The sequence below is a fragment of the Entelurus aequoreus genome, linkage group LG17 (genome assembly GCF_033978785.1).
Source record: "Entelurus aequoreus isolate RoL-2023_Sb linkage group LG17, RoL_Eaeq_v1.1, whole genome shotgun sequence".
Taxonomy (NCBI): Eukaryota; Metazoa; Chordata; class Actinopteri; order Syngnathiformes; family Syngnathidae; genus Entelurus; species Entelurus aequoreus.
The window spans coordinates 7552585-7696763 of NC_084747.1; the positions used below are offsets into that span (position 1 = coordinate 7552585).

A 144179-nucleotide genomic window follows, 5' to 3' on the forward strand; every position below is an offset into this window, starting at 1 on the left:
GCATTCACTTTGCGTAGGTCATTACAAACTCGTATCGTGTTGTCTTTTTTAGGAACGAGGACAATGGGGTTACACCACTCACTGTTTGAGGGTTCAATCACTCCTAGATCCAGCATGGTTTGGATTTCATGGTTGAGGGGCTCCACCATCCGCTCAGGCACTCTGTATGGGCGCTGACGGATAGGTGTTGGGTTTTTTAAGTGAATGACATGTTCAATTAGTGGAGTCCTTCCGGGCTTTCCACTGAACAATACTGGGAATTCTTCACACACTTGCAATAGTTTAAGGGCAGATTGTGCAGACAAGTGGCTTACATCAGGTTTCTGTGGTGTAGTGAGCATGGACAGATCTGTCTCCTCCACATCATCCTCCATTTCCACTTCCCGTGCCAGCATCACCTTTTTCTCTTGCAACTTCTTGCTTTGAGTAGGTACTTGACTGGCCTGGACATCCTTTCCTTCCACAGAGGATTTCCTCTCCTTCCATTCCTTCAGAAGGTTGATGTGGTACACTTGGGATGCCTTTCCTTTATCCGGATGTGAGATCTCATAGGTGACTGGACCAGCTTGTCTGACCACGGAGTAAGGACCTTGCCATTGGGCCAGCAGTTTATGGCTTGAGGTTGGAAGCAAGAGCATGACCTTTTGACCTGGGTATAGCACCCTGTGACGTGCTTTTTGGTCATACCAGGTCTTCTGTTTCATCTGGGCCTTTCCAAGATTTTCTCTTGCCTTGGCTCTGTATTGCTCCAGCCGGTCTCGCATCTGCAGCACATAAGAAAGTACCCCTTGTGGTGCAGGTGGTTTGGATTCCCAGGATTTCTTCAAGAGGTCCAAGGGGCCTTGAACAGGGAACCCATAAAGAAGCTCAAAAGGCGAAAACCCGGTAGAGGCTTGGGGTACCTCTCGATAGGCAAAGAGCAAGAAGGGAAGCCATTTCTCCCAGTCTCGACCGGTGTCGTCTACAAACTTCCTCAGCATGGACTTCAGGGTTTGGTTGAAGCGTTCCACCAACCCGTCAGTTTGTGGATGATAGGGGGTGGTGCGAATGCCAGTAATTCCAAGTTGTTTGTGAAGCTGCTTCATGAGCTTTGAGGTGAAGTTGGTTCCTTGATCCGTGATTATTTCATCTGGAATTCCTACTCGTGAGAAGAATTGTACAAGTGCAGAGATGACTTTCGGAGTCTTGATACTCCTTAGTGGGAAGGCCTCGGGAAATCTGGTGGCATAGTCACAGAGGACAAGGATGTATTCATGGCCTCCACTGCTTTTCTCCAGGGGTCCAACGATATCCATTGCAATCCTCCGGAAAGGAACATCAATGAGAGGAAGAGGGAGTAGTGGGGCTTTCTCAGGTCGTCTCGGAGAGGTCTTCTGGCACTGTAGACAGGTTTGACAGTACTCAATAACATCTTTGACCATTAAAGGCCAAAAGAAGCGAGCTTTGACTCGAGCAAGAGTCTTGTCTTGCCCAAGATGACCAGCCCAAGGTATGGAATGAGCAAGATGCAGTACAAGGGGCCTACAGCAGGTAGGGACCACCAAGCGATTCTCTGACTGATCTGCTACATACAGAACTCCATCCTCCAAGACATACTTTTCACCCTGGTTTGGCTGCAAGGGGATGTTTGCATCTTTCATCTTAGCCAGCAGGGGAGCCAGTGAGACGTCAGCTCTCTGTAGCTCTCGGATGTCTTCAGGTACTTGCCACTCTTCATCAGGTTTCAAGCTTGACACATTACCCAACAGTGGAGTACCTTGGATTTTCTCCAGGCGGCGCTGGCTCTTACTTTTGGGCGGGCCCTTCTGACCACCCTGGCATAGAGAAGGGTCCAAGTCAGGAAGAGGCTCCAGCCCTATCTTGGCTGTCTGGGCACGGGTGAGTACTGGATAAGCCTCTTGAATGGCTGGAATAAAACTGGACTTCACTTTCTGCGTGTGTGTCTGATGAACAAGATCATGCAGAATAGGCAAGTCTCTGCCCAAGATCATGTCATGGGGCATGTGATCAAGAACCCCCACACGGAGCAAGAAAGCCTGGTCATCGATGACGATGGTCACATCAGCCACGGGATATATTCTTTGATCACCATGGACACATTGAATGGCTGTGGCATGCTGATAGTCAAGATTACCAAGTGACACAAAAGAATGGTTCAACAGTGTCATGGAGCTACCTGTGTCCAACAATGCTTGCACTGGACGGCCATTAACACAAGCTGGCACCATGATAGGTTTGGCCTCAGGTTCAGAATTGGGTGCAAGAGCAGGTGCCATGACTGAAGCTGGGACAGATGGATGGGGAACATGACAGAAGCTGGACAGCTTGGGACCTTTCAAGGGGCAGACTGGGGCTCGATGCCCTGGCTGTTGGCAGTGGTAGCAGATGAGATCCTTCACTGGACTCTGTCTCGGGAGCAGTCTGTTGTCCCCTGAGGTGCTATAACCACCTGCTTTCTGCACACCTCTTTGGTGTGACAGGTCGGCTGCACCTTGGGCTGCTACACGGTTGTTCTGCTGCCTTGGCATTCGGAGTCCTTTACGAGCATTCAAGTACTGGCCTGCAAGTTTAGCAACAGTAAGTCCGTCTTCTGGCTCATGTTCCTTCACCCAAGTCTTCATTTCGTTGGGCAGCATGCGAAGCATTTGCTCCAGAATGAAGAGCTCTGCAATGTCTTCTTTGGAATGCTGCTCTGGCTTGATCCATCTTCTGTAGAGACCTTTGAGTCTGTTGTAAGTCTCCTTGGGAGATTCACCAGGGGGAATGTAGGTTGACCGGAACTGGAGTCTATAAGTCTCAGGAGAGATATCAAACTTAGCAAGGAGGGCTTCTTTAAGGTCAGTATAGACGTTGGAAGCATCTTCCTCCATCGCAGAATAGGCATCCAGAGCTTTGCCGGTCAAGAGTGGAACAAGTCGGCAGGCCCAGTCAGACTGAGGCCAGCCCCAGGTGCGAGCGATGCGCTCGAAGCGGACAAGAAAGTTTTCGATGTCCTCACCCTTCTGGAACGGGAGCATCTTTGGGCCTTGTCGGAGATGATGGTCAGGTGGCAAGGAATCTCTGGACGGCGACGCTTGAGGACTAGGAGTTGGCTGTGGGCGAGTTCTGGGTTTGGGTTTGGGCGACTGCTCATAACGACTATCATCAGTAGTACGGTTAGCATTTTGGTTAGTGAGTGAGTGATCTAGGCTAGGCCTTGTACAGACATTTTTTAACTCCTGGAGTTCATGGACTAGGATAGCTTCCCTACGTTGCTGTCCAATCAAAAAGTCTTGAAACATGTTAACCAGGGTAGGTTCACTTAGCACTCTTTCAGTCTTTGGTGGCTCAGCAGACCACCTAGCCTTCCCAGAACCCTTCCTATGCTGCTTACGCCTAGCCCCAGAGTTCTCAAAACCTTTGACGTCTTCTTCAGACTCCTCTGTGTTCCATCCAACTTCACGCTCCTCAGCCATAGTCGTCCCGTCCAGCCTCATCGCCGTGGCCCCTCGACCAGCCATCTCATCAGTCTCCTCTGTCATTGCCACCTTCGACACTTGGGATCTCAAACCAGTTCTGGCCTGCCCTCTGCCAGATTTGTTGTAAACTCTGCGGCTTGCCATCCCACCACTGCCACCATATTTCACACCCCGCCTCGGGTGAAGGTAATGTAACCGTTGCAAACCAGACTTTCAAATCAAGGATGGCAAGGCAACGGTTACATTACCTTCACCCGAGGCGGGGTGTGACAGGGCTCTTCATCTTTTTTTCTTCTCTTTTTTTTACAATAACATGTTTATGATCGTGTCATGTCTTGAATGAAGTTGAGATTAAAATGGGATTAATTGTCCAGCCCTACTAGGGCTAGGTTAAGATACAAGTTAAAATGTTCTGTAGTTGGACTAAACGACTGCCCTTACCGCCTTCCAGCAGATGCGTGGACTGATAATCCTACACAATGGCCGGACATGGAATTTGGAAATCTATATGTGTACCTCACAAGCGCACCAGGTATATTATTTCATATCTATAGAAGGCCGATTCAAATTTAAACGAAACCGGTTTTCGAAAATAGCCTATACAGGTTATAGACTATATAGTATATACCGCATGTTATTTTTGTACAACAACTTCAGCTGTCGAACGTTATAAGGTACAAATTCAACAAGTACAACATTAGCATGGACGGTATAGCCAAGTTGTGGTTAAGAAGGTGGATTTTTGTTCCTTATATTCAGCGTTACTGTAACGCTGTTACTTTCGGCGGTAACTAGTAATCCAACGCGTTATTTTTTATATGCAGTAACTCAGTTACCGTTACTGCGTGATGCGTTACTACATAAAAATAACGTAAAATAACGCAGTATCGGCTAGAAACAGAAGATCTGAGTGTGTTTTATTGGAGCGCTCCGGTGGAAAATAAGAGGTGTGCTTTCTGTGGGTGGGGGAAAGCACGCCTCCCCGCAGGGGAGACCTTCCTCCAGAGCCGTACTTCGGGGCTAACAACCTTCACTTTACCCGGAAGAGGGTCTTTACAGCTGAGGGTGAATGACGAGCCCGGCGGTTTGTTGCAACTTTGTGACTTTATTGGACGCAGCCATCCACCAAGCTAGAACACCTGCACTCACTCACTGTCGCCGCTCCCTCACCTCTCTCGCCCACTCACTCACTGACGTCACTCACCTCACATGTTGTCATATCTTAAAGGGCCACACACACACACACACACACACGCTACTCTCATAACAACTAACAAGACATCATGGTGAAGCCAGAAGTCGAGTTTTTTAACATGGAGACATTCTCAATACTTTTCTTTTGTCGAGCACAAAGAAAATAACATTTTAGTTAAACGTAAGTTGTGTCTTGGATCAAAGATCCTATCTACTTAGAGTTAAAGTTAAAGTGCCATTATGTTGCAGCTATTTAAAATAGTTTTGTCAATTTTTTCTGGCCTGAAATAAATTGGCCCTTTGGAACATATCTTTGTCTTTGTGTGTTGTATGTAGACCACATTGTTTGTGTGTTGTATGTAGACCACATTGTTTGTGTGTTGTATGTAGACCACATTGTTTGTGTGTTGTATGTAGACCACATTGTTTGTGTGTTGTATGTAGACCACATTGTTTGTGTGTTGTATGTAGACCACATTGCTTGTGTGTTGTATGTAGACCACATTGTTTGTGTGTTGTATGTAGACCACATTGTTTGTGTGTTGTATGTAGACCACATTGTTTGTGTGTTGTATGTAGACCACATTGCTTGTGTGTTGTATGTAGACCACATTGTTTGTGTGTTGTATGTAGACCACATTGTTTGTGTGTTGTATGTAGACCACATTGCTTTCTGAGTTGAGTGATGCAAATGCATGTCAAGTTGATCAACAGATGGTATTATTCTCCAGTGCAATAACAGTACTGAAATGAAGGCTAAAAGGACATTAATGGGAGCCTTAAAAAAAAGGTGGAAAAAAGAAGTAACTAAATAGTTACTTTTCACAGTAACGCATTACTTTTTGGTGTAAGTAACTGAGTTAGTAACTGAGTTACTTTTGAAATAAAGTAACTAGTAATTGTAACTAGTTACTGGTTTTCAGTAACTAACCCAACACTGCTTATATTTACCAGAAACAAAGTGATCCGAACACACGACCCGGGACTTTGGGGGACTCCAGTGAGAACCGTCCTCGTTTTCCCGGTGTAAAGCTGCGAGCCATTTGTCCCGTCTCTGTGGGCTTTTATCACGCTTTGGCAGAAGAATATACGACCTTTGTTTTCCCTGTTTCCAGTTGTGGTTAGCACAACCAAAAACAACACAGCTTTTTGGCATTTTGGAGGCAGAATGACGGGTTTAACCAGCGTAGGTCGACACGTTAAAGAGTAATGACAACGGTTTGTTTTCAACGCCAGTCTGGTTGCTATGGCTCGAAGAACCCGTATGTAGCTCAGTTGCCCGGATGTCGGCCCTCACCCATAACTTGATGGACTCCATGAATAACTTAGCTTAGTAATGCGAGCTAAATATTTTAAATGTGGCGTTTGCCAAACATGGGAAGCGCTTGTTTTGCTCTTCCACTTTCTTCATTTGACTTTTGCATTCTTTCATCTCCTCTGATGTGAACTCCACTGCCTTCTTCAAGCTAACAATCATGGCGGCTCTTTCTTTACATTCTTCAACAAAGCCGGCTAATTTCGACTTTAAGGTCCTTGAAATTCAAATAGCTTTCAAATGACAAAACTTCCAAGTCACTCACCTTCATCTTTCGTCTTTATCTCCGTTGGTGATTTGCTGGAAGTTGGTGGCGCTGATTCTCTTTCATGTTCTCTTTTAGCGGACGTCGCCATCTTAGCATAGCAGTAGTCGTCCATCTTCTATCACGTCTTCAATCTTCACTTCAGATATCGCTCCAAACTCAATGCACGTTTCGTGGCTTTGGAAAATACCAATTGAGATATTTGTTGCTATATTTGCTGTGAATCATATGACTTTAAGATCGTGAATTCGAAGAATCTCCGAACAACCATAGCATGCGGTCTTCGTCTTTTTGCTTGGCTTCAAGTACATTTGCGCATGCGCTAGAAGTCCGCAACTTCCGTTTACTACTCCACATCATTTTTTTTCAAAATAAAGTCAATTTAATCTTAGTTTAAAACAATGGTTAGTAAAAGTATCTAACATCAAATAATCGACAACTACTGTTTGAAAATAAAAAATACATATATACAAGCACAGGCACGTGCACACATAGGACCCTATGGGTCCCTGAGCCCCTGCCCTTTTTTGCCTCGTCTTAAAAAGTGCCCTCTGCCTGTGTGTTGTGTGTTTTTTCTTTTTCTTTAAACAACATTAATAAATTCCTGTCAGGGATGTAAAAAACAAATAATAATAATAATAATAACAATAATAATAAGAAGAACAATGATAATAATAATAATTATTATTATTATTAATAATAATAATAATAATTTCAGCATTCTGGGGATATAAGATGTAGGTTATCTGTTAGGAATATTGCCATCTGTATTTAAACTTGATTCATGTTGATTATGCCTGCAGCCCAATGCCAAAAAAAGAAAGGATACAGCCCTACTGGCCCCTGGTCCATATTTTTGGCCCTGTATTGGGTTTCAGTTGTTTAGTCTGAGCATTAAGTGAGATAGACCATAAGTTACAACTTGATGGTGTTTTCATCAAGTTAAGGGAAGAAGGACAGATTTTCACATTGAAGTTTTTTCCATTTGGGTATTTATTTTTGTATTTTTTTTCAAAGTTCATGTTGCACTGTTCAATGTTCAATATTAAAGTGCTTATCTTTAACAATAAATAGCCTGATAATAAAACAGTGTTTTGTTGCTTTTCATGTCTTCCAAGCCTATGATAATGTGAATTAACTCATTATGACCATAATTTGTTGACACAAAAGAAATGGCAATCACTTTTACCTACAAAGGACACACAGCTAAGTAGTTAGCTTCCTATTAGCAAATTTAATTTTACATTACTTTCCATATTGTGTAAAGGACAAAAAAAAAAATTCCTGCCCTTTTCTGACTTTGAGCCCCTGCCCCTCTATTATCATGTGCACGTCCCTGTACACGCACGTGCACATACTTTTTCCATGGCTGTTGTTCAAACCAGAAAAAGGGCAAACATCGAGGGAAAAAAATCCTACATTTTAAATACTACAAGAAACACAGAAATATTTTTCAAGCTACTTAGTTGTTTTAGTTAAAAACCTTTAGAAAGTCAAATGATTACTCTGAATAAAGAAGAAAAGCACTAAGAGTGTAGATCTCCACCAGGACCAATCCTATTGTTCACGTGCTACTAAATTGTGTGCCATCTCATGTGTATCGTGTGCTGCTATGACAATAAACCATACTTGCCAACCCTCCCTGATTTTCCAGGAGACTCCCGGAATTCAGCGCCTCTCCCGAAAACCTCCCGGAAGAAATGTTCTCCCGGAATTCAGCCGGAGCTGGAGGCCACGCCCCCTCCAGCTCCATGCGGACCTGAGTGGGGACAGCGGCAACAGTCTGTTTTCACGTCCGCTTCCCCACGATATAAACAGCGTGCCTGCCCAATCACGTTATAACTGTAGAATGATTGAGGGCGAGTTTTTGGTTTCTTATGTGGGTTTATTGTTAGGCAGTTTCATTAACGTCCTCCCAGCGCGGTAACAACACACAACAACAGCAGTAACGTTTTCGTCTACCGTAAAGCAGTTCGTCTGCCGTAAACAGCAATGTTGTGACACTCTTAAACAGGACAATACTGCCATCTACTGGATAGCCTCCGGGACACTGAAATTCAAGTATTTATTTTTTTTATATGTATAATAAGATATATATATATATATATATATATATATATATATATATATATATATATATATATATGAAATATAAATGAAATACTTGAGTTGGTGAATTCTAGCTGTAAATATACTCCTCCCCTCTTAACCACGCCCCCCGCCCCCAACCACAACCAACAACTTTTCTGGACAGTACCACTACACAGCGGACTCTGATGCTCTTTTTGGTTCCAGTGGACTACACATCATCCACCTTAATGTGAACAGCCTCTCTGGAACCAAACTCGACCAAATCAGAGAAATGTTCCTCAACACGAAGGTAAAAATCCTGTGTTTCTCTGAAACCAAATTTGATCAAAGTATTTCTGACTCAGAGATAGAAATAGAAAACTTTTCGGTTATCAGAAAGGACAGGAATAAACACGGTGGGGGCGTTTGTATGTATATTCACCAATATATGAAATACATAACTCGCACTGATCTTAACCACAATGACCTGGAATCTGTGTGGGCGGAAATCAAATTTAAAAACGCTAAGCCGGTACCAATAGGGACTGTTTACAGACCCCCTAATCAGAGTGATTTCTATGGGGCTCTGGAGGAGTGCTTGGCTGCGGCAGACAACGTGGAGAAAATTATAACTGGGGATCTGAACACAGATATTCAACGCAGAGATGCGCCTGTCTTCAGATCCTACAGCAAGTTTTGTAATCTACACGGTCTTTCCCAGCTAATAGCACTACCTACAAGGGTGTGTGATTCCACCCAATCAACCATAGATCTCATTCTCACTTCAAACCGACCTAAAATAAAAAATAGTGGGGTCATGATCTGTGGTCTTAGCGACCACTATCTAACCTTCTGCACCCGCAAAATAGCTAAACCCAAAGCCAATGGCCACATAACAGCCCAATCCAGATCCCTTAAAAAATACTCCAGTGATAATGTCAATTTAAAATTAGATGAGTGGGACTGGTCCCCTATGCTCGTGAGCAACCTGGTCGATGTTGCTTGGGATCGCTTCAAAACAGCGTTCCTAAAGATACTAAATGACATGGCTCCTGTGAAAACAGTCAGGATCAAAGCCCGCTCGGAACCATGGATGAATCCGGACCTATTACCTGCCATAAAAAACAGAGACAGAAAATACTCCGAATACCAAAAGTGTAAAACAGAAGTAGATGAACAACCCAATAATATCAACCTCAAATTACTCCTTTCAACTCTCAAAAAGCAATGCAATAAATTAAGAAATAAGTCAACCAACCTGACTAAATCCTTTAAAAAAATTACATTAACGACAAAATAGAGGAAAACACAAATAAGCCACGTGAGCTCTGGAAAATTCTCAAAAACCAGCTTCCCGGTTGCAGCCAGAAACTTAAAACCAGACTCACCAACATCAGCATCAAGGAGGGAGACTCCCTCATTACAGACAAAATGGAGGTAGCAAGCAGCCTTAACATCTTTTTCACCAGCATAGCCGCAACTTTTGTCAACAAGCTGTCCCACCACTCTGGTCGTTTTGGTGTAGAACACATTCAAGCCTTCTACAGAAAGCTAGGAGTATCCAACAATGATTTCAAATTACAAATGGTCTCAGCTGATGAGGCGTTTAAAAAATTGAGCGCGCTCCACCCAAACAAGGCCACCGGCCTTGATAATATCCCATCCAGATTCCTCAGGGACTCTGCCTCCATCATTGCCCCGGTCATCACGCACATAATAAACCTCTCAATTACACAAGGCCAAGTACCAAAAGATTTTAAGATAGCAAGAGTAACTCCTATCTTTAAAAAAAGGAAGCAAATAGGAACCTGGCAACTACCGACCTGTTTCTATTCTCAGTTCCATTTCGAAAGTAATGGAGAAAATAGTTCATGAACAGGTCGACAGTTACCTTGCCACTAATAAACTCATGTACAAATTCCAATCCGGCTTCAGAACTAACCACTCCACTGACACATGCCTTCTCTATCTGAGCGACCACACCAAACATGAGGTGGACGCGGGCAAATACTGCGGGATGGTCATGCTGGACCTTCAGAAGGCCTTTGACACCGTTAACCACGCTATACTGTTGGATAAGCTCAGAGCAATCGGATTTAACAAAACCTCATGGAGCTGGATGCAATCTTACATGGAGGGGAGGGAGCAGGTGGTAGAGGTGAACGGCACCGTGTCCCCCCCTCTGTGAGCTGTGAAGTCCCCCAAGTGAAGTCCCCGGTGAATAATTGCAGCAGGCGGCTGCTGCAGGACAGCGGATCCCTGGATGTGCGCGGCCGTGGGCGTGTCCCGAAGCTTGACAAGCAGAGCGCAAGGATGAGGGCGCATCTGGCTGTGACAAGCTGAACCGCATCAAAGTGATCAAAGAGCCGCAGGTTGCCGACCCCTGGCCTAGTCAATAATATCCGCTACACCTCCCTGATACCGAAGTAAATTATGATAAATGATAAATGGGTTATACTTGTATAGCGCTTTTCTACCTTCAAGGTACTCAAAGCGCTTTGACAGTATTTCCACATTTACCCATTCACACACACATTCACACACTGATGGCGGGAGCTGCCATGCAAGGCGCTAACCAGCAGCCATCAGAGGCAAAGGGTGAAGTGTCTTGCCCAAGGACACAACGGACGTGACTAGGAAGGTAGAAGGTGGGAATTGAACCCCAGTAACCAGCAACACTCCGATTGCTGGCACAGCCACTCTACCAACTTTGCCACGCCGTCCCTCTGGTACGTGTACCAGAGTACATGTCAAACTACTTCCTTAACGTAAATGACCGCCATAACCACAACACCAGGGGGAGCTCCACTAACCACGTTAAACCCAGATTCCGAACTAACAAAGGTCTTAACTCATTCTCTTTCTATGCCACATCAATGTGGAATGCACTCCCAACAGGTGTAAAAGAAAGGGCATCTCTATCCTCCTTCAAAACCGCACTAAAAGAACACCTCCAGGCAACTACAACCCTAAACTAACACCCTCCCCGGATTGTTAATAATCAAATGTAAACAATCAAATGCAGATACTTTTTCTTATGCCTTCTGATCTCTCTTTCTCTTTCTCTCTCTATGCCCACTATATGCTGTACATATCCTACCAAGTCAGACCTACACTGTTCCAATATCCATTTCTCTGTTCTCAAATGTTGATGACTGATGATAACAACCAAACCTACCCCCCCCCCCCCACACCCCGGATTGTAAATAATGTAAAAAATTAAATGTGATTATCTTGTGTGATGACTGTATTATGATGATAGTATATATGATAGTATATATCTGTATCATGAATCAATTTAAGTGGACCCCCGACTTAAACAAGTTGAAAAACTTATTCAGGTGTTACCATTTAGTGTTTAATTGTACGGAATATGTACTCCACTAACCCTAACCCTACTAATAAAAATCTCAATCAATCAATCAATCAATCAATCAATCCCCATTACAAACATCATATCACAATATAAACTTATATAAACACATTACTGTCTGAGCATATAAGATATTCAATTGTGTTACATCGCAATTTATTATATTGAAATGAGCCATGTGATTAAGATGGGCACGGTCTGACCAATCACAAGTCAGTAGGAGCTGCTTTGTTCTCGTGTTTGGAGAAAGCGGAAGAGCGATTGTCAGCCTGACATTGATGTGTCTCTGAGAACTGAACACATTTTTATAACTTATAACAAAATGTGTTTATACAGTAACCTGCTCACATGAGTCACATTACAGCAGGGGTGTCAAACTCATTTTAGCTCAGGGGCCGCATGGAGGAAAATCTATTTCCACGTGGGCGGGACGGGTAAAATCATGGCATGATAACTTCAAAATACGACAGATTGTTTTCTTTATTTTACTTCAACCTAAAATAGAACGATCACATTCGGACAATGTACACATCACAAATAATCCTCTTGACAAAACACTTCAAGTTAGTTAAAAATTCTGAGGGAAAAAAATGGTGCATTTTCAAAAACACCTTAAAGAACGCAATGAACTTAAACTTAATCTCAGTGTTTCTATTAAACTTTAAGTCACAACCCATCTAGGATTGAACAAAAAACTAAATAAAGCATGAATAAAAACTATTCTTTCTATCAACTACCTCATTTGTCATTTCCACATATTAATCCTGTGCTAACTCAACAAACCATACACACTGAGGTAGAAACTATTCAAGTGTTGAGTTACTTCCTGTCTTCTAGACATAATGTGTATTGATAGAAAAATAAAAGCTGTGCAATGTGTGAACAATTTCAACAAAGCACAAATAAAAAGTGAAAAGACTGACAGTATTGCAGTAAATCACACACTGTTCACTTTCTTTACATTTGCACAGAAGACAATCATTTTCACAGAACTATATCAGTGTGCAGTGTCTCATGCTGCATTTTAAGTGGGGTTACTGATTGCTTATTTTACTCCTGTTTTACGTTGGGTGGAGGGGGAGGAGTCACAGCCCCGCTTTACCGTCTACCTCTTGCTTGGTATACTTGCTATGCTATTTGCTTGCCTAACAGAATTGCTAATGTGACATCCAGTGGACACATTTAGAACAGCAGTTTCTTTCATTAAAAATACAGCTGAATTTTACACTTCGCAAACTCATCTCGCGGGCCGGATTGAACCTGTTATGCCCGAATGTCGAGGGAGGTGGGGGTTGGGTTGTGGGTGTTGGGGGTTAATTGTTCATAAGTCTCTGATTTGCACATCAACCAGTCTGAGGAGTAAAAGTTGGCAGTTTGTTATGCAAACAGTTATCACTTATGCGTCAACGTCAGTTTTGATACATCTCAACTTTGCAGTGAAAAAGGGTGTAGTGCAGGTTTTTGAGCTTGCACAAACTTGACACATGAGGCCCCAGGACTGAAGAAGGAGTAACCAAGCACTTGAAGCATCATCTATCTTACTGTTCAGCAAGGTTTCAGATACAGAGAAGACATGGGGTCATGAGTAGATAAGATTATGCTCCAAATAATCCAAGTTTGTATGAATACCTCAGATATTTGTGAAAGAAGCAGTGAGGAGGTCCTGGGTAGGGTGGATGTCACCACATATGAGCAACATACCACAAACTAAACAGCTAATAGGTTATTTTCCCTTGTGTGTTCTTATGTGTTTTACTGCATCTGCTTTATGTGGGAACCTTCTACAGCACACAGAACAACTAAATGGTTTTTCTCCAGCGTGTGTTCTCATGTGTCGCCACAAAGAGCTGTTATGACAAAAGCTGTTGCCACAAACTGAACAATTAAAGGGTTTTTCACAAGTGTGTGTTCTCATGTGTTTAGTCAAAGTGCTCTTAAAAGAAACGCTTTTGCCACAAACTGAACACTTAAAGGGTTTTTCACCTGTGTGTGTTCTCATGTGTTGAGTCAAAATGCTCTTAATAGAAAAGCTTTTGCCACAAACTGAACACTTAAAGGGTTTTTCACCAGTGTGTGTTGTCATGTGTTTAGTCAAACTGCTCTTAAAAGAAACGCTTTTGCCACAAACTGAACATTTAAATGGTTTTTCACCTGTGTGTGTTGTCATGTGTCCAGTCAAATTGCCATTTTGAGAAAAGCTTTTGCCACAAACTGAACAATTAAAGGTTTTTTCACCTGCGTGTGTTCTCATGTGTTGAGTCAAAGAGCCATTTTGAGAAAAGCTTTTGCCACAAACTGAACAATTAAAGGGTTTTTCACCTGTGTGTGTTCTCATGTGTCGAGTCAAACGGCTCTTTTTAGTAAAGCTTTTAGCACAAACTGAGCAGCTCAAACATGTTTTACCTCTCTTCTTTGTAGAGCATTCAGAGTGTTTGTTGTCAGTGTGAGTCCTCATATCACCTTCACAGTCTTTATCGCTGCTCAAAGGTTCTTCAACCTCGTCTTCAGCCTCACTATCTGATAGTGGAGCTAAGAGGTTGTCTACTTGTGGTTTCTCTTCATCATCTTCAGTCTTCACAGAGAGAATACTCAGTGGAAACTTGGTGTAATCAGCTTCCTCTCGTCCTAGAAGACACTCTCCCTCCTGAGTGATGCAGAGTTCCTCCTCTTCCTTTTTAATGCAGGGTGGTTGTGGAGTCTCCTGCTTCAAAGTGGAGCTCCCCCCTAACTGAGGGGAAACTTCTTCTGGATTACCGATCAGCTGCTGGACGTCTGCAAGACACAAACAACAAAAACACACTTTCTTCTATGTACTGTATGTGTGTGTAGTAGGGTTGTACAGTATACTGCTACTAATAAAGTATTGTGGTACTAATCAATTGAAATCGGTACTATACCACCTTTGAAAAGTACCGGTACCGTTCTTTCACCTGAATGCTGCTGTGCGGCGGTGACTACAGAGCCGAGGCGCATGATGTTGAGTGTGTCAAAACGCACACACAAAGTGCATACAAGCAATAACATGGTGGAGAGGAAGAAAGGCAACAAAGGACAATTCTACTGGTTAATAAAGAGGGTGCATGGAGTGCAATATGGAGGTATTTGGGCTTCTAAACTAACAATAAAGGTGACACTTTAAACAGGGAGCCGCCGCTCTGCAAGGGTTGCTTTACACCTTTCATGTTTGTGGGCTCCCAGACCGTGGTCGAGGAGCGCAGGGGAGACGTTCCCTCCAGGGCCCATGTTGTGTCGGGGGTAACACTGGGTCCATAAAGCTCCGCTCTTTGGTCGGAAGGACGAGGCCGTCGATTAGTTACAGCTTGCTCACTTTATTTATTATTTCCACGGGGCACAAGCGGGCATCCACCATGCTATTAACACTCCTGCACATGCTACCACTACCTCTCCTTACTCGCCCACTCACTTACTCACGTCACTCACCCCACATACTGCCACTCTTAAAGGCCTACTGAAATGATTTTTTTTAATTTAAACAGGGATAGCAGATCTATTCTATGTGTCATACTTGATCATTTCGCGATATTGTCATATTTTTGCTGAAAGGATTTAGTATAGAACAACGACGATAAAGATCGCAACTTTTGGTATCTGATAAAAAAAGGCTTGCCCCTACCGGAAGTAGCGTGACGTAGTCAATTGAACATATACGCAAAGTTCCCTATTGTTTACAATGATGGCCGCATGAAGTGAGAGAGATTCGGACCGAGAAAGCGACGATTTCCCCATTAATTTGAGCGAGGATGAAATATTTTTAAATGAGGAAAGTGCTAGTGAAGGACTAGTGGGGAGTGGAAGATGCTGTGAGAGCCGGGGGTGACCTGATATATAGCTGGAAATGACTACAACAGTAAATAAACACAAGACATATATATACTCTATTAGCCACAACACAACCAGGCTTATATTTAATATGCCACAAATTAATCCTAATGCTAGCTCCTAGCTCCTAGCTACTACCTCGAGCTAGTTATAGCAAGCGATCAAATGTTTGGAAGCGCAGCTGTGTACTCACGTTATCGCAACTGTGTATCCAAATCAAAGTCCTCCTGGTAAGAGTCTCTGTTGTCCGAGTTCTTCCATCTTGACTGCATCTTTCGGGAATGTAAACAAAGAAGCGCCAGCTGTGTACGTGTTGTTGCTGACTTCCCTTGCAAAATAGACACTTCGCACCGACAACTTTCTTCTTTGCTTGCTCAGCTTCTTTCTCCATAATGCAATGAACAAATTGCAACAGATTCACCAACACAGATGTCCAGAATACTGTGGAATAATGAGATGAAAACAGAGCTTTTTCGTATTGACTTCAATGGTGTCCGAATACTTCCGTTTCAATGATTGACGTCACGCGCATACGTCAACCCTCAGAGGCGTTTCGAACCGGAAGTTTAGCGGGAAATTTAAAATTGCACTTTATAAGTTAACCCGGCCGTATTGGCATGTGTTGCAATGTTAAGATTTCATCATTGATATATAAACTATCAGACTGCGTGGTCGCTAGTAGTGGCTTTCAGTAGGCCTTTAAAGGCCTACTGAAATGCGATTTTCTTATCCAAACGGGGATAGCAGGTCCATTCTATGTGTCATACTTGATCATTTCGTGATACTGCCATATTTTTGCTGAAAGGATTTAGTAGAGAACATCGACGATAAAGTTCGCAACTTTTGGTCGCTGATAAAAAAGCCTTGCCTGTACCGGAAGTAGCGTGACGTCACAGGTTGTGGAGCTCCTCTCATCTGCACATTGTTTACAATCATGGCCACCAGCAGCGAGAGTGATTCGGACCGAGAAAGCGACTATTACCCCATTAATTTGAGAGAGCATGAAAGATTTGTGGATGAGGAAAGTGAGAGTGAAGGATTAGAGGGCAGTGGAAGCGATTCAGATAGGGAAGATGCTGTGAGAGGCGGGTGGGACCTGATATTCAGCTGGGAATGACTACAACAGTAAATAAACACAAGACATATATTTACTCTATTAGCCACAACACAACCAGGCTTATATTTAATATGCCACAAATTAATCCGCATAACAAACACCTCCCCCCTCCCGTCCATATAACCCACCAATACAAATCAAACACCCGCACAACACACTCAATCCCACAGCCCAAAGTACCGTTCACCTCCGTAAAGTTCATACAGCACATATATTTCCCCAAAGTCACGTACGTGACATGCACATAGCGGCACGCACGTATGGGCAAGCGATCAAATGTTTGGAAGCCAAAGCTGCGTACTCACGGTAGCGCGTCTGCTATCCAACTCAAAGTCCTCCTGGTTGTGTTGCTGCAGCCAGCCGCTAATACACAGCTTCCCACCTACAGCTTTCGTCTTTGCTGTTTTCATTGTTCATTAAACAAATTGCAAAAGAGTCACCAACACAGATGTCCAGAATACTGTGGAATTTTGCGATGAAAACAGACGACTTAATAGCTGGCCACAAATTGTTTTTGGAAACTGTGGACGTCGTGTCCTCCGGACCAAAGAGGAAAAGAACCATCCGGATTGTTATAGACGCAAAGTTGAAAAGCCAGCGTGTGTGATGGTGTGGGGGTGTATTAGTGCCCAAGACATGGGTAACTTACACATCTGTGAAAGCACCATTAATGCTGAAAGGTACATACAGGTTTTGGAGCAACATATGTTGCCATCCAAGCAACGTTACCATGGACGCCCCTGCTTATTTCAGCAAGACAATGCCAAGCCACGTGTTACATCAACGTGGCTTCATAGTAAAAGAGTGCGGGTACTAGACTGGCCTGCCTGTAGTCCAGACCTGTCTCCCATTGAAAATGTGTAGTGCATTATGAAGCCTAAAATACCACAACGGAGACGCCCGGACTGTTGAACAACTTAAGCTGTACATCAAGCAAGAATGGGAAAGAATTACACCTGAGAAGCTTAAAAAATGTGCTATAGTTACATTAATCATTAGTAATGGAGCAGCCTAGTTTTGAATGGCAGGGTCCCTGCTATCACATGTTGATAAAAATATAACATTTACATAATAAAAATCAACTACAGGCTTCCCAAATGCTGTAATAAATTAAGCATGATGAGTTGACTTGAAACCGTTTAATGTTGCACTTTTTATATGTAGAAGAAAAGTTGTGTCATTTTATTTAATCTGAGCAACAACTTGAGGCAGTTTAATGTTGATTAACGTGGGAAGAATTATTATAGTGTTCCCAATGTTAAAAGGATAAAGCCATTGTTTACAAATTTGGTAAATAAATAACCCAAAAATTTATATTTTGTTGTTTTCTTACTGTACCGAAAATGAACCGAACCGTGACCTCTAAACCGAGGTACGTACCGAACCAAAATTGTTGTGTACCGTTACACCCCTTCTGATTAGACATACTAGCACTGTGTCAAATAAAAAGTAGCACATTCTAGTAGACATGGTCTTTTTTCAATCATACACTCACTCATCCCTTTAACCGTTACAGGCTCAAGAATTTGCATGCACGTTCCGCGGGCTGTTCATCTTTTTTTCTTTTCTTTTTTTTACAATAACATGTTTATGATCGTGTCATGTCTTAAATGAAGTTGAGATTAAAATGGGATTAATTGTCCAGCCCTACTAAGAACTAGGAAATACAATTAAAAAATGCTCAAAATCAAATCCTGGCGCAACAACATCATTTTAATCTTTCACTAGCTGCTACAGTGTTTACAAGATGGAGGATGACTTCGAGATAGTGGCTGTTATGTCCACTCTAACATCCATCCAATAACTTGATGGACTCCATGAATAACTTAGCTTAGTAATGCGAGCTAAATATTTTAAATGTGGCGTTTGCCAAACATGGGAAGCGCTTGTTTTGCTCTTCCACTTTCTTCATTTGACTTTTGCATTCTTTCATCTCCTCTGATGTGAACTCCACTGCCTTCTTCAAGCTAACAATCATGGCGGCTCTTTCTTTACATTCTTCAACAAAGCCGGCTAATTTAGACTTTAAGGGCTTGAAATTCAAATACTTTTCAAATGACAAAACTTCAAGTCACTCACCTTCATCTTTCGTCTTTATCTCCGTTGGTGATTTGCTGGAAGTTGGTGGCGCTGATTCTCTTTCATGTTCTCTTTTAGCGGACGTCGCCATCTTAGCATAGCAGTAGTCGTCCATCTTCTATCACGTCTTCAATCTTCACTTCAGATATCGCTCCAAACTCAATGCACGTTTCGTGGCTTTGGAAAATGCGAATTGAGATATTTGTTGCTATATTTGCTGTGAATCATATGACTTTAAGAACGTGAATTCGAAAATTATCCGAACAACCATAGCATGCGGTCTTCGTCTTTTTGCTTGGCTTCAAGTACATTTGCGCATGCGCTAAAAGTCTGCAACTTCCGTTTCCTACTCCACATCAGGTTTTTTTTCAAAATAAAGTCAATTTAATCTTAGTTTAAAACAATGGTTAGTAAAAGTATCTAACATCAAATAATCTACAACTACTGTTTGAAAATAAAATATATATATATATACAAGCACGTGCACAGACTTTTTCCATGGCTGTTGTTCAAACCAGAAAAAGGGCAAACATCGAGGGAAAAAAATCCTACATTTTAAATACTACAAGAAACACAGAAATATTTTTCAAGCTACTTAGTTGTTTTAGTTAAAAACCTTTATAAAGTCAAATGATTACTCTGAATAAAGAAGAAAAGCACTAAGAGTGTAGATCTCCACCAGGACCAATCCTATTGTTCACATGCTACTAAACTGTGTGCCATCTCATGTGTATCGTGTGCTGGTATGACAATAAACCATACTTGCCAACCCTCCCTGATTTTCCAGGAGACTCCCGGAATTCAGCGCCTCTCCCGAAAACCTCCCGGAAGAAATTTTCTCCCAAAAATCTCCCGGAATTCAGCCGGAGTTGGAGGCCACGCCCCCTCCAGCTCCATGCGGACCTGAGTGGGGACAGCGGCGACAGTCTGTTTTCACGTCCGCTTTCCCACGATATAAACAGCGTGCCTGCCCAATCACGTTATAACTGTAGAATGATTGAGGGCGCGTTCTTGGTTTCTTATGTGGGTTTATTGTTAGGCAGTTTCATTAACGTCCTCCCAGCGCGGTAACAACACACAACAGCAGTAACGTTTTCGTCTACCGTAAAGCAGTTCGTCTGCCGTAAACAGCAATGTTGTGACACTCTTAAACAGGACAATACTGCCATCTACTGGATAGCCTCCGGGACACTGAAATTCAAGTATTTATTTTATTTATATGTATAATAGGATATATATATATATATATATATATATATATATATATATATATATATATATATATATATATATATATATATATATATATATATATATTGAATTGAAGTATTTATTTCAAACCTGCTCAGTACAACAAAACATTTTTTTTTACATTTTGGCAGAGACATTTATGCAAGGCTTGAAAAGGGGTTGGATGAAGCAGATGCTTATAATATCCCAACCTCTCTCACTCACTCCACATTCAACATAAACAATATAATACAAGAACAATACTATACAAACAAAAACAAGAAAAGCTCCTGTACACTAACAATACAATAGTACCACTGTTACTTTGAGACTGTCAGGCTTGAACTAATGAAGGGACTCAGATGCAGAGATGGGAGGTTCTAAATAAGGCTTTTATTTTGAAAATAACTCTTAACCTCCAGAGCAGAAATTTTACAATCACTATGAGGTACTACTATGATAACAAAAAACGTTTCCAAAAAAGGGAAAGAACCAAAAATCACTCCAACGGAGGAATTGACAAAAATAAGACAAATATAACTAGTAACGGATCTGCTATACAAAACTTTAACAAAAAGCGCTCCAACAGGAGGAAGAAAATAAAGACTATCAAAACTTACTACACTCAATATGTTCTAACAATTATATAAACAAAATTCACTCAAACTTTGAGGAAGGAAATGTTAAGGAAAAATCATAACTCACCACTGCGGTAGAAAAAGGTTAAATAACAAAGGTCGCTCTGAGGGAGGAAAAAGTTAAACTCAAAATTACAGCTAGACAAATGCTGGATAAACAAACGTGGTCGTGGGACGGGGCAAGACAAGAACATGAGCTTGGAGGCAAGACAGGCACGAAGGATCGAGACAATCTGGCACAGAACAAGGGGAGGGATGGGCTTATATGGAACATGAGGGTAATGGGAAACAGGTGGAAACAATCAAGGGTCAGGGATGACGTCAGACTGGTGACACAAGAGGAAGGGCCCGTGATCTCAAACAAGAGGAGATGCTTTTTCAAAATAATACATGCAAATCACAAGACAGAAAAACCAAGACAAGACTCTCCTCACCGCGGTGTGACAGAGACAAGACGAGACAAAAAACACACACACACACACACACACACACACACACACACACACACACACACACACACACACACACACACACACACACACACACAGGCCCAAACAATCTCTGACCATACACCTCTCTCCCATCGCTCTGTGCTGAGGGCATCACTCTCTTTCCTCCTCGTACTTCTTCAGTACTTCTTTTTTAAACAGTCTTTTAAATTGAATCATGTTAGAACACGTTTTTAACTCGTCCCCTAAGTTGTTCCACAGACTGACTCCACGCACTGAAATGCACATTGACTTTAAAGTTGTTCTAAATTTAGGCAAATATAATTTGTTGTTTCCTCTTAGACTGTACCTATGGTGAGTATCTCTATCCTGGAATAGGTTGTGTATATTGGATGGTAGAGTTTTGGGATGCCCTAAACATAATTTGAGCAGTTTTAAAACTGATCACATGGTGCAGTTTAAGTTGCTTTAACTCCATGAATAGTGGATTTGAATGATGTCTGTAGTGAACTATGGACACAATCCTAATGGCCTTTTTCTGCAGAGTGAGTAAAGGCTGTAGATGAGATTTAGAACAATTTCCCCAGACTTCAACACAATAATTTAAATATGACACAATAAATGAATGGTACAATAACAGCAGAGCATTGGTGTTCAATAAATGCCATGATCTCCTCATCATTCCAACACATTTAGCAACCTTTGTCCTCAAGTAACTTATATGAGGCTTCCATGATATATTTTCATCTATTACCACTCCTAAGAATGAATTTTGTTGAACATAATCTATTGGTGTATCATCAATAACAATCCTGATGGGTATATTACTTTTTCGATTGCTAAAGAGCATGATTTTGGTCTTCTTTACATTCAGAGACAATTTGTTGGTATTAAACCAAGTTTTTAACTTGATCATCTCCTCAGTCACAGAGGCCAGAAGTTGCTTCATGTGGTCACCTGCACATGTAATGGTTGTATCGTCAGCAAAGAGGATGAACTCCAGCAGTGTTGATACTTTACATATTTCATTGATATACATTATAAATAGTGTGGGTCCTAGTATGGACCCCTGGGGGACTCCACAGGTTATGTTCATGAGTGTAGATCGGTATTGGTCGTTCTGAACAATCTGCTGTCTCTCATTCAAGTAGCTCTTCAGCCATTTCCCTGCCACTCCCCTTATGCCATAGTTTTCCAGTTTATTTACCAAAATCTGGTGGTCAATGGTATCGAAAGCCTTTTGCAGGTCAATAAAAATTCCTATAACAAATGTATTCTTCTCGATACCATTAGTAATGTTTTCTATTAAATCACTTAAAGCTAATGAAGTTGACCTATTTTGACGGAACCCATATTGACAATCAGATAATAATTTGTGCTTTTCAATGAAGCCACGAAGTCTATTATCAAATAATTTTTCCAATATTTTTGACAACTGTGGCAGAAGGGAGACGGGCCGGTAATTTGTGAAGTGGTGTTTGTCTCCAGATTTGAAGATGGGGATGGGATATTATATATATATATAAAGCTAGAATTCACTGAAAGTCAAGTATTTCATATATATATATATATATATATATATATATATATATATATATATATATATATATATATATATATATATATATATATGAAATATAAATGAAATACTCGAGTTGGTGAATTCTAGCTGTAAATATACTCCTCCCCTCTTAACAGGAAGCTGAACGAATCTGGCGGAATACAAAACTTCATATTCACCATGACATCTATAAAGAGAGCCTCCAGGCCTACAATTTAGTCTTAAAAAGTGCTAGAGAAACATTCTTCTCCAATATCATAAACAGCAACACAAATAAGGCCAAAACCCTATTCACAACCGTTGACAGACTGACTAAACCCCCAACACAAATACCAGCCGAACTCCATTCCACGCAGAAATGCAATGAGTTTGCATTCTTTTATACTGATAAAATTGAAGGCATCAGACGCACCATCAATATCTCAAGTAAAAAAGTTGGATCACCACCCCATTTAGGCAAAAGTAACACAGCAATGATGGCAAGCTTTAATGCCATAGACTCTAAAACTCTAGTGGAAACGGTGACAGCTCTAAAGTCATCCACCTGCTGCCTTGATGTTTTACCTACCAACTTCTTTAAGAATGTTTTTGACTGCCTATCAACAGACGTCTTGCAAATAGTTAATAATTCTATTAAATCGGGCAATTTCCCGAAGGCTTTCAAAACTGCAGTCATTAAACCTCTTCTAAAAAAGCAGAGCCTAGATGCCTCTGTTATCAACAACTACAGACCAATTTCAAATCTACCATTCATAAGTAAAATAATTGAGAAAGTTGTCCTCCAACAACTAAATCACTTCTTGGCTTCTACTGGCTGCCACAACAACTTCCAGTCAGGATTTCGACCTCTTCATAGCACAGAGACGGCCCTTCTTAAAGTTATAAATGGCATCCGTCTAAACACAGACTCTGGCAAAACTTCAGTATTAATGCTTTTGGACCTCAGTGCTGCATTTGACACTGTCGACCACTCAATACTTTTGGACAGGTTGGAAAACTGGGTGGGGATCTCAGGCACAGTTTTAAGCTGGTTCAAGTCATATCTACAAGATAGGAACTATTTTGTTTCCATTGGTGACTTTGTATCAGAACCAACCAACGCAACGTGTGGAGTCCCCCAAGGTTCAATCTTGGGGCCGACTTTATTTAACATCTATATGCTCCCACTAGGACAAATCATGCAAAATAATAACATTGACCATCATTGCTATGCCAATGACACCCAAATCTATGTAGCGCTATCACCAAATGACTATCGCCCCATAGATCTTCTGTGCCAGTGCATTGAGCAAGTCAAACACTGGATGTGCCAAAATTTCCTACAACTAAATGAAGATAAAACTGAGATAATTGTTTTTGGTGCTAAAAAAGAAAGGTTTAAAGTCGTCCAACACCTTCAATCACTGTCTCTGAAAACCTCAAATAAAGCCAGAAATCTTGGGGTTATTTTAGATTCTGATTTACATTTCGACAGTCACATCAAATCAGTAACAAAATCGGCCTACTATCACCTCAAAAATGTAAAAAGACTTAGAGGGCTCATGTCAGCTCAAGACTTAGAAAAACTTGTACATGCCTTTATTACCAGTAGGCTAGACTATTGTAATGGTCTCCTTGCAGGTCTTCCCAAAAAAACTGTCAGGCAGCTACAGCTTGTTCAGAACGCTGCTGCTAGAGTTCTAACAAAGACCAAAAAATGTGAGCACATTACACCAATTCTTAAATCCTTACATTGGCTCCCTGTACATCAGAGAATAGATTTCAAAATCCTCCTGCTCACATATAAATCACTACATGGTCTAGGGCCCAAGTATATCACTGATATACTCCCACTATATAAGCCCTCTAGATCACTAAGATCTTCTGAGACCAATCTGTTAGCGGTTCCAAGAGTAAACTCAAATCAAGGGAGAGCATCATTCAGTCACTATGCAACAAATAGCTGGAATAAACTTCCTGAAGATGTCAGACTCTCCCCAACTCTGACTACTTTTAAAACTAGACTGAAGACTTTTATGTTCACCTTAGCTTTCAGCTAAATCTTTTAACTTTTAACGTCTGCACTATTTTTATTGTCTGCATTTTAATTTTGCTTTTATTTTCTTTCATTTCACTTTGTTGTCTGTGAAGCACTTTGAGTCTGCCTTGTGTATGAAAAGCGCTATACAAATAAAGTTGCCTTGCCTTGCCTTGCCTTAACCACGCCCCCCACCCCCCACCACAACCAACAACTTGTATGGACAGTACCACTACACAGCGGAGTCTGATGCTCTTTTTGGTTCCAGGGGACTACACATCATCCACCTTAATGTGAACAGCCTCTCTGGAACCGAACTCGACCAAATCAGAGAAATGTTCCTCAACACGAAGGTAAAAATCCTGTGTTTCTCTGAAACCAAATTTGATCAAAGTATTTCTCACTCAGAGATAGAAATAGAAAACTTTTCGGTTATCAGAAAGGACAGGAATAAACACGGTGGGGGCGTTTGTATGTATATTCACCAATATATGTAATACATAACTCGCACTGATCTTAACCACAATGCCCTGAATCTGTGTGGGCGGAAATCAAATTTAAAAACGCTAAGCCGGTACCAATAGGGACTGTTTACAGACCCCCTAATCAGAGTGATTTCTATGGGGCTCTGGAGGAGTGCTTGGCTGCGGCAGACAAGGTGGAGAAAATTATAACTGGGGATCTGAACACAGATATTCAACGCAGAGATGCGCCTGTTCTCAGATCCTACAGCAAGTTTTGTAATCTACACGGTCTTTCCCAGCTAATAGCACTACCTACAAGGGTGTGTGATTCCACCCAATCAACCATAGATCTCATTCTCACTTCAGACCGACCTAAAATAAAAAATAGTGGGGTCATGATCTGTGGTCTTAGCGACCACTATCTAACCTTCTGCACCCGCAAAATAGCTAAACCCAAAGCCAATGGCCACATAACAGCCCAATCCAGATCCCTTAAAAAATACTCCAGTGATAATTTCAATTTAAAATTAGATGAGTGGGACTGGTCCCCTGTGCTCGTGAGCAACCTGGTCGATGATGTTTGGGATCGCTTCAAAACAGCGTTCCTAAAGATACTAAATGACATGGCTCCTGTGAAAACAGTCAGGATCAAAGCCCGCTCGGAACCATGGATGAATCCGGACCTATTAGCTGCCATAAAAGACAGAGACAGAAAATACTCCGAATACCAAAAGTGTAAAACAGAAGTAGATAAACAACCCAATAATATCAACCTCAAATCACTCCTTTCAACTCTATAAAAACAATGCAATAAATTAAGAAATAAGTCAACAAACCTGACTAAATCCTTAAAATAAAAATCACATTAACGACAAAATAGAGGAAAACACAAATAAGCCATGTAAGCTCTGGAACATTCTCAACAACCAGCTTCCCGGTTGCAGCCAGAAACTTAAAACCAGACTCACCAACATCAGCATCAAGGAGGGAGACTCCCTCATTACAGACAAAATGGAGGTAGCAAGCAGCCTTAACATCTTTTTCACCAGCATAGCCGCAACTTTTGTCAACAAGCTGTCCCACCACTCTGGTCGCTTTGGTGTAGAACACATTAAAGCCTTCTACAGAAAGCTAGGAGTATCCAACAATGATTTCAAATTAGAAATGGTCACAGCTGATGAGGTGTTTAAAAAATTGAGCGCGCTCCACCCAAACAAGGCCGCCGGCCTTGATAATATCCCCTCCAGATTCTTCAGGGACTCTGCCTCCATCATTGCCCCGATCATCACGCACATAATAAACCTCTCAATTACACAAGGCCAAGTACCAAAAGATTTTAAGATAGCAAGAGTAACTCCCATCTTTAAAAAAGTAAGCAAATAGGAACCTGGCAACTACCGACCTGTTTCTATTCTCAGTTCCATTTCGAAAGTAATGGAGAAAATAGTTTATGAACAGGTCGATAGTTACCTTGCCACTAATAAACTCATGTACAAATTCCAATCCGGCTTCAGAACTAACCACTCCACTGACACGTGCCTTCTCTATCTGAGCGACCACATCAAACATGGGGTGGACGCGGGCAAATACTGCGGCATGGTCACGCTGGACCTTCAGAAGGCCTTTGACACCGTTAACCACGCTATACTGTTGGATAAGCTCAGAGCATTCGGATTTAACAAAACCTCATGGAGCTGGATGCAATCTTACTTGGAGGGGAGGGAGCAGGTGGTAGAGGTGAACGGCACCGTGTTCCCCCCCCTCTCAGTGAGCTGTGGAGTCCCCCAAGGCAGTATATTGGGACCTTTACTGTTCCTAATATACATAAACAACTTGTCATCGGCATGCGACTGTGAATTGTTCTTGTTTGCGGATGACTCTGCCTTGCTGGTATCAGACAAGGACAAGTCACAGGTGGAGAAAATCCTCAGTGCTGAGCTCTGTAGAACTTGCACCTGGCTCGCTGACAACAAGCTATCCATACACTTGGGTCAAACAGAATCCATCCTATTTGGGTCCCACATCAACCTTAAAGGCCTACTGAAACCCACTACTACCGACCACGCAGTCTGATAGTTTATATATCAATGATGAAATCTTAACATTATAACACATGCCAATACGGCCGGGTTAACTTATAAAGTGACATTTTAAATTTGCCGCTAAACTTCCGGTTCAAAACGCCTCTGAGGATGACGTATGCGCGTGACGTAGACCGGGGAACACGGGTATGCCTTCCACATTGAAGCCAATACGAAAAAGCTCTGTTTTCATTTCATAATTCCACAGTATTCTGGACATCTGTGTTCGTGAATCTGTTGCAATCATGTTCATTGCATTATGGAGAAGGAAGCTGAGCAAGCAAAGAAGAAAGTTGTCGGTGCGAAATGGACGTATTTTTCGAACGTAGTCAGCAACAACAGTACACAGCCGGCGCTTCTTTGTTTACATTCCCGAAAGATGCAGTCAAGATGGAAGAACTCGGATAACAGAGACTCTAACCAGGAGGACTTTTGACTTCGATACACAGACGCCTGTAGAGAACTGGGACAACACAGACTCTTACCAGGATTACTTTGATTTGGATGACAAAGACGCAGACGTGCTACTGTGAGTATGCAGCTTTGGCTTCTAAACATTTGATCGCTTGACCGTATGTGCGCAACTTTTTTTTGCGTATGTACGTAACTTTTTAAAAATATATAAGCTTTATGAACCTTGGGTTAGGTGAACGGTCTTTTGGGCTGAGTGATTGTGTGTGTTGATCAGGTGTTTGAATTGTATTGGCGTGTTCTATGGAGCTAGGAGCTAGCAGAGGAGCTAGGAGCTAGCGTAACAAACACACAGGTGTTTCTATGCAGGATTAATTTGTGGCATATTAAATATAAGCCTGGTTGTGTTGTGGCTAATAGAGTATATATATGTCTTGTGTTTATTTACTGTTGTAATCATTCCCAGCTGAATATCAGGTCACCCCCGGCTCTCACAGCATCTTCCCTATCTGAATAGCTTCAACTCCCCACTAGTCCTTCACTTGCACTTTACTCATCCACAAATCTTTCATCCTCGCTCAAATTAATGGGGAAATTGTCGCTTTCTCGGTCCGAATCTCTCTCACTTCATGCGGCCATCATTGTAAACAATAGGGAACTTTGCGTATATGTTCAACTGACTACGTCACGCTACTTCCGGTAGGGGCAAGCCTTTTTTTTATCAGATACCAAAAGTTGCAATCTTTATCGTCGTTGTTCTATACTAAATCCTTTCAGCAAAAATATGGCAATATCGCGAAATGATCAAGTATGACACATAGAATAGATCTGCTATCCCCGTTTAAATAAAAAAAATTCATTTCAGTAGGCCTTTAAGAAAGTCAACCCTCAAATCTAGACTCCAAACATCCCAGAACAAGCTAGTCAGATTACTTCTAGACCTCCACCCCAGATCCCACCTCACTCCTACCCACTTCTCCAAAGTGGGCTGGCTCAGGGTGGAGGACAGAGTAAAACAACTTGCACTGAGCCTAGTCCACATGAGGCCCCAGGTCCCTGGACTGAAGAAGGAGTAACCAAGCACTTGAAGCATCATCTATCTTACTGTTCAGGAAGGTTTCAGATACAGAGAAGACATGGGGTCATGAGTGGATAATATTATGCTCCAAATAATCCAAGTTTGTATGAATACCTCAGATATTTGTGAAAGAAGCAGTGAGGAGGTCCTGGGTAGGGTGGATGTCACCACATATGAGCAACATACCACAAACTAAACAGCTAATTGGTTATTTTCCCTTGTGTGTTGTTATGTGTTTTACTGCGTCTGCATTATGTGGGAACCTTTTACATCACACTGAACAAGTAAATGGTTTTTCTCCAGCGTGTGTTCTCATGTGTCGCCACAAAGAGCTGTTATGACGAAAGCTTTTGCCACAAACTGAACAGTTAAATGTTTTTTCTCCTGTGTGTGTTCTCATGTGTCGACACAAAGACCTGTTATGATTAAAGCTTTTGCCACAAACTGAACAATTAAATGTTTTTTCTCCAGCGTGTGTTCTCATGTGTCGACACAAAGAGCTCTTATGATTAAAGCTTTTGCCACAAACTGAACAGTTAAATGTGTTTTCTCCAGCGTGTGTTCTCATGTGTCGCCACAAAGAGCTAATATGATGAAAGCTGTTGCCACAAACTGAACAGTTAAATGTTTTTTCTCCAATGTGTGTTCTCATGTGTCGACACAAAGAGCTGTTATGATTAAAGCTGTTGCCACAAACTGAACAATTAAATGTATTTTCACCTGTGTGTGTTCTCATGTGTTCAGTCAAATTGCCATTTTGAGAAAAGCTTTTGCCACAAACTGAACAATTAAAGGGTTTTTCACCTGTGTGTGTTCTCATGTGTTGAGTCAAACTGCTCTTTTTAGTAAAACTTTTAGCACAAACCGAGCAGCTCAAACATGTTTTACCTCTCTTCTTTGTAGAGCTTTTTTTTTTACCTCTCTTCTTTGTAGAGCATTTTTTTTTACCTCTCTTCTTTGTAGAGCATTCAGAGTGTTTGTTGTCAGTGTGAGTCCTCATATCACCTTCACAGTCTTTATCGCTGCTCAAAGTTACTTCAACCTCGTCTTCAGCCTCACTATCTGATAGTGGAGCTAAGAGGTTGTCTACTTGTGGTTTCTCTTCATCATCTTCAGTCTTCACAGAGAGAATACTCAGTGGAAACTTGGTGTAATCAGCTTCCTCTCGTCCTAGAAGACACTCTCCCTCCTGAGTGATGCAGAGTTCCTCCTCTTCCTTTTTAATGCAGGGTGGTTGTGGAGTCTCCTGCTTCAAAGTGGAGCTCCCCCCTAACTGAGGGGAAACTTCTTCTGGATTACTGATCAGCTGCTGGACGTCTGCAAGACACAAACAACAAAAACACACTTTCTTCTATGTACTGTATGTGTGTGTAGTAGGGTTGTACAGTATACTGCTACTAATAAAGTATAGTAGTACTAATCAATTGAAATCGGTATTATACCACCTTTGAAAAGTACCGGTACCGTTCTTTCATCTGAATACTGCTGTGCGGCGGTGACTACAGAGCGGAGGCGCATGATGTTGAGTGTGTCAAAACGCACACACAAAGTGCATACAAGCAATAACATGGTGGAGAGGAAGAAAGGCAACAAAGGACAATTCTACTGGTTAATAAAGAGGGTGCGTGGAGTGCAATATGGAGGTATTTGGGCTTCTAAACTAACAATAAAGGTGACACTTTAAACAGGGAGCCGCCGCTCTGCAAGGGTTGCTTTACACCTTTCCTGTTTGTGGGCTCCCAGACCGTGGTCGAGGAGCGCAGGGGAGACGTTCCCTCCAGGGCCCATGTTGTGTCGGGGGTAACACTGGGTCCATAAAGCTCCGCTCTTTGGTCGGAAGGACGAGGCCGTCGATTAGTTACAACTTGCTCACTTTATTTATCATTTCCACGGGGCACAAGCGGACATCTACCATGCTAAAACAGTAAATAAACACAAGACATATATATACTCTATTAGCCACAACACAACCAGGCTTATATCTAATATGCCACACATTAATCCACATAACAAACACCTCCCCCCTCCCGTCCATATAACCCACCAATACAAATCAAACACCCGCACAACACACTCAATCCCACAGCCCAAAGTACCGTTCACCTCCGTAAAGTTCATACAGCACATATATTTCCCCAAAGTCACGTACGTGACATGCACATAGCGGCACGCACGTACGGGCAAGCGATCAAATGTTTGGAAGCCAAAGCTGCGTACTCACGGTAGCGCGTCTGCTATCCAACTCAAAGTCCTCCTGGTTGTGTTGCTGCAGCCAGCCGCTAATACACAGCTTCCCACCTATATACTGTGGAATTACTATTTAATTAATACTGTGGAATTTTGCGATGAAAACAGACGACTTAATAGCTGGCCACAAATTGTTTTTGGAAACTGTGGACGTCGTGTCCTCCGGACCAAAGAGGAAAAGAACCATCCGGATTGTTATAGACGCAAAGTTGAAAAGCCAGCGTGTGTGATGGTATGGGGGTGTATTAGTGCCCAAGGCATGGGTAACTTACACATATGTGAAGGCACCATTAATGCTGAAAGGTACATACAGGTTTTGGAGCAACATATGTTGCCATCCAAGCAACGTTATCATGGACGCCCCTGCTTATTTCAGCAAGACAATGCCAAGCCACGTGTTACATCAACGTGGCTTCATAGTAAAAGAGTGCGGGTACTAGACTGGCCTGCCTGTAGTCCAGACCTGTCTCCCATTGAAAATGTGTAGTGCATTATGAAGCTTAAAATACCACAACGGAGACGCCCGGACTGTTGAACAACTTAAGCTGTACATCAAGCAAGAATGGGAAAGAATTACACCTGAGAAGCTTAAAAAATGTGCTATAGTTACATTAATCATTAGTAATGGAGCAGCCTAGTTTTGAATGGCAGGGTCCCTGCTATCACATGTTGATAAAAATATAACATTTACATAATAAAAATCAACTACAGGCTTCCCAAATGCTGTAATAAATTAAGCATGATGAGTTGACTTGAAACGGTTTAATGTTGCACTTTTTATATGTAGAAGAAAAATTGTGTCATTTTATTTAATCTGAGCAACAACTTGAGGCAGTTTAATGTTGATTAACGTGGGAAGAATTATTATAGTGTTCCCAATGTTAAAAGGATAAAGCCATTGTTTACAAATTTGGTAAATAAATAACCCAAAAATTTATATTTTGTTGTTTTCTTACTGTACCGAAAATGAACCGAACCGTGACCTCTAAACCGAGGTACGTACCGAACCAAAATTGTTGTGTACCGTTACACCCCTTCTGATTAGACATACTAGCACTGTGTCAAATAAAAAGTAGCACATTCTAGTAGACATGGTCTTTTTTTTCAATCATACACTCACTCATCCCTTTAACCGTTACAGGCTCAAGAATTTGCATGCACGTTCCGCGGGCTGTTCATCTTTTTTTCTTTTCTTTTTTTTACAATAACATGTTTATGATCGTGTCATGTCTTAAATGAAGTTGAGATTAAAATGGGATTAATTGTCCAGCCCTACTAAGAACTAGGAAATACAATTAAAAAATGCTCAAAATCAAATCCTGGCGCAACAACATCATTTTAATCTTTCACTAGCTGCTACAGTGTTTACAAGATGGAGGATGACTTAGAGATAGTGGCTGTTATGTCCACTCTAACATCCATCCAATGGGCGAGGGCGGACCTACGTCACTTCCGCCTACCAATCCCCTAGCAGTCGGTCGCCATATTGAATTCGTTGAAAACAAACCAGCTCACAGCGAACACAGCATTGACAGAAAAAGCATTTAACGAGGTTTCACGGCATTTTAAACTGTTCTAAATGGCGTATGATTATGTAAATAGTCTTTCCAGTGAGGCTAGGTTAAGATACGAGTTAAAATGTTCTGTAGTTGGATTAAACGACTGCCCTTACCGCCTTCCAGCAGATGCGTGGACTGATAATCCGACACAATGGCTGGACATGGAATTTGGAAATCTATATGTCTACCTCACAAGCGCACCAGGTATATTATTTCATATCTATAGAAAGCCGATTCAAATTTAAACGAAACCGGTTTTCGAAAATAGCCTATACAGGTTATAGACTATATAGTATATACCGCATGTTATTTTTGTACAACAACAACTTCAGCTGTCGAACGTTATAAGGTACAAATTCAACAAGTACAACATTAGCACGGACGGTATAGCCAAGTTGTGGTTAAGAAGGTGGATTTTTGTTCCTTATATTTACCAGAAACAAAGTGATCCGAACACACGACCCGGGACTTTGGGGGACTCCAGTGAGAACCGTCCTCGTTTTCCCGGTGTAAAGCTGCGAGTCATTTGTCTCGTCTCTGTGGGCTTTTATCACGCTTTGGCAGAACAAAATACAACCTTTGTTTTCCCTGTTTCCGGTTGTGGTTAGCACAACCAAAAACAACACAGTTTTTCGGCATTTTGGAGGCAGAATGACGGGTTTAACCAGCGTAGGTCGACAGGTTAAAGAGTAATGGCAACGGTTTGTTTTCAACGCCAGTCTGGTTGCTATGGCTCGAAGAACCCGTATGTAGCTCAGTTGCCCGGATGTCGGCCCTCACCCATAACTTGATGGACTCCATGAATAACTTAGCTTAGTAATGCGAGCTAAATATTTGAAATGTGGCGTTTGCCAAACATGAGAAGCGCTTGTTTTGCTCTTCCACTTTCTTCATTTGACTTTTGCATTCTTTCATCTCCTCTGATGTGAACTCCACTGCCTTCTTCAAGCTAACAATCATGGCGGCTCTTTCTTTACATTCTTCAACAAAGCCGGCTAATTTCGATTTTAAGGGCTTGAAATAGTTTTCAAATGACAAAACTTCAAGTCACTCACCTTCATCTTTCGTCTTTATCTCCGTTGGTGATTTGCTGGAAGTTGGTGGCGCTGATTCTCTTTCATGTTCTCTTTTAGCGGACGTCGCCATCTTAGCATAGCAGTAGTCGTCCATCTTCTATCACGTCTTCAATCTTCACTTCAGATATCGCTCCAAACTCAATGCACGTTTCGTGGCTTTGGAAAATGCGAATTGAGATATTTGTTGCTATATTTGCTGTGAATCATATAACTTTAAGAACGTGAATTCGAAGAATCTCCGAACAACCATAGCATGCGGTCTTCGTCTTTTTGCTTGGCTTCAAGTACATTTGCGCATGCGCAATAAGTCCGCAACTTCCGTTTCCTACTCCACATCATTTTTTTCCCCAAAATAAAGGCAATTTAATCTTATTTTAAAACAATGGTTAGTAAAAGTATCTAACATCAAATAATGGACAACTACTGTTTGAAAATAAAAAATATATATATACAAGCACGTGCACAGACTTTTTCCATGGCTGTTGTTCAAACCAGAAAAAGGGCAAACATCGAGGAAAAACACAGAAACATTTTTTCAAGCTACTTAGTTGTTTTAGTTCAAAACCTTTAGAAAGTCAAATGATTACTCTGTGTAGATCAGGGGTGTCAAACTCATTTTAGATCCGGGGCCACATGGAGAAAAATCAACTCCCAAGTGGGCCGGACTGGTAAAATTATGGCACGATAACTTAAAAAATAAAGACAACTTCAGATTGTTTTCTTTGTTTAAAAGTAGAACAAGCACATTCTGAAAATGTACGAATCATAATGTTGTTGTTTTGTTTTTTTACACTTACATGTTGTGGTTAATAGTATTCTATCTTTATTTGTTGCTATTTATACTTTCTGAATAAATTGTGTGATAAACGTTCAACTCTTTGGTGTTAATTTTCAATCTATCAAGATAAAAAAATAATATCAAAATCAATTAGGATGTTATTTATGTAGTTTGCTCATTTTCCTCGACTGGTGCACTAACATCGAGTGGTTTATTTTTGTTTTACATATGTAGCATAATCTACAAAGATACAAAGAATTGCTATTGCGACATCCAGTGGACACATTTAGAACAGCAGTTTCTTTCATTCAAAAATTTTGGCTCATTATTTCACTTAGCAAACTCATCCCGCGGGCCGGATAAAGCCTGATCCGGCCCTCGGGCCGTATGTTTGACACCCCTGGTGTAGATCATTTGGTAAAATGACTGTTTTGTTGTTGTAATTTTCGAACACACCACCAGGGTGTGCACATCAGGAAATCAGTTATTACCACTCTCTCATGCAGTGCGTATGTAAAATTGCTGTCCTCCTGAAGTCTTTATTAAAGCCAAGTTATTCCTGCAACTCGGCATGGTTCTTCCTACTGGTAACCACAAACAACAACATGGTGTCAGAGTAGCGGACAAACTTCTCGCCTGTGAGTACTTTTTGTACTAAAATTTGCCGCCGGAGATTTTTTTCCTGCCGTGCGGTGGACACGCCGATCCCTAATGGCGGACGGGTTTCGTCGTCCAGACCCAGTCGTCTTCAACGACAATCATACTTGCCAACCCTCCCATTTTTAGCGAGAGAATCCCGGTATTCAGCGCCTCTCCCGACAACCTCCCGGCAGAGATTTTCTCCCGACAAACTCCCGGTATTCAGCCGGAGCTGGAGGCCACGCCCCCTCCAGCTCAATGCGGACCTGAGTGGGGACAGCCGTTCTCACGTCCGCTTTCCCAGCAGCTTGCCTGCCCAATGACGTCATAACATCTACAGCTTTTAGAGAGTAGAGTGCACAACAAGGAGAGAGAGTTCTTGGTTTCTTATGTGGGTTTATTGTTAGGCAGTTTCATTAACGTCCTCCCAGCGCGGTAACAACACACAACACCAGCAGTCACGTTTAGTCTACCGTAAAGCAGTTCGTCTGCCGTAAACAGCAATGTTGTGACACTCTTAAACAGGACAATACTGCCACCTACTGGATAGCCTGCAGAACACTGAAATTCAAGTATGTCTTTTATTTATATGTATAATAAAATAAAAAATAAAATATATATATACATATATATATATATATGTAGCTAGAATTCACTGAAAGTCAAGAATTTCATACATACATATATATATATATATATATATATATATATATATATATATATATATATATATATATATATATATATATATATATATATATATATGAAATACTTGATTTGGTGAATTCTAGCTGTAAATATACTCTCCTCTTAACCACGCCCTTAGCCACGCCCCCCGCCCCAACCACGCCCCCTCCCGATATTGGAGGTCTCAAGGTTGGCAAGTATGATGACAATGTCGCGGAGAACTGGCGCATTTTCGAGCAAGAATGACATTTTCATTGCTGCTGCTCACTCGGACAAGCCCGCGAAGACCCGTGCATATGTAATAGTGTGATGTTGTTGCGCTATATTATGAACTAGACAGGGTGTTATATTTCATTTTGAAGTATCGCTTTTATTTTGAAGAACCGGATGTCCGGTGCAGGAAGTGTCTTTGCTGTTTTTTCGATTGCTTTACTTCCTCTTCCCTCTGACTTTTGAGTACAAGGTAATAGTTCTTCACTGCTCCGTGTTTCTTCATATTGTAAATATTCTTCCTAAATGTTTGTAGATACTTTAAAAGTTAACCCAATAATGTTGTGTGTACAAGTGATGTGTTGTTTTGAGTCATTTTTATGCACAATTTCGTTTATTTAGAAGTAGAGCGTCGACTGTGTGAATTGTTTGGTAGTATTTACACGTGGTATTTACATCACACAGGAGCAGATATCACTCCGCCAGAAAGTTGAAAGCTGTGTGTGTGTGTTTCATGTTTCCAACACAGGTATGTGGATTTGTGCATTATTATTATTTTGTGATAAAACGTTTTTGTTAATGTAATTTAATTTATTATTATTTTTATATGAATTAATGTTTGTTACTTCCTCTTCCTTCGGACTTTTGAATGAGAAGGAGCAGATATCACTCCGCCAGAAAGTTGAAACCTGTGTGTGTGTGTTTCATGTTTCCAACACAGGTTATCAATAAATACTGAACTAGGGCTGCAACTAACGATTAATTTGATAATCGATTAATCTGTTGATTATTACTTCGATTAATCGATTAATAATCGGATAAAAGAGACAAACTACATTTCTATCCTTTCCAGTATTTTATTGAAAAAAACCAGCATACTGCCACCATGTTGTGGACATTGGGGGTGCAGCATACACCAACAATAACACAGAAATGTAATTCATCAGAACTGAATCAGATATTGTACACGTTTCTGTTGTGAATAATAAAGGATTCATTTCAGGCTGCCTCTGAATAATAGCATGAAATATTCCAGCACCTTCATAACGTTTAGTTGTACTAAAGCGTCACTCAAATCTAAATATATTTATATAGCTTTATGGGCCCGGCTACATTGATCCATTATGAAACCAACCTGAGATATTTCTGTCCGTTATGTTTATTTCCAAATTGGTACCCGTGCGTTTTCTCTCTCAAAACGGAGTCAAATGTGCCGGAGACACATTATCTGCCGCGCGTTGCAACAAAGGCATAACTTTAACGTTACTCACAAAAAAGCTATGGACTTAAAAAGTTACGTACTGTGAGTTCCTCCCTTCATCCATGGCTACAACATGTTTCCTCTTCAGGTGCTCCTGAAGCAATGTTGTACTTCCGTGCCATTTTGCAGGAAACGGTCTTCTATGAAGTCTTTAAAGTGAAGTGTTCCCACACCTTTGACGACTTAGGTCATACACTTTTCTCCATTGAAGCAATAACCTCAAGATGTTTCTCCGCTAAACTATCGGTAGTGTTTTCCTGCGCCATTTTTCAAATTTTTCCAGCAAAGGAGACGCCGTCGTCACGTGAGCTGCACATGACCACATCATTGGCTAGCTTACGCCACCTCATGAGACGTAGCCTCACCGCCGCCCTGGCGCTGTTTTGTACTGTTTTTGTACTTATTTTGATAATTGTTCCTCAGCTGTTTGTAAATGTTGCAGTTTATAAATTAAGGTTTATAAAACAAAAAACAACAACAAAAAAATAACAAAAAAAACCCCAAAAAAAGCCTCCGCGCATGCGCATAGCATAGTTCCAACGAATCGATGATTAAATTAATCGCCAACTATTTTGGTAATCGATTTTAATCGATTAGTTGTTGCCGCCCTATACTGAACCGACGGCATGGTGAAGTGTCTTTTATTTTAAAAAAGTACACAACGCAGAATGAGACTCACTACACATACATCCTATTAAACCTCGCTGGTCCACAAGCGATTGAGAGGGAGCGCTCGTTTGCGTACGCGCCAGAGGTCCGTGCCGCCTGAGAGGGCGGTGCTATTCTTGCTCCTGCGGAGTCGCGGGAAGATCCCGAGTGCCTGAAGAGGAAGTTCAGAGAAATGTGCAATTCGCGAACGAACAAAACATTGGAAAGGGACAAGTTCCATTCGAGAATTCAAAAGCATGGGGAGAGCATGGAATCATTCATCAGTGATTTAAAGATTAAAGCTAAAACATGTCAATTTGGAGATCTAACGGACAAACTCATATGTGACAAATTTGTGTGTGGCATCACAAACGACTCTCTGAGAAAGACATTACTGAGGGACAGTGAATTGACTCTTGCCAAGGCAATGTCAATCTGCCGCATTCACGAAATGACAGAGGAAAATATCAAAACATTGGCTACACAAGCTACCAATGTTGATGAGATTAAACCCACACAATACAAGCAATTTAAAGGCACATTCCAGAAAATTGCCCAGACTATCACAAAGTGTAACAATTGTGGAGGGAGTCACACAGCAAAAAGGGGAATGTGTCCGGCGTTTGGACAACAATGTCACAACTGCATGAAACAAAATCACTACAAAAAATGCTGCAAGTCAAAGCCACAGAGCCAGTCCAAGTTTACCACAAACAAGCGCTATGGACAGTCTGTGCATGATGTGACAATGGATCAACACAGCCAAAGTGAAAATGACATTCTATGTGGATGGCTTGGAAATTGAAAATTGTGTTGACACTGTAAATCCACAACAAAGAGACCAAGATGAAGGATTTGTCACAGTGTGCATAAATGACGTGCCAACCGAAATGAAAGTGGATACAGGTGCTAAATGCAATGTAATGTCACTGAAGACTTTCAATAGAGTAAACAGCGGCGTGAAACTCGCCAAACAACACAAAAGCACAAATTTGGTTGCTTTCGGAGGAGCCAAAATCGAGACAAGGTGAAGCTACACTGACATGCTTTTTAAAGGGACAGCGCCACTTACTGACATTTTTCATAGTGGATAAAAATGTGACATCGCTGTTGGGCTTCCGTGCATGCCTGCGTGTGGGGCTAGTCGAGTTGAGTCCCGATGTGCACCATGTCCCCACAGAGAACACTGGAGAGTTCAGCGCACGGATCCTCACACAATACCAAGATATTTTCAGTGAAGAGCTCGGAGAACTACCAGTTGTCTACACGATGACAGAGGACCCCAATGTGCCGCCTGTTGTTAGGACGGCCCACCGCATCCCCGTAGTGATGCAAGATTGTGTGAAAGCTGAACTTGAATGCATAGGCGTTATTACTTCAGTCACCGAACCAACAGATTGGGTGTCATCCATGGTCGCTGCGCACAAGAAAGGCAAATCAGAAATCAGATTACGCATCAACCCCAAAGATTTAAATGAAGCACTAAAACAACCCCACCACCCCATGAGAAGCGTGGAGGAGGTAGCAGCACAAATGTCAGGTGCGACAGTGTTTTCAGTGCTAGACGCAAAAAACTCATTCTGGCAGATCCGCCTGGACAAGAAGTCCTCAATGAAGACAACATTCAGTACTCCTTTTGGACGTTACAGATTCCTTCGCATGCCTTTCGGTATTAACTCTGCAAGCGAGGTATTCCAGCGCACAATGGATCAACTCTTTACTGGATATCCATGCTCAGTCATTGTCGATGACATCATCATCGGAGGCCGTGATGTGGCGGAGCACGACGCCAACCTAAAAAAAAGTGCTTGAACGTGTGAAGGAAATAAACCTCAAACTCAACCCGCAGAAATGCAAGTTTAGACTTGACCAAGTATGCTACGTTGGTCATATCTTCACAAGTAAAGGATTGAAAGCTGACCCCTCCAAAACCGCTGCTATCACAGAGATGCCAGTCCCCACAGATGTCACTTCACTTCAACGTTTCCTGGGAATGGTCAACTATCTTGGCAAGTACATTCCAAACCTCAGTGACATCGCAACGCCACTGAGGAAACTGACTCACAAAGAGACCGCATGGTGCTGGTTCCAGCAACACCAAGATGCTTTCGACCACCTGAAAGCATGTCTCTCCTTTCCACCAGTATTGGCCTACTACCATGTCAAAGGGCCAGTCACGCTGACCTGTGACGCGTCATGTTTTGGACTAGGAGCTGCTTGCATGCAAAATGGAAGGCCAGTAGCCTTTGCATCCCGCACCATTACAGAAACAGCAACTCAATAAGCTCAAATTGAGAAGGAGCTCCTAGCTGTTGTGTTTGCGTGCACCAAGTTCAGAGACTATGTATATGGCAAGCCCACCATAGTAGAAACTGACCACCAACCGTTGGTGACTATCTTGAAGAAACCAATTCACAATGCCCCTGCCCGTCTTCAGCGGATGCTGCCACGCCTGCAAAGCTATGACATAATCTTAGTCTACAAAAAAAGGAAAGCACATGTACTTAGCTGACACTCTTTCAAGAGCCCCTAATGCAACAGACAGTGAGAGCCCATCTGATAGTGGTTCTTTCGACGTCATGTCGGTGAGCTACATTTCTACAGCCCGCCTGGAAGAGCTCAAGAAACACACGGAGGAGGATGAAGTATTGCAGGCTCTCAATGCAGTTATCCAGCGTGGATGGCCTGCCAGACAGACTCAGCTGCAGCCTGCCATTGAAGTTTTCTTCCCCTACAGAGACGAACTCACTGTGGAAGATGGAATCGTCATGAAAGGGCAGAAAGCAGTTATTCCCCGGTCACTACAAAAAGAGTTCATTAAGATTGTACATAAAGGTCAGCCAGGTATTGAAGCGACCAAACGCAGAGCAAGAGGTATCATCTTTTGGCCATTAATGTCACGAGACATCACTGAAGAACTACTTTCTTGCACTGTGCAACAGCACAAAACCACATCAGCAGAAAGAACCGCTCCATCTCCATCCAGTTCCAGACCTTCCGTGGTCCACAGTTGCTACAGACATTTTTGAATGGCGTGGACAACACTACCAGGTGCTAGTGGATTCCTATTATGGATGGTTTGAAATGGACCTTCTACAAAACATCACAGCAACAGCTTTCATTTCCAAATTGAAAAGACATTTTTCAGTGCATGGTGCACCACACCCACTGCTATCTGACAATGCAAGACAGTACAAGTGTGAGCAATTCAGGAAGTTTGCTGAGGAGTGGGACTTCATCCACACCACCAGCAGCCCAGAGTTTCCCCAGTCGAATGGACTCGCGGAAAGAGCTGTCAGGAGTGCCAAGCAACTGATGGAGAAATCCCACTGGGACAAAACTGATGTCTTCCTAAACCTCCTTAACCTCAGAAACATTCCCCGAGATGCAGACCTTGGTTCCCTGCCGAACGGTTAATGTCAAGACAAACGCGTGCAGCTACCCCAGTGTGTACCAGACTACTACAGCCAACAGCAAAAGACTCAAGACAAGTACAAGCTCGACTAGTCGACAAGAGAACTACGGTGAAACGTCACTACGACAAGTCAAGTCGCCCACTGAGTCCCTTGGCAGAAGGGCAAGTGATCCGTATGCAAACTCCTGCTGGACATGACCGACTTGGAATAGTGGAAAAGTCGTGCGAAGAGCCACGTTCCTACATCATCCAATCCAATGGGAGAACATACAGGAGGAATCGTCGCCACATCCTCCCGGTTCAAGAACGACCACCAACACCGCTCCAGAACGACGAAGCAGACTCAGGATGGTAGACATACCATGGTGGACTTAGTCCCTCCCACACCACTGAGAGAAGAGACATCGATTAGGCAAACGGAAAGTGCATCACCAATTCGACCCAGATTCACGACGCAGACTGACACAACACGCGCAGGTCGAGTGTGTAGACCCAATCCAAAGTACGTGCAGTAAGAAAAGAAAAATGTACGAGTGATTTATTTTGAGAGAGTATTTTTTCTACCTGTTCTGTGATGTGTTGATATTTTATACAGATAGTTAATTGTTTGTACTCACCCTACACAGTTAAGAGATTTAATCTCAGTTACATATATATTCATTTCACTTATCTGCTTTTGTTTTTTATGAAGGACTCCTAACTAAAAGGGAAGGATGTAGATCATTTGGTAAAATGACTGTTTTGTTGTTGTAATTTTTGAACACACCACCAGGGTGTGCACATCAGGAAATCAGTTATTACCACTCTCTCATGCAGTGCGTATGTAAAATTGCTGTCCTCCTGAAGTCTTTATTAAAGCCAAGTTATTCCTGCAACTCGGCATGGTTCCTCCTACTGGTAACCACAAACAACAACAGTTAGTAATATGGTTTCACATAAAAATGTTGGTGAAACGGCTCATTTCTACCTAGCGATAGGTGGCTCTAACTGTAGTGCTAATCACACACAAGCAGAAAGCCCTCATCGCACTGCTAATCAATAACTACCATCTTAGGCACTTAACATCACTAATCGCCAGTTAACAGCTACCATGCTAAATGTCAACTATCTTAAATGCAAACAAGAAAACAAGACAATTTAACGTCTTTCCCCATTACAAACATCATAACCCAATCTAAACTTATATAAACACATTACTGTCTGAGCATATAAGATATTCAATTGTGTTACATCACAATTTATTATATTGAAATGAGCCATGTGATTAAGATGGGCACGGTCTGACCAATCACAAGTCAGTAGGAGCTGCTTTGTTCTCGTGTTTGGAGAAAGCGGAAGAGCAATTGTCAGCCTGACATTGATGTGTCTCTGAGAACTGAACACATTTTTATAACTTATAACAAAATGTGTTTATACAGTAACCTGCTCACATGAGTCAGACACCTCAAAGATGGACGCTTCTGACCTTCCTTTTGTTCAACAACACCTGATGTCGAACCTTGAGATCGGCCCCAGTCCACAAAAACATTTCATCATCTCACCCAAGTTAATTGGGCATACATGCACGCACACGCCCCTTCCCCAATCAACGCCTTCACCACCGCCTTCACCACCGCTTGATTCCTCTTCAGTGTTATGGACGGTTAGAGTAGCGCTTTATAGCAGCAGGCCGGCCTCCAGGGCCCCAAATCCCCCCCCCCCCCCCCCGTGTTGTTGTGATTATATGTAACATGTTTACGTGTGCTATGCTATGTGAGGTTTTTTCCTTGGACTAAGGCTGGACCCCCCTCCCGAGGGTCCAGCCTTAATCTGTTTGTTTTTTCACCCCCCCACCCCCCACCCCCCCACCCCCCTTTCCCAATATCACCTTTTCTAACGAACACTGTAAGTGGCGATCCGTTGGCGGTCCAGTCTTGTTCCCCTGTAACGTATGTCAGCTCTTAGTGGGACTGTGCCGAAAATGACATTTCAGTTCTCATATGTCTTGTACATGTTAAAGAATGAACAATAATAAAGCATCTTGAATCTTGATTACAGCAGGGGTTTCAAACTCATTCTAGCTCAGGGGCCGCATGGAGGAAAATCTATTTCCACGTGGGCGGGACGGGTAAAGTCATGGCATGATAACTTCAAAATACGTCAGATTGTTTTCTTTATTTTACTTCAACCCAAAATAGAACGATCACATTCAGAAAATGTACACATCACAAATAATCCTCTTGACAAAACACTTCAAGTTAGTTAAAAATTCTGAGGGAAAAAAATGGTGCATTTTCAAAAACACCTTAAAGAACGCAATGAACTTAAACTTAATCTCAGTGTTTCTATTAAACTTTACGTCACAACCCATCTAAGATTGAACAAAAAAAACAAAATAAAGCATGAATAAAAACTATTCTATCTATCAACTACCTCATTTGTCATTTCCACATATTAATCCTGTGCTAACTCAACAAACCATACAAACTGAGGTAGAAACTTTTCAAGAGCGTTGAGTTACTTCCTGTCTTCTAGACATAATGTGTATTGATAGAAAAATAAAAGCTGTGCAATGTGTGAACAATTTCAACAAAGCACAAATAAAAAGTGAAAAGACTGACAGTATTGCAGTAAATCACACACTGTTCACTTTCTTTACATTTGCACAGAAGACAATCATTTTCACAGAACTATATCAGTGTGCAGTGTCTCATGCTGCATTTTAAGTGGGGTTACTGATTGCTTATTTTACTCCTGTTTTACGTTGGGTGGAGGGGGAGGAGTCACAGCCCCGCTTTACCGTCTACCTCTTGCTTGGTATACTTGATATGCTATTTGCTTGCCCAACAGAATTGCTAATGTGACATCCAGTGGACACATTTAGAACAGCAGTTTCTTTCATTAAAAATACAGCTGAATTTTACACTTTGCAAACTCATCTCGCGGGCCGGATTGAACCTGTTATGCCCGAATGTCGAGGGAGGTGGGGGTTGGGTTGTGGGTGTTGGGGGTTAATTGTTCATATGTCTCTGATTTGCACATCAACCAGTCTGAGGAGTAAAAGTTGGCAGTTTGTTATGCAAACAGTTACCCAGCATCACTTATGCGTCAACGTCAGTTTTGATACAGCTCAACTTTGCAGTGAAAAAGGGTGTAGTGCAGGTTTTTGAGCGTGCACAAACTTGACACATGAGGCCCCAGGTCCCTGGACTGAAGAAGGAGTAACCAAGCACTTGAAGCATCATCTATCTTACTGTTCAGCAAGGTTTCAGATACAGAGAAGACATGGGGTCATGAGTGGATAAGATTATGCTCCAAATAATCCAAGTTTGTATGAATACCTCAGATATTTGTGAAAGAAGCAGTGAGGAGGTCCTGGGTAGGGTGGATGTCACCACATATGAGCAACATACCACAAACTAAACAGCTAATTGGTTATTTTCCCTTGTGTGTTCTTATGTGTTTTACTGCATCTGCTTTATGTGGGAACCTTTTACAGCACACTGAACAACTAAATGGTTTTTCTCCAGCGTGTGTTCTCATGTGTCGCCACAAAGAGCTGTTATGAGGAAAGCTTTTGCCACAAACCGAACAGGTAAATGTTTTTTCTCCTGTGTGTGTTCTCATGTGTCGAGTCAAATGGCTATTTTGAGAAAAGCTGTTGCCACAAACTGAACAATTAAAGGGTTTTTCACCTGTGTGTGTTCTCATGTGTTTAGTCAAACTGCTCTTAAAAGAAAAGCTTTTGCTACAAACTGAACACTTAAATGTTTTTTCACCTGTGTGTGTTCTCATGTGTGGAGTCAAATTGCTCTTAATAGAAAAGCTTTTGCCACAAACTGAACAACTAAATGGTTTTTCACCTGTGTGTGTTCTCATGTGTTGAGTTAAAATGCTCTTAATAGTAAAGCTTTTGCCACAAACTGAACACTTAAATGTTTTTTCACCTGTGTGTGTTCTCATGTGTTGAGTCAACTTGCTAGTTTGAGAAAAGCTGTTGCCACAAACTGAACAATTAAAGGGTTTTTCACCTGTGTGTGTTCTCATGTGTTTAGTCAAAATGCTCTTAAAATAAAAGCTTTTGCCACAAACTGAACACTTTAATGTTTTTTCACCTGTGTGTGTTCTCATGTGTCCAGTCAAAATGCTCTTAATAGAAAAGCTGTTGCCACAAACTGAACAATTAAAGGGTTTTTCACCTGTGTGTGTTCTCATGTGTTGAGTCAAAATGCTCTTATTAAAAAAGCGTTTGCCACAAACTGAACAATTAAAGGGTTTTTCACCTGTGTGTGTTCTAATGTGTTGAGTCAAAATGCTCTTATTAAAAAAGCTTTTGTCACAAACTGAACAATTAAAGGGTTTTTCACCTGTGTGTGTTCTCATGTGTCGAGTCAACTTTTTATTTTGAGAAAAGCTGTTGCCACAAACTGAACAATTAAATGTTTTTTCACCTGCGTGTGTTCTCATGTGTTGAGTCAATGAGCCATTTCCAGAAAAGCTGTTGCCACAAACTGAACAATTAAAGGGTTTTTTACCTGTGTGTGTTCTCATGTGTAGAGTCAAACTGCTCTTTTTAGTAAAACTTTTAGCACAAACCGAGCAGCTCAAACATGTTTTACCTCTCTTCTTTGTAGAGCATTCAGAGTGTTTGTTGTCAGTGTGAGTCCTCATATCACCTTCACAGTCTGTATCGCTGCTCAAAGTTACTTCAATCTCGTCTTCAGCCTCACTATCTGATAGTGGAGCTAAGAGGTTGTCTACTTGTGGTTTCTCTTCATCATCTTCAGTCTTCACAGAGAGAATACTCAGTGGAAACTTGGTGTAATCAGCTTCCTCTCGTCCTAGAAGACACTCTCCCTCCTGAGTGATGCAGAGTTCCTCCTCTTCCTTTTTAATGCAGGGTGGTTGTGGAGTCTCCTGCTTCAAAGTGGAGCTCCCCCCTAACTGAGGGGAAACTTCTTCTGGATTACCGATCAGCTGCTGGACGTCTGCAAGACACAAAAACACACTTTCTTCTATGTACTGTATGTGTGTGTAGTAGGGTTGTACAGTATACTGCGACTAATAAAGTATCACGGTACTAATCAATTGAAATCGGTACTATAGCACCTTTGAAAAGTACCGGTACCGTTCTTTCATCTGAATGCCGCTGTGCGGCGGTGACTACAGAGCCGAGGCGCATGATGTTGAGTGTGTCAAAACGCACACACAAAGTGCATACAAGCAATAACATGGTGGAGAGGAAGAAAGGCAACAAAGGACAATTCTACTGGTTAATAAAGAGGGTGCGTGGAGTGCAATATGGAGGTATTTGGGCTTCTAAACTAACAATAAAGGTGACACTTTAAACAGGGAGCCGCCGCTCTGCAAGGGTTGCTTTACACCTTTCCTGTTTGTGGGCTCCCAGACCGTGGTCGAGGAGCGCAGGGGAGACGTTCCCTCCAGGGCCCATGTTGTGTCGGGGGTAACACTGGGTCCATAAAGCTCCGCTCTTTGGTCGGAAGGACGAGGCCGTCGATTAGTTACAGCTTGCTCACTTTATTTATTATTTCCACGGGGCACAAGCGGACATCCACCATGCTAAAACAGTAAATAAACACAAGACATATATATACTCTATTAGCCACAACACAACCAGGCTTATATTTAATATGCCACAAATTAATCCACATAACAAACACCTCCCCCCTCCCGTCCATATAACCCACCAATACAAATCAAACACCCGCACAACACACTCAATCCCACAGCCCAAAGTACCGTTCACCTCCGTAAAGTTCATACAGCACATATATTTCCCCAAAGTCACGTACGTGACATGCACATAGCGGCACGCACGTACGGGCAAGCGATCAAATGTTTGGAAGCCAAAGCTGCGTACTCACGGTAGCGCGCCTGCTATCCAACTCAAAGTCCTCCTGGTTGTGTTGCTGCAGCCAGCCGCTAATACACAGCTTCCCACCTATATACTGTGGAATTACTATTTAATTAATACTGTGGAATTTTGCGATGAAAACAGACGACTTAATAGCTGGCCACAAATTGTTTTTGGAAACTGTGGACGTCGTGTCCTCCGGACCAAAGAGGAAAAGAACCATCCGGATTGTTATAGACGCAAAGTTGAAAAGCCAGCATGTGTGATGGTATGGGGGTGTATTAGTGCCCAAGGCATGGGTAACTTACACATCTGTGAAGGCACCATTAATGCTGAAAGGCAAGGCAAGGCAAGGCAACTTTATTTGTATAGCGCTTTTCATACACAAGGCAGACTCAAAGTGCTTCACAGACAACAAAGTGAAATGAAAGAAAATAAAAGCAAAATTAAAATGCAGACAATAAAAATAAAAACAGTGCAGACGTTAAAAGTTAAAAGATTAAAAGATTTAGCTGAAAGCTAAGGTGAACATAAAAGTCTTCAGTCTAGTTTTAAAAGTAGTGAGAGTTGGGGAGAGTCTGACATCTTCAGGAAGTTTATTCCAGCTATGTGTTGCATAGTGACTGAATGATGATCTCCCTTGATTTGAGTTTACTCTTGGAACCGCTAACAGATTGGTCTCAGAAGATCTTAGTGATCTAGAGGGCGTATATAGTGGGAGCATATCAGTGATATACTTGGGCCCTAGACCATGTAGTGATGTATATGTGAGCAGGAGGATTTTGAAATCTATTCTCTGATGTACAGGGAGCCAATGTAAGGATTTAAGAATTGGTGTAATGTGCTCACATTTTTTGGTCTTTGTTAGAACTCTAGCAGCAGCGTTCTGAACAAGCTGTAGCTGCCTGACAGTTTTTTTGGAAGACCTGCAAGGAGACCATTACAATAGTCTAGCCTACTGGTAATAAAGGCATGTACAAGTTTTTCTAAGTCTTGAGCTGACATGAGCCCTCTAAGTCTTTTTACATTTTTGAGGTGATAGTAGGCCGATTTTGTTACTGATTTGATGTGACTGTCGAAATGTAAATCAGAATCTAAAATAACCCCAAGATTTCTGGCTTTATTTGAGGTTTTCAGGGACAGTGATTGAAGGTGTTGGATGACTTTAAACCTTTCTTTTTTAGCACCAAAAACAATTATCTCAGTTTTATCTTCATTTAGTTGTAGGAAATTTTGGCACATCCAGTGTTTGACTTGCTCAATGCACTGGCACAGAAGATCTATGGGGCGATAGTCATTTGGTGATAGCGCTACATAGATTTGGGTGTCATCGGCATAGCAATGATGGTCAATGTTATTATTTTGCATGATTTGTCCTAGTGGGAGCATATAGATGTTAAATAAAGTCGGCCCCAAGATTGAACCTTGGGGGACTCCACACGTTACGTTGGTTGGTTCTGATACAAAGTCACCAATGGAAACAAAATAGTTCCTATCTTGTAGATATGACTTGAACCAGCTTAAAACTGTGCCTGAGATCCCCACCCAGTTTTCCAACCTGTCCAAAAGTATTGAGTGGTCGACAGTGTCAAATGCAGCACTGAGGTCCAAAAGCATTAATACTGAAGTTTTGCCAGAGTCTGTGTTTAGACGGATGTCATTTATAACTTTAAGAAGGGCCGTCTCTGTGCTATGAAGAGGTCGAAATCCTGACTGGAAGTTGTTGTGGCAGCCAGTAGAAGCCAAGAAGTGATTTAGTTGTTGGAGGACAACTTTCTCAATTATTTTACTTATGAATGGTAGATTTGAAATTGGTCTGTAGTTGTTGATAACAGAGGCATCTAGGCTCTGCTTTTTTAGAAGAGGTTTAATGACTGCAGTTTTGAAAGCCTTCGGGAAATTGCCCGATTTAATAGAATTATTAACTATTTGCAAGATGTCTGTTGATAGGCAGTCAAAAACATTCTTAAAGAAGTTGGTAGGTAAAACATCAAGGCAGCAGGTGGATGACTTTAGAGCTGTCACCGTTTCCACTAGAGTTTTAGAGTCTATGGCATTAAAGCTTGCCATCATTGCTGTGTTACTTTTGCCTAAATGGGGTGGTGATCCAACTTTTTTACTTGAGATATTGATGGTGCGTCTGATGCCTTCAATTTTATCAGTATAAAAGAATGCAAAGTCATTGCATTTCTGCGTGGAATGGAGTTCGGCTGGTATTTGTGTTGGGGGTTTAGTCAGTCTGTCAACGATTGTGAATAGGGTTTTGGCCTTATTTGTGTTGCTGTTTATGATATTGGAGAAGAATGTTTCTCTAGCACTTTTTAAGACTAAATTGTAGGCCTGGAGGCTCTCTTTATAGATGTCATGGTGAATATGAAGTTTTGTATTCCGCCAGATTCGTTCAGCCTTCCTGCACTCTCTTCTCTGGGCTGTTACAGCAGCAGATTTTCTCCAGGGTGCCTTTTGCTTGCCAGAAATCGTTTTAACTGTAACAGGTGCAATGATATCTATGATATTCACAATTTTGGAATTAAAGTTGCTTACAAGATCATCAGCATGACATGGGTTTAGAGGTGGTAGTGAGGAGATGGCGTTTTTAAAGAGGACATTAGCATGTTCATTTATGTACCGCTTTTTGACATTCTTTGATTCTGTTTGTGTGTCCGGAATTACAGAAATATTAAAGAAAACACAGAAATGATCAGACAATGAAGGATCAATCACAAGAACATCAGAAACATTGAGACCTTTTGTGATAATCAGGTCCAGGGTGTGTCCCTTATAATGTGTAGCCTCTTTCACATGTTGAGACAGTTCAAATGTGTCTAAAATAGTAAAAAGTTATTTTGCGCCCTTGTCATTTAAATCGTCAATATGAAAATTAAAATCACCAGTTATAACCAGGCAGTCAAAGTCAGTGGAGATGCTAGACAATAGTTCAGTAAAATCATCAAAAAAATTTGCAGAATATTTAGGTGGCCTGTAGATAATTAACAAGAGAATTTTGGGAGAGCATTTCAACACAGCACACAGGTATTCAAATGATGTAAACTCACCGAGTGACATCTGTTTCCCCTGAAACATGTTTTTAAATATAGCAGCAACCCCTCCACCTCTTTTCCCCGATCTACATATATCAATGAAGTTATAGTTGGGGGGTGCTGTCTCGATCAGAATGCTTGCACTGTTATTTTGTTCCAGCCATGTTTCAGTTAAAAACATAAAGTCAAGTTTAGAAGTGCTAATAAAATCATTGACTAAAAATGATTTGCTATTCAGAGACCTGACATTGAGCAGACCCATCCTGATGGTGTTATTGACAGGCTTCCATGTTGGCTTTGATTTGGAGATAATAGGAATGAGATTGTTTAGGTTAGCAGGGTGGCTAAGTTTCCCAATGTTTACTCTCTTGGTAGTCACAACAGGGATGTAGAAGGTGCCATGATTTGATGTAGGCAACCTTGGGCCCAGCTGATAATGTGGTCTACTGCTGAACCCTTTTCTGTATCAGAAATATTCAGGACTGCTGTCAGGGCGAGGCGGGGTTTGCCGTAAGGGGGAGGGGGAGTGAGCAGCGTCAGAGCTGGGACGAACTACTGAAGGTGGACGTTGAGGGCGTGTAAGGGGTTGGCGTGAGAAAGGTGAAGTATGGCTGGGGGGTTGTGGAGCACGCCTTCGTGGAGGGGGTGGTGGAGGTGAGCGATGATCTAGGGGGGTAAAAATCTGAGTAGGGTGGGGCGTGAGTGGGGGTAGCTCCCGGAACTCCAAGGGGGAGAAGGGGGGAGAAAGGTCTACTTGAGGGAGGGAGAAAGATGGAGACGTGGATGGCTTGGGGGATGTGGGGGAGGGATCTTCACATGCATTCAGAATGGAGGGAGGGGCGGTAGAGGAGGATAGACACCTCTCCTCTTTGCTCTGGTGTATCTCATGGTCGACGTTCTCCTTTTGCAGTGGCGGTCCTCCTTCGACGTTCCTGATAGGCTGTGTTGTGTCTTCCTTCCTCGGTGGCTCCTCTTGTCTCTTGTCCTTGGCAGTGATGATAGATGCAAGATGCAGGAAGTGAAACATGTTGTTCATGAATAGCTTTACTCCCATCTTATTCAGGCAAAGTCCGTCTGCCTTAAAAAGATGCCTGCGGTCCCAGAAAAAGCTAAAATTGTCAATAAAATGCATTGAACGAGCAGGAAGTGCACTTGATAGCCACTCATTCAGCGAGTAAAGTCTACTGAATCTCTCAGCTCCTCTCCTGATTGGGGGTAGAGGACCACTGATAAAAACGTCAGCATTCACAGCGCTGACTGTTTCAAAGAGTTTATTGAAGTGCTCTTTCAGCTCTCTTGATTGTTGTTTTACAATGTCATTAAAACCAATGTGCAGGATGATATTTTTCACATTTGGGTGTGCAGCGACAATTTCCAGGATTCTTTTTTCCATGTCAGATACCATATCCTTCGGAAAGCAGAGTACTTTGGTGTTATTATTGCTTTTCATATCTTTTACAGAAAAGTCCCCCACAATCAGATTTTCAGGAGCTCTTGTTAGCTTTCTCTGTGGTGTAAAGTTAGCAGGTCTTACCCTTCTGCGTGGTGATGGTGGGTTATTCAGGCAATCAGAGGGGGATCCATTGTCCATCAACAGTGGGGCAAACCTGTTCTTTAGTTGGACACTTGCTTGCTGGGGAGGTTTATTGGTAGTTCTCCTCTTCTCAGCTGTCCGCTGCTGTGTCCTACGTGGCAGTGGAGTTGATGACGCAGTATGCCTGGCTGAAGATGGTAGCGCAGGCCAGCCGGTCAGATCAGAGATATCGGGGCGCTGGGTCCTGCCAGATATCCATTCTCCCTTGTCGCAGGGAGGTGGTCTTCTCTTTGGCTTTGCACCAAGTGTGTTCCAGGGAGGAGCAACATATGTTGCCATCCAAGCAACGTTATCATGGACGCCCCTGCTTATTTCAGCAAGACAATGCCAAGCCACGTGTTACATCAACGTGGCTTCATAGTAAAAGAGTGCGGGTACTAGACTGGCCTGCCTGTAGTCCAGACCTGTCTCCCATTGAAAATGTGTGGTGCATTATGAAGCCTAAAATAGCACAAGGGAGACCCCCGGACTGTTGAACAACTTAAGCTGTACATCAAGCAAGAATGGGAAAGAATTACACCTGAGAAGCTTAAAAAATGTGCTATAGTTACATTAATCATTAGTAATGGAGCAGCCTAGTTTTGAATGGCAGGGTCCCTGCTATCACATGTTGATAAAAATATAACATTTACATAATAAAAATCAACTACAGGCTTCCCAAATGCTGTAATAAATTAAGCATGATGAGTTGACTTGAAACCGTTTAATGTCGCACTTTTTATATGTAGAAGAAAAGTTGTGTCATTTTATTTAATCTGAGCAACAACTTGAGGCAGTTTAATGTTGATTAACGTGGGAAGAATTATTATAGTGTTCCCAATGTTAAAAGGATAAAGCCATTGTTTACAAATTTGGTAAATAAATAACACAAACATGTATATTTTGTTGTTTTCTTACTGTACCGAAAATGAACCGAACCGTGACCTCTAAACCGAGGTACGTACCGAACCAAAATTGTTGTGTACCGTTACACCCCTACTGATTAGACATACTAGCACTGTGTCAAATAAAAAGTAGCACATTCTAGTAGACATGGTCTTTTTTTCAATCATACACTCACTCATCCCTTTAACCGTTACAGGCTCAAGAATTTGCATGCACGTTCCGCGGGCTGTTCATCTTTTTTTATTTTCTTTTTTTTACAATAACATGTTTATGATCGTGTCATGTCTTAAATGAAGTTGAGATTAAAATGGGATTAATTGTCAAGCCGTACTAAGAACTAGGAAATACAATTTAAAAAATGCTCAAAATCAAATCCTGGCGCAACAACATCATTTTAATCTTTCACTAGCTGCTACAGTGTTTACAAGATGGAGGATGACTTAGAGATAGTGGCTGTTATGTCCACTCTAACATCCATCCAATGGGCGAGGGCGCACCTACGTCACTTCCGCCTACCAATCCCCTAGCAGCCGGTCGCCATATTGAATTCGTTGAAAACAAACCAGCTCACAGCGAACACAGCATTGACAGAAAAGGCATTTAACGAGGTTTCACGGCATTGTAAACTGTTCTAAATGGCGTATGATTATGTAAATAGTCTTTCCAGTGAGGCTAGGTTAAGATACGAGTTAAAATGTTCTGTAGTTGGATTAAACGACTGCCCTTACCGCCTTCCAGCAGATGCGTGGACTGATAATCCTACACAATGGCCGGACATGGAATTTGGAAATCTATATGTCTACCTCACAAGCGCACCAGGTATATTATTTCATATCTATAGAAAGCCGATTCGAATTTAAACGAAACCGGTTTTCGATAATAGCCTATACAGGCTATAGACTATATAGTATATACCGCATGTTATTTTTGTACAACAACAACTTCAGCTGTCGAACGTTATAAGGAACAAATTCAACAAGTACAACATCAGCACGGATGGTATAGCCAAGTTGTGGTTAAGAAGGTGGATTTTTGTTCCTTATATTTACCAGAAACGAAGTGATCCGAACACACGACCCGGGACTTTGGGGGACTCCAGTGAGAACCGTCCTCGTTTTCCCGGTGTAAAGCTGCGAGTCATTTGTCTCGTCTCTGTGGGCTTTTATCACGCTTTGGCAGAACAAAATACAACCTTTGTTTTCCCTGTTTCCAGTTGTGGTTAGCACAACCAAAAACAACACAGTTTTTCGGCATTTTGGAGGCAGAATGACGGGTTTAACCAGCGTAGGTCGACAGGTTAAAGAGTAATGGCAACGGTTTGTTTTCAACGCCAGTCTCGTTGCTATGGCTCGAAGAACCCGTATGTAGCTCAGTTGCCCGGATGTTGGCCCTCACCCATAACTTGATGGACTCCATGAATAACTTAGCTTAGTAATGCGAGCTAAATATTTGAAATGTGGCGTTTGCCAAACATGGGAAGCGCTTGTTTTGCTCTTCCACTTTCTTCATTTGACTTTTGCATTCTTTCATCTCCTCTGATGTGAACTCCACTGCCTTCTTCAAGCTAACAATCATGGCGGCTCTTTCTTTACATTCTTCAACAAAGCCGGCTAATTTCGACTTTAAGGGCTTGAAATAGTTTTCAAATGACAAAACTTCAAGTCACTCACCTTCATCTTTCGTCTTTATCTCCGTTGGTGATTTGCTGGAAGTTGGTGGCGCTGATTCTCTTTCATGTTCTCTTTTAGCGGACGTCGCCATCTTAGCATAGCAGTAGTCGTCCATCTTCTATCACGTCTTCAATCTTCACTTCAGATATCGCTCCAAACTCAATGCACGTTTCGTGGCTTTGGAAAATACCAATTGAGATATTTGTTGCTATATTTGCTGTGAATCATATAACTTTAAGAACGTGAATTCGAAGAATCTCCGAACAACCATAGCATGCGGTCTTCGTCTTTTTGCTTGGCTTCACGTACATTTGCGCATGCGCAAGAAGTCCGCAACTTCCGTTTCCTACTCCACCTCATTTTTTCCCCCAAAATAAAGGAAATTTAATCTTATTTTAAAACAATGGTTATTAAAAGTATCTAACATCAAATAATGGACAACTACTGTTTAAAAATAAAAAATATATATATATGTGTTGGACTTTCACAATATTATGTCAGACCCACTCGACATCCATTGCTTTCGGCAGAGATTTTCTCCCGACAAACTCCCGGTATTCAGCCGGAGCTGGAGGCCACGCCCCCTCCAGCTCAATGCGGACCTGAGTGGGGACAGCCGTTCTCACGTCCGCTTTCCCAGCAGCTTGCCTGCCCAATGACGTCATAACATCTACAGCTTTTAGAGAGTAGAGTGCACAACAAGGAGAGAGAGTTCTTGGTTTCTTATGTGGGTTTATTGTTAGGCAGTTTCATTAACGTCCTCCCAGCGCGGTAACAACACACAACACCAGCAGTCACGTTTAGTCTACCGTAAAGCAGTTCGTCTGCCGTAAACGGCAATGTTGTGACACTCTTAAACAGGACAATACTGCCACCTACTGGATAGCCTGCAGAACACTGAAATTCAAGTATGTCTTTTATTTATATGTATAATAAAATAAAAAATAAAATATATATATACATATATATATATATATGTAGCTAGAATTCACTGAAAGTCAAGAATTTCATACATACATATATATATATATATATATATATATATATATATATATATATATATATATATATATATATATATATATATATATATATATATATATATATATATATGAAATACTTGATTTGGTGAATTCTAGCTGTAAATATACTCTCCTCTTAACCACGCCCTTAGCCACGCCCCCCGCCCCAACCACGCCCCCTCCCGATATTGGAGGTCTCAAGGTTGGCAAGTATGATGACAATGTCGCGGAGAACTGGCGCATTTTCGAGCAAGAATATGACATTTTCATTGCTGCTGCTCACTCGGACAAGCTTGCGAAGACCCGTGCATATGTAATAGTGTGATGTTGTTGCGCTATATTATGAACTAGACAGGGTGTTATATTTCATTTTGAAGTATCGCTTTTATTTTGAAGAACCGGATGTCCGGTGCAGGAAGTGTCTTTGCTGTTTTTTCGATTGCTTTACTTCCTCTTCCCTCTGACTTTTGAGTACAAGGTAATAGTTCTTCACTGCTCCGTGTTTCTTCATATTGTAAATATTCTTCCTAAATGTTTGTAGATACTTTAAAAGTTAACCCAATAATGTTGTGTGTACAAGTGATGTGTTGTTTTGAGTCATTTTTATGCACAATTTCGTTTATTTAGAAGTAGAGCGTCGACTGTGTGAATTGTTTGGTAGTATTTACACGTGGTATTTACATCACACAGGAGCAGATATCACTCCGCCAGAAAGTTGAAACCTGTGTGTGTGTGTTTCATGTTTCCAACACAGGTATGTGGATTTGTGCATTATTATTATTTTGTGATAAAACGTTTTTGTTAATGTAATTTAATTTATTATTATTTTTATATGAATTAATGTTTGTTACTTCCTCTTCCTTCGAACTTTTGAATGAGAAGGAGCAGATATCACTCCGCCAGAAAGTTGAAACCTGTGTGTGTGTGTTTCATGTTTCCAACACAGGTTATCAATAAATACTGAACTAGGGCTGCAACTAACGATTAATTTGATAATCGATTAATCTGTTGATTATTACTTCGATTAATCGATTAATAATCGGATATAAGAGACAAACTACATTTCTATCCTTTCCAGTATTTTATTGAAAAAAACCAGCATACTGCCACCATGTTGTGGACATTGGGGGTGCAGCATACACCAACAATAACACAGAAATGTAATTCATCAGAACTGAATCAGATATTGTACACGTTTCTGTTGTGAATAATAAAGGATTCATTTCAGGCTGCCTCTGAATAATAGCATGAAATATTCCAGCACCTTCATAACGTTTAGTTGTACTAAAGCGTCACTCAAATCTAAATATATTTATATAGCTTTATCGGCCCGGCTACATTGATCCATTATGAAACCAACCTGAGATATTTCTGTCCGTTATGTTTATTTCCAAATTGGTAACCGTGCGTTTTCTCTCTCAAAACGGAGTCAAATGTGCCGGAGACACATTATCAGCCCCGCGTTGCAACAAAGGCATAACTTTAACGTAACTCACAAAAAAGCTGAACTCATGAATGCTTGTTGCCACTATGGACTTAAAAAGTTACGTACTGTGAGTTCCTCCCTTCATCCATGGCTCCAACATGTTTCTTCTTCAGGTGCTCCTGAAGCAATGTTGTACTTCCGTGCCATTTTGCAGGAAACGGTCTTCTATGAAGTCTTTAAAGCGAAGTGTTCCCACACCTTTGACGACTTAGGTCGTACACTTTTCTCCATTGAAGCAATAACCTCAAGATGTTTCTCCGCTAAACTATCGGTAGTGTTTTCCTGCGCCATTTTTCAAATGTTTCCAGCAAAGGAGACGCCGTCGTCACGTGAGCTGCACATGACCACATCATTGGCTAGCTTACGCCACCTCATGAGACGTAGCCTCAGCGCCGCCCTGGCGCTGTTTTGTACTGTTTTTGTACTTATTTTGATAATTGTTCCTCAGCTGTTTGTAAATGTTGCAGTTTATAAATTAAGGTTTATAAAACAAAAAAAACAAAAAAAAAAATTACAAAAAAAACCCCCAAAAAAGCCTCCGCGCATGCGCATAGCATAGTTCCAACGAATCGATGATTAAATTAATCGCCAACTATTTTGGTATTCGATTTTAATCGATTAGTTGTTGCCGCCCTATACTGAACCGACGGCATGGTGAAGTGTCTTTTATTTAAAAAAAACTACACAACGCAGAATGAGACTCACTACACATACATCCTATTAAACCTCGCTGGTCCACAAGCGATTGAGAGGGAGCGCTCGTTTGCGTACGCGCCAGAGGTCCGTGCCGCCTGAGAGGGCGGTGCTATTCTCGCTCCTGCGGAGTCGCGGGAAGATCCCGAGTGCCTGAAGAGGAAGTTCAGAGAAATGTGCAATTCGCGAACGAACAAAACATTGGAAAACATTGGAAAGGGACAAGTTCCATTCGAGAATTCAAAAGCATGGGGAGAGCATGGAATCATTCATCAGTGATTTAAAGATTAAAGCTAAAACATGTCAATTTGGAGATCTAACGGACAAACTCATATGTGACAAATTTGTGTGTGGCATCACAAACGACTCTCTGAGAAAGACATTACTGAGGGACAGTGAATTGACTCTTGCCAAGGCAATCTCAATCGGCCGCATTCACGAAATGACAGAGGAAAATATCAAAACATTGGCTACACAAGCTACCAATGTTGATGAGATTAAACCCACACAATACAAGCAATTTAAAGGCACATTCCAGAAAATTGCCCAGACTATCACAAAGTGTAACAATTGTGGAGGGAGTCACACAGCAAAAAGGGGAATGTGTCCGGCGTTTGGACAACAATGTCACAACTGCATGAAACAAAATCACTACAAAAAGTGCTGCAAGTCAAAGCCACAGAGCCAGTCCAAGTTTACCACAAACAAGCGCTATGGACAGTCTGTGCATGATGTGACCATGGATCAACACAGCCAAAGTGAAAATGACACATTCTATGTGGATGGCTTGGAAATTGAAAATTGTGTTGACACTGTAAATCCACAACAAAGAGACCAAGATGAAGGATTTGTCACAGTGTGCATAAATGACGTGCCAACCGAAATGAAAGTGGATACAGGTGCTAAATGCAATGTAATGTCACTGAAGACTTTCAATAGAGTAAACAGCGGCGTGAAACTCGCCAAACAACACAAAAGCACAAATTTGGTTGCTTTCGGAGGAGCCAAAATCGAGACACAAGGTGAAGCTACACTGACATGCTTTTTAAAGGGACAGTGCCACTTACTGACATTTTTCATAGTGGATAAAAATGTGACATCGCTGTTGGGCTTCCGTGCATGCCTGCGTGTGGGGCTAGTCGAGTTGAGTCCCGATGTGCACCATGTCCCCACAGAGAACACTGGAGAGTTCAGCGCACGGATCCTCACACAATACCAAGATATTTTCAGTGAAGAGCTCGGAGAACTACCAGTTGTCTACACGATGACAGAGGACCCCAATGTGCCGCCTGTTGTTAGGACGGCCCACCGCATCCCCGTAGTGATGCAAGATTGTGTGAAAGCTGAACTTGAACGCATAGGCGTTATTACTTCAGTCACCGAACCAACAGATTGGGTGTCATCCATGGTCGCTGCGCACAAGAAAGGCAAATCAGAAATCAGATTTAAATGAAGCACTAAAACAACCCCACCACCCCATGAGAAGCGTGGAGGAGGTAGCAGCACAAATGTCAGGTGCGACAAGTGTTTTCAGTGCCAGACGCAAAAAACTCATTCTGGCAGATCCGCCTGGACAAGAAGTCCTCAATGAAGACAACATTCAGTACTCCTTTTGGACGTTACAGATTCCTTCGCATGCCTTTCGGTATTAACTCTGCAAGCGAGGTATTCCAGCGCACAATGGATCAACTCTTTACTGGATATCCATGCTCAGTCATTGTCGATGACATCATCATCGGAGGCCGCGATGTGGCGGAGCACGACGCCAACATAAAAAAAGTGCTTGAACATGTGAAGGACAAAAACCTCAAACTCAACCCGCAGAAATGCAAGTTTAGACTTGACCAAGTATGCTACGTTGGTCATATCTTCACAAGTAAAGGATTGAAAGCTGACCCCTCCAAAACCGCTGCTATCACAGAGATGCCAGTCCCCACAGATGTCACTTCACTTCAACGTTTCCTGGGAATGGTCAACTATCTTGGCAAGTACATTCCAAACCTCAGTGACATCGCAACGCCACTGAGGAAACTGACTCACAAAGAGACCGCATGGTGCTGGTGCAACACCAAGATGCTTTCGACCGCCTGAAAGCATCTCTCTCCTTTCCACCAGTATTGGTCTACTACGATGTCAAAGGGCCAGTGACGCTGACCTGTGACGCGTCATGTTTTGGACTAGGAGCTGCTTGCATGCAAAATGGAAGGCCAGTAGCCTTTGCATCCCGCACCCTTACAGAAACAGAAACTCGATACGCTCAAATTGAGAAGGAGCTCCTAGCTGTTGTGTTTGCGTGCACCAAGTTCAGAGACTATGTGTATGGCAAGCCCACCATAGTAGAAACTGACCACCAACCGTTGGTGACTATCTTGAAGAAACCAATTCACAATGCCCCTGCCCGTCTTCAGCGGATGCTGCTACGCCTGCAAAGCTATGACATGATCTTAGTCTACAAAAAAAGGAAAGCACATGTACTTAGCTGACACTCTTTCAAGAGCCCCTAATGCAACAGACAGTGAGAGCCCATCTGATAGTGGTTCTTTCGACGTCATGTCGGTGAGCTACATTTCTACAGCCCGCCTGGAAGAGCTCAAGAAACACACGGAGGAGGATGAAGTATTGCAGGCTCTCAATGCAGTTATCCAGCGTGGATGGCCTGCCAGACAGACTCAGCTGCAGCCTGCCATTGAAGTTTTCTTCCCCTACAGAGACGAACTCACTGTGGAAGATGGAATCGTCATGAAAGGGCAGAAAGCAGTTATTCCCCGGTCACTACAAAAAGAGTTCATTAAGATTGTACATAAAGGTCAACCAGGTATTGAAGCGACCAAACGCAGAGCAAGAGGTATCATCTTTTGGCCATCAATGTCACGAGACATCACTGAAGAAAAACCACATCAGCAGAAAGAACCGCTCCATCTCCATCCAGTTCCAGACCTTCCGTGGTCCACAGTTGCTACAGACATTTTTGAATGGCGTGGACAACACTACCAGGTGCTAGTGGATTCCTATTATGGATGGTTTGAAATGGACCTTCTACAAAACATCACAGCAACAGCTTTAATTTCCAAATTGAAAAGACATTTTTCAGTGCATGGTGCACCACACACACTGCTATCTGACAATGCAAGACAGTACAAGTGTGAGCAATTCAGGAAGTTTGCTGAGGAGTGGGACTTCATCCACACCACCAGCAGCCCAGAGTTTCCCCAGTCGAATGGACTCGCGGAAAGAGCTGTCAGGAGTGCCAAGCAACTGATGGAGAAATCCCACTGGGACAAAACTGATGTCTTCCTAAACCTCCTTAACCTCAGAAACATTCCCCGAGATGCAGACCTTGGTTCCCCTGCCGAACGGTTAATGTCAAGACAAACGCGTGCAGCTACCCCAGTGTGTACCAGACTACTACAGCCAACAGCAAAAGACTCAAGACAAGTACAAGCTCGACTAGTCGACAAGAGAACTACGGTGAAACGTCACTACGACAAGTCAAGTCGCCCACTGAGTCCCTTGGCAGAAGGGCAAGTGATCCGTATGCAAACTCCTGCTGGACATGACCGACTTGGAATAGTGGAAAAGTCGTGCGAAGAGCCACGTTCCTACATCATCCAATCCAATGGGAGAACATACAGGAGGAATCGTCGCCACATCCTCCCGGTTCTAGAACGACCACCAACACCGCTCCAGAACGACGAAGCAGACTCAGGATGGTAGACATACCATGGTGGACTTAGTCCCTCCCACACCACTGAGAGAAGAGACATCGATTAGGCAAACGGAAAGTGCATCACCAATTCGACCCAGATTCACGACGCAGACTGACACAACACGCGCAGGTCGAGTGTGTAGACCCAATCCAAAGTACGTGCAGTAAGAAAAGAAAAATGTACGAGTGATTTATTTTGAGAGAAAGTATTTTTTCTACCTGTTCTGTGATGTGTTTAGATATTTCATACAGATAGTTAATTGTTTGTACTCACCCTACACAGTTAAGAGATTTAATCTCAGTTACATATAGATATTCATTTCAGTTATCTGCTTTTGTTTTTTATGAAGGACTCCTAACTAAAAGGGAAGGATGTAGATCATTTGGTAAAATGACTGTTTTGTTGTTGTAATTTTTGAACACACCACCAGGGTGTGCACATCAGGAAATCAGTTATTACCACTCTCTCATGCAGTGCGTATGTAAAATTGCTGTCCTCCTGAAGTCTTTATTAAAGCCAAGTTATTCCTGCAACTCGGCATGGTTCCTCCTACTGGTAACCACAAACAACAACAGTTAGTAATATGGTTTCACATAAAAATGTTGGTGAAACGGCTCATTTCTACCTAGCGATAGGTGGCTCTAACTGTAGTGCTAATCACACACGAGCAGAAAGCCCTGCTTTATAGCAGCAGGCCGGCCTCCAGGGCCCCAAATCCCCCCCCCCCCCCCCCCCCCGTGTTGTTGTGATTATATGTAACATGTTTACGTGTGCTATGCTATGTGAGGTTTTTTCCTTGGACTAAGGCTGGACCCCCCTCCCGAGGGTCCAGCCTTAATCTGTTTGTTTCCCCCCCCCCCCCCCCCCCTTTCCCAATATGACCTTTTTCCCACCTTTTCTAAGGAACACTGTAAGTGGCGATCCGTTGGCGGTCCAGTCTTGTTCCCCTGTAACGTATGTCAGCTCTTAGTGGGACTGTGCCGAAAATGACATTTCAGTTCTCATATGTCTTGTACATGTTAAAGAATGAACAATAATAAAGCATCTTGAATCTTGATTACAGCAGGGGTTTCAAACTCATTCTAGCTCAGGGGCCGCATGGAGGAAAATCTATTTCCACGTGGGCGGGACGGGTAAAGTCATGGCATGATAACTTCAAAATACGACAGATTGTTTTCTTTATTTTACTTCAACCCAAAATAGAACGATCACATTCGGAAAATGTACACATCACAAATAATCCTCTTGACAAAACACTTCAAGTTAGTTAAAAATTCTGAGGGAAAAAAATGGTGCATTTTCAAAAACACCTTAAAGAACGCAATGAACTTTAACTAACTTTAATCTCAGTGTTTCTATTAAACTTTACGTCACAACCCATCTAAGATTGAACAAAAAAAACAAAATAAAGCATGAATAAAAACTATTCTATCTATCAACTACCTCATTTGTCATTTCCACATATTAATCCTGTGCTAACTCAACAAACCATACAAACTGAGGTAGAAACTTTTCAAGAGTGTTGAGTTACTTCCTGTCTTCTAGACATAATGTGTATTGATAGAAAAATAAAAGCTGTGCAATGTGTGAACAATTTCAACAAAGCACAAATAAAAAGTGAAAAGACTGACAGTATTGCAGTAAATCACACACTGTTCACTTTCTTTACATTTGCACAGAAGACAATCATTTTCACAGAACTATATCAGTGTGCAGTGTCTCATGCTGCATTTTAAGTGGGGTTACTGATTGCTTATTTTACTCCTGTTTTACGTTGGGTGGAGGGGGAGGAGTCACAGCCCCGCTTTACCGTCTACCTCTTGCTTGGTATACTTGCTATGCTATTTGCTTGCCTAACAGAATTGCTATTGTGACATCCAGTGGACACATTTAGAACAGCAGTTTCTTTCATTAAAAATACAGCTGAATTTTACACTTCGCAAACTCATCTCGCGGGCCAGATTGAACCTGTTATGCCCGAATGTCGAGGGAGGTGGGGGTTGGGTTGTGGGTGTTGGGGGTTAATTGTTCATATGTCTCTGATTTGCACATCAACCAGTCTGAGGAGTAAAAGTTGGCAGTTTGTTATGCAAACAGTTACCCAGCATCACTTATGCGTCAACGTCAGTTTTGATACATCTCAACTTTGCAGTGAAAAAGGGTGTAGTGCAGGTTTTTGAGCGTGCACAAACTTGACAAATGAGGCCCCAGGTCCCTGGACTGAAGAAGGAGTAACCAAGCACTTGAAGCATCATCTATCTTACTGTTCAGCAAGGTTTCAGATACAGAGAAGACATGGGGTCATGAGTGGATAAGATTATGCTCCAAATAATCCAAGTTTGTATGAATACCTCAGATATTTGTGAAAGAAGCAGTGAGGAGGTCCTGGGTAGGGTGGATGTCACCACATATGAGCAACATACCACAAACTAAACAGCTAATTGGTTATTTTCCCTTGTGTGTTCTTATGTGTTTTACTGCGTCTGCTTTATGTGGGAACCTTTTACAGCACACTGAACAACTAAATGGTTTTTCTCCAGCGTGTGTTCTCATGTGTCGCCACAAAGAGCTGTTATGAGGAAAGCTTTTGCCACAAACCGAACAGGTAAATGTTTTTTCTCCTGTGTGTGTTCTCATGTGTCGAGTCAAATGGCTATTTTGAGAAAAGCTGTTGCCACAAACTGAACAATTAAAGGGTTTTTCACCTGTGTGTGTTCTCATGTGTTTAGTCAAACTGCTCTTAAAAGAAAAGCTTTTGCCACAAACTGAACACTTAAATGTTTTTTCACCTGTGTGTGTTCTCATGTGTTGAGTCAAATGGCTATTTTGGGAAAAGCTGTTGCCACAAACTGAACAATTAAAGGGTTTTTCACCTGTGTGTGTTCTCATGTGTTTAGTCAAACTGCTCTTAAAAGAAAAGCTTTTGCTACAAACTGAACACTTAAATGTTTTTTCACCTGTGTGTGTTCTCATGTGTGGAGTCAAATTGCTCTTAATAGAAAAGTTTTTGCCACAAACTGAACAACTAAATGGTTTTTCACCTGTGTGTGTTCTCATGTGTTGAGTCAAAATGCTCTTAATAGTAAAGCTTTTGCCACAAACTGAACACTTAAATGTTTTTTCACCTGTGTGTGTTCTCATGTGTTGAGTCAACTTGCTAGTTTGAGAAAAGCTGTTGCCACAAACTGAACAATTAAAGGGTTTTTCACCTGTGTGTGTTCTCATGTGTTTAGTCAAAATGCTCTTAAAATAAAAGCTTTTGCCACAAACTGAGCACTTTAATGTTTTTTCACCTGTGTGTGTTCTCATGTGTCGAGTCAAAATGCTCTTAATAGAAAAGCTGTTGCCACAAACTGAACAATTAAAGGGGTTTTCACCTGTGTGTGTTCTCATGTGTTGAGTCAAAATGCTCTTATTAAAAAAGCTTTTGCCACAAACTGAACACTTACATGTTTTTTCACCTGTGTGTGTTCTCATGTGTTGAGTCAAATTGCTATTTTGAGAAAAGCTTTTGCCACAAACTGAACAATTAAAGGGTTTTTCACCTGTGTGTGTTCTAATGTGTTGAGTCAAAATGCTCTTATTAAAAAAGCTTTTGTCACAAACTGAACAATTAAAGGGTTTTTCACCTGTGTGTGTTCTCATGTGTCGAGTCAACTTTTTATTTTGAGAAAAGCTGTTGCCACAAACTGAACACTTAAATGTTTTTTCACCTGTGTGTGTTCTCATGTGTTGAGTCAATGAGCCATTTCCAGAAAAGCTATTGCCACAAACTGAACAATTAAAGGGTTTTTCACCTGTGTGTGTTCTCATGTGTAGAGTCAAACTGCTCTTTTTAGTAAAACTTTTAGCACAAACTGAGCAGCTCAAACATGTTTTACCTCTCTTCTTTGTAGAGCATTCAGAGTGTTTGTTGTCAGTGTGAGTCCTCATATCACCTTCACAGTCTTTATCGCTGCTCAAAGGTTCTTCAACCTCGTCTTCAGCCTCACTATCTGATAGTGGAGCTAAGAGGTTGTCTACTTGTGGTTTCTCTTCATCATCTTCAGTCTTCACAGAGAGAATACTCAGTGGAAACTTGGTGTAATCAGCTTCCTCTCGTCCTAGAAGACACTCTCCCTCCTGAGTGATGCAGAGTTCCTCCTCTTCCTTTTTAATGCAGGGTGGTTGTGGAGTCTCCTGCTTCAAAGTGGAGCTCCCCCCGAACTGAGGGGAAACTTCTTCTGGATTAGCGATCAGCTGCTGGACGTCTGCAAGACACAAACAACAAAAACACACTTTCTTCTATGTACTGTATGTGTGTGTAGTAGGGTTGTACAGTATACTGCTACTAATAAAGTATCGTGGTACTAATCAATTGAAATTGGTACTATACCACCTTTGAAAAGTACCGGTACCGTTCTTTCACCTGAATGCTGCTGTGTGGCGGTGACTACAGAGCCGAGGCGCATGATGTTGAGTGTGTCAAAACGCACACACAAAGTGCATACAAGCAATAACATGGTGGAGAGGAAGAAAGGCAACAAAGGACAATTCTACTGGTTAATAAAGAGGGTGCGTGAAGTGCAATATGGAGGTATTTGGGCTTCTAAACTAACTATAAAGGTGACACTTTAAACAGGGAGCCGCCGCTCTGCAAGGGTTGCGTTACACCTTTCCTGTTTGTGGGCTCCCAGACCGTGGTCGAGGAGCGCAGGGGAGACGTTCCCTCCAGGGCCCATGTTGTGTCGGGGGTAACACTGGGTCCATAAAGCTCCGCTCTTTGGTCGGAAGGACGAGGCCGTCGATTAGTTACAACTTGCTCACTTTATTTATTATTTCCACGGGGCACAAGCGGGCATCCACCATGCTATTAACACTCCTGCACATGCTACCACTACCTCTCCTTACTCGCCCACTCACTTACTCACGTCACTCACCCCACATACTGCCACTCTTAAAGGCCTACTGAAATGATTTTTTTCTATTTAAACAGGGGTAGCAGATCTATTCTATGTGTCATACTTGATCATTTCGCGATATTGTCATATTTTTGCTGAAAGGATTTAGTATAGAACAACGACGATAAAGATCGCAACTTTTGGTATCTGATAAAAAAAGGCTTGCCCCTACCGGAAGTAGCGTGACGTAGTCAGTTGAACATATACGCAAAGTTCCCTATTGTTTACAATGATGGCCGCATGAAGTGAGAGAGATTCGGACCGAGAAAGCGACGATTTCCCCATTAATTTGAGCGAGGATGAAATATTTTTAAATGAGGAAAGTGCTAGTGAAGGACTAGTGGGGAGTGGAAGATGCTGTGAGAGCCGGGGGTGACCTGATATATAGCTGGAAATGACTACAACAGTAAATAAACACAAGACATATATATACTCTATTAGCCACAACACAACCAGGCTTATATTTAATATGCCACAAATTAATCCTAATGCTAGCTCCTAGCTCCTAGCTACTACCTCGAGCTAGTTATAGCAAGCGATCAAATGTTTGGAAGCGCAGCTGTGTACTCACGTTATCGCAACTGTGTATCCAAATCAAAGTCCTCCTGGTAAGAGTCTCTGTTGTCCGAGTTCTTCCATCTTGACTGCATCTTTCGGGAATGTAAACAAAGAAGCGCCGGCTGTGTACGTGTTGTTGCTGACTTGCCTCGCAAAATAGACACTTCGCACCGACAACTTTCTTCTTTGCTTGCTCAGCTTCTTTCTCCATAATGCAATGAACAAATTGCAACAGATTCACCAACACAGATGTCCATAATACTGTGGAATAATGAGATGAAAACAGAGCTATTTCGTATTGACTTCAATGGTGTCCGAATACTTCCGTTTCAATGATTGACGTCACGCGCATACGTCAACCCTCAGAGGCGTTTCGAACCGGAAGTTTAGCGGGAAATTTAAAATTGCACTTTATAAGTTAACCCGGCCGTATTGGCATGTGTTGCAATGTTAAGATTTCATCATTGATATATAAACTATCAGACTGCGTGGTCGGTAGTAGTGGCTTTCAGTAGGCCTTTAAAGGCCTACTGAAATGCGATTTTCTTATTTAAACAGGGAAAGCAGGTCCATTCTATGTGTCATACTTGATCATTTCGCGATATTGCCATATTTTTGCTGAAAGGATTTAGTAGAGAACATCGACGATAAAGTTCGCAACTTTTGGTCGCTGATAAAAAAGCCTTGCCTGTACCGGAAGTAGCGTGACGTCACAGGATGTGGAGCTCCTCTCATCTGCACATTGTTTACAATCATGGCCACCAGCAGCGAGAGCGATTCGGACCGAGAAAGCGACTATTACCCCATTAATTTGAGAGAGCATGAAAGATTTGTGGATGAGGAAAGTGAGAGTGAAGGATTAGAGGGCAGTGGAAGCGATTCAGATAGGGAAGATGCTGTGAGAGGCGGGTGGGACCTGATATTCAGCTGGGAATGACTAAAACAGTAAATAAACACAAGACATATATATACTCTATTAGCCACAACACAACCAGGCTTATATTTAATATGCCACAAATTAATCCGCATAACAAACACCTCCCCCCTCCCGTCCATATAACCCACCAATACAAATCAAACACCCGCACAACACACTCAATCCCACAGCCCAAAGTACCGTTCACCTCCGTAAAGTTCATACAGCACATATATTTCCCCAAAGTCACGTACGTGACATGCACATAGCAGCACGCACGTACGGGCAAGCGATCACATGTTTGGAAGCCAAAGCTGCATACTCACGGTAGCGCGTCTGCTATCCAACTCAAAGTCCTCCTGGTTGTGTTGCTGCAGCCAGCCGCTAATACACAGCTTCCCACCTACAGCTTTCGTCTTTGCTGTCTTCATTGTTCATTAAACAAATTGCAAAAGATTCACCAACACAGATGTCCAGAATACTGTGGAATTTTGCGATGAAAACAGACGACTTAATAGCTGGCCACAAATTGTTTTTGGAAACTGTGGACGTCGTGTCCTCCGGACCAAAGAGGAAAAGAACCATCCGGATTGTTATAGACGCAAAGTTGAAAAGCCAGCGTGTGTGATGGTGTGGGGGTGTATTAGTGCCCAAGACATGGGTAACTTACACATATGTGAAGGCACCATTAATGCTGAAAGGTACATACAGGTTTTGGAGCAACATATGTTGCCATCCAAGCAACGTTACCATGGACGCCCCTGCTTATTTCAGCAAGACAATGCCAAGCCACGTGTTACATCAACGTGGCTTCATAGTAAAAGAGTGCGGGTACTAGACTGGCCTGCCTGTAGTCCAGACCTGTCTCCCATTGAAAATGTGTAGTGCATTATGAAGCCTAAAATACCACAACGGAGACCCCCGGACTGTTGAACAACTTAAGCTGTACATCAAGCAAGAATGGGAAAGAATTACACCTGAGAAGCTTAAAAAATGTGCTAAAGTTACATTAATCATTAGTAATGGAGCAGCCTAGTTTTGAATGGCAGGGTCCCTGCTATCACATGTTGATACAAATATAACATTTACATAATAAAAATCAACTACAGGCTTCCCAAATGCTGTAATAAATTAAGCATGATGAGTTGACTTGAAACCGTTTAATGTTGCACTTTTTATATGTAGAAGAAAAATTGTGTCATTTTATTTAATCTGAGCAACAACTTGAGGCAGTTTAATGTTGATTAACGTGGGAAGAATTATTATAGTGTTCCCAATGTTAAAAGGATAAAGCCATTGTTTACAAATTTGGTAAATAAATAACCCAAAAATTTATATTTTGTTGTTTTCTTACTGTACCGAAAATGAACCGAACCGTGACCTCTAAACCGAGGTACGTACCGAACCAAAATTGTTGTGTACCGTTACACCCCTACTGATTAGACATACTAGCACTGTGTCAAATAAAAAGTAGCACATTCTAGTAGACATGGTCTTTTTTTCAATCATACACTCACTCATCCCTTTAACCGTTACAGGCTCAAGAATTTGCATGCACGTTCCGCGGGCTGTTCATCTTTTTTTCTTTTCTTTTTTTTACAATAACATGTTTATGATCGTGTCATGTCTTAAATGAAGTTGAGATTAAAATGGGATTAATTGTCCAGCCCTACTGAGAACTAGGAAATACAATTAAAAAATGCTCAAAATCAAATCCTGGCGCAACAACATCATTTTAATCTTTCACTAGCTGCTACAGTGTTTACAAGATGGAGGATGACTTCGAGATAGTGGCTGTTATGTCCACTCTAACATCCATCCAATAACTTGATGGACTCCATCAATAACTTAGCTTAGTAATGCGAGCTAAATATTTTAATTGTGGCGTTTGCCAAACATGAGAAGCGCTTGTTTTGCTCTTCCACTTTCTTCATTTGACTTTTGCATTCTTTCATCTCCTCTGATGTGAACTCCACTGCCTTCTTCAAGCTAACAATCATGGCGGCTCTTTCTTTACATTCTTCAACAAAGCCGGCTAATTTAGACTTTAAGGGCTTGAAATTCAAATACTTTTCAAATGACAAAACTTCAGGTCACTCACCTTCATCTTTCGTCTTTATCTCCGTTGGTGATTTGCTGGAAGTTGGTGGCGCTGATTCTCTTTCATGTTCTCTTTTAGCGGACGTCGCCATCTTAGCATAGCAGTAGTCGTCCATCTTCTATCACGTCTTCAATCTTCACTTCAGATATCGCTCCAAACTCAATGCACGTTTCGTGGCTTTGGAAAATACCAATTGAGATATTTGTTGCTATATTTGCTGTGAATCATATAACTTTAAGAACGTGAATTCGAAGAATCTCCGAACAACCATAGCATGCGGTCTTCGTCTTTTTGCTTGGCTTCAAGTACATTTGCGCATGCGCAAGAAGTCCGCAACTTCCGTTTCCTACTCCACCTCATTTTTTCCCCCAAAATAAAGGAAATTTAATCTTATTTTAAAACAATGGTTATTAAAAGTATCTAACATCAAATAATGGACAACTACTGTTTAAAAATAAAAAATATATATATATGTGTTGGACTTTCACAATATTATGTCAGACCCACTCGACATCCATTGCTTTCGGCAGAGATTTTCTCCCGACAAACTCCCGGTATTCAGCCGGAGCTGGAGGCCACGCCCCCTCCAGCTCAATGCGGACCTGAGTGGGGACAGCCGTTCTCACGTCCGCTTTCCCAGCAGCTTGCCTGCCCAATGACGTCATAACATCTACAGCTTTTAGAGAGTAGAGTGCACAACAAGGAGAGAGAGTTCTTGGTTTCTTATGTGGGTTTATTGTTAGGCAGTTTCATTAACGTCCTCCCAGCGCGGTAACAACACACAACACCAGCAGTCACGTTTAGTCTACCGTAAAGCAGTTCGTCTGCCGTAAACAGCAATGTTGTGACACTCTTAAACAGGACAATACTGCCACCTACTGGATAGCCTGCAGAACACTGAAATTCAAGTATGTCTTTTATTTATATGTATAATAAAATAAAAAATAAAATATATATATATATATATATATATACATATATATATATATATATATATACATATATATATATGTAGCTAGAATTCACTGAAAGTCAAGTATTTCATACATATATATATTATATATATATGAAATACTTGATTTGGTGAATTCTAGCTGTAAATATACTCTCCTCTTAACCACGCCCCCCGCCCCAACCACGCCCACCCTCCCGATATTGGAGGTCTCAAGGTTGGCAAGTATGATGACAATGTCGCGGAGAACTGGCGCATTTTCGAGCAAGAATATGACATTTTCATTGCTGCTGCTCACTCGGACAAGCCCGCGAAGACCCGTGCATATGTAATAGTGTGATGTTGTTGCGCTATATTATGAACTAGACAGGGTGTTATATTTTATTTTGAAGTATCGCTTTTATTTTGAAGAACCGGAAGTGTCTTTGCTGTTTTTTCGATTGCTTTACTTCCTCTTCCCTCTGACTTTTGAGTACAAGGTAATAGTTCTTCACTGCTCCGTGTTTCTTCATATTGTAAATATTCTTCCCAAACGTTTCTAGATACTTTAAAAGTTAACCCAATAATGTTGTGTGTACAAGTGATGTGTTGTTTTGAGTCATTTTTATGCACAATTTCGTTTATTTAGAAGTAGAGCGTCGACTGTGTGAATTGTTTGGTAGTATTTACACGTGGTATTTACATCACACAGGAGCAGATATCACTCCGCCAGAAAGTTGAAAGCTGTGTGTGTGTGTTTCATGTTTCCAACACAGGTATGTGGATTTGTGCATTATTATTATTTTGTGATAAAACGTTTTTGTTAATGTAATTTAATTTATTATTATTTTTATATGAATTAATGTTTGTTACTTCCTCTTCCTTCGAACTTTTGAATGAGAAGGAGCAGATATCACTCCGCCAGAAAGTTGAAACCTGTGTGTGTGTGTTTCATGTTTCCAACACAGGTTATCAATAAATACTGAACTAGGGCTGCAACTAACGATTAATTTGATAATCGATTAATCTGTTGATTATTACTTCGATTAATCGATTAATAATCGGATATAAGAGACAAACTACATTTCTATCCTTTCCAGTATTTTATTGAAAAAAACCAGCATACTGCCACCATGTTGTGGACATTGGGGGTGCAGCATACACCAATAATAACACAGAAATGTAATTCATCAGAACTGAATCAGATATTGTACACGTTTCTGTTGTGAATAATAAAGGATTCATTTCAGGCTGCCTCTGAATAATAGCATGAAATATTCCAGCACCTTCATAACGTTTAGTTATACTAAAGCGTCACTCAAATCTAAATATATTTATATAGCTTTATCGGCCCGGCTACATTGATCCATTATGAAACCAACCTGAGATATTTCTGTCCGTTATGTTTATTTCCAAATTGGTAACCGTGCGTTTTCTCTCTCAAAACGGAGTCAAATGTGCCGGAGACACATTATCAGCCCCGCGTTGCAACAAAGGCATAACTTTAACGTTACTCACAAAAAAGCTGAACTCATGAATGCTTGTTGCCACTATGGACTTAAAAAGTTACGTACTGTGAGTTCCTCCCTTCATCCATGGCTACAACATGTTTCTTCTTCAGGTGCTCCTGAAGCAATGTTGTACTTCCGTGCCATTTTGCAGGAAACGGTCTTCTATGAAGTCTTTAAAGCGAAGTGTTCCCACACCTTTGACGACTTAGGTCGTACACTTTTCTCCATTGAAGCAATAACCTCAAGATGTTTCTCCGCTAAACTATCGGTAGTGTTTTCCTGCGCCATTTTTCAAATGTTTCCAGCAAAGGAGACGCCGTCGTCACGTGAGCTGCACATGACACATCATTGGCTAGCTTACGCCACCTCATGAGACGTAGCCTCACTGCCGCCCTGGCGCTGTTTTGTACTGTTTTTGTACTTATTTTGATAATTGTTCCTCAGCTGTTTGTAAATGTTGCAGTTTATAAATTAAGGTTTATAAAACAAAAAACAACAACAAAAAAATAACAAAAAAACCCCCAAAAAAAGCCTCCGCGCATGCGCATAGCATAGTTCCAACGAATCGATGATTAAATTAATCGCCAACTATTTTGGTAATCGATTTTAATCGATTAGTTGTTGCCGCCCTATACTGAACCGACGGCATGGTGAAGTGTCTTTTATTTTAAAAAAGTACACAACGCAGAATGAGACTCACTACACATACATCCTATTAAACCTCGCTGGTCCACAAGCGATTGAGAGGGAGCGCTCGTTTGCGTACGCGCCAGAGGTCCGTGCCGCCTGAGAGGGCGGTGCTATTCTTGCTCCTGCGGAGTCGCGGGAAGATCCCGAGTGCCTGAAGAGGAAGTTCAGAGAAATGTGCAATTCGCGAACGAACAAAACATTGGAAAACATTGGAAAGGGACAAGTTCCATTCGAGAATTCAAAAGCATGGGGAGAGCATGGAATCATTCATCAGTGATTTAAAGATTAAAGCTAAAACATGTCAATTTGGAGATCTAACGGACGAACTCATATGTGACAAATTTGTGTGTGGCATCACAAACGACTCTCTGAGAAAGACATTACTGAGGGACAGTGAATTGACTCTTGCCAAGGCAATCTCAATCGGCCGCATTCACGAAATGACAGAGGAAAATATCAAAACATTGGCTACACAAGCTACCAATGTTGATGAGATTAAACCCACACAATACAAGCAATTTAAAGGCACATTCCAGAAAATTGCCCAGACTATCACAAAGTGTAACAATTGTGGAGGGAGTCACACAGCAAAAAGGGGAATGTGTCCGGCGTTTGGACAACAATGTCACAACTGCATGAAACAAAATCACTACAAAAAATGCTGCAAGTCAAAGCCACAGAGCCAGTCCAAGTTTACCACAAACAAGCGCTATGGACAGTCTGTGCATGATGTGACAATGGATCAACACAGCCAAAGTGAAAATGACACATTCTATGTGGATGGCTTGGAAATGGAAAATTGTGTTGACACTGTAAATCCACAACAAAGAGACCAAGATGAAGGATTTGTCACAGTGTGCATAAATGACGTGCCAACCGAAATGAAAGTGGATACAGGTGCTAAATGCGGGCGTGAAACTCGCCAAACAACACAAAAGCACAAATTTGGTTGCTTACGGAGGAGCCAAAATCGAGACAAGGTGAAGCTACACTGACATGCTTTTTAAAGGGACAGCGCCACTTACTGACATTTTTCATAGTGGATAAAAATGTGACATCGCTGTTGGGCTTCCGTGCATGCCTGCGTGTGGGGCTAGTCGAGTTGAGTCCCGATGTGCACCATGTCCCCACAGAGAACACTGGAGAGTTCAGCGCACGGATCCTCACACGATACCAAGATATTTTCAGTGAAGAGCTCGGAGAACTACCAGTTGTCTACACGATGACAGAGGACCCCAATGTGCCGCCTGTTGTTAGGACGGCCCACCGCATCCCCGTAGTGATGCAAGATTGTGTGAAAGCTGAACTTGAATGCATAGGCGTTATTACTTCAGTCACCGAACCAACAGATTGGGTGTCATCCATGGTCGCTGCGCACAAGAAAGGCAAATCAGAAATCAGATTACGCATCAACCCCAAAGATTTAAATGAAGCACTAAAACAACCCCACCACCCCATGAGAAGCGTGGAGGAGGTAGCAGCACAAATGTCAGGTGCGACAGTGTTTTCAGTGCCAGACGCAAAAAACTCATTCTGGCAGATCCGCCTGGACAAGAAGTCCTCAATGAAGACAACATTCAGTACTCCTTTTGGACGTTACAGATTCCTTCGCATGCCTTTCGGTATTAACTCTGCAAGCGAGGTATTCCAGCGCACAATGGATCAACTCTTTACTGGATATCCATGCTCAGTCATTGTCGATGACATCATCATCGGAGGCCGCGATGTGGCGGAGCACGACGCCAACCTAAAAAAAAGTGCTTGAACGTGTGAAGGAAATAAACCTCAAACTCAACCCGCAGAAATGCAAGTTTAGACTTGACCAAGTATGCTACGTTGGTCATATCTTCACAAGTAAAGGATTGAAAGCTGACCCCTCCAAAACCGCTGCTATCACAGAGATGCCAGTCCCCACAGATGTCACTTCACTTCAACGTTTCCTGGGAATGGTCAACTATCTTGGCAAGTACATTCCAAACCTCAGTGACATCGCAATGCCACTGAGGAAACTGACTCACAAAGAGACCGCATGGTGCTGGTTCCAGCAACACCAAGATGCTTTCGACCGCCTGAAAGCACGTCTCTCCTTTCCACCAGTATTGGCCTACTACCATGTCAAAGGGCCAGTGACGCTGACCTGTGACGCGTCATGTTTTGGACTAGGAGCTGCTTGCATGCAAAATGGAAGGCCAGTAGCCTTTGCATCCCGCACCATTACAGAAACAGCAACTCAATAAGCTCAAATTGAGAAGGAGCTCCTAGCTGTTGTGTTTGCGTGCACCAAGTTCCGAGACTATGTATATGGCAAGCCCACCATAGTAGAAACTGACCACCAACCGTTGGTGACTATCTTGAAGAAACCAATTCACAATGCCCCTGCCCGTCTTCAGCGGATGCTGCTACGCCTGCAAAGCTATGACATAATCTTAGTCTACAAAAAAAGGAAAGCACATGTACTTAGCTGACACTCTTTCAAGAGCCCCTAATGCAACAGACAGTGAGAGCCCATCTGATAGTGGTTCTTTCGACGTCATGTCGGTGAGCTACATTTCTACAGCCCGCCTGGAAGAGCTCAAGAAACACACGGAGGAGGATGAAGTATTGCAGGCTCTCAATGCAGTTATCCAGCGTGGATGGCCTGCCAGACAGACTCAGCTGCAGCCTGCCATTGAAGTTTTCTTCCCCTACAGAGACGAACTCACTGTGGAAGATGGAATCGTCATGAAAGGGCAGAAAGCAGTTATTCCCCGGTCACTACAAAAAGAGTTCATTAAGATTGTACATAAAGGTCAGCCAGGTATTGAAGCGACCAAACGCAGAGCAAGAGGTATCATCTTTTGGCCATCAATGTCACGAGACATCACTGAAGAACTACCGTATTTCCTTGAATTGGCGCAGGGAATATAGTATTCGCACGTCTAGAATTACTGCCGGGTCAAACTCGTTTCTCAAAATAATTAACGCATGCTTGGCCTTATCGCCGGTTTATTATTGAAGCTGGATCAAATTCGTTTCGCAAAATATTAATTTTATTATCGCATGTCTATAATTTTCGCCGGGTCAAACTCGTTTCGCAAAATATTTAGCATATGGCTAGAACTTCCACCGGGTCAAATTCGTTACGTCACGAGTGACGCAACTGTCCTCAATTTCAAAATGGAGGAAGCTGCTTTCAGTAGTTTACAATCGCACAAAGGAAAAAAGATAAAGAGCTTTTCAGTAGGATTTAAGGTTCAAGCTATTGAATACCGGTACAGTATGCTAAAGAGAACAGTAAGCAGCTATGTTTTATTAATATACCGTAGCTGCGTGTGTGAAATACTGTATAAGTCATTAAATGACTCCCGCCTCCTGGTGGTAGAGGGCGCTGCCGCGCTAGTGATCCTTCTTGCGACTTCCTGTACTGCAGAAGAAGTGAACACACGCAGCAAGAGATTTATTTTTTCCCTCTGCCTGAACTTTTACCATGGAGGATTACATACCGGTATCTAAAATAAAACAGTTTTCTAAACTGGACTTTCAATGGAAGCAGGAGGTAATAATTAAAGGAATATCTCCATCGAAACAGAGACTTTTAAAACTGAAGAAAGAAAATAAGGAAGACTTCTATAAACAAGTTATCGATGCTTTTGGTCAGAAGGAGGTGCAAATGGACTCCATTTATAAGTACAGGTAAGACCATAATAACGTTTTTTTTTATTAAATGTGCTTTTCATGATGGTATGCTTACATCACACTCAAAGCGCACGCCTAAATTTTATGGATTCCTTTTGGTAAACGCCGGAGTGAGAAGAGGTTTTAAAATAATTACCGCATGCACGGCCATCCCGCCGGTTTCCGGTAAACGCAGGTGTGACAGGAGGTTTTAAATTAATTAACGCCCCTGCGGCTATTCAAGGAAATACGGTACTTTCTTGCACAGTGTGCAACAGCACAAAACCACATCAGCAGAAAGAACCGCTCCATCTCCATCCAGTTCCAGAGCTTCCGTGGTCCACAGTTGCTACAGACATTTTTGAATGGCGTGGACAACACTACCAGGTGCTAGTGGATTCCTATTCTGGATGGTTTGAAATGGACCTTCTACAAAACATCACAGCAACAGCTTTCATTTCCAAATTGAAAAGACATTTTTCAGTGCATGGTACACCAAACACACACTGCTATCTGACAATGCAAGACAGTACAAGTGTGAGCAATTCAGGAAGTTTGCTGAGGAGTGGGACTTCATCCACACCACCAGCAGCCCAGAGTTTCCCCAGTCGAATGGACTCGCGGAAAGAGCTGTCAGGAGTGCCAAGCAACTGATGGAGAAATCCCACTGGGACAAAACTGATGTCTTCCTAAACCTCCTTAACCTCAGAAACATTCCCCGAGATGCAGACCTTGGTTCCCCTGCCGAACGGTTAATGTCAAGACCAACGCGTGCAGCTATCCCAGTGTGTACCAGACTACTACAGCCAACAGCAAAAGACTCAAGACAAGTACAAGCTCGACTAGTCGACAAGAGAACTACGGTGAAACGTCACTACGACAAGTCAAGTCGCCCACTGAGTCCCTTGGCAGAAGGGCAAGTGATCCGTATGCAAACTCCTGCTGGACATGACCGACTTGGAATAGTGGAAAAGTCGTGCGAAGAGCCACGTTCCTACATCATCCAATCCGATGGGAGAAGATACAGGAGGAATCGTCGCCACATCCTCCCGGTTCTAGAACGACCACCAACACCGTTCCAGAACGACGAAGCAGACTCAGGATGGTAGACATACCATGGTGGACTTAGTCCCTCCCACACCACTGAGAGAAGAGACATCGATTAGGCAAACGGAATGTGCATCACCAATTCGACCCAGATTCACGACGCAGACTGACACAACACGCGCAGGTCGAGTGTGTAGACCCAATCCAAAGTACGTGCAGTAAGAAAAGAAAAATGTACGAGTGATTTATTTTGAGAGAGAGTATTTTTTCTACCTGTTCTGTGTTGTGTTTAGATATTTCATACAGATAGTTAATTGTTTGTACTCACCCTACACAGTTAAGAGATTTAATCTCAGTTACATATAGATATTCATTTCAGTTATCTGCTTTCCCAATATCACCTTTTTCCCACCTTTTCTAAGGAACACTAAGTGGCGATCCGTTGGCGGTCCAGTCTTGTTCCCCTGTAACGTATGTCAGCTCTTAGTGGGACTGTGCCGAAAATGACATTTCAGTTCGCATATGTCTTGTACATGTTAAAGAATGAACAATAATAAAGCATCTTGAATCTTGATTACAGCAGGGGTTTCAAACTCATTTTAGCTCAGGGGCCGCATGGAGGAAAATCTATTTCCACGTGGGCGGGACGGGTAAAATCATGGCATGATAACTTCAAAATACGACAGATTGTTTTCTTTATTTTACTTCAACCCAAAATAGAACGATCACATTCGGAAAATGTACACATCACAAATAATCCTCTTGACAAAACACTTCAAGTTAGTTAAAAATTCTGAGGGAAAAAAATGGTGCATTTTCAAAAACACCCAACAAACCATACACACTGAGGTAGAAACTTTTCAAGAGTGTTGAGTTACTTCCTGTCTTCTAGACATAATGTGTATTGATAGAAAAATAAAAGCTGTGCAATGTGTGAACAATTTCAACAAAGCACAAATAAAAAGTGAAAAGACTGACAGTATTGCAGTAAATCACACACTGTTCACTTTCTTTACATTTGCACAGAAGACAATCATTTTCACAGAACTATATCAGTGTGCAGTGTCTCATGCTGCATTTTAAGTGGGGTTACTGATTGCTTATTTTACTCCTGTTTTACGTTGGGTGGAGGGGGAGGAGTCACAGCCCCGCTTTACCGTCTACCTCTTGCTTGGTATACTTGCTATGCTATTTGCTTGCCTAACAGAATTGCTATTGTGACATCCAGTGGACACATTTAGAACAGCAGTTTCTTTCATTAAAATACAGCTGAATTTTACACTTTGCAAACTCATCTCGCGGGCCGGATTGAACCTGTTATGCCCGAATGTCGAGGGAGGTGGGGGTTGGGTTGTGGGTGTTGGGGGTTAATTGTTCATTAGTCTCTGATTTGCACATCAACCAGTCTGAGGAGTAAAAGTTGGCACTTGGTTATGCAAACAGTTACCCAGCATCACTTATGCGTCAACGTCAGTTTTGATACATCTCAACTTTGCAGTGAAAAAGGGTGTAGTGCAGGTTTTTGAGCGTGCACAAACTTGACACATGAGGTCCCTGGACTGAAGAAGGAGTAACCAAGCACTTGAAGCATCATCTATCTTACTGTTCAGCAATGTTTCAGATACAGAGAAGACATGGGGTCATGAGTGGATAAGATTATGCTCCAAATAATCCAAGTTTGTATGAATACCTCAGATATTTGTGAAAGAAGCAGTGAGGAGGTCCTGGGTAGGGTGGATGTCACCACATATGAGCAACATACCACAAACTAAACAGCTAATTGGTTATTTTCCCTTGTGTGTTCTTATGTGTTTTACTGCGTCTGCATTATGTGGGAACCTTTTACAGCACACTGAACAACTAAATGGTTTTTCTCCAGCGTGTGTTCTCATGTGTCGCCACAAAGAGCTGTTATGAGGAAAGCTTTTGCCACAAACCGAACAGGTAAATGTTTTTTCTCCTGTGTGTGTTCTCATGTGTCGAGTCAAATGGCTATTTTGAGAAAAGCTGTTGCCACAAACTGAACAATTAAAGGGTTTTTCACCTGTGTGTGTCCTCATGTGTTTAGTCAAACTGCTCTTAAAAGAAAGGCTTTTGCCACAAACTGAACACTTAAAGGGTTTTTCACCAGTGTGTGTTGTCATGTGTTTAGTCAAATGGCTATTTTGGGAAAAGCTGTTGCCACAAACTGAACAATTAAAGGGTTTTTCACCTGTGTGTGTTCTCATGTGTGGAGTCAAATTGCTCTTAATAGAAAAGCTTTTGCCACAAACTGAACAACTAAATGGTTTTTCACCTGTGTGTGTTCTCATGTGTTGAGTTAAAATGCTCTTAATAGTAAAGCTTTTGCCACAAACTGAACACTTAAATGTTTTTTCACCTGTGTGTGTTCTCATGTGTTGAGTCAACTTGCTAGTTTGAGAAAAGCTGTTGCCACAAACTGAACAATTAAAGGGTTTTTCACCTGTGTGTGTTCTCATGTGTTTAGTCAAAATGCTCTTAAAATAAAAGCTTTTGCCACAAACTGAACACTTTAATGTTTTTTCACCTGTGTGTGTTCTCATGTGTCGAGTCAAAATGCTCTTAATAGAAAAGCTGTTGCCACAAACTGAACAATTAAAGGGTTTTTCACCTGTGTGTGTTCTCATGTGTTGAGTCAAAATGCTCTTATTAAAAAAGCGTTTGCCACAAACTGAACACTTAAATGTTTTTTCACCTGTGTGCGTTCTCATGTGTTGAGTCAAATTGCTATTTTGAGAAAAGCTTTTGCCACAAACTGAACAATTAAAGGGTTTTTCACCTGTGTGTGTTCTAATGTGTTGAGTCAAAATGCTCTTATTAAAAAAGCTTTTGTCACAAACTGAACAATTAAATGTTTTTTCACCTGCGTGTGTTCTCATGTGTTGAGTCAATGAGCCATTTCCAGAAAAGCTGTTGCCACAAACTGAACAATTAAAGGGTTTTTTACCTGTGTGTGTTCTCATGTGTAGAGTCAAACTGCTCTTTTTAGTAAAACTTTTAGCACAAACCGAGCAGCTCAAACATGTTTTACCTCTCTTCTTTGTAGAGCATTCAGAGTGTTTGTTGTCAGTGTGAGTCCTCATATCACCTTCACAGTCTGTATCGCTGCTCAAAGTTACTTCAATCTCGTCTTCAGCCTCACTATCTGATAGTGGAGCTAAGAGGTTGTCTACTTGTGGTTTCTCTTCATCATCTTCAGTCTTCACAGAGAGAATACTCAGTGGAAACTTGGTGTAATCAGCTTCCTCTCGTCCTAGAAGACACTCTCCCTCCTGAGTGATGCAGAGTTCCTCCTCTTCCTTTTTAATGCAGGGTGGTTGTGGAGTCTCCTGCTTCAAAGTGGAGCTCCCCCCTAACTGAGGGGAAACTTCTTCTGGATTACCGATCAGCTGCTGGACGTCTGCAAGACACAAACAACAAAAACACACTTTCTTCTATGTACTGTATGTGTGTGTAGTAGGGTTGTACAGTATACTGCGACTAATAAAGTATCGTGGTACTAATCAATTGAAATCGGTACTATAGCACCTTTGAAAAGTACCGGTACCGTTCTTTCATCTGAATGCTGCTGTGCGGCGGTGACTACAGAGCCGAGGCGCATGATGTTGAGTGTGTCAAAACGCACACACAAAGTGCATACAAGCAATAACATGGTGGAGAGGAAGAAAGGCAACAAAGGACAATTCTACTGGTTAATAAAGAGGGTGCGTGAAGTGCAATATGGAGGTATTTGGGCTTCTAAACTAACTATAAAGGTGACACTTTAAACAGGGAGCCGCCGCTCTGCAAGGGTTGCGTTACACCTTTCCTGTTTGTGGGCTCCCAGACCGTGGTCGAGGAGCGCAGGGGAGACGTTCCCTCCAGGGCCCATGTTGTGTCGGGGGTAACACTGGGTCCATAAAGCTCCGCTCTTTGGTCGGAAGGACGAGGCCGTCGATTAGTTACAGCTTGCTCACTTTATTTATTATTTCCACGGGGCACAAGCGGACATCCACCATGCTATTAACACTCCTGCACATGCTACCACTACCTCTCCTTACTCGCCCACTCACTTACTCACGTCACTCACCCCACATACTGCCACTCTTAAAGGCCTACTGAAATGCGATTTTCTTATTTAAACGGGGATAGCAGGTCCATTCTATGTGTCATACTTGATCATTTCGCGATATTGCCATATTTTTGCTGAAAGGATTTAGTAGAGAACATCGACGATAAAGTTCGCAACTTTTGGTCGCTGATAAAAAAGCCTTGCCTGTACCGGAAGTAGCAGACGATATGCGCGTGACGTCACAGGTTGTGGAGCTCCTCGCATCTGCACATTGTTTACAATCATGGCCACCAGCAGCGAGAGCGATTCGGACCGAGAAAGCGACGATTCCCCCATTAATTTGAGCGATTATGAAAGATTTGTGGATGAGGAAAGTGAGAGTGAAGGACTAGAGGGCAGTCGGAGCGATTCAGATAGGGAAGATGCGGTGAGAGGCGCCGTGGCAGCCGTGGGCGTGGCAGGACCACTCGGCCAGGCCCAACCGCAACAAAGTATAGAGCCATACCGCTTTGAACCCGACGCTGGCGGTGACGGTCAGGAGGACGCTGCTGATATTGATGCTGGAGTAGCACACAACATAGATCGCCTTCAGAATACAGAATGGTAAAATGTTATTTATTTGTAGACTAGTTTTAGCTTGTAGCCTAGTCTTGCACTGTTACTGTTAGTGTTACAACTTACACCCCAAGCCCAGGCCTATCTATAGACTAAGTATCTATCATTGACCCAATGTCAAACCTAATTAATTACCCATTATTTCTATGGGCCACAGCTCCATATACCGGCAATACTAAAAATATGCATATGGTTTAATAAGATCCACAACAAGACAATGACAATATTAATTATTGCACATGTATGCAGATTGCAGGTGTCAATAATATGATTTGATTTACAAATATTATGAATATTTCTATTTCCAGGTGTACATGTCACAACTGTGTGAACATGGAGACAGTGGCTGAGTGTGCCTGCTGTCATGACCTAGAGGCAGTGGCCAGAACAATGGAGCAGGAAGGGGTGGAGACGTGCATCATAGACCACCCTGGCTTGACACGGATCCGATGTCGATGACCCACTCGGCACATAGCTGACATCGGAAGAACCACTAACAGCGGGACTTGACGCTGGTCCTTCATCAAACAATGCAGGAGGTGGTCATAGCTTGGCTTGCACTCCAGACGCACCTGGAGTTGCTATGTTGGGCTGCATCTCGGGGCTGTCAGATGGAGCTGCCACACTTGACGATGGGACTTCACAAACCCTGGCTGGCCGAGCTCTAACCCTCTCGAGGATCTCTGGGGTCACCTGGTGTTCTAGCAATAAAATAAAACACAAGTTGTTTTATATAATCTGTTAAAATTAAAGTAGGATCACATACTAAGTATTGTCTTTGAATCACCTAATGTATCTGTCTACTCTACTCTGCACAGGCAGCTGTGCAATGTGTACTGTGATGTGCAGAATCATGTTCATCACCGAAATAGACATACCCTTTGATCTATGATGTACTTTCCCTGTTTGGGTGCTCTTGCTACTAGTCATTGCCGTTGGTGCTGTCCCAATCGCTACCCAGTTCGTCTGGCATCCTTGTTCTATTGTATTTCCCTGGTAATGGAGAAACAGCTACATGTACAAACCCCGTTTCCATATGAGTTGGGAAATTGTGTTAGATGTAAATATAAACGGAATATAATGATTTGCAAATCATTTTCAACCTATATTCAGTTGAATATGCAACAAAGACAACATATTTGATGTTCAAACTGATAAACTTTTTTTTTTTGCAAATAATCATTAACTTTAGAATTTGATGGCAGCAACACGTGACAAAGAAGTTGGGAAAGGTAGCAATAAATACTGATAAAGTTGAGGAATGCTCATCAAACACTTATTTGGAACATCCCACAGGTGAACAGGCAAATTGGGAACAGGTGGGTGCCATGATTGGGTATAAAAGTAGATTCCATGAAATGCTCAGTCATTCACAAACAAGGATGGGGCGAGAGTCACCACTTTGTCAACAAATGCGTGACCAAATGGTTGAACAGTTTAAGAAAAACCTTTCTCAACCAGCTATTGCAAGGAATTTAGGGATTTCACCATCTACGCTCCGTAATATCATCAAAGGGTTCCGAGAATCTGGAGAAATCACTGCATGTAAGCAGCTAAGCCTGTTCTGTGGTCTGACGAGTCCACATTTCAAATTGTTTTTGGAAACTGTGGACGTCGTGTCCTTCGGACCAAAGAGGAAAAGAACCATCCGGATTGTTATAGACGCAAAGTGTAAAAGCCAGCATCTGTGATGGTATGGGGGTGTATTAGTGCCCAAGGCATGGGTAACTTACACATCTGTGAAGGCACCATTAATGCTGAAAGGTACATACAGCTTTTGGAGCAACATATGTTGCCATCCAAGCAACGTTACCATGGACGCCCCTGCTTATTTCAGCAAGACAATGCCAAACCACGTGTTACATCAACGTGGCTGCATAGTAAAAGAGTGCGGGTACTAGACCGGCCTGCCTGTAGTCCAGACCTGTCTCCCATTGAAAATGTGTGGCGCATTATGAAGCCTAAAATAGCACAAGGGAGACCCCCGGACTGTTGAACAAGTTAAGCTGTACATCAAGCAAGAATGGGAAAGAATTACACCTGAGAAGCTTAAAAAATGTGCTATAGTTACATTAATCATTAGTAATGGAGCAGCCTAGTTTTGAATGGCAGGGTCCCTGCTATCACATGTTGATAAAAATATAACATTTACATAATAAAAATCAACTACAGGCTTCCCAAATGCTGTAATAAATTAAGCATGATGAGTTGACTTGAAACTGTTTAATGTTGCACTTTTTATATGTAGAAGAAAAGTTGTGTCATTTTATTTAATCTGAGCAACAACTTGAGGCAGTTTAATGTTGATTAACGTGGGAAGAATTATTATAGTGTTCCCAATGTTAAAAGGATAAAGCCATTGTTTACAAATTTGGTAAATAAATAACCCAAAAATGTATATTTTGTTGTTTTCTTACTGTACCGAAAATGAACCGAACCGTGACCTCTAAACCGAGGTACGTACCGAACCAAAATTGTTGTGTACCGTTACACCCCTACTGATTAGACATACTAGCACTGTGTCAAATAAAAAGTAGCACATTCTAGTAGACATGGTCTTTTTTCAATCATACACTCACTCATCCCTTTAACCGTTACAGGCTCAAGAATTTGCATGCACGTTCCGCGGGCTCTTTTTTTCTTTTCTTTTTTTTACAATAACATGTTTATGATCGTGTCATGTCTTAAATGAAGTTGAGATTAAAATGGGATTAATTGTCCAGCCCTACTAAGAACTAGGAAATACAATTAAAAAATGCTCAAAATCAAATCCTGGCGCAACAACATCATTTTAATCTTTCACTAGCTGCTACAGTGTTTACAAGATGGAGGATGACTTAGAGATAGTGGCTGTTATGTCCACTCTAACATCCATCCAATGGGCGAGGGCGGACCTACGTCACTTCCGCCTACCAATCCCCTAGCAGCCGGTCGCCATATTGAATTCGTTGAAAACAAACCAGCTCACAGCGAACACAGCATTGACAGAAAAAGCATTTAACGAGGTTTCACGGCATTTTAAACTGTTCTAAATGGCGTATGATTATGTAAATAGTATTTCCAGGGAGGCTAGGTTAAGATACGAGTTAAAATGTTCTGTAGTTGGATTAAACGACTGCCCTTACCGCCTTCCAGCAGATGCGTGGACTGATAATGCGACACGATGGCCGGACATGGAATTTGGAAATCTATATGTCTACCTCACAAGCGCACCAGCTATATTATTTCATGTCTATAGAAAGCCGATTCAAATTTAAACGAAACCGGTTTTCGAAAATAGCCTATACAGGCTATAGACTATATAGTATATACCGCATGTTATTTTTGTACAACAACTTCAGCTGTCGAACGTTATAAGGTACAAATTCAACAAGTACAACATTAGCACGGACGGTATAGCCAAGTTGTGGTTAAGAAGGTGGATTTTTGTTCCTTATATTTACCAGAAACGAAGTGATCCGAACACACGACCCGGGACTTTGGGGGACTCCAGTGAGAACCGTCCTCGTTTTCCCGGTGTAAAGCTGCGAGCCATTTGTCTCGTCTCTGTGGGCTTTTATCACGCTTTGGCAGAACAAAATACAACCTTTGTTTTCCCTGTTTCCAGTTGTGGTTAGCACAACCAAAAACAACACAGTTTTTCGGCATTTTGGAGGCAGAATGCCGGGTTTAACCAGCGTAGGTCGACAGGTTAAAGAGTAATGGCAACGGTTTGTTTTCAACGCCAGTCTGGTTGCTATGGCTCGAAGAACCCGTATGTAGCTCAGTTGCCCGGATGTCGGCCCTCACCCATAACTTGATGGACTCCATCAATAACTTAGCTTAGTAATGCGAGCTAAATATTTTAAATGTGGCGTTTTCCAAACATGGGAAGCGCTTGTTTTGCTCTTCCACTTTCTTCATTTGACTTTTGCATTCTTTCATCTCCTCTGATGTGAACTCCACTGCCTTCTTCAAGCTAACAATCATGGCGGCTCTTTCTTTACATTCTTCAACAAAGCCGGCTAATTTCGACTTTAAGGGCTTGAAATAGTTTTCAAATGACAAAACTTCAAGTCATTCACCTTCATCTTTCGTCTTTATCTCCGTTGGTGATTTGCTGGAAGTTGGTGGCGCTGATTCTCTTTCATGTTCTCTTTTAGCGGACGTCGCCATCTTAGCATAGCAGTAGTCGTCCATCTTCTATCACGTCTTCAATCTTCACTTCAGATATCGCTCCAAACTCAATGCACGTTTCGTGGCTTTGGAAAATGCGAATTGAGATATTTGTTGCTATATTTGCTGTGAATCATATAACTTTAAGAACGTGAATTCGAAGAATCTCCGAACAACCATAGCATGCGGTCTTCGTCTTTTTGCTTGGCTTCAAGTACATTTGCGCATGCGCAATAAGTCCGCAACTTCCGTTTCCTACTCCACATCATTTTTTTCCCCAAAATAAAGGCAATTTAATCTTATTTTAAAACAATGGTTAGTAAAAGTATCTAACATCAAATAATGGACAACTACTGTTTGAAAATAAAAAATATATATATACAAGCACGTGCACAGACTTTTTCCATGGCTGTTGTTCAAACCAGAAAAAGGGCAAACATCGAGGAAAAACACAGAAACATTTTTTCAAGCTACTTAGTTGTTTTAGTTCAAAACCTTTAGAAAGTCAAATGATTACTCTGTGTCAGTCATTTGGTAAAATGACTGTTTTGTTGTTGTAATTTTCGAACACACCACCAGGGTGTGCACATCAGGAAATCAGTTATTACCACTCTCTCATGCAGTGCGTCCTCCTGAAGTCTTTATTAAAGCCAAGTTATTCCTGCAACTCGGCATGGTTCTTCCTACTGGAAACCACAAACAACAACATGGTGTCAGAGTAGCGGACAAACTTCTCGCCTGTGAGTACTTTTTGTACTAAAATTTGCCGCCGGAGATTTTTTTCCTGCCGTGCGGTGTACACGCCGATCCCTAATGGCGGACGGGTTTCGTCGTCCAGACCCAGTCGTCTTCAACGACAATCATACTTGCCAACCCTCCCATTTTTAGCGAGAGAATCCCGGTATTCAGCGCCTCTCCCGACAACCTCCCGGCAGAGATTTTCTCCCGACAAACTCCCGGTATTCAGCCGGAGCTGGAGGCCACGCCCCCTCCAGCTCAATGCGGACCTGAGTGGGGACAGCCGTTCTCACGTCCGCTTTCCCAGCAGCTTGCCTGCCCAATGACGTCATAACATCTACAGCTTTTAGAGAGTAGAGTGCACAACAAGGAGAGAGAGTTCTTGGTTTCTTATGTGGGTTTATTGTTAGGCAGTTTCATTAACGTCCTCCCAGCGCGGTAACAACACACAACACCAGCAGTCACGTTTAGTCTACCGTAAAGCAGTTCGTCTGCCGTAAACAGCAATGTTGTGACACTCTTAAACAGGACAATACTGCCACCTACTGGATAGCCTGCAGAACACTGAAATTCAAGTATGTCTTTTATTTATATGTATAATAAAATAAAAAATAAAATATATATATATATATATATATATATATATATATATATATATATATATATATATATATATGTAGCTAGAATTCACTGAAAGTCAAGTATTTCATACATATATATATTATATATATATGAAATACTTGATTTGGTGAATTCTAGCTGTAAATATACTCTCCTCTTAACCACGCCCTTAGCCACGCCCCCCGCCCCAACCACGCCCACCCTCCCGATATTGGAGGTCTCAAGGTTGGCAAGTATGACGACAATGTCGCGGAGAACTGGCACATTTTCGAGCAAGAATATGACATTTTCATTGCTGCTGCTCACTCGGACAAGCCCGCGAAGACCCGTGCATATGTAATAGTGTGATGTTGTTGCGCTATATTATGAACTAGACAGGGTGTTATATTTTATTTTGAAGTATCGCTTTTATTTTGAAGAACCGGAAGTGTCTTTGCTGTTTTTTCGATTGCTTTACTTCCTCTTCCCTCTGACTTTTGAGTACAAGGTAATAGTTCTTCACTGCTCCGTGTTTCTTCATATTGTAAATATTCTTCCCAAACGTTTCTAGATACTTTAAAAGTTAACCCAATAATGTTGTGTGTACAAGTGATGTGTTGTTTTGAGTCATTTTTATGCACAATTTCGTTTATTTAGAAGTAGAGCGTCGACTGTGTGAATTGTTTGGTAGTATTTACACGTGGTATTTACATCACACAGGAGCAGATATCACTCCGCCAGAAAGTTGAAACCTGTGTGTGTGTGTTTCATGTTTCCAACACAGGTATGTGGATTTGTGCATTATTATTATTTTGTGATAAAACGTTTTTGTTATTGTAATTTAATTTATTATTATTTTTATATGAATGAATGTTTGTTACTTCCTCTTCCTTCGGACTTTTGAATGAGAAGGAGCAGATATCACTCCGCCAGAAAGTTGAAACCTGTGTGTGTGTGTTTCATGTTTCCAACACAGGTTATCAATAAATACTGAACTAGGGCTGCAACTAACGATTCATTTGATAATCGATTAATCTGTTGATTATTACTTCGATTAATCGATTAATAATCGGATAAAAGAGACAAACTACATTTCTATCCTTTCCAGTATTTTATTGAAAAAAACCAGCATACTGCCACCATGTTGTGGACATTGGGGGTGCAGCATACACCAACAATAACACAGAAATGTAATTCATCAGAACTGAATCAGATATTGTACACGTTTCTGTTGTGAATAATAAAGGATTCATTTCAGGCTGCCTCTGAATAATAGCATGAAATATTCCAGCACCTTCATAACGTTTAGTTATACTAAAGCGTCACTCAAATCTAAATATATTTATATAGCTTTATCGGCCCGGCTACATTGATCCATTATGAAACCAACCTGAGATATTTCTGTCCGTTATGTTTATTTCCAAATTGGTAACCGTGCGTTTTCTCTCTCAAAACGGAGTCAAATGTGCCGGAGACACATTATCAGCCCCGCGTTGCAACAAAGGCATAACTTTAACGTTACTCACAAAAAAGCTGAACTCATGAATGCTTGTTGCCACTATGGACTTAAAAAGTTACGTACTGTGAGTTCCTCCCTTCATCCATGGCTCCAACATGTTTCTTCTTCAGGTGCTCCTGAAGCAATGTTGTACTTCCGTGCCATTTTGCAGGAAACGGTCTTCTATGAAGTCTTTAAAGTGAAGTGTTCCCACACCTTTGACGACTTAGGTCGTACACTTTTCTCCATTGAAGCAATAACCTCAAGATGTTTCTCCGCTAAACTATCGGTAGTGTTTTCCTGCGCCATTTTTCAAATTTTTCCAGCAAAGGAGACGCCGTCGTCACGTGAGCTGCACATGACCACATCATTGGCTAGCTTACGCCACCTCATGAGACGTAGCCTCAGCGCCGCCCTGGCGCTGTTTTGTACTGTTTTTGTACTTATTTTGATAATTGTTCCTCAGCTGTTTGTAAATGTTGCAGTTTATAAATTAAGGTTTATAAAACAAAAAAAAACAACAAAAAAAACCCCCAAAAAAGCCTCCGCGCATGCGCATAGCATAGTTCCAACGAATCGATGATTAAATTAATCGCCAACTATTTTGGTAATCGATTTTAATCGATTAGTTGTTGCCGCCCTATACTGAACCGACGGCATGGTGAAGTGTCTTTTATTTTAAAAAAGTACACAACGCAGAATGAGACTCACTACACATACATCCTATTAAACCTCGCTGGTCCACAAGCGATTGAGAGGGAGCGCTCGTTTGCGTACGCGCCAGAGGTCCGTGCCGCCTGAGAGGGCGGTGCTATTCTCGCTCCTGCGGAGTCGCGGGAAGATCCCGAGTGCCTGAAGAGGAAGTTCAGAGAAATGTGCAATTCGCGAACGACCAAAACATTGGAAAGGGACAAGTTCCATTCGAGAATTCAAAAGCATGGGGAGAGCATGGAATCATTCATCAGTGATTTAAAGATTAAAGCTAAAACATGTCAATTTGGAGATCTAACGGACAAACTCATATGTGACAAAATTGTGTGTGGCATCACAAACGAGTCTCTGAGAAAGACATTACTGAGGGACAGTGAATTGACTCTTGCCAAGGCAATCTCAATCTGCCGCATTCACGAAATGACAGAGGAAAATATCAAAACATTGGCTACACAAGCTACCAATGTTGATGAGATTAAACCCACACAATACAAGCAATTTAAAGGCACATTCCAGAAAATTGCCCAGACTATCACAAAGTGTAACAATTGTGGAGGGAGTCACACAGCAAAAAGGGGAATGTGTCCGGCGTTTGGACAACAATGTCACAACTGCACGAAACAAAATCACTACAAAAAATGCTGCAAGTCAAAGCCACAGAGCCAGTCCAAGTTTACCACAAACAAGCGCTATGGACAGTCTGTGCATGATGTGACAATGGATCAACACAGCCAAAGTGAAAATGACACATTCTATGTGGATGGCTTGGAAATGGAAAATTGTGTTGACACTGTAAATCCACAACAAAGAGACCAAGATGAAGGATTTGTCACAGTGTGCATAAATGACGTGCCAACCGAAATGAAAGTGGATACAGGTGCTAAATGCGGGCGTGAAACTCGCCAAACAACACAAAAGCACAAATTTGGTTGCTTACGGAGGAGCCAAAATCGAGACAAGGTGAAGCTACACTGACATGCTTTTTAAAGGGACAGCGCCACTTACTGACATTTTTCATAGTGGATAAAAATGTGACATCGCTGTTGGGCTTCCGTGCATGCCTGCGTATGCGAGTTGAGTCCCGATGTGCACCATGTCACCACAGAGAACACTGGAGAGTTCAGCGCACGGATCCTCACACAATACCAAGATATTTTCAGTGAAGAGCTCGGAGAACTACCAGTTGTCTACACGATGACAGAGGACCCCAATGTGCCGCCTGTTGTTAGGACGGCCCACCGCATCCCCGTAGTGATGCAAGATTGTGTGAAAGCTGAACTTGAACGCATAGGCGTTATTACTTCAGTCACCGAACCAACAGATTGGGTGTCATCCATGGTCGCTGCGCACAAGAAAGGCAAATCAGAAATCAGATTATGCATCAACCCCAAAGATTTAAATGAAGCACTAAAACGGCCCCACCACCCCATGAGAAGCGTGGAGGAGGTAGCAGCACAAATGTCAGGTGCGACAGTGTTTTCAGTGCCAGACGCAAAAAACTCATTCTGGCAGATCCGCCTGGACAAGAAGTCCTCAATGAAGACAACATTCAGTACTCCTTTTGGACGTTACAGATTCCTTCGCATGCCTTTCGGTATTAACTCTGCAAGCGAGGTATTCCAGTGCACAATGGATCAACTCTTTACTGGATATCCATGCTCAGTCATTGTCGATGACATCATCATCGGAGGCCGCGATGTGGCGGAGCACGACGCCAACCTAAAAAAAGTGCTTGAACGTGTGAAGGAAATAAACCTCAAACTCAACCCGCAGAAATGCAAGTTTAGACTTGACCAAGTATGCTACGTTGGTCATATCTTCACAAGTAAAGGATTGAAAGCTGACCCCTCCAAAACCGCTGCTATCACAGAGATGCCAGTCCCCACAGATGTCACTTCACTTCAACGTTTCCTGGGAATGGTCAACTATCTTGGCAAGTACATTCCAAACCTCAGTGACATCGCAACGCCACTGAGGAAACTGACTCACAAAGAGACCGCATGGTGCTGGTTCCAGCAACACCAAGATGCTTTCGACCGCCTGAAAGCATGTCTCTCCTTTCCACCAGTATTGGCCTACTACCATGTCAAAGGGCCAGTGACGCTGACCTGTGACGCGTCATGTTTTGGACTAGGAGCTGCTTGCATGCAAACTGGAAGGCCAGTAGCCTTTGCATCCCGCACCCTTACAGAAACAGAAACTCGATACGCTCAAATTGAGAAGGAGCTCCTAGCTGTTGTGTTTGCGTGCACCAAGTTCAGAGACTATGTGTATGGCAAGCCCACCATAGTAGAAACTGACCACCAACCGTTGGTGACTATCTTGAAGAAACCAATTCACAATGCCCCTGCCCGTCTTCAGCGGATGCTGCTACGCCTGCAAAGCTATGACATAATCTTAGTCTACAAAAAAAGGAAAGCACATGTACTTAGCTGACACTCTTTCAAGAGCCCCTAATGCAACAGACAGTGAGAGCCCATCTGATAGTGGTTCTTTCGACGTCATGTCGGTGAGCTACATTTCTACAGCCCGCCTGGAAGAGCTCAAGAAACACACGGAGGAGGATGAAGTATTGCAGGCTCTCAATGCACTTATCCAGCGTGGATGGCCTGCCAGACAGACTCAGCTGCAGCCTGCCATTGAAGTTTTCTTCCCCTACAGAGACGAACTCACTGTGGAAGATGGAATCGTCATGAAAGGGCAGAAAGCAGTTATTCCCCGGTCACTACAAAAAGAGTTCATTAAGATTGTACATAAAGGTCAGCCAGGTATTGAAGCGACCAAACGCAGAGCAAGAGGTATCATCTTTTGGCCATCAATGTCACGAGACATCACTGAAGAACTACCGTATTTCCTTGAATTGGCGCAGGGAATATAGTATTCGCACGTCTAGAATTACTGCCGGGTCAAACTCGTTTCTCAAAATAATTAACGCATGCTTGGCCTTATCGCCGGTTTATTATTGAAGCTGGATCAAATTCGTTTCGCAAAATATTAATTTTATTATCGCATGTCTATAATTTTCGCCGGGTCAAACTCGTTTCGCAAAATATTTAGCATATGGCTAGAACTTCCACCGGGTCAAATTCGTTACGTCACGAGTGACGCAACTGTCCTCAATTTCAAAATGGAGGAAGCTGCTTTCAGTAGTTTACAATCGCACAAAGGAAAAAAGATAAAGAGCTTTTCAGTAGGATTTAAGGTTCAAGCTATTGAATACCGGTACAGTATGCTAAAGAGAACAGTAAGCAGCTATGTTTTATTAATATACCGTAGCTGCGTGTGTGAAATACTGTATAAGTCATTAAATGACTCCCGCCTCCTGGTGGTAGAGGGCGCTGCCGCGCTAGTGATCCTTCTTGCGACTTCCTGTACTGCAGAAGAAGTGAACACACGCAGCAAGAGATTTATTTTTTCCCTCTGCCTGAACTTTTACCATGGAGGATTACATACCGGTATCTAAAATAAAACAGTTTTCTAAACTGGACTTTCAATGGAAGCAGGAGGTAATAATTAAAGGAATATCTCCATCGAAACAGAGACTTTTAAAACTGAAGAAAGAAAATAAGGAAGACTTCTATAAACAAGTTATCGATGCTTTTGGTCAGAAGGAGGTGCAAATGGACTCCATTTATAAGTACAGGTAAGACCATAATAACGTTTTTTTTAATTAAATGTGCTTTTCATGATGGTATGCTTACATCACACTCAAAGCGCACGCCTAAATTTTATGGATTCCTTTTGGTAAACGCCGGAGTGAGAAGAGGTTTTAAAATAATTACCGCATGCACGGCCATCCCGCCGGTTTCCGGTAAACGCAGGTGTGACAGGAGGTTTTAAATTAATTAACGCCCCTGCGGCTATTCAAGGAAATACGGTACTTTCTTGCACAGTGTGCAACAGCACAAAACCACATCAGCAGAAAGAACCGCTCCATCTCCATCCAGTTCCAGAGCTTCCGTGGTCCACAGTTGCTACAGACATTTTTGAATGGCGTGGACAACACTACCAGGTGCTAGTGGATTCCTATTCTGGATGGTTTGAAATGGACCTTCTACAAAACATCACAGCAACAGCTTTCATTTCCAAATTGAAAAGACATTTTTCAGTGCATGGTACACCAAACACACACTGCTATCTGACAATGCAAGACAGTACAAGTGTGAGCAATTCAGGAAGTTTGCTGAGGAGTGGGACTTCATCCACACCACCAGCAGCCCAGAGTTTCCCCAGTCGAATGGACTCGCGGAAAGAGCTGTCAGGAGTGCCAAGCAACTGATGGAGAAATCCCACTGGGACAAAACTGATGTCTTCCTAAACCTCCTTAACCTCAGAAACATTCCCCGAGATGCAGACCTTGGTTCCCTGCCGAACGGTTAATGTCAAGACCAACGCGTGCAGCTATCCCAGTGTGTACCAGACTACTACAGCCAACAGCAAAAGACTCAAGACAAGTACAAGCTCGACTAGTCGACAAGAGAACTACGGTGAAACGTCACTACGACAAGTCAAGTCGCCCACTGAGTCCCTTGGCAGAAGGGCAAGTGATCCGTATGCAAACTCCTGCTGGACATGACCGACTTGGAATAGTGGAAAAGTCGTGCGAAGAGCCACGTTCCTACATCATCCAATCCGATGGGAGAAGATACAGGAGGAATCGTCGCCACATCCTCCCGGTTCTAGAACGACCACCAACACCGCTCCAGAACGACGAAGCAGACTCAGGATGGTAGACATACCATGGTGGACTTAGTCCCTCCCACACCACTGAGAGAAGAGACATCGATTAGGCAAACGGAAAGTGCATCACCAATTCGACCCAGATTCACGACGCAGACTGACACAACACGCGCAGGTCGAGTGTGTAGACCCAATCCAAAGTACGTGCAGTAAGAAAAGAAAAATGTACGAGTGATTTATTTTGAGAGAGAGTATTTTTTCTACCTGTTCTGTGTTGTGTTTAGATATTTCATACAGATAGTTAATTGTTTGTACTCACCCTACACAGTTAAGAGATTTAATCTCAGTTACATATAGATATTCATTTCAGTTATCTGCTTTCCCAATATCACCTTTTTCCCACCTTTTCTAAGGAACACTAAGTGGCGATCCGTTGGCGGTCCAGTCTTGTTCCCCTGTAACGTATGTCAGCTCTTAGTGGGACTGTGCCGAAAATGACATTTCAGTTCGCATATGTCTTGTACATGTTAAAGAATGAACAATAATAAAGCATCTTGAATCTTGATTACAGCAGGGGTTTCAAACTCATTTTAGCTCAGGGGCCGCATGGAGGAAAATCTATTTCCACGTGGGCGGGACGGGTAAAATCATGGCATGATAACTTCAAAATACGACAGATTGTTTTCTTTATTTTACTTCAACCCAAAATAGAACGATCACATTCGGAAAATGTACACATCACAAATAATCCTCTTGACAAAACACTTCAAGTTAGTTAAAAATTCTGAGGGAAAAAAATGGTGCATTTTCAAAAACACCCAACAAACCATACACACTGAGGTAGAAACTTTTCAAGAGTGTTGAGTTACTTCCTGTCTTCTAGACATAATGTGTATTGATAGAAAAATAAAAGCTGTGCAATGTGTGAACAATTTCAACAAAGCACAAATAAAAAGTGAAAAGACTGACAGTATTGCAGTAAATCACACACTGTTCACTTTCTTTACATTTGCACAGAAGACAATCATTTTCACAGAACTATATCAGTGTGCAGTGTCTCATGCTGCATTTTAAGTGGGGTTACTGATTGCTTATTTTACTCCTGTTTTACGTTGGGTGGAGGGGGAGGAGTCACAGCCCCGCTTTACCGTCTACCTCTTGCTTGGTATACTTGCTATGCTATTTGCTTGCCTAACAGAATTGCTATTGTGACATCCAGTGGACACATTTAGAACAGCAGTTTCTTTCATTAAAATACAGCTGAATTTTACACTTTGCAAACTCATCTCGCGGGCCGGATTGAACCTGTTATGCCCGAATGTCGAGGGAGGTGGGGGTTGGGTTGTGGGTGTTGGGGGTTAATTGTTCATTAGTCTCTGATTTGCACATCAACCAGTCTGAGGAGTAAAAGTTGGCACTTGGTTATGCAAACAGTTACCCAGCATCACTTATGCGTCAACGTCAGTTTTGATACATCTCAACTTTGCAGTGAAAAAGGGTGTAGTGCAGGTTTTTGAGCGTGCACAAACTTGACACATGAGGTCCCTGGACTGAAGAAGGAGTAACCAAGCACTTGAAGCATCATCTATCTTACTGTTCAGCAATGTTTCAGATACAGAGAAGACATGGGGTCATGAGTGGATAAGATTATGCTCCAAATAATCCAAGTTTGTATGAATACCTCAGATATTTGTGAAAGAAGCAGTGAGGAGGTCCTGGGTAGGGTGGATGTCACCACATATGAGCAACATACCACAAACTAAACAGCTAATTGGTTATTTTCCCTTGTGTGTTCTTATGTGTTTTACTGCATCTGCTTTATGTGGGAACCTTTTACAGCACACTGAACAACTAAATGGTTTTTCTCCAGCGTGTGTTCTCATGTGTCGCCACAAAGAGCTGTTATGAGGAAAGCTTTTGCCACAAACCGAACAGGTAAATGTTTTTTCTCCTGTGTGTGTTCTCATGTGTCGAGTCAAATGGCTATTTTGAGAAAAGCTGTTGCCACAAACTGAACAATTAAAGGGTTTTTCACCTGTGTGTGTTCTCATGTGTTTAGTCAAACTGCTCTTAAAAGAAAGGCTTTTGCCACAAACTGAACACTTAAAGGGTTTTTCACCAGTGTGTGTTGTCATGTGTTTAGTCAAATGGCTATTTTGGGAAAAGCTGTTGCCACAAACTGAACAATTAAAGGGTTTTTCACCTGTGTGTGTTCTCATGTGTTTAGTCAAACTGCTCTTAAAAGAAAAGCTTTTGCTACAAACTGAACACTTAAATGTTTTTTCACCTGTGTGTGTTCTCATGTGTGGAGTCAAATTGTTCTTAATAGAAAAGCTTTTGCCACAAACTGAACAACTAAATGGTTTTTCACCTGTGTGTGTTCTCATGTGTTGAGTCAAAATGCTCTTATTAAAAAAGCTTTTGCCACAAACTGAACACTTGCATGTTTTTTCACCTGTGTGTGTTCTCATGTGTTGAGTCAAATTGCTATTTTGAGAAAAGCTTTTGCCACAAACTGAACAATTAAAGGGTTTTTCACCTGTGTGTGTTCTAATGTGTTGAGTCAAAATGCTCTTATTAAAAAAGCTTTTGTCACAAACTGAACAATTAAAGGGTTTTTCACCTGTGTGTGTTCTCATGTGTCGAGTCAACTTTTTATTTTGAGAAAAGCTGTTGCCACAAACTGAACACTTAAATGTTTTTTCACCTGTGTGTGTTCTTATGTGTTGAGTCAATGAGCCATTTCCAGAAAAGCTGTTGCCACAAACTGAACAATTAAAGGGTTTTTCACCTGTGTGTGTTCTCATGTGTAGAGTCAAACTGCTCTTTTTAGTAAAACTTTTAGCACAAACCGAGCAGCTCAAACATGTTTTACCTCTCTTCTTTGTAGAGCATTCAGAGTGTTTGTTGTCAGTGTGAGTCCTCATATCACCTTCACAGTCTGTATCGCTGCTCAAAGTTACTTCAATCTCGTCTTCAGCCTCACTATCTGATAGTGGAGCTAAGAGGTTGTCTACTTGTGGTTTCTCTTCATCATCTTCAGTCTTCACAGAGAGAATACTCAGTGGAAACTTGGTGTAATCAGCTTCCTCTCGTCCTAGAAGACACTCTCCCTCCTGAGTGATGCAGAGTTCCTCCTCTTCCTTTTTAATGCAGGGTGGTTGTGGAGTCTCCTGCTTCAAAGTGGAGCTCCCCCCTAACTGAGGGGAAACTTCTTCTGGATTACCGATCAGCTGCTGGACGTCTGCAAGACACAAACAACAAAAACACACTTTCTTCTATGTACTGTATGTGTGTGTAGTAGGGTTGTACAGTATACTGCTACTAATAAAGTATCGTGGTACTAATCAATTGAAATCGGTACTATAGCACCTTTGAAAAGTACCGGTACCGTTCTTTCATCTGAATGCTGCTGTGCGGCGGTGACTACAGAGCCGAGGCGCATGATGTTGAGTGTGTCAAAACGCACACACAAAGTGCATACAAGCAATAACATGGTGGAGAGGAAGAAAGGCAACAAAGGACAATTCTACTGGTTAATAAAGAGGGTGCGTGGAGTGCAATATGGAGGTATTTGGGCTTCTAAACTAACAATAAAGGTGACACTTTAAACAGGGAGCCGCCGCTCTGCAAGGGTTGCTTTACACCTTTCCTGTTTGTGGGCTCCCAGACCGTGGTCGAGGAGCGCAGGGGAGACGTTCCCTCCAGGGCCCATGTTGTGTCGGGGGTAACACTGGGTCCATAAAGCTCCGCTCTTTGGTCGGAAGGACGAGGCCGTCGATTAGTTACAGCTTGCTCACTTTATTTATTATTTCCACAGGGCACAAGCGGACATCCACCATGCTATTAACACTCCTGCACATGCTACCACTACCTCTCCTTACTCGCCCACTCACTTACTCACGTCACTCACCCCACATACTGCCACTCTTAAAGGCCTACTGAAATGCGATTTTCTTATTTAAACGGGGATAGCAGGCCCATTCTATGTGTCATACTTGATCATTTCGCGATATTGCCATATTTTTGCTGAAAGGATTTAGTAGAGAACATCGACGATAAAGTTCGCAACTTTTGGTCGCTGATAAAAAAGCCTTGCCTGTACCGGAAGTAGCAGACGATATGCGCGTGACGTCACAGGTTGTGGAGCTCCTCGCATCTGCACATTGTTTACAATCATGGCCACCAGCAGCGAGAGCGATTCGGACCGAGAAAGCGACGATTCCCCCATTAATTTGAGCGATTATGAAAGATTTGTGGATGAGGAAAGTGAGAGTGAAGGACTAGAGGGCAGTCGGAGCGATTCAGATAGGGAAGATGCGGTGAGAGGCGCCGTGGCAGCCGTGGGCGTGGCAGGACCACTCGGCCAGGCCCAACCGCAACAAAGTATAGAGCCATACCGCTTTGAACCCGACGCTGGCGGTGACGGTCAGGAGGACGCTGCTGATATTGATGCTGGAGTAGCACACAACATAGATCGCCTTCAGAATACAGAATGGTAAAATGTTATTTATTTGTAGACTAGTTTTAGCTTGTAGCCTAGTCTTGCACTGTTACTGTTAGTGTTACAACTTACACCCCAAGCCCAGGCCTATCTATAGACTAAGTATCTATCATTGACCCAATGTCAAACCTAATTAATTACCCATTATTTCTATGGGCCACAGCTCCATATACCGGCAATACTAAAAATATGCATATGGATTAATAAGATCCACAACAAGACAATGACAATATTAATTATTGCACATGTATGCAGATTGCAGGTGTCAATAATATGATTTGATTTACAAATATTATGAATATTTCTATTTCCAGGTGTACATGTCACAACTGTGGGAACATGGAGACAGTGGCTGAGTGTGCCTGCTGTCATGAGCTAGAGGCAGTGGCCAGAACAATGGAGCAGGAAGGGGTGGAGACGTGCATCATAGACCACCCTGGCTTGACACGGATCCGATGTCGATGACCCACTCGGCACATAGCTGACATCGGAAGAACCACTAACAGCGGGACTTGACGCTGGTCCTTCATCAAACAATGCAGGAGGTGGTCATAGCTTGGCTTGCACTCCAGACGCACCTGGAGTTGCTATGTTGGGCTGCATCTCGGGGCTGTCAGATGGAGCTGCCACACTTGACGATGGGACTTCACAAACCCTGGCTGGCCGAGCTCTAACCCTCTCGAGGATCTCTGGGGTCACCTGGTGTTCTAGCAATAAAATAAAACACAAGTTGTTTTATATAATCTGTTAAAATTAAAGTAGGATCACATACTAAGTATTGTCTTTGAATCACCTAATGTATCTGTCTACTCTATTCTGCACAGGCAGCTGTGCAATGTGTACTGTGATGTGCAGAATCATGTTCATCACCGAAATAGACATACCCTTTGATCTATGATGTATTTTCCCTGTTCGGGTGCTCTTGCTACTAGTCATTGCCGTTGGTGCTGTCCCAATCGCTACCCAGTTCGTCTGGCATCCTTGTTCTATTGTATTTCCCTGGTAATGGAGAAACAGCTACATGTACAAACCCCGTTTCCATATGAGTTGGGAAATTGTGTTAGATGTAAATATAAACGGAATATAATGATTTGCAAATCATTTTCAACCTATATTCAGTTGAATATGCAACAAAGACAACATATTTGATGTTCAAACTGATAAACTTTTTTTTTTTGCAAATAATCATTAACTTTAGAATTTGATGGCAGCAACACGTGACAAAGAAGTTGGGAAAGGTAGCAATAAATACTGATAAAGTTGAGGAATGCTCATCAAACACTTATTTGGAACATCCCACAGGTGAACAGGCAAATTGGGAACAGGTGGGTGCCATGATTGGGTATAAAAGTAGATTCCATGAAATGCTCAGTCATTCACAAACAAGGATGGGGCGAGGGTCACCACTTTGTCAACAAATGCGTGACCAAATGGTTGAACAGTTTAAGAAAAACCTTTCTCAACCAGCTATTGCAAGGAATTTAGGGATTTCACCATCTACGGTCCGTAATATCATCAAAGGGTTCCGAGAATCTGGAGAAATCACTGCATGTAAGCAGCTAAGCCTGTTCTGTGGTCTGACGAGTCCACATTTCAAATTGTTTTTGGAAACTGTGGACGTCGTGTCCTTCGGACCAAAGAGGAAAAGAACCATCCGGATTGTTATAGACGCAAAGTGTAAAAGCCAGCATCTGTGATGGTATGGGGGTGTATTAGTGCCCAAGGCATGGGTAACTTACACATCTGTGAAGGCACCATTAATGCTGAAAGGTACATACAGCTTTTGGAGCAACATATGTTGCCATCCAAGCAACGTTACCATGGACGCCCCTGCTTATTTCAGCAAGACAATGCCAAACCACGTGTTACATCAACGTGGCTGCATAGTAAAAGAGTGCGGGTACTAGACCGGCCTGCCTGTAGTCCAGACCTGTCTCCCATTGAAAATGTGTGGCGCATTATGAAGCCTAAAATAGCACAAGGGAGACCCTCGGACTGTTGAACAACTTAAGCTGTACATCAAGCAAGAATGGGAAAGAATTACACCTGAGAAGCTTAAAAAATGTGCTATAGTTACATTAATCATTAGTAATGTAGCAGCCTAGTTTTGAATGGCAGGGTCCCTGCTATCACATGTTGATAAAAATATAACATTTACATAATAAAAATCAACTACAGGCTTCCCAAATGCTGTAATAAATTAAGCATGATGAGTTGACTTGAAACTGTTTAATGTTGCACTTTTTATATGTAGAAGAAAAATTGTGTCATTTTATTTAATCTGAGCAACAACTTGAGGCAGTTTAATGTTGATTAACGTGGGAAGAATTATTATAGTGTTCCCAATGTTAAAAGGATAAAGCCATTGTTTACAAATTTGGTAAATAAATAACCCAAAAATGTATATTTTGTTGTTTTCTTACTGTACTGAAAATGAACCGAACCGTGACCTCTAAACCGAGGTACGTACCGAACCAAAATTGTTGTGTACTAGCACTGTGTCAAATAAAAAGTAGCACATTCTAGTAGACATGGTCTTTTTTTCAATCATACACTCACTCATCCCTTTAACCGTTACAGGCTCAAGAATTTGCATGCACGTTCCGCGGGCTCTTTTTTTCTTTTCTTTTTTTTACAATAACATGTTTATGATCGTGTCATGTCTTAAATGAAGTTGAGATTAAAATGGGATTAATTGTCCAGCCCTACTAAGAACTAGGAAATACAATTAAAAAATGCTCAAAATCAAATCCTGGCGCAACAACATCATTTTAATCTTTCACTAGCTGCTACAGTGTTTACAAGATGGAGGATGACTTAGAGATAGTGGCTGTTATGTCCACTCTAACATCCATCCAATGGGCGAGGGCGGACCTACGTCACTTCCGCCTACCAATCCCCTAGCAGCCGGTCGCCATATTGAATTCGTTGAAAACAAACCAGCTCACAGCGAACACAGCATTGACAGAAAAAGCATTTAACGAGGTTTCACGGCATTTTAAACTGTTCTAAATGGCGTATGATTATGTAAATAGTATTTCCAGTGAGGCTAGGTTAAGATACGAGTTAAAATGTTCTGTAGTTGGATTAAACGACTGCCCTTACCGCCTTCCAGCAGATGCGTGGACTGATAATGCGACACGATGGCCGGACATGGAATTTGGAAATCTATATGTCTACCTCACAAGCGCACCAGCTATATTATTTCATGTCTATAGAAAGCCGATTCAAATTTAAACGAAACCGGTTTTCGAAAATAGCCTATACAGGCTATAGACTATATAGTATATACCGCATGTTATTTTTGTACAACAACAACTTCAGCTGTCGAACGTTATAAGGTACAAATTCAACAAGTACAACATTAGCACGGACGGTATAGCCAAGATGTGGTTAAGAAGGTGGATTTTTGTTCCTTATATTTACCAGAAACAAAGTGATCCGAACACACGACCCGGGACTTTGGGGGACTCCAGTGAGAACCGTCCTCGTTTTCCTGGTGTAAAGCTGCGAGCCATTCGTCTCGTCTCTGTGGGCTTTTATCACGCTTTGGCAGAACAAAATACAACCTTTGTTTTCCCTGTTTCCAGTTGTGGTTAGCACAACCAAAAACAACACCGTTTTTCGGCATTTTGGAGGCAGAATGACGGGTTTAACCAGCGTAGGTCGACAGGTTAAAGAGTAATGGCAACGGTTTGTTTTCAACGCCAGTCTCGTTGCTATGGCTCGAAGAACCCGTATGTAGCTCAGTTGCCCGGATGTCGGCCCTCACCCATAACTTGATGGACTCCATGAATAACTTAGCTTAGTAATGCGAGCTAAATATTTTAAATGTGGCGTTTTCCAAACATGGGAAGCGCTTGTTTTGCTCTTCCACTTTCTTCATTTGACTTTTGCATTCTTTCATCTCCTCTGATGTGAACTCCACTGCCTTCTTCAAGCTAACAATCATGGCGGCTCTTTCTTTACATTCTTCAACAAAGCCGGCTAATTTCGACTTTAAGGGCTTGAAATTGTTTTCAAATGACAAAACTTCAAGTCACTCACCTTCATCTTTCGTCTTTATCTCCGTTGGTGATTTGCTGGAAGTTGGTGGCGCTGATTCTCTTTCATGTTCTCTTTTAGCGGACGTCGCCATCTTAGCATAGCAGTAGTCGTCCATCTTCTATCACGTCTTCAATCTTCACTTCAGATATCGCTCCAAACTCAATGCACGTTTCGTGGCTTTGGAAAATACCAATTGAGATATTTGTTGCTATATTTGCTGTGAATCATATGACTTTAAGATCGTGAATTCGAAGAATCTCCGAACAACCATAGCATGCGGTCTTCGTCTTTTTGCTTGGCTTCAAGTACATTTGCGCATGCGCAAGAAGTCCGCAACTTCCGTTTCCTACTCCACATCATTTTTTCCCCCAAAATAAAGGCAATTTAATCTTATTTTAAAACAATGGTTAGTAAAAGTATCTAACATCAAATAATGGACAACTACTGTTTGAAAATAAAAAATATATATATACAAGCACGTGCACAGACTTTTTCCATGGCTGTTGTTCAAACCAGAAAAAGGGCAAACATCGAGGAAAAACACAGAAACATTTTTTCAAGCTACTTAGTTGTTTTAGTTCAAAACCTTTAGAAAGTCAAATGATTACTCTGTGTAGATCAGGGGTGTCAAACTCATTTTAGATCCGGGGCCACATGGAGAAAAATCAACTCCCAAGTGGGCCGGACTGGTAAAATTATGGCACGATAACTTAAAAAATAAAGACAACTTCAGATTGTTTTCTTTGTTTAAAAGTACAACAAGCACATTCTGAAAATGTACGAATCATAATGTTGTTGTTTTGTTTTTTTACACTTACATGTTGTGGTTAATAGTATTCTATCTTTATTTGTTGCTATTTATACTTTCTGAATAAATTGTGTGATAAACGTTCAACTCTTTGGTGTTAATTTTCAATCTATCAAGATAAAAAAATAATATCAAAATCAATTAGGATGTTATTTATGTAGTTTGCTCATTTTCCTCGACTGGTGCACTAACATCGAGTGGTTTATTTTTGTTTTACATATGTAGCATAATCTACAAAGATACAAAGAATTGCTATTGCGACATCCAGTGGACACATTTAGAACAGCAGTTTCTTTCATTCAAAAATTTTGGCTCATTATTTCACTTAGCAAACTCATCCCGCGGGCCGGATAAAGCCTGATCCGGCCCTCGGGCCGTATGTTTGACACCCCTGGTGTAGATCATTTGGTAAAATGACTGTTTTGTTGTTGTAATTTTCGAACACACCACCAGGGTGTGCACATCAGGAAATCAGTTATTGCCACTCTCTCATGCAGTGCGTATGTAAAATTGCTGTCCTCCTGAAGTCTTTATTAAAGCCAAGTTATTCCTGCAACTCGGCATGGTTCTTCCTACTGGTAACCACAAACAACAACATGGTGTCAGAGTAGCGGACAAACTTATCGCCTGTGAGTACTTTTTGTACTAAAATTTGCCGCCGGAGATTTTTTTCCTGCCATGCGGTGTACACGCCGATCCCTAATGGCGGACGGGTTTCGTCGTCCAGACCCAGTCGTCTTCAACGACAATCATACTTGCCAACCCTCCCATTTTTAGCGGGAGAATCCCGGTATTCAGCGCCTCTCCCGACAACCTCCCGGCAGAGATTTTCTCCCGACAAACTCCCGGTATTCAGCCGGAGCTGGAGGCCACGCTCCCTCCAGCTCAATGCGGACCTGAGTGGGGACAGCCGTTCTCATGTCCGCTTTCCCAGCAGCTTGCCTGCCCAATGACGTCATAACATCTACAGCTTTTAGAGAGTAGAGTGCACAACAAGGAGAGAGAGTTCTTGGTTTCTTATGTGGGTTTATTGTTAGGCAGTTTCATTAACGTCCTCCCAGCGCGGTAACAACACACAACACCAGCAGTCACGTTTAGTCTACCGTAAAGCAGTTCGTCTGCCGTAAACGGCAATGTTGTGACACTCTTAAACAGGACAATACTGCCACCTACTGGATAGCCTGCAGAACACTGAAATTCAAGTATGTCTTTTATTTATATGTATAATAAAATAAAAAATAAAATATATATATACATATATATATATATATGTAGCTAGAATTCACTGAAAGTCAAGAATTTCATACATACATATATATATATATATATATATATATATATATATATATATATATATATATATATATATATATATGAAATACTTGATTTGGTGAATTCTAGCTGTAAATATACTCTCCTCTTAACCACGCCCTTAGCCACGCCCCCGCCCCAACCACGCCCCCTCCCGATATTGGAGGTCTCAAGGTTGGCAAGTATGATGACAATGTCGCGGAGAACTGGCGCATTTTCGAGCAAGAATGACATTTTCATTGCTGCTGCTCACTCGGACAAGCCCGCGAAGACCCGTGCATATGTAATAGTGTGATGTTGTTGCGCTATATTATGAACTAGACAGGGTGTTATATTTCATTTTGAAGTATCGCTTTTATTTTGAAGAACCGGATGTCCGGTGCAGGAAGTGTCTTTGCTGTTTTTTCGATTGCTTTACTTCCTCTTCCCTCTGACTTTTGAGTACAAGGTAATAGTTCTTCACTGCTCCGTGTTTCTTCATATTGTAAATATTCTTCCTAAATGTTTGTAGATACTTTAAAAGTTAACCCAATAATGTTGTGTGTACAAGTGATGTGTTGTTTTGAGTCATTTTTATGCACAATTTCGTTTATTTAGAAGTAGAGCGTCGACTGTGTGAATTGTTTGGTAGTATTTACACGTGGTATTTACATCACACAGGAGCAGATATCACTCCGCCAGAAAGTTGAAAGCTGTGTGTGTGTGTTTCATGTTTCCAACACAGGTATGTGGATTTGTGCATTATTATTATTTTGTGATAAAACGTTTTTGTTAATGTAATTTAATTTATTATTATTTTTATATGAATTAATGTTTGTTACTTCCTCTTCCTTCGGACTTTTGAATGAGAAGGAGCAGATATCACTCCGCCAGAAAGTTGAAACCTGTGTGTGTGTGTTTCATGTTTCCAACACAGGTTATCAATAAATACTGAACTAGGGCTGCAACTAACGATTAATTTGATAATCGATTAATCTGTTGATTATTACTTCGATTAATCGATTAATAATCGGATAAAAGAGACAAACTACATTTCTATCCTTTCCAGTATTTTATTGAAAAAAACCAGCATACTGCCACCATGTTGTGGACATTGGGGGTGCAGCATACACCAACAATAACACAGAAATGTAATTCATCAGAACTGAATCAGATATTGTACACGTTTCTGTTGTGAATAATAAAGGATTCATTTCAGGCTGCCTCTGAATAATAGCATGAAATATTCCAGCACCTTCATAACGTTTAGTTATACTAAAGCGTCACTCAAATGTAAATATATTTATATAGCTTTATCGGCCCGGCTACATTGATCCATTATGAAACCAACCTGAGATATTTCTGTCCGTTATGTTTATTTCCAAATTGGTACCCGTGCGTTTTCTCTCTCAAAACGGAGTCAAATGTGCCGGAGACACATTATCTGCCGCGCGTTGCAACAAAGGCATAACTTTAACGTTACTCACAAAAAAGCTATGGACTTAAAAAGTTACGTACTGTGAGTTCCTCCCTTCATCCATGGCTACAACATGTTTCCTCTTCAGGTGCTCCTGAAGCAATGTTGTACTTCCGTGCCATTTTGCAGGAAACGGTCTTCTATGAAGTCTTTAAAGTGAAGTGTTCCCACACCTTTGACGACTTAGGTCATACACTTTTCTCCATTGAAGCAATAACCTCAAGATGTTTCTCCGCTAAACTATCGGTAGTGTTTTCCTGCGCCATTTTTCAAATTTTTCCAGCAAAGGAGACGCCGTCGTCACGTGAGCTGCACATGACCACATCATTGGCTAGCTTACGCCACCTCATGAGACGTAGCCTCACCGCCGCCCTGGCGCTGTTTTGTACTGTTTTTGTACTTATTTTGATAATTGTTCCTCAGCTGTTTGTAAATGTTGCAGTTTATAAATTAAGGTTTATAAAACAAAAAACAACAACAAAAAAATAACCAAAAAAACCCCAAAAAAAGCCTCCGCGCATGCGCATAGCATAGTTCCAACGAATCGATGATTAAATTAATCGCCAACTATTTTGGTAATCGATTTTAATCGATTAGTTGTTGCCGCCCTATACTGAACCGACGGCATGGTGAAGTGTCTTTTATTTAAAAACACTACACAACGCAGAATGAGACTCACTACACATACATCCTATTAAACCTCGCTGGTCCACAAGCGATTGAGAGGGAGCGCTCGTTTGCGTACGCGCCAGAGGTCCGTGCCGCCTGAGAGGGCGGTGCTATTCTCGCTCCTGCGGAGTCGCGGGAAGATCCCGAGTGCCTGAAGAGGAAGTTCAGAGAAATGTGCAATTCGCGAACGAACAAAACATTGGAAAACATTGGAAAGGGACAAGTTCCATTCGAGAATTCAAAAGCATGGGGAGAGCATGGAATCATTCATCAGTGATTTAAAGATTAAAGCTAAAACATGTCAATTTGGAGATCTAACGGACGAACTCATATGTGACAAATTTGTGTGTGGCATCACAAACGACTCTCTGAGAAAGACATTACTGAGGGACAGTGAATTGACTCTTGCCAAGGCAATCTCAATCGGCCGCATTCACGAAATGACAGAGGAAAATATCAAAACATTGGCTACACAAGCTACCAATGTTGATGAGATTAAACCCACACAATACAAGCAATTTAAAGGCACATTCCAGAAAATTGCCCAGACTATCACAAAGTGTAACAATTGTGGAGGGAGTCACACAGCAAAAAGGGGAATGTGTCCGGCGTTTGGACAACAATGTCACAACTGCATGAAACAAAATCACTACAAAAAATGCTGCAAGTCAAAGCCACAGAGCCAGTCCAAGTTTACCACAAACAAGCGCTATGGACAGTCTGTGCATGATGTGACAATGGATCAACACAGCCAAAGTGAAAATGACACATTCTATGTGGATGGCTTGGAAATGGAAAATTGTGTTGACACTGTAAATCCACAACAAAGAGACCAAGATGAAGGATTTGTCACAGTGTGCATAAATGACGTGCCAACCGAAATGAAAGTGGATACAGGTGCTAAATGCGGGCGTGAAACTCGCCAAACAACACAAAAGCACAAATTTGGTTGCTTACGGAGGAGCCAAAATCGAGACAAGGTGAAGCTACACTGACATGCTTTTTAAAGGGACAGCGCCACTTACTGACATTTTTCATAGTGGATAAAAATGTGACATCGCTGTTGGGCTTCCGTGCATGCCTGCGTATGCGAGTTGAGTCCCGATGTGCACCATGTCACCACAGAGAACACTGGAGAGTTCAGCGCACGGATCCTCACACGATACCAAGATATTTTCAGTGAAGAGCTCGGAGAACTACCAGTTGTCTACACGATGACAGAGGACCCCAATGTGCCGCCTGTTGTTAGGACGGCCCACCGCATCCCCGTAGTGATGCAAGATTGTGTGAAAGCTGAACTTGAACGCATAGGCGTTATTACTTCAGTCACCGAACCAACAGATTGGGTGTCATCCATGGTCGCTGCGCACAAGAAAGGCAAATCAGAAATCAGATTATGCATCAACCCCAAAGATTTAAATGAAGCACTAAAACGGCCCCACCACCCCATGAGAAGCGTGGAGGAGGTAGCAGCACAAATGTCAGGTGCGACAGTGTTTTCAGTGCTAGACGCAAAAAACTCATTCTGGCAGATCCGCCTGGACAAGAAGTCCTCAATGAAGACAACATTCAGTACTCCTTTTGGACGTTACAGATTCCTTCGCATGCCTTTCGGTATTAACTCTGCAAGCGAGGTATTCCAGTGCACAATGGATCAACTCTTTACTGGATATCCATGCTCAGTCATTGTCGATGACATCATCATCGGAGGCCGCGATGTGGCGGAGCACGACGCCAACCTAAAAAAAAGTGCTTGAACGTGTGAAGGAAATAAACCTCAAACTCAACCCGCAGAAATGCAAGTTTAGACTTGACCAAGTATGCTACGTTGGTCATATCTTCACAAGTAAAGGATTGAAAGCTGACCCCTCCAAAACCGCTGCTATCACAGAGATGCCAGTCCCCACAGATGTCACTTCACTTCAACGTTTCCTGGGAATGGTCAACTATCTTGGCAAGTACATTCCAAACCTCAGTGACATCGCAATGCCACTGAGGAAACTGACTCACAAAGAGACCGCATGGTGCTGGTTCCAGCAACACCAAGATGCTTTCGACCGCCTGAAAGCACGTCTCTCCTTTCCACCAGTATTGGCCTACTACCATGTCAAAGGGCCAGTCACGCTGACCTGTGACGCGTCATGTTTTGGACTAGGAGCTGCTTGCATGCAAAATGGAAGGCCAGTAGCCTTTGCATCCCGCACCATTACAGAAACAGCAACTCAATAAGCTCAAATTGAGAAGGAGCTCCTAGCTGTTGTGTTTGCGTGCACCAAGTTCCGAGACTATGTATATGGCCAGCCCACCATAGTAGAAACTGACCACCAACCGTTGGTGACTATCTTGAAGAAACCAATTCACAATGCCCCTGCCCGTCTTCAGCGGATGCTGCTACGCCTGCAAAGCTATGACATAATCTTAGTCTACAAAAAAAGGAAAGCACATGTACTTAGCTGACACTCTTTCAAGAGCCCCTAATGCAACAGACAGTGAGAGCCCATCTGATAGTGGTTCTTTCGACGTCATGTCGGTGAGCTACATTTCTACAGCCCACCTGGAAGAGCTCAAGAAACACACGGAGGAGGATGAAGTATTGCAGGCTCTCAATGCAGTTATCCAGCGTGGATGGCCTGCCAGACAGACTCAGCTGCAGCCTGCCATTGAAGTTTTCTTCCCCTACAGAGACGAACTCACTGTGGAAGATGGAATCGTCATGAAAGGGCAGAAAGCAGTTATTCCCCGGTCACTACAAAAAGAGTTCATTAAGATTGTACATAAAGGTCAGCCAGGTATTGAAGCGACCAAACGCAGAGCAAGAGGTATCATCTTTTGGCCATTAATGTCACGAGACATCACTGAAGAACTACTTTCTTGCACAGTGTGCAACAGCACAAAACCACATCAGCAGAAAGAACCGCTCCATCTCCATCCAGTTCCAGACCTTCCGTGGTCCACAGTTGCTACAGACATTTTTGAATGGCGTGGACAACACTACCAGGTGCTAGTGGATTCCTATTATGGATGGTTTGAAATGGACCTTCTACAAAACATCACAGCAACAGCTTTCATTTCCAAATTGAAAAGACATTTTTCAGTGCATGGTGCACCACACACACTGCTATCTGACAATGCAAGACAGTACAAGTGTGAGCAATTCAGGAAGTTTGCTGAGGAGTGGGACTTCATCCACACCACCAGCAGCCCAGAGTTTCCCCAGTCGAATGGACTCGCGGAAAGAGCTGTCAGGAGTGCCAAGCAACTGATGGAGAATCCCACTGGGACAAAACTGATGTCTTCCTAAACCTCCTTAACCTCAGAAACATTCCCCGAGATGCAGACCTTGGTTCCCCTGCCGAACGGTTAATGTCAAGACAAACGCGTGCAGCTACCCCAGTGTGTACCAGACTACTACAGCCAACAGCAAAAGACTCAAGACAAGTACAAGCTCGACTAGTCGACAAGAGAACTACGGTGAAACGTCACTACGACAAGTCAAGTCGCCCACTGAGTCCCTTGGCAGAAGGGCAAGTGATCCGTATGCAAACTCCTGCTGGACATGACCGACTTGGAATAGTGGAAAAGTCGTGCGAAGAGCCACGTTCCTACATCATCCAATCCAATGGGAGAACATACAGGAGGAATCGTCGCCACATCCTCCCGGTTCTAGAACGACCACCAACACCGCTCCAGAACGACGAAGCAGACTCAGGATGGTAGACATACCATGGTGGACTTAGTCCCTCCCACACCACTGAGAGAAGAGACATCGATTAGGCAAACGGAAAGTGCATCACCAATTCGACCCAGATTCACGACGCAGACTGACACAACACGCGCAGGTCGAGTGTGTAGACCCAATCCAAAGTACGTGCAGTAAGAAAAGAAAAATGTACGAGTGATTTATTTTGAGAGAAAGTATTTTTTCTACCTGTTCTGTGATGTGTTTAGATATTTCATACAGATAGTTAATTGTTTGTACTCACCCTACACAGTTAAGATATTTAATCTCAGTTACATATAGATATTCATTTCAGTTATCTGCTTTTGTTTTTTATGAAGGACTCCTAACTAAAAGGGAAGGATGTAGATCATTTGGTAAAATGACTGTTTTGTTGTTGTAATTTTTGAACACACCACCAGGGTGTGCACATCAGGAAATCAGTTATTACCACTCTCTCATGCAGTGCGTATGTAAAATTGCTGTCCTCCTGAAGTCTTTATTAAAGCCAAGTTATTCCTGCAACTCGGCATGGTTCCTCCTACTGGTAACCACAAACAACAACAGTTAGTAATATGGTTTCACATAAAAATGTTGGTGAAACGGCTCATTTCTACCTAGCGATAGGTGGCTCTAACTGTAGTGCTAATCACACACAAGCAGAAAGCCCTCATCGCACTGCTAATCAATAACTACCATCTTAGGCACTTAACATCACTAATCGCCAGTTAACAGCTATCATGCTAAATGTCAACTATCTTAAATGCAAACAAGAAAACAAGACAATTTAACGTCTTTCCCCATTACAAACATCATAACACAATCTAAACTTATATAAACACATTACTGTCTGAGCATATAAGATATTCAATTGTGTTACATCACAATTTATTATATTGAAATGAGCCATGTGATTAAGATGGGCACGGTCTGACCAATCACAAGTCAGTAGGAGCTGCTTTGTTCTCGTGTTTGGAGAAAGCGGAAGAGCGATTGTCAGCCTGACATTGATGTGTCTCTGAGAACTGAACACATTTTTATAACTTATAACGAAATGTGTTTATACAGTAACCTGCTCACATGAGTCAGACACCTCAAAGATGGACGCTTCTGACCTTCCTTTTGTTCAACAACACCTGATGTCGAACCTTGAGATCGGCCCCAGTCCACAAAAACATTTCATCATCTCACCCAAGTTAATTGGGCATACATGCACGCACACGCCCCTTCCCCAATCAACGCCTTCACCACCGCCTTCACCACCGCTTGATTCCTCTTCAGTGTTATGGACGGTTAGAGTAGCGCTTTATAGCAGCAGGCCGGCCTCCAGGGCCCCAAATCCCCCCCCCCCCCCCCCCCCCCCCCGTGTTGTTGTGATTATATGTAACATGTTTACGTGTGCTATGCTATGTGAGGTTTTTTCCTTGGACTAAGGCTGGACCCCCCTCCCGAGGGTCCAGCCTTAATCTGTTTGTTTTTTCACCCCCCCCACCCCCCTTTCCCAATATCACCTTTTCTAAGGAACACTGTAAGTGGCGATCCGTTGGCGGTCCAGTCTTGTTCCCCTGTAACGTATGTCAGCTCTTAGTGGGACTGTGCCGAAAATGAAATTTCAGTTCTCATATGTCTTGTACATGTTAAAGAATGAACAATAATAAAGCATCTTGAATCTTGATTACAGCAGGGGTTTCAAACTCATTCTAGCTCAGGGGCCGCATGGAGGAAAATCTATTTCCACGTGGGCGGGACGGGTAAAGTCATGGCATGATAACTTCAAAATACGACAGATTGTTTTCTTTATTTTACTTCAACCCAAAATAGAACGATCACATTCGGAAAATGTACACATCACAAATAATCCTCTTGACAAAACACTTCAAGTTAGTTAAAAATTCTGAGGGAAAAAAATGGTGCATTTTCAAAAACACCTTAAAGAACGCAATGAACTTAAACTTAATCTCAGTGTTTCTATTAAACTTTAAGTCTCAACCCATCTAAGATTGAACAAAAAACAAAATAAAGCATGAATAAAAACTATTCTTTCTATCAACTACCTCATTTGTCATTTCCACATATTAATCGTGTGCTAACTCAACAAACCATACAAACTGAGGTAGAAACTTTTCAAGAGTGTTGAGTTACTTCCTGTCTGACAGACATAATGTGTATTGATAGAAAAATAAAAGCTGTGCAATCTGTGAACAATTTCAACAAAGCACAAATAAAAAGTGAAAAGACTGACAGTATTGCAGTAAATCACACACTGTTCACTTTCTTTACATTTGCACAGAAGACAATCATTTTCACAGAACTATATCAGTGTGCAGTGTCTCATGCTGCATTTTAAGTGGGGTTACTGATTGCTTATTTTACTCCTGTTTTACGTTGGGTGGGGGGAGGAGTCACAGTCCCGCTTTACCGTCTACCTCTTGCTTGGTATACTTGATATGCTATTTGCTTGCCTAACAGAATTGCTAATGTGACATCCAGTGGACACATTAAGAACAGCAGTTTCTTTCATTAAAAATACAGCTGAATTTTACACTTTGCAAACTCATCTCGCGGGCCGGATTGAACCTGTTATGCCCGAATGTCGAGGGAGGTGGGGGTTGGGTTGTGGGTGTTGGGGGTTAATTGTTCATAAGTTTCTGATTTGCACATCAATCAGTCTGAGGAATAAAAGTTGGCAGTTTGTTATGCAAACAGTTACCCAGCATCACTTATGCGTCAACGTCAGTTTTGATAAATCTCAACTTTGCAGTGAAAAAGGGTGTAGTGCAGGTTTTTGAGCTTGCACAAACTTGACACATGAGGTCCCTGGACTGAAGAAGGAGTAACCAAGCACTTGAAGCATCATCTATCTTACTGTTCAGCAAGGTTTCAGATACAGAGAAGACATGGGGTCATGAGTGGATAAGATTATGCTCCAAATAATCCAAGTTTGTATGAATACCTCAGATATTTGTGAAAGAAGCAGTGAGGAGGTCCTGGGTAGGGTGGATGTCACCACATATGAGCAACATACCACAAACTAAACAGCTAATTGGTTATTTTCCCTTGTGTGTTTTTATGTGTTTTACTGCGTCTGCATTATGTGGGAACCTTTTACAGCACACTGAACAACTAAATGGTTTTTCTCCAGCGTGTGTTCTCATGTGTCGCCACAAAGAGCTGTTATGAGGAAAGCTTTTGCCACAAACCGAACAGGTAAATGTTTTTTCTCCTGTGTGTGTTGTCATGTGTTTAGTCAAATGGCTATTTTGGGAAAAGCTGTTGCCACAAACTGAACAATTAAAGGGTTTTTCACCTGTGTGTGTTCTCATGTGTTTAGTCAAACTGCTCTTAATAGAAAAGCTTTTGCTACAAACTGAACACTTAAATGTTTTTTCACCTGTGTGTGTTCTCATGTGTCCAGTCAAAATGCTCTTAATAGAAAAGCTGTTGCCACAAACTGAACAATTAAAGGGTTTTTCACCTGTGTGTGTTCTCATGTGTTGAGTCAAAATGCTCTTATTAAAAAAGCGTTTGCCACAAACTGAACACTTAAATGTTTTTTCACCTGTGTGCGTTCTCATGTGTTGAGTCAAATTGCTATTTTGAGAAAAGCTTTTGCCACAAACTGAACAATTAAAGGGTTTTTCACCTGTGTGTGTTCTAATGTGTTGAGTCAAAATGCTCTTATTAAAAAAGCTTTTGTCACAAACTGAACAATTAAAGGGTTTTTCACCTGTGTGTGTTCTCATGTGTCGAGTCAACTTTTTATTTTGAGAAAAGCTGTTGCCACAAACTGAACAATTAAATGTTTTTTCACCTGCGTGTGTTCTCATGTGTTGAGTCAATGAGCCATTTCCAGAAAAGCTGTTGCCACAAACTGAACAATTAAAGGGTTTTTTACCTGTGTGTGTTCTCATGTGTAGAGTCAAACTGCTCTTTTTAGTAAAACTTTTAGCACAAACCGAGCAGCTCAAACATGTTTTACCTCTCTTCTTTGTAGAGCATTCAGAGTGTTTGTTGTCAGTGTGAGTCCTCATATCACCTTCACAGTCTTTATCGCTGCTCAAAGTTACTTCAATCTCGTCTTCAGCCTCACTATCTGATAGTGGAGCTAAGAGGTTGTCTACTTGTGGTTTCTCTTCATCATCTTCAGTCTTCACAGAGAGAATACTCAGTGGAAACTTGGTGTAATCAGCTTCCTCTCGTCCTAGAAGACACTCTCCCTCCTGAGTGATGCAGAGTTCCTCCTCTTCCTTTTTAATGCAGGGTGGTTGTGGAGTCTCCTGCTTCAAAGTGGAGCTCCCCCCTAACTGAGGGGAAACTTCTTCTGGATTACCGATCAGCTGCTGGACGTCTGCAAGACACAAAAACACACTTTCTTCTATGTACTGTATGTGTGTGTAGTAGGGTTGTACAGTATACTGCGACTAATAAAGTATCACGGTACTAATCAATTGAAATCGGTACTATAGCACCTTTGAAAAGTACCGGTACCGTTCTTTCACCTGAATGCTGCTGTGAGGCGGTGACTACAGAGCCGAGGCGCATGATGTTGAGTGTGTCAAAACGCACACACAAAGTGCATACAAGCAATAACATGGTGGAGAGGAAGAAAGGCAACAAAGGACAATTCTACTGGTTAATAAAGAGGGTGCGTGAAGTGCAATATGGAGGTATTTGGGCTTCTAAACTAACAATAAAGGTGACACTTTAAACAGGGAGCCGCCGCTCTGCAAGGGTTGCGTTACACCTTTCCTGTTTGTGGGCTCCCAGACCGTGGTCGAGGAGCGCAGGGGAGACGTTCCCTCCAGGGCCCATGTTGTGTCGGGGGTAACACTGGGTCCATAAAGCTCCGCTCTTTGGTCGGAAGAACGAGGCCGTCGATTAGTTACAACTTGCTCACTTTATTTATTATTTCCACGGGGCACAAGCGGACATCCACCATGCTAAAACAGTAAATAAACACAAGACATATATATACTCTATTAGCCACAACACAACCAGGCTTATATTTAATATGCCACAAATTAATCCACATAACAAACACCTCCCCCCTCCCGTCCATATAACCCACCAATACAAATCAAACACCCGCACAACACACTCAATCCCACAGCCCAAAGTACCGTTCACCTCCGTAAAGTTCATACAGCACATATATTTCCCCAAAGTCACGTACGTGACATGCACATAGCGGCACGCACGTACGGGCAAGCGATCAAATGTTTGGAAGCCAAAGCTGCGTACTCACGGTAGCGCGCCTGCTATCCAACTCAAAGTCCTCCTGGTTGTGTTGCTGCAGCCAGCCGCTAATACACAGCTTCCCACCTATATACTGTGGAATTACTATTTAATTAATACTGTGGAATTTTGCGATGAAAACAGACGACTTAATAGCTGGCCACAAATTGTTTTTGGAAACTGTGGACGTCGTGTCCTCCGGACCAAAGAGGAAAAGAACCATCCGGATTGTTATAGACGCAAAGTTGAAAAGCCAGCATGTGTGATGGTATGGGGGTGTATTAGTGCCCAAGGCATGGGTAACTTACACATCTGTGAAGGCACCATTAATGCTGAAAGGCAAGGCAAGGCAAGGCAACTTTATTTGTATAGCGCTTTTCATACACAAGGCAGACTCAAAGTGCTTCACAGACAACAAAGTGAAATGAAAGAAAATAAAAGCAAAATTAAAATGCAGACAATAAAAATAAAAACAGTGCAGACGTTAAAAGTTAAAAGATTAAAAGATTTAGCTGAAAGCTAAGGTGAACATAAAAGTCTTCAGTCTAGTTTTAAAAGTAGTCAGAGTTGGGGAGAGTCTGACATCTTCAGGAAGTTTATTCCAGCTATGTGTTGCACAGTGACTGAATGATGATCTCCCTTGATTTGAGTTTACTCTTGGAACCGCTAACAGATTGGTCTCAGAAGATCTTAGTGATCTAGAGGGCGTATATAGTGGGAGCATATCAGTGATATACTTGGGCCCTAGACCATGTAGTGATTTATATGCGAGCAGGAGGATTTTGAAATCTATTCTCTGATGTACAGGGAGCCAATGTAAGGATTTAAGAATTGGTGTAATGTGCTCACATTTTTTGGTCTTTGTTAGAACTCTAGCAGCAGCGTTCTGAACAAGCTGTAGCTGCCTGACAGTTTTTTTTGGAAGACCTGCAAGGAGACCATTACAATAGTCTAGCCTACTGGTAATAAAGGCATGTACAAGTTTTTCTAAGTCTTGAGCTGACATGAGCCCTCTAAGTCTTTTTACATTTTTGAGGTGATAGTAGGCCGATTTTGTTACTGATTTGATGTGACTGTCGAAATGTAAATCAGAATCTAAAATAACCCCAAGATTTCTGGCTTTATTTGAGGTTTTCAGGGACAGTGATTGAAGGTGTTGGATGACTTTAAACCTTTCTTTTTTAGCACCAAAAACAATTATCTCAGTTTTATCTTCATTTAGTTGTAGGAAATTTTGGCACATCCAGTGTTTGACTTGCTCAATGCACTGGCACAGAAGATCTATGGGGCGATAGTCATTTGGTGATAGCGCTACATAGATTTGGGTGTCATCGGCATAGCAATGATGGTCAATGTTATTATTTTGCATGATTTGTCCTAGTGGGAGCATATAGATGTTAAATAAAGTCGGCCCCAAGATTGAACCTTGGGGGACTCCACACGTTACGTTGGTTGGTTCTGATACAAAGTCACCAATGGAAACAAAATAGTTCCTATCTTGTAGATATGACTTGAACCAGCTTAAAACTGTGCCTGAGATCCCCACCCAGTTTTCCAACCTGTCCAAAAGTATTGAGTGGTCGACAGTGTCAAATGCAGCACTGAGGTCCAAAAGCATTAATACTGAAGTTTTGCCAGAGTCTGTGTTTAGACGGATGTCATTTATAACTTTAAGAAGGGCCGTCTCTGTGCTATGAAGAGGTCGAAATCCTGACTGGAAGTTGTTGTGGCAGCCAGTAGAAGCCAAGAAGTGATTTAGTTGTTGGAGGACAACTTTCTCAATTATTTTACTTATGAATGGTAGATTTGAAATTGGTCTGTAGTTGTTGATAACAGAGGCATCTAGGCTCTGCTTTTTTAGAAGAGGTTTAATGACTGCAGTTTTGAAAGCCTTCGGGAAATTGCCCGATTTAATAGAATTATTAACTATTTGCAAGATGTCTGTTGATAGGCAGTCAAAAACATTCTTAAAGAAGTTGGTAGGTAAAACATCAAGGCAGCAGGTGGATGACTTTAGAGCTGTCACCGTTTCCACTAGAGTTTTAGAGTCTATGGCATTAAAGCTTGCCATCATTGCTGTGTTACTTTTGCCTAAATGGGGTGGTGATCCAACTTTTTTACTTGAGATATTGATGGTGCGTCTGATGCCTTCAATTTTATCAGTATAAAAGAATGCAAAGTCATTGCATTTCTGCGTGGAATGGAGTTCGGCTGGTATTTGTGTTGGGGGTTTAGTCAGTCTGTCAACGATTGTGAATAGGGTTTTGGCCTTATTTGTGTTGCTGTTTATGATATTGGAGAAGAATGTTTCTCTAGCACTTTTTAAGACTAAATTGTAGGCCTGGAGGCTCTCTTTATAGATGTCATGGTGAATATGAAGTTTTGTATTCCGCCAGATTCGTTCAGCCTTCCTGCACTCTCTTCTCTGGGCTGTTACAGCAGCAGATTTTCTCCAGGGTGCCTTTTGCTTGCCAGAAATCGTTTTAACTGTAACAGGTGCAATGATATCTATGATATTCACAATTTTGGAATTAAAGTTGCTTACAAGATCATCAGCATGACATGGGTTTAGAGGTGGTAGTGAGGAGATGGCGTTTTTAAAGAGGACATTAGCATGTTCATTTATGTACCGCTTTTTGACATTCTTTGATTCTGTTTGTGTGTCCGGAATTACAGAAATATTAAAGAAAACACAGAAATGATCAGACAATGAAGGATCAATCACAAGAACATCAGAAACATTGAGACCTTTTGTGATAATCAGGTCCAGGGTGTGTCCCTTATAATGTGTAGCCTCTTTCACATGTTGAGACAGTTCAAATGTGTCTAAAATAGTAAAAAGTTATTTTGCGCCCTTGTCATTTAAATCGTCAATATGAAAATTAAAATCACCAGTTATAACCAGGCAGTCAAAGTCAGTGGAGATGCTAGACAATAGTTCAGTAAAATCATCAAAAAAATTTGCAGAATATTTAGGTGGCCTGTAGATAATTAACAAGAGAATTTTGGGAGAGCATTTCAACACAGCACACAGGTATTCAAATGATGTAAACTCACCGAGTGACATCTGTTTCCCCTGAAACATGTTTTTAAATATAGCAGCAACCCCTCCACCTCTTTTCCCCGATCTACATATATCAATGAAGTTATAGTTGGGGGGTGCTGTCTCGATCAGAATGCTTGCACTGTTATTTTGTTCCAGCCATGTTTCAGTTAAAAACATAAAGTCAAGTTTAGAAGTGCTAATAAAATCATTGACTAAAAATGATTTGCTATTCAGAGACCTGACATTGAGCAGACCCATCCTGATGGTGTTATTGACAGGCTTCCATGTTGGCTTTGATTTGGAGATAATAGGAATGAGATTGTTTAGGTTAGCAGGGTGGCTAAGTTTCCCAATGTTTACTCTCTTGGTAGTCACAACAGGGATGTAGAAGGTGCCATGATTTGATGTAGGCAACCTTGGGCCCAGCTGATAATGTGGTCTACTGCTGAACCCTTTTCTGTATCAGAAATATTCAGGACTGCTGTCAGGGCGAGGCGGGGTTTGCCGTAAGGGGGAGGGGGAGTGAGCAGCGTCAGAGCTGGGACGAACTACTGAAGGTGGACGTTGAGGGCGTGTAAGGGGTTGGCGTGAGAAAGGTGAAGTATGGCTGGGGGGTTGTGGAGCACGCCTTCGTGGAGGGGGTGGTGGAGGTGAGCGATGATCTAGGGGGGTAAAAATCTGAGTAGGGTGGGGCGTGAGTGGGGGTAGCTCCCGGAACTCCAAGGGGGAGAAGGGGGGAGAAAGGTCTACTTGAGGGAGGGAGAAAGATGGAGACGTGGATGGCTTGGGGGATGTGGGGGAGGGATCTTCACATGCATTCAGAATGGAGGGAGGGGCGGTAGAGGAGGATAGACACCTCTCCTCTTTGCTCTGGTGTATCTCATGGTCGACGTTCTCCTTTTGCAGTGGCGGTCCTCCTTCGACGTTCCTGATAGGCTGTGTTGTGTCTTCCTTCCTCGGTGGCTCCTCTTGTCTCTTGTCCTTGGCAGTGATGATAGATGCAAGATGCAGGAAGTGAAACATGTTGTTCATGAATAGCTTTACTCCCATCTTATTCAGGCAAAGTCCGTCTGCCTTAAAAAGATGCCTGCGGTCCCAGAAAAAGCTAAAATTGTCAATAAAATGCATTGAACGAGCAGGAAGTGCACTTGATAGCCACTCATTCAGCGAGTAAAGTCTACTGAATCTCTCAGCTCCTCTCCTGATTGGGGGTAGAGGACCACTGATAAAAACGTCAGCATTCACAGCGCTGACTGTTTCAAAGAGTTTATTGAAGTGCTCTTTCAGCTCTCTTGATTGTTGTTTTACAATGTCATTAAAACCAATGTGCAGGATGATATTTTTCACATTTGGGTGTGCAGCGACAATTTCCAGGATTCTTTTTTCCATGTCAGATACCATATCCTTCGGAAAGCAGAGTACTTTGGTGTTATTATTGCTTTTCATATCTTTTACAGAAAAGTCCCCCACAATCAGATTTTCAGGAGCTCTCGTTAGCTTTCTCTGTGGTGTAAAGTTAGCAGGTCTTACCCTTCTGCGTGGTGATGGTGGGTTATTCAGGCAATCAGAGGGGGATCCATTGTCCATCAACAGTGGGGCAAACCTGTTCTTTAGTTGGACACTTGCTTGCTGGGGAGGTTTATTGGTAGTTCTCCTCTTCTCAGCTGTCCGCTGCTGTGTCCTACGTGGCAGTGGAGTTGATGACGCAGTATGCCTGGCTGAAGATGGTAGCGCAGGCCAGCCGGTCAGATCAGAGATATCGGGGCGCTGGGTCCTGCCAGATATCCATTCTCCCTTGTCGCAGGGAGGTGGTCTTCTCTTTGGCTTTGCACCAAGTGTGTTCCAGGGAGGAGCAACATATGTTGCCATCCAAGCAACGTTATCATGGACGCCCCTGCTTATTTCAGCAAGACAATGCCAAGCCACGTGTTACATCAACGTGGCTTCATAATAAAAGAGTGCGGGTACTAGACTGGCCTGCCTGTAGTCCAGACCTGTCTCCCATTGAAAATGTGTGGTGCATTATGAAGCCTAAAATAGCACAAGGGAGACCCCCGGACTGTTGAACAACTTAAGCTGTACATCAAGCAAGAATGGGAAAGAATTACACCTGAGAAGCTTAAAAAATGTGCTATAGTTACATTAATCATTAGTAATGGAGCAGCCTAGTTTTGAATGGCAGGGTCCCTGCTATCACATGTTGATAAAAATATAACATTTACATAATAAAAATCAACTACAGGCTTCCCAAATGCTGTAATAAATTAAGCATGATGAGTTGACTTGAAACCGTTTAATGTCGCACTTTTTATATGTAGAAGAAAAGTTGTGTCATTTTATTTAATCTGAGCAACAACTTGAGGCAGTTTAATGTTGATTAACGTGGGAAGAATTATTATAGTGTTCCCAATGTTAAAAGGATAAAGCCATTGTTTACAAATTTGGTAAATAAATAACACAAACATGTATATTTTGTTGTTTTCTTACTGTACCGAAAATGAACCGAACCGTGACCTCTAAACCGAGGTACGTACCGAACCAAAATTGTTGTGTACCGTTACACCCCTACTGATTAGACATACTAGCACTGTGTCAAATAAAAAGTAGCACATTCTAGTAGACATGGTCTTTTTTTCAATCATACACTCACTCATCCCTTTAACCGTTACAGGCTCAAGAATTTGCATGCACGTTCCGCGGGCTGTTCATCTTTTTTTATTTTCTTTTTTTTACAATAACATGTTTATGATCGTGTCATGTCTTAAATGAAGTTGAGATTAAAATGGGATTAATTGTCAAGCCGTACTAAGAACTAGGAAATACAATTTAAAAAATGCTCAAAATCAAATCCTGGCGCAACAACATCATTTTAATCTTTCACTAACTGCTACAGTGTTTACAAGATGGAGGATGACTTAGAGATAGTGGCTGTTATGTCCACTCTAACATCCATCCAATGGGCGAGGGCGGACCTACGTCACTTCCGCCTACCAATCCCCTAGCAGCCGGTCGCCATATTGAATTCGTTGAAAACAAACCAGCTCACAGCGAACACAGCATTGACAGAAAAAGCATTTAACGAGGTTTCACGGCATTGTAAACTGTTCTAAATGGCGTATGATTATGTAAATAGTCTTTCCAGTGAGGCTAGGTTAAGATACGAGATAAAATGTTCTGTAGTTGGATTAAACGACTGCCCTTACCGCCTTCCAGCAGATGCGTGGACTGATAATCCTACACAATGGCCGGACATGGAATTTGGAAATCTATATGTCTACCTCACAAGCGCACCAGGTATATTATTTCATATCTATAGAAAGCCGATTCGAATTTAAACGAAACCGGTTTTCGATAATAGCCTATACAGGCTATAGACTATATAGTATATACCGCATGTTATTTTTGTACAACAACAACTTCAGCTGTCGAACGTTATAAGGAACAAATTCAACAAGTACAACATTAGCACGGATGGTATAGCCAAGTTGTGGTTAAGAAGGTGGATTTTTGTTCCTTATATTTACCAGAAACGAAGTGATCCGAACACACGACCCGGGACTTTGGGGGACTCCAGTGAGAACCGTCCTCGTTTTCCCGGTGTAAAGCTGCGAGCCATTTGTCTCGTCTCTGTGGGCTTTTATCACGCTTTGGCAGAACAAAATACGACCTTTGTTTTCCCTGTTTCCAGTTGTGGTTAGCACAACCAAAAACAACACAGTTTTTCGGCATTTTGGAGGCAGAATGACGGGTTTAACCAGCGTAGGTCGACAGGTTAAAGAGTAATGGCAACGGTTTGTTTTCAACGCCAGTCTGGTTGCTATGGCTCGAAGAACCCGTATGTAGCTCAGTTGCCCGGATGTTGGCCCTCACCCATAACTTGATGGACTCCATCAATAACTTAGCTTAGTAATGCGAGCTAAATATTTGAAATGTGGCGTTTGCCAAACATGGGAAGCGCTTGTTTTGCTCTTCCACTTTCTTCATTTGACTTTTGCATTCTTTCATCTCCTCTGATGTGAACTCCACTGCCTTCTTCAAGCTAACAATCATGGCGGCTCTTTCTTTACATTCTTCAACAAAGCCGGCTAATTTCGACTTTAAGGGCTTGAAATAGTTTTCAAATGACAAAACTTCAAGTCACTCACCTTCATCTTTCGTCTTTATCTCCGTTGGTGATTTGCTGGAAGTTGGTGGCGCTGATTCTCTTTCATGTTCTCTTTTAGCGGACGTCGCCATCTTAGCATAGCAGTAGTCGTCCATCTTCTATCACGTCTTCAATCTTCACTTCAGATATCGCTCCAAACTCAATGCACGTTTCGTGGCTTTGGAAAATACCAATTGAGATATTTGTTGCTATATTTGCTGTGAATCATATAACTTTAAGAACGTGAATTCGAAGAATCTCCGAACAACCATAGCATGCGGTCTTCGTCTTTTTGCTTGGCTTCAAGTACATTTGCGCATGCGCAAGAAGTCCGCAACTTCCGTTTCCTACTCCACCTCATTTTTTCCCCCAAAATAAAGGAAATTTAATCTTATTTTAAAACAATGGTTATTAAAAGTATCTAACATCAAATAATGGACAACTACTGTTTAAAAATAAAAAATATATATATATGTGTTGGACTTTCACAATATTATGTCAGACCCACTCGACATCCATTGCTTTCGGCAGAGATTTTCTCCCGACAAACTCCCGGTATTCAGCCGGAGCTGGAGGCCACGCCCCCTCCAGCTCAATGCGGACCTGAGTGGGGACAGCCGTTCTCACGTCCGCTTTCCCAGCAGCTTGCCTGCCCAATGACGTCATAACATCTACAGCTTTTAGAGAGTAGAGTGCACAACAAGGAGAGAGAGTTCTTGGTTTCTTATGTGGGTTTATTGTTAGGCAGTTTCATTAACGTCCTCCCAGCGCGGTAACAACACACAACACCAGCAGTCACGTTTAGTCTACCGTAAAGCAGTTCGTCTGCCGTAAACAGCAATGTTGTGACACTCTTAAACAGGACAATACTGCCACCTACTGGATAGCCTGCAGAACACTGAAATTCAAGTATGTCTTTTATTTATATGTATAATAAAATAAAAAATAATATGTATATATATATATATATATATATATATATATATATATATATATATATGTAGCTAGAATTCACTGAAAGTCAAGTATTTCATACATATATATATTATATATATATGAAATACTTGATTTGGTGAATTCTAGCTGTAAATATACTCTCCTCTTAACCACGCCCTTAGCCACGCCCCCCGCCCCAACCACGCCCACCCTCCCGATATTGGAGGTCTCAAGGTTGGCAAGTATGATGACAATGTCGCGGAGAACTGGCACATTTTCGAGCAAGAATGACATTTTCATTGCTGCTGCTCACTCGGACAAGCCCGCGAAGACCCGTGCATATGTAATAGTGTGATGTTGTTGCGCTATATTATGAACTAGACAGGGTGTTATATTTTATTTTGAAGTATCGCTTTTATTTTGAAGAACCGGAAGTGTCTTTGCTGTTTTTTCGATTGCTTTACTTCCTCTTCCCTCTGACTTTTGAGTACAAGGTAATAGTTCTTCACTGCTCCGTGTTTCTTCATATTGTAAATATTCTTCCCAAACGTTTCTAGATACTTTAAAAGTTAACCCAATAATGTTGTGTGTACAAGTGATGTGTTGTTTTGAGTCATTTTTATGCACAATTTCGTTTATTTAGAAGTAGAGCGTCGACTGTGTGAATTGTTTGGTAGTATTTACACGTGGTATTTACATCACACAGGAGCAGATATCACTCCGCCAGAAAGTTGAAAGCTGTGTGTGTGTGTTTCATGTTTCCAACACAGGTATGTGGATTTGTGCATTATTATTATTTTGTGATAAAACGTTTTTGTTAATGTAATTTAATTTATTATTATTTTTATATGAATTAATGTTTGTTACTTCCTCTTCCTTCGAACTTTTGAATGAGAAGGAGCAGATATCACTCCGCCAGAAAGTTGAAACCTGTGTGTGTGTGTTTCATGTTTCCAACACAGGTTATCAATAAATACTGAACTAGGGCTGCAACTAACGATTAATTTGATAATCGATTAATCTGTTGATTATTACTTCGATTAATCGATTAATAATCGGATATAAGAGACAAACTACATTTCTATCCTTTCCAGTATTTTATTGAAAAAAACCAGCATACTGCCACCATGTTGTGGACATTGGGGGTGCAGCATACACCAACAATAACACAGAAATGTAATTCATCAGAACTGAATCAGATATTGTACACGTTTCTGTTGTGAATAATAAAGGATTCATTTCAGGCTGCCTCTGAATAATAGCATGAAATATTCCAGCACCTTCATAACGTTTAGTTATACTAAAGCGTCACTCAAATCTAAATATATTTATATAACTTTATCGGCCCGGCTACATTGATCCATTATGAAACCAACCTGAGATATTTCTGTCCGTTATGTTTATTTCCAAATTGGTAACCGTGCGTTTTCTCTCTCAAAACGGAGTCAAATGTGCCGGAGACACATTATCAGCCCCGCGTTGCAACAAAGGCATAACTTTAACGTTACTCACAAAAAAGCTGAACTCATGAATGCTTGTTGCCACTATGGACTTAAAAAGTTACGTACTGTGAGTTCCTCCCTTCATCCATGGCTCCAACATGTTTCTTCTTCAGGTGCTCCTGAAGCAATGTTGTACTTCCGTGCCATTTTGCAGGAAACGGTCTTCTATGAAGTCTTTAAAGCGAAGTGTTCCCACACCTTTGACGACTTAGGTCGTACACTTTTCTCCATTGAAGCAATAACCTCAAGATGTTTCTCCGCTAAACTATCGGTAGTGTTTTCCTGCGCCATTTTTCAAATTTTTCCAGCAAAGGAGACGCCGTCGTCACGTGAGCTGCACATGACCACATCATTGGCTAGCTTACGCCACCTCATGAGACGTAGCCTCAGCGCCGCCCTGGCGCTGTTTTGTACTGTTTTTGTACTTATTTTGATAATTGTTCCTCAGCTGTTTGTAAATGTTGCAGTTTATAAATTAAGGTTTATAAAACAAAAAAAAACAACAAAAAAAACCCCCAAAAAAGCCTCCGCGCATGCGCATAGCATAGTTCCAACGAATCGATGATTAAATTAATCGCCAACTATTTTGGTAATCGATTTTAATCGATTAGTTGTTGCCGCCCTATACTGAACCGACGGCATGGTGAAGTGTCTTTTATTTTAAAAAACTACACAACGCAGAATGAGACTCACTACACATACATCCTATTAAACCTCGCTGGTCCACAAGCGATTGAGAGGGAGCGCTCGTTTGCGTACGCGCCAGAGGTCCGTGCCGCCTGAGAGGGCGGTGCTATTCTCGCTCCTGCGGAGTCGCGGGAAGATCCCGAGTGCCTGAAGAGGAAGTTCAGAGAAATGTGCAATTCGCGAACGACCAAAACATTGGAAAGGGACAAGTTCCATTCGAGAATTCAAAAGCATGGGGAGAGCATGGAATCATTCATCAGTGATTTAAAGATTAAAGCTAAAACATGTCAATTTGGAGATCTAACGGACAAACTCATATGTGACAAATTTGTGTGTGGCATCACAAACGAGTCTCTGAGAAAGACATTACTGAGGGACAGTGAATTGACTCTTGCCAAGGCAATCTCAATCTGCCGCATTCACGAAATGACAGAGGAAAATATCAAAACATTGGCTACACAAGCTACCAATGTTGATGAGATTAAACCCACACAATACAAGCAATTTAAAGGCACATTCCAGAAAATTGCCCAGACTATCACAAAGTGTAACAATTGTGGAGGGAGTCACACAGCAAAAAGGGGAATGTGTCCGGCGTTTGGACAACAATGTCACAACTGCACGAAACAAAATCACTACAAAAAATGCTGCAAGTCAAAGCCACAGAGCCAGTCCAAGTTTACCACAAACAAGCGCTATGGACAGTCTGTGCATGATGTGACAATGGATCAACACAGCCAAAGTGAAAATGACATTCTATGTGGATGGCTTGGAAATTGAAAATTGTGTTGACACTGTAAATCCACAACAAAGAGACCAAGATGAAGGATTTGTCACAGTGTGCATAATTGACGTGCCAACCGAAATGAAAGTGGATACAGGTGCTAAATGCAATGTAATGTCACTGAAGACTTTCAATAGAGTAAACAGCGGCGTGAAACTCGCCAAACAACACAAAAGCACAAATTTGGTTGCTTACGGAGGAGCCAAAATCGAGACAAGGTGAAGCTACACTGACATGCTTTTTAAAGGGACAGCGCCACTTACTGACATTTTTCAGAGTGGATAAAAATGTGACATCGCTATTGGGCTTCCGTGCATGCCTGCGTATGGGGCTAGTCGAGTTGAGTCCCGATGTGCACCATGTCACCACAGAGAACACTGGAGAGTTCAGCGCACGGATCCTCACACAATACCAAGATATTTTCAGTGAAGAGCTCGGAGAACTACCAGTTGTCTACACGATGACAGAGGACCCCAATGTGCCGCCTGTTGTTAGGACGGCCCACCGCATCCCCGTAGTGATGCAAGATTGTGTGAAAGCTGAACTTGAACGCATAGGCGTTATTACTTCAGTCACCGAACCAACAGATTGGGTGTCATCCATGGTCGCTGCGCACAAGAAAGGCAAATCAGAAATCAGATTATGCATCAACCCCAAAGATTTAAATGAAGCACTAAAACGGCCCCACCACCCCATGAGAAGCGTGGAGGAGGTAGCAGCACAAATGTCAGGTGCGACAAGTGTTTTCAGTGCTAGACGCAAAAAACTCATTCTGGCAGATCCGCCTGGACAAGAAGTCCTCAATGAAGACAACATTCAGTACTCCTTTTGGACGTTACAGATTCCTTCGCATGCCTTTCGGTATTAACTCTGCAAGCGAGGTATTCCAGCGCACAATGGATCAACTCTTTACTGGATATCCATGCTCAGTCATTGTCGATGACATCATCATCGGAGGCCGCGATGTGGCGGAGCACGACGCCAACCTAAAAAAAGTGCTTGAACGTGTGAAGGAAATAAACCTCAAACTCAACCCGCAGAAATGCAAGTTTAGACTTGACCAAGTATGCTACGTTGGTCATATCTTCACAAGTAAAGGATTGAAAGCTGACCCCTCCAAAACCGCTGCTATCACAGAGATGCCAGTCCCCACAGATGTCACTTCACTTCAACGTTTCCTGGGAATGGTCAACTATCTTGGCAAGTACATTCCAAACCTCAGTGACATCGCAACGCCACTGAGGAAACTGACTCACAAAGAGACCGCATGGTGCTGGTTCCAGCAACACCAAGATGCTTTCGACCGCCTGAAAGCATGTCTCTCCTTTCCACCAGTATTGGCCTACTACCATGTCAAAGGGCCAGTCACGCTGACCTGTGACGCGTCATGTTTTGGACTAGGAGCTGCTTGCATGCAAAATGGAAGGCCAGTAGCCTTTGCATCCCGCACCATTACAGAAACAGCAACTCAATAAGCTCAAATTGAGAAGGAGCTCCTAGCTGTTGTGTTTGCGTGCACCAAGTTCCGAGACTATGTATATGGCAAGCCCACCATAGTAGAAACTGACCACCAACCGTTGGTGACTATCTTGAAGAAACCAATTCACAATGCCCCTGCCCGTCTTCAGCGGATGCTGCTACGCCTGCAAAGCTATGACATAATCTTAGTCTACAAAAAAAGGAAAGCACATGTACTTAGCTGACACTCTTTCAAGAGCCCCTAATGCAACAGACAGTGAGAGCCCATCTGATAGTGGTTCTTTCGACGTCATGTCGGTGAGCTACATTTCTACAGCCCGCCTGGAAGAGCTCAAGAAACACACGGAGGAGGATGAAGTATTGCAGGCTCTCAATGCAGTTATCCAGCGTGGATGGCCTGCCAGACAGACTCAGCTGCAGCCTGCCATTGAAGTTTTCTTCCCCTACAGAGACGAACTCACTGTGGAAGATGGAATCGTCATGAAAGGGCAGAAAGCAGTTATTCCCCGGTCACTACAAAAAGAGTTCATTAAGATTGTACATAAAGGTCAGCCAGGTATTGAAGCGACCAAACGCAGAGCAAGAGGTATCATCTTTTGGCCATTAATGTCACGAGACATCACTGAAGAACTACTTTCTTGCACTGTGCAACAGCACAAAACCACATCAGCAGAAAGAACCGCTCCATCTCCATCCAGTTCCAGACCTTCCGTGGTCCACAGTTGCTACAGACATTTTTGAATGGCGTGGACAACACTACCAGGTGCTAGTGGATTCCTATTATGGATGGTTTGAAATGGACCTTCTACAAAACATCACAGCAACAGCTTTCATTTCCAAATGGAAAAGACATTTTTCAGTGCATGGTACACCACACACACTGCTATCTGACAATGCAAGACAGTACAAGTGTGAGCAATTCAGGAAGTTTGCTGAGGAGTGGGACTTCATCCACACCACCAGCAGCCCAGAGTTTCCCCAGTCGAATGGACTCGCGGAAAGAGCTGTCAGGAGTGCCAAGCATCTGATGGAGAAATCCCACTGGGACAAAACTGATGTCTTCCTAAACCTCCTTAACCTCAGAAACATTCCCCGAGATGCAGACCTTGGTTCCCCTGCCGAACGGTTAATGTCAAGACAAACGCGTGCAGCTACCCCAGTGTGTACCAGACTACTACAGCCAACAGCAAAAGACTCAAGACAAGTACAAGCTCGACTAGTCGACAAGAGAACTACGGTGAAACGTCACTACGACAAGTCAAGTCGCCCACTGAGTCCCTTGGCAGAAGGGCAAGTGATCCGTATGCAAACTCCTGCTGGACATGTCCGACTTGGAATAGTGGAAAAGTCGTGCGAAGAGCCACGTTCCTACATCATCCAATCCGATGGGAGAACATACAGGAGGAATCGTCGCCACATCCTCCCGGTTCTAGAACGACCACCAACACCGCTCCAGAACGACGAAGCAGACTCAGGATGGTAGACATACCATGGTGGACTTAGTCCCTCCCACACCACTGAGAGAAGAGACATCGATTAGGCAAACGGAATGTGCATCACCAATTCGACCCAGATTCACGACGCAGACTGACACAACACGCGCAGGTCGAGTGTGTAGACCCAATCCAAAGTATGTGCAGTAAGAAAAGAAAAATGTACGAGTGATTTATTTTGAGAGAGTATTTTTTCTACCTGTTCTGTGATGTGTTGATATTTTATACAGATAGTTAATTGTTTGTACTCACCCTACACAGTTAAGATATTTAATCTCAGTTACATATAGATATTCATTTCACTTATCTGCTTTTGTTTTTTATGAAGGACTCCTAACTAAAAGGGAAGGATGTAGATCATTTGGTAAAATGACTGTTTTGTTGTTGTAATTTTTGAACACACCACCAGGGTGTGCACATCAGGAAATCAGTTATTACCACTCTCTCATGCAGTGCGTATGTAAAATTGCTGTCCTCCTGAAGTCTTTATTAAAGCCAAGTTATTCCTGAAACTCGGCATGGTTCCTCCTACTGGTAACCACAAACAACAACAGTTAGTAATATGGTTTCACATAAAAATGTTGGTGAAACGGCTCATTTCTACCTAGCGATAGGTGGCTCTAACTGTAGTGCTAATCACACACGAGCAGAAAGCCCTGCTTTATAGCAGCAGGCCGGCCTCCAGGGCCCCAAATCCCCCCCCCCCCCCCCGTATTGTTGTGATTATATGTAACATGTTTACGTGTGCTATGCTATGTGAGGTTTTTTCCTTGGACTAAGGCTGGACCCCCCTCCCGAGGGTCCAGCCTTAATCTGTTTGTTCCCCCCCCCCCCTTTCCCAATATCACCTTTTTCCCACCTTTTCTAAGGAACACTGTAAGTGGCGATCCGTTGGCGGTCCAGTCTTGTTCCCCTGTAACGTATGTCAGCTCTTAGTGGGACTGTGCCGAAAATGACATTTCAGTTCTCATATGTCTTGTACATGTTAAAGAATGAACAATAATAAAGCATCTTGAATCTTGATTACAGCAGGGGTTTCAAACTCATTCTAGCTCAGGGGCCGCATGGAGGAAAATCTATTTCCACGTGGGCGGGACGGGTAAAGTCATGGCATGATAACTTCAAAATACGACAGATTGTTTTCTTTATTTTACTTCAACCCAAAATAGAACGATCACATTCGGAAAATGTACACATCACAAATAATCCTCTTGACAAAACACTTCAAGTTAGTTAAAAATTCTGAGGGAAAAAAATGGTGCATTTTCAAAAACACCTTAAAGAACGCAATGAACTTAAACTTAATCTCAGTGTTTCTATTAAACTTTAAGTCTCAACCCATCTAAGATTGAACAAAAAACAAAATAAAGCATGAATAAAAACTATTCTTTCTATCAACTACCTCATTTGTCATTTCCACATATTAATCGTGTGCTAACTCAACAAACCATACAAACTGAGGTAGAAACTTTTCAAGAGTGTTGAGTTACTTCCTGTCTGACAGACATAATGTGTATTGATAGAAAAATAAAAGCTGTGCAATCTGTGAACAATTTCAACAAAGCACAAATAAAAAGTGAAAAGACTGACAGTATTGCAGTAAATCACACATTGTTCACTTTCTTTACATTTGCACAGAAGACAATCATTTTCACAGAACTATATCAGTGTGCAGTGTCTCATGCTGCATTTTAAGTGGGGTTACTGATTGCTTATTTTACTCCTGTTTTACATTGGGTGGAGGGGGAGGAGTCACAGCCCCGCTTTACCGTCTACCTCTTGCTTGGTATACTTGCTATGCTATTTGCTTGCCTAACAGAATTGCTATTGTGACATCCAGTGGACACATTTAGAACAGCAGTTTCTTTCATTAAAAATACAGCTGAATTTTACACTTTGCAAACTCATCTCGCGGGCCGGATTGAACCTGTTATGCCCGAATGTCGAGGGAGGTGGGGGTTGGGTTGTGGGTGTTGGGGGTTAATTGTTCATTAGTCTCTGATTTGCACATCAACCAGTCTGAGGAGTAAAAGTTGGCACTTGGTTATGCAAACAGTTACCCAGCATCACTTATGCGTCAACGTCAGTTTTGATACATCTCAACTTTGCAGTGAAAAAGGGTGTAGTGCAGGTTTTTGAGCGTGCACAAACTTGACACATGAGGTCCCTGGGCTGAAGAAGGAGTAACCAAGCACTTGAAGCATCATCTATCTTACTGTTCAGCAATGTTTCAGATACAGAGAAGACATGGGGTCATGAGTGGATAAGATTATGCTCCAAATAATCCAAGTTTGTATGAATACCTCAGATATTTGTGAAAGAAGCAGTGAGGAGGTCCTGGGTAGGGTGGATGTCACCACATATGAGCAACATACCACAAACTAAACAGCTAATTGGTTATTTTCCCTTGTGTGTTCTTATGTGTTTTACTGCGTCTGCATTATGTGGGAACCTTTTACAGCACACTGAACAACTAAATGGTTTTTCTCCAGCGTGTGTTCTCATGTGTCGCCACAAAGAGCTGTTATGAGGAAAGCTTTTGCCACAAACCGAACAGGTAAATGTTTTTTCTCCTGTGTGTGTTCTCATGTGTCGAGTCAAATGGCTATTTTGAGAAAAGCTGTTGCCACAAACTGAACAATTAAAGGGTTTTTCACCTGTGTGTGTCCTCATGTGTTTAGTCAAACTGCTCTTAATAGAAAAGCTTTTGCCACAAACTGAACACTTAAATGTTTTTTCACCAGTGTGTGTTGTCATGTGTTTAGTCAAATGGCTATTTTGGGAAAAGCTGTTGCCACAAACTGAACAATTAAAGGGTTTTTCACCTGTGTGTGTTCTCATGTGTTTAGTCAAACTGCTCTTAAAAGAAAAGCTTTTGCTACAAACTGAACACTTAAATGTTTTTTCACCTGTGTGTGTTCTCATGTGTGGAGTCAAATTGCTCTTAATAGAAAAGCTTTTGCCACAAACTGAACAACTAAATGGTTTTTCACCTGTGTGTGTTCTCATGTGTTTAGTCAAAATGCTCTTAAAATAAAAGCTTTTGCCACAAACTGAACACTTTAATGTTTTTTCACCTGTGTGTGTTCTCATGTGTCGAGTCAAAATGCTCTTAATAGAAAAGCTGTTGCCACAAACTGAACAATTAAAGGGTTTTTCACCTGTGTGTGTTCTCATGTGTTGAGTCAAAATGCTCTTATTAAAAAAGCGTTTGCCACAAACTGAACACTTAAATGTTTTTTCACCTGTGTGCGTTCTCATGTGTTGAGTCAAATTGCTATTTTGAGAAAAGCTTTTGCCACAAACTGAACAATTGAAGGGTTTTTCACCTGTGTGTGTTCTCATGTGTTTAGTCAAAATGCTCTTAAAATAAAAGCTTTTGCCACAAACTGAACACTTTAATGTTTTTTCACCTGTGTGTGTTCTCATGTGTCGAGTCAAAATGCTCTTAATAGAAAAGCTGTTGCCACAAACTGAACAATTAAAGGGTTTTTCACCTGTGTGTGTTCTCATGTGTTGAGTCAAAATGCTCTTATTAAAAAAGCGTTTGCCACAAACTGAACACTTAAATGTTTTTTCACCTGTGTGCGTTCTCATGTGTTGAGTCAAAATGCTCTTATTAAAAAAGCTTTTGTCACAAACTGAACAATTAAAGGGTTTTTTACCTGTGTGTGTTCTCATGTGTCGAGTCAACTTTCTATTTTGAGAAAAGCTGTTGCCACAAACTGAACACTTAAATGTTTTTTCACCTGTGTGTGTTCTCATGTGTTGAGTCAATGAGCCATTTCCAGAAAAGCTGTTGCCACAAACTGAACAATTAAAGGGTTTTTCACCTGTGTGTGTTCTCATGTGTAGAGTCAAACTGCTCTTTTTAGTAAAACTTTCAGCACAAACTGAGCAGCTCAAACATGTTTTACCTCTCTTCTTTGTAGAGCATTCAGAGTGTTTGTTGTCAGTGTGAGTCCTCATATCACCTTCACAGTCTGTATCGCTGCTCAAAGTTACTTCAATCTCGTCTTCAGCCTCACTATCTGATAGTGGAGCTAAGAGGTTGTCTACTTTTGGTTTCTCTTCATCATCTTCAGTCTTCACAGAGAGAATACTCAGTGGAAACTTGGTGTAATCAGCTTCCTCTCGTCCTAGAAGACACTCTCCCTCCTGAGTGATGCAGAGTTCCTCCTCTTCCTTTTTAATGTAGGGTGGTTGTGGAGTCTCCTTCACAGAGAGAATACTCAGTAGAAACTTGGTGTAATCAGCTTCCTCTCGTCCTAGAAGACACTCTCCCTCCTGAGTGATGCAGAGTTCCTCCTCTTCCTTTTTAATGCAGGGTGGTTGTGGAGTCTCCTGCTTCAAAGTGGAGCTCCCCCCTAACTGAGGGGAAACTTCTTCTGGATTACAGATCAGCTGCTGGACGTCTGCAAGACACAAACAACAAAAACACACTTTCTTCTATGTACTGTATGTGTGTGTAGTAGGGTTGTACAGTATACTGCTACTAATAAAGTATCGTGGTACTAATCAATTGAAATCGGTACTATAGCACCTTTGAAAAGTACCGGTACCGTTCTTTCACCTGAATGCTGCTGTGCGGCGGTGACTACAGAGCCGAGGCGCATGATGTTGAGTGTGTCAAAACGCACACACAAAGTGCATACAAGCAATAACATGGTGGAGAGGAAGAAAGGCAACAAAGGACAATTCTACTGGTTAATAAAGAGGGTGCGTGAAGTGCAATATGGAGGTATTTGGGCTTCTAAACTAACTATAAAGGTGACACTTTAAACAGGGAGCCGCCGCTCTGCAAGGGTTGCTTTACACCTTTCCTGTTTGTGGGCTCCCAGACCGTGGTCGAGGAGCGCAGGGGAGACGTTCCCTCCAGGGCCCATGTTGTGTCGGGGGTAACACTGGGTCCATAAAGCTCCGCTCTTTGGTCGGAAGGACGAGGCCGTCGATTAGTTACAGCTTGCTCACTTTATTTATTATTTCCACGGGGCACAAGCGGGCATCCACCATGCTATTAACACTCCTGCACATGCTACCACTACCTCTCCTTACTCGCCCACTCACTTACTCACGTCACTCACCCCACATACTGCCACTCTTAAAGGCCTACTGAAATGCGATTTTCTTATTTAAACGGGGATAGCAGGTCCATTCTATGTGTCATACTTGATCATTTCGCGATATTGCCATATTTTTGCTGAAAGGATTTAGTAGAGAACATCGACGATAAAGTTTGCAACTTTTGGTCGCTGATAAAAAAGCCTTGCCTGTACCGGAAGTAGCAGACGATATGCGCGTGACGTCACAGGTTGTGGAGCTCCTCGCATCTGCACATTGTTTACAATCATGGCCACCAGCAGCGAGAGCGATTCGGACCGAGAAAGCGACGATTCCCCCATTAATTTGAGCGAGGATGAAAGATTTGTGGATGAGGAAAGTGAGAGTGAAGGACTAGAGGGCAGTCGGAGCGATTCAGATAGGGAAGATGCTGTGAGAGAGGCGCCGTGGCAGCCGTGGGCGTGGCAGGACCACTCGGCCAGGCCCAACCGCAACAAAGTATAGAGCCATACCGCTTTGAACCCGACGCTGACGGTGACGGTCAGGAGGACGCTGCTGATATTGATGCTGGAGTAGCACACAACATAGATCGCCTTCAGAATACAGAATGGTAAAATGTTATTTATTTGTAGACTAGTTTTAGCTTGTGGCCTAGTCTTGCACTGTTACTGTTAGTGTTACAACTTACACCCCAAGCCTATCTATAGACTAAGTATCTATCATTGACCCAATGTCAAACCTAATTAATTACCCATTATTTCCATGGGCCACAGCTCCATATACCGGCAATACTAAAAATATGCATATGGATTAATAAGATCCACAACAAGACAATGACAATATTAATTATTGCACATGTATGCAGATTGCAGGTGTCAATAATATGATTTGATTTACAAATATTATGAATATTTCTATTTCCAGGTGTACATGTCACAACTGTGTGAACATGGAGACAGTGGCTGAGTGTGCCTGCTGTCATGAGCTAGAGGCAGTGGCCAGAACAATGGAGCAGGAAGGGGTGGAGACGTGCATCATAGACCACCCTGGCTTGACACGGATCCGATGTCGATGACCCACTCGGCACATAGCTGACATCGGAAGAACCACTAACAGCGGGACTTGACGCTGGTCCTTCATCAAACAATGCAGGAGGTGGTCATAGCTTGGCTTGCACTCCAGACGCACCTGGAGTTGCTATGTTGGGCTGCATCTCGGGGCTGTCAGATGGAGCTGCCACACTTGACGATGGGACTTCACAAACCCTGGCTGGCCGAGCTCTAACCCTCTCGAGGATCTCTGGGGTCACCTGGTGTTCTAGCAATAAAATAAAACACAAGTTGTTTTATATAATCTGTTAAAATTAAAGTAGGATCACATACTAAGTATTGTCTTTGAATCACCTAAAGTATCTGTCTACTCTACTCTGCACAGGCAGCTGTGCAATGTGTACTGTGATGTGCAGAATCATGTTCATCACCGAAATAGACATACCCTTTGATCTATGATGTACTTTCCCTGTTTGGGTGCTCTTGCTACTAGTCATTGCCGTTGGTGCTGTCCCAATCGCTACCCAGTTCGTCTGGCATCCTTGTTCTATTGTATTTCCCTGGTAATGGAGAAACAGCTACATGTACAAACCCCGTTTCCATATGAGTTGGGAAATTGTGTTAGATGTAAATATAAACGGAATATAATGATTTGCAAATCATTTTCAACCTATATTCAGTTGAATATGCTACAAAGACAACATATTTGATGTTCAAACTGATAAACTTTTTTTTTTTGCGAATAATCATTAACTTTAGAATTTGATGCCAGCAACACGTGACAAAGAAGTTGGGAAAGGTGGCAATAAATACTGATAAAGTTGAGGAATGCTCATCAAACACTTATTTGGAACATCCCACAGGTGAACAGGCAAATTGGGAACAGGTGGGTGCCATGATTGGGTATAAAAGTAGATTCCATGAAATGCTCAGTCATTCACAAACAAGGATGGGGCGAGGGTCACCACTTTGTCAACAAATGCGTGACCAAATGGTTGAACAGTTTAAGAAAAACCTTTCTCAACCAGCTATTGCAAGGAATTTAGGGATTTCACCATCTACGGTCCGTAATATCATCAAAGGGTTCAGAGAATCTGGAGAAATCACTGCACGTAAGCAGCTAAGCCTGTTCTGTGGTCTGACGAGTCCACATTTCAAATTGTTTTTGGAAACTGTGGACGTCGTGTCCTTCGGACCAAAGAGGAAAAGAACCATCCGGATTGTTATAGACGCAAAGTGTAAAAGCCAGCATCTGTGATGGTATGGGGGTGTGTTAGTGCCCAAGGCATGGGTAACTTACACATCTGTGAAGGCACCATTAATGCTGAAAGGTACATACAGCTTTTGGAGCAACATATGTTGCCATCCAAGCAACGTTACCATGGACGCCCCTGCTTATTTCAGCAAGACAATGCCAAGCCACGTGTTACATCAACGTGGCTTCATAGTAAAAGAGTGCGGGTACTAGACCGGCCTGCCTGTAGTCCAGACTTGTCTCCCATTGAAAATGTGTGGTGCATTATGAAGCCTAAAATAGCACAAGGGAGACCCCCGGACTGTTGAACAACTTAAGCTGTACATCAAGCAAGAATGGGAAAGAATTCCACCTGAGAAGCTTCAAAAATGTGTCTCCTCAGTTCCCAAACCTTTACTGAGCGTTGTTAAAAGGAAAGGCCATGTAACACAGTGGTGAACATGCCCTTTCCCAACTACTTTGGCACGTGTTGCAGCCATGAAATTCTAAGTTAATTATTATTTGCAAAAAAAAGATATAGTTTATGAGTTTGAACATCAAATAAATGATAAATGATAAATGGGTTATACTTGTATAGCGCTTTTCTACCTTCAAGGTACTCAAAGCGCTTTGACAGTATTTCCACATTTACCCATTCACACACACATTCACACACTGATGGCGGGAGCTGCCATGCAAGGCGCTAACCAGCAGCCATCAGAGGCAAAGGGTGAAGTGTCTTGCCCAAGGACACAACGAACGTGACTAAGAAGGTAGAAGGTGGGAATTGAACCCCAGTAACCAGCAACACTCCGATTGCTGGCACAGCCACTCTACCAACTTCGCCACGCCGTCCCATATGTTGTCTTTGTAGTGCATTCAACTGAATATGGCTTGAAAAGGATTTGCAAATCATTGTATTCCGTTTATATTTACATCTAACACAATTTCCCAACTCATATGGAAACGGGGTTTGTAATATGGATACCTCATTTACATAAATTATGAATACTTTCTCTGTTGGGCTTGAACTGTAATCCATTTGAACATTGATTTGGAAAACAAATGGAACCTGATGTTGATGGCCCTCCTCATCAGGCAAATCCAGTGCCATTGCCATTGGTTCATCCACCGCATCCGCCACTGATGCCGTAGTCGTACTGGCCATGATCTGATCTATTGTCTGTAAATGTACAATACTTTATATTATTGTCTATTGTAATCTATTGACACTATTGACAGTAATGTCAGTAAATGTACGATACTTTATACTGCAGAAGAACTTGACTAGAACTTGAAGCAATAATTATATGTAGACTATTTTATTGTTAATTTATTTCAGTGTTTATGGAGTAGTCTATTACTATGTCTGTAAGTATGACTATGGAAACTGTAAATCCAGATCCTTACCCTCTTCCTTTCCCTTTTGGCAAATGCAGACCTCATGTGCACGGTCTGTCCACTTGAGGAGGGGGTGGGGTGGTCTGAACTTGTCGAAGCACTGGCACTGGGAGCACTGACAGTGACACTGCCACTGATGTCTGGCCATGGTCTGTTGAAAATAGTTGGCACCGCCCCTTTCTTCAGCACCAGTCGACGGGGGGTGGCGATGCCCATCTCTGCCCTAAGCAAGGGACCCTCTTCGAAACACGATCTTTCGAAATGATTGCTGCATAATACACTGGACTTTCTGTGTGTGTGGTCCAATCCAACCGTGTTCGCTTGACCTCTCTGTTCCATCGTAAAGCTTGACTGTCATCTTTCGGGAATGAAAACAATGTAACACCGTCTGTGTTTGTGTTGCTGCAGCCGGCCGCAATACAAACTACAGCTTTCTTCTTTGCTGTCTCCATTGTTCAAAGATTCACCAACACAGATGTCCAGAATACTGTGGAATTTTGCAATGAAAACAGACGACTTAATAGCTGGCCACCGTGCTGTCCCAAAATGTGCTCTACAATCCGTGACGTCACGCGCAGGCGCCATCATACCGAAACGTTTTCAGCAGGATATTTCGGCGCGAAATTTAAAATGGCACTTTATAAGTTAACCCGGCCGTATTGGCATGTGTTGCAATGTTAAGATTTCATCATTGATATATAAACTATCAGACTGTGTGGTCGGTAGTAGTGGCTTTCAGTAGGCCTTTAATAAATGTGTTTTACCTGCTACATGGCTTATCTGTGTACATGTATTCATAGTTTTGTTTTTAATACTTCATTAATAATTGTATTTTTCTTAAAGCACAGACCAGGAGTGGCAACCACAAATTTAGAATAACTTTATATAATGTCAGTAAAACTTTATGTTCTATTCTAATCTAATCCTTGATTATAGCAGACTATTTGTAATATGGAAAATTGTAAATTGTTCTTTGAGTGCAACAAGAGAAGCCCAATGTGTTTAATGTCTTTTAATTGATATTTTAACCGTGTAAAATTGTTCTTTGACTGTGAGTGTTTAATGTAGTAATTTTTCGTAGTTTATTTTATTTGGAAAAGTATCTATACATTTAGTACCGGTACTAAAGCCTGGTTCACACCAACGGCGCTTGCCGCGCTTTAAAGCGGCGAGCAAAGCGCCGTCATTTTTTCCACGAATATCCCGATCTCCGAAGTAATGTTATGCTTTGATACGCTCTGATACGAATTAGTTGCCGCTTTGGGGTGACGAATTCTTTCCCGCTTTGTTACAGTTCCTCACGATTTGATGCCGCTTTGATACGCTTTAAATCACGCTTTGATACGTTTTATTACGCTTTATTGAACTTTATTACGCTTTGATGCAATCCTGACGCTTTAAATCAGGCTCTGACACGATTATCAAGCTCTGTTGTGCATTGTTACGCTCTGTTACGCATTGGAATTATAGAGGTCGCCGATGTCACTCCAGCGGTATATAAAGATGCAGCATATGCACAAAGTCATTGCATCTTTGGCTCCCGAACAGGATGGCAGAGCAACAAGATCAAGAAGTTCTAGGTGTACCAGAGCATGATCTATCCGAAGAAGACATGATGTTTGTCTCCCTTTTGTATAGCTACATCTTAACCCTTGAGGCGGAGGAGAGGGAGGAAGAACAGCAAAGACAAGGGGAGATTGACCGACGAGCAGGAGGGAGAACACCGTTTATCCGGAGCTGCTGGACCAGGCCATGGCTGACTGAAGAAAGAAGACAGCATTATGGTCATTACACTACCCTCCTGGATACACAACTCAGATTAGAAGACCCTGCTGCCTTCAAAAACTTCACCAGATTGACCCCTGAGTTGTTCGATGAGATCCTGGAGAGAGTGGCACCAGTCATCCAGAAGCAGGAGACTAACTACAGGCCCCCGTTGTCAGCTGGCCTCAAGCTGGCAATCACCTTGAGACATCTGGCCACTGGAGACAGCTACAAGTCACTGGCATATGGATTCAGATGTGGTATCTCCACCATATCAGAGCTGATTCCAGAAGTGTGCACAGCCATTATAGAGGCATATAAAGATGAAGTCTTCAACCCACCTACAACCCCTGAGGCATGGAGAAACCTTGCCGACCAGTTTGAAAATAGGTGGAATGTCCCCCATGCAGTTGGTGCCTTGGATGGAAAGCACATAGCCATCAAGAAGCCAGCAAACACAGGCAGTCTCTACCACAACTACAAGGGTTTCTTCTCCATACCATTGCTGGCCCTTGTAGATGCAGAATACAAGTTCATCTGGATTGAGCTTGGAGGTAAAGGACACATGTCTGACTCCCAGATATTCACAGACTCTGAGCTCTTTGAATGCCTAGAAGATGGGTCCGTAGGGCTGCCACCACCATGCCCTCTCCCTGGGGAAACAGAGCCAGATATTCCATACTTCATCCTGGGCGATGATGCATTTGCCCTGAAGAGCTACATGATGAAGCCATACAGTAGAAGAGGGATGACAGATGAGCAGAGAATCTGCAACTACAGGATCTCAAGGGGTAGAAGAGTGGTGGAGAATGCCTTTGGCATACTGGCCAACAGGCTCAGGTGCCTGCTGAGAACACTGGAACAGAAGGTAGAGAATGTCAGAAAGTTGGTGGAGACTGCTGTGGTGCTGCACAACCTGCTGAGGCAGAGGGCGGTGATGGCAGCAAATGAGGTGGACCACGAGGATGAAGAGGACAACTTCATACCAGGGGCCTGGAGACAGGGACCTCACTGGGAAGATGTTGCACAGCCACCTGCAAGGGGAAACCGCGCCACTGTGGATGCCAGACAGCAGAGAGTACATCTAAGAGAATACTTTGTCTCTCCAGTGGGTGCTGTTGAATGGCAGCAAAGAATGGCTGGTGTTGTACTTCCAGCTGCAGTTGAAGAGAGGACTGAGTCCGATGCTGATGATGAAAATGAAGTCTGAAGATGAAGACTAATGTGTCATGAACATTATGAACATTCATTTGTAATATTGACTTTGAAATGTGATATTGTTATGTAATTATGTGCAATTTGGAAGATGCTGTGATTATTATTTTGTGAATTTTATGAATAAATTGCATGCGCACACATAATATAATAAAAAAGAGAAATATGACAAAAAATAAGAAAAAAAAGGAAATAAGAAAAAAATAAGAAAAAAATGTGAAAAACTCAGTATACTAAGTTTTCCCCATATTTTTTAGATTTATGTATTTATTTGATTTCTCTTTGTTTTATTATATACAAGATAAAACACATAATGTAATAAAAAAGAGAAATATGATAAACAAATAAGTAAAAAAAAAAAGTGAAAAACTCAGTATACTGTTTTCCACACATTTTTTATATTCATTTATTTTTTTCAATTTCTCTTTTTTTTCCCGTTATATTATGTTTTATATCTTCATTTCTTTTATTTCTTTGTCATCTTAATAAATATCTATCTTTCATTTCTTATGCTAGTTGACAATAATAAAAGGAATTTCTTTTAAACGTAACATATTCTCTTTATTATTAAGGAAGATGTTATCAACATGTACAGCAAGCAACAAACTTGACCAAACAAAAAAGCACAAATAGTATCACTGTTCACCAATCAGGTTACATAATGTGGGGTTCATATGACAAAGGGTACATTATGTTGTATGAGATGATACAAGAGAGTGGATCAACATTGTCCACAAAGTAGAAAGTTAAGAACCATTTTTGTTTACATTTTCATACAGAAAAATTATAGACAGTAATGTCAAACTGCAACATCAAACAGCAAACTCTAACAGAAGTACAGAAACAATGATCATCGTATAAAAAAGGCAATGATGCAAAAGACAATGGATTTGTAATCCTGTGTTGGTTTTACATAAAGTTTCAATGTCACTAGTCAATATCACAGTCACTTCCTATTTGTAGTTGTAGGATCATCTCCAGGTGGAGGTGGCTGATTTTCAACACGCTTCACAGGAGATGATGGCACGGTGTTTATCCCTGCAGTGGTCATGGCGGGGTGTTGACAAAGTCACTGAGGTTCAGGTCGCTGCTCTTGTCTGCTTGGGGTGTGCTACTGGCCCCCGTGTCCAGGTCAAAGATGGTGTTATTGCTGTCTGTGAAGTGGATGGCTGTGGGTACAGGGCAGGGTACTGGCTGTGCATATACCGTGGGTCTTGGGAGCCCCAGACACTGGTGGACTGTTGACCTGGCATCGGCTGGGTTGACCACTGTGATGGTGGAGGCTGCCACTGGGGACTCTGGGACACCATTCTGGGGGGGTACTGCCTGCTGGTGGAGCTTGGTAGGTACTGAAGTGGTGGCTGCATTGGCTGGATTGGGGCGACCTGTTGCTGCTGCTGCTACTGCTGCTGCTGCATCTCCTGGCGCTCTTCAGCCTGCCTCTGTCCCTCGTGCAAGACTGACATCAGCTTCATCTGTGTGGCCCTCTTGATGTCCCCAGGAAGCTGTGCCAGACCCTCATCTATATGTCTGGCAAAGGTGGAGGGACCACCTCTCTTGCCAGACATGAAGTCCAGGAGAGTTTGCATGAGGTCGACACTCTCTGTGGAGACTCTCCCAGACTCAACGGTCGACTGTGAGTCTGACCCAGAGTCAGACTGGATGCTGATGGGTGTTGGTGGGGGTAGTGCTGGTCCAGTAGCTGTGGCTGTTGCTACTGCTGGTGTTGCGCTCCCACCACGGATGCTCACCACGTTCCGACGTTCCACACTTTCGATGTGGTCTTTCAGGAAGGAGAACTGCTCCCACACCCACTTGTCCGTGGCAGACAAGTCCTCTTCTCTTTCCGCACCGTTGCCGGACTTGCCCAGAATCCTCTTGAGCCGGCTCATCTGGGTCCGGTTCGACTTGTAGAAGGTTCTGAGTGCTTGCACCGCAACACCCATCTCAGCAGCCTTGTCCTCCCATAGCTTGTCTTTGGTGTGTGTGTCCTTGTATTCAGTCATTCGCTTGGCATACAAGGCAGGATGAGCTTTCAGCCAGTCAATGACCTCTTCCTTCTGTGGATCGGTCAGTGTGGTGTAATAATACGGTTTGTAGTTACGTT

General features: G+C 42.1%; 5 protein-coding genes across 7 annotated transcripts; all 5 read right to left on the reverse strand.

The window, feature by feature from the left end:
• Positions 1–12968: 12968 nt before the first annotated feature.
• Positions 12969–19003, reverse strand: LOC133632263 (gastrula zinc finger protein XlCGF8.2DB-like). Its single transcript, XM_062024605.1, has 2 exons — positions 18712–19003; positions 12969–14447 (listed from the first exon to the last, which is right to left on the reverse strand). Exons 1-2 carry the CDS (start codon positions 18824–18826, stop codon positions 13399–13401), a joined length of 1164 nt encoding a protein of 387 aa, XP_061880589.1. The 5' UTR covers positions 18827–19003; the 3' UTR covers positions 12969–13398.
• A 25107-nt stretch (positions 19004–44110) lies between these two features.
• LOC133632261 (zinc finger protein 33B-like) lies at positions 44111–46126 on the reverse strand. The gene has a single exon (XM_062024603.1). The coding sequence runs from the start codon at positions 45808–45810 to the stop codon at positions 44575–44577; it is 1236 nt and encodes a 411-aa protein (XP_061880587.1). The 5' UTR covers positions 45811–46126; the 3' UTR covers positions 44111–44574.
• Positions 46127–62361: 16235 nt separating this feature from the next.
• On the reverse strand, positions 62362–80805 carry LOC133632084 (zinc finger protein 91-like). The gene is made up of 3 exons (XM_062024321.1): positions 79260–80805; positions 72791–72910; positions 62362–65360 (listed from the first exon to the last, which is right to left on the reverse strand). The coding sequence occupies exons 1-3, from the start codon at positions 80562–80564 to the stop codon at positions 63558–63560; spliced, it is 3228 nt and encodes a 1075-aa protein (XP_061880305.1). The 5' UTR covers positions 80565–80805; the 3' UTR covers positions 62362–63557.
• Positions 80806–95305: 14500 nt separating this feature from the next.
• On the reverse strand, positions 95306–97757 carry LOC133632268 (zinc finger protein ZFP2-like). Its single transcript, XM_062024611.1, has one exon. It carries the CDS (start codon positions 97454–97456, stop codon positions 96305–96307), a length of 1152 nt encoding a protein of 383 aa, XP_061880595.1. The 5' UTR covers positions 97457–97757; the 3' UTR covers positions 95306–96304.
• A 33753-nt stretch (positions 97758–131510) lies between these two features.
• Positions 131511–139814, reverse strand: LOC133632227 (oocyte zinc finger protein XlCOF6-like). Of its 3 annotated transcripts, XM_062024535.1 has the most exons (6): positions 139103–139814; positions 138765–138875; positions 136904–137036; positions 136598–136726; positions 133258–134763; positions 131511–133173 (listed from the first exon to the last, which is right to left on the reverse strand). In XM_062024535.1, exons 1-6 carry the CDS (start codon positions 139430–139432, stop codon positions 132746–132748), a joined length of 2637 nt encoding a protein of 878 aa, XP_061880519.1. In that variant the 5' UTR covers positions 139433–139814; the 3' UTR covers positions 131511–132745. The 3 variants fall into 3 exon arrangements, with proteins under 3 accessions (XP_061880519.1, XP_061880518.1, XP_061880517.1); XM_062024534.1 differs by having other exon boundaries at positions 131511–134763; positions 136904–137018; XM_062024533.1 differs by having other exon boundaries at positions 131511–134763.
• Between the last annotated feature and the right edge of the window lie 4365 nt (positions 139815–144179).

Bases quoted from the DNA above. Each gene is read 5' to 3' on its own strand.
- LOC133632084 (XM_062024321.1), bottom strand. From the start codon at position 80,564: ATGAGGACTCACACTGACAACAAACACTCTGAATGCTCTACAAAGAAG. The intron at 72,911-79,259 runs CACAAGGGAAAA...CTTCCTCTTCAG, and splicing joins CAGTAAAACACATAAGAACA to GCACTCGGGATCTTCCCGCG. The intron at 65,361-72,790 runs GTTTAATAGGAT...TGTCTTGCAGAC, and splicing joins ATCGCTTGTGGACCAGCGAG to GTCCAGCAGCTGATCGCTAA.
- LOC133632268 (XM_062024611.1), bottom strand. From the start codon at position 97,456: ATGAGGACTCACACTGACAACAAACACTCTGAATGCTCTACAAAGAAG.
- LOC133632261 (XM_062024603.1), bottom strand. From the start codon at position 45,810: ATGAGGACTCACACTGACAACAAACACTCTGAATGCTCTACAAAGAAG.
- LOC133632263 (XM_062024605.1), bottom strand. From the start codon at position 18,826: ATGGACGACTACTGCTATGCTAAGATGGCGACGTCCGCTAAAAGAGAA. The intron at 14,448-18,711 runs GTGAGTGACTTG...TGTGTCTTGCAG, and splicing joins GATAAAGACGAAAGATGAAG to ACGTCCAGCAGCTGATCGGT.
- LOC133632227 (XM_062024533.1), bottom strand. From the start codon at position 139,432: ATGGAACAGAGAGGTCAAGCGAACACGGTTGGATTGGACCACACACAC. The intron at 137,037-138,764 runs GTTCCATTTGTT...TTGTACATGTAG, and splicing joins AGGAGGGCCATCAACATCAG to CTGTTTCTCCATTACCAGGG. The intron at 134,764-136,597 runs GTGCGTCTGGAG...TGTGTCTTGCAG, and splicing joins GCCCAACATAGCAACTCCAG to ACGTCCAGCAGCTGATCTGT.